The sequence below is a fragment of the Stegodyphus dumicola genome, chromosome 2 (assembly GCF_044657685.1).
Source record: "Stegodyphus dumicola isolate Sdum_Otavi_A_Nest chromosome 2, ASM4465768v1".
Classification (NCBI taxonomy): Eukaryota; Metazoa; Arthropoda; class Arachnida; order Araneae; family Eresidae; genus Stegodyphus; species Stegodyphus dumicola.
Genome location: NC_140769.1, coordinates 148225117 through 148369295, shown reverse-complemented (window position 1 = coordinate 148369295; position 144179 = coordinate 148225117). Strand labels below are relative to the sequence as shown.

The window sequence follows — 144179 nt, the reverse complement described above, 5'->3', positions numbered from 1 at the left end:
ACAGGAAGATGAACTTTCTTTCCTTCAATAGTGTGAATTACTTGTCGAATTTTTTGAATTGGGATACCTTCTTGGGCAATTTCGTTTTTGATTAGTTCCATATTAGCTGTTTTTGGAAGTTTTTTAATTATTGCCTTGATAGGCTTTTCACTATTGAGTTTATAAGTAAGGGTTGAGCCAGAGCGACGCGAGATACTTATAGCAGAAGTAGGCATGACGTCATCTCACGGCAACTAATCAGCTATCGGCACAAATCGGCTTTCCAGATGACGTAACATCACTTTCGTTTTTGCATCTCAATTAGGTTGAAACAGTCCGTTCTCAACGCAAACAGTGGCAGTAACGCTGCAATAGACAACCAATGTTAAATTTCTGCAAGTCGTCCCTACTCCTCCGGATGTGATAAAGGTGACAGCCGGTAACGCCTCAGACGAGGGAGAAAACCCGTTTGGGTCTATTTCTTATAAGGTCCATGGACAGGAAAGATTTACTCCGACAGCTGCAGAGTTATGTAACTCTTCGGATATTAGAAAAGAAACTTGTGTATTTTGTAACACAGCACATTTAAGTAGCCAGTGTAGGTATGCTGATAATTTGCCATATGAAGAGAAAAAGCAAATATTATTTTAAAAAGGGCGCATGTTTCAGATGTTTAGCAGTAAGAAAGCATATTTCTCGATTTTGTAAACCACCCTGTGAGATTTGCGGTAAGGGCCATTTTAAATTAATGTGTACCCGAAATTAATGTGTAATTTTCGGGATTACAATCCCGAAAATTCGAACCGATCGCTCCAGGTTGAGAAGGTAAGGACCAGGTAAGGACTCTGTTCTATCTAACAAAATAGCTACTCGTAAAGTTTTCTTGCAAACACATATTGTTCGTCTTGGGAATAAGAATAAAACGAAATACATAAGGGTACCAATTCACTCAGGCAGCAGTAAATCGTACTTGTCAAATTTCGTAATAACGGAAATGGGCTATGAATGTATTGGTGAAGAAATTTTAACACATAGTTTATTCGGCGATATAGAAAATACGGAAACACATAAAAAATATTTTATTCGTCTTAGTGACTTTTCGAATAATTATGGATGTAATTTTGAGGTGTTAAATCAATTCTCTCCTGACGAGATTCATGGACTTGTAGGGGCTGATGTCGCAGGTACACTGTACACCGTGAACATAAAACAGTTGGACTCAGGTCTAGTTTTGATGGAAACGCGGCTTGGATGCACACCAATGGGTAAGACTGATACGATCGAAACTTCAGATCGCACGAATAGCGTTATGTCAGTACATGTAAACGATGCAAAAATTTCAGACTTATGGCGACTCGATACACTTGTAATTTTGGACCCTGGAGAAAAGGGACGTCGAGAAGTGCTTGAGATGGCAGCTGAAGAATATTTTAATAGATGTGTGAAATTAGATGCTGATAGAAGGTACGTTGTAAGTCTGCCGTGGATACAAGGCCATCCTCCTTTGCCCACTTGCAAAAATGTTGCAGAACGAAGGCTAAAGGGCTGCATTAATTCACTGAAGAGGAGTGGAAACTTAGAAGCATACGAAGAAGTATTTAAAGAATGGCTTCAAGAAGACGTTAAGAACTCCAGTTACGAAGAAAGGGAACACTATTTCCCTTACAGGGCTGTAATGAAGGAAAATTCCACTACAAGACTGAGACCTGTTTTCGATGGATCGGCCAGAGAAAAGAACTCACCTTCTATCAACGACTGCCTGGAAAAGGGCCCATATACCGTCGAACTTATTCCAACCATCATGAATCGATTTAAATTAAAGAAAATAGGCGTTGTTGCAGACATTCGTAGAGCCATCCTACAAATCGGACTAGCGAGAGTGGTCGGCCATATCTAAAGTTTTTATGGTGGGAGGTTGGTGATTCTGCCAAACCTAAAGTTTTCCAGCATAGACGGGTTGTGTTCGAACTTTCTTGTTCCCCGTATCTTTTGGGAGCACCCATCCCATTTCATTTACAGAATGCTTCTCACCGTTTTGAAAAAAAAAAAGGCCAACAAGCTGTTGGAATCATTTTACGTGGATAACTGTGTTACCAGTGTGGTAAATTGCGAATAACTTGAGAAATTTATTGAGGAATGCAAACTGGTTCTTAGCACTGACAAATTCGAACTTCGAGGGTGGGAGCACAGTTATAATAATCAAGAATGTGAAGAACCTTTGCCGAAAAATGAAAAGAATATTCTAGTTTAATGCTTACGTGGAACTTAAAAAATGACGCTTTGACAATAGATTTACGATAAAATGTTGAAGACGATACAACTGTGACCAAGAGAAAAATTCTGTCAGCCGTTCATAAAATCTTTGATTCCTTTGACGTCAACTGTCCTGTTACTTTGAGACCAAAAGTCATCCTACAAGAGTGTTGGAAATTGAAAGTGTATATCATAGGATACTGAACTTCCTATCAACATTGCAAAGAAGTTTGAGAAGTGCAGACAGAAACTTTCTAAGCTGAAAGAAATAGAAATTCTTCGATGTCTTATCCCCACTTGTAAAGTACCAAGAAGTCTAACATTACCTGTATTCTGTGACAAAGATTCTAATTTTTCAGGAGCTGAGAATTCGCTGAAGAAAATTTCTTGGGACATCATTTTCCAATACAGATCAAAAAGATCTCAAAAGATCATTTGGAAATTTAATCCCTCGTCTGCCCTATGGTAGAGTGGGTGGTGGGAACGTTTGATAGGTATAATGAAAGGAATTCTATGAAAGGTTCTAGGTAGAAGTTCACTAAATCTAGAAGAAATGAACATCATTATTTGTGACACTGAAGGTGTGATTAATCAGCGACCTTTAACCTATATTTCAGAAAATGTTGTTGATTTAACTCCACTTACCCCTTCTATGTTTTTGCAGGATCTTAAAGAAGCAGGAATCCCAGATCTTGATGTTCTGGATTCGTCGCCTTTAAATAAAAGACATGTTTACCGTCAACGTGTGAAACAAGATTTACGAAAACGATTTTGTACTGAATATTTAGGCAATTTACGCCAATCATCGAAATCTCCTAAAAATCAGAAATTCATCCAAATTGGTGATATTGTTCTGGTTTCTAGTGACAACGTCAAGAAAACTGAATGGTCTCTGGCCGGGGTAGTCAAACTCTATCCTTCTAAAGATGGACAAGTTCGCCTAGTAAAAATAAAAATGAAAACTGAAAATTTCTCCTCCTTGTGCTTAGGTTAATACCTTTTGAAGTGACTGATAAATGTGACCCTGTTATACCTGTAACAGAACAGGATTCTATTCCCAATGAACCGAAGACTTAAAATCGTCTTTCAGAGACCGTTTCTGACAAGAACTCCAGCTCAAAAGATAACTCCATCTAAGCAAAGAACTATTAAAGACTTTTTTCCAGAGACTGTTTCTGAAAAACGATCCAGGTATGGACGATGAATTAAACCTAGAATTAGGGTTTGAGATTGCCTGGTTCGAATCTCAAAGGTGGGAGTACGTTGGAATACTTGATACTTTTTTCCGCCCTGTGAGGATTCAACTGATTACGCACGTTTTTGCCGCGCGCTCGACGATTTCTGATATAAACTATGTTCTATTTTTCAGCTTAGTTTGTTTCTGAATGTTTTAGAAAATGGTTGTGTAGTTTTTGATCTCTTGTAATAACCTCTTTGTTATAACTTGTGCACATATTAAAGTTTTAAAAAGCTGATCCTTTATGTATTTTTGGATATACCTGAATGAAGAACCCGATGATTCAGGTAAGTGCTGTTTTACTTACCTACTGTTGGAATGCTTTCCGCATTAATTAATATTGTCTATTGATAGGGGACACAATAACGACATCAGAAATGTATTTAAAGACTGGCATATCGCTGCAAGTGGATTTCCAAAGCTTCACTTGTCACAACCTGGCTGTATAGAATGCTGTGTCAAACTTGTTACCGAAGTATCTAAAACGAATTACGAACAAAAATTACGAAATATTGCTATTTTTACAAAAAAAAAAAAAAAAAAAAAAAAAAAAAAAACCCTGTGAAAATGCATGCATTTCTCTTGAATCATAGGAGAAATTTCAGATGTAGCCCTTAGAATGAGTACTGAAGCCGGATATAAGCTAAAGGAAAATCAGTGGAAATAATAGTTGCGCGCTGATGTGAGGTGGGACATTGAAAGATAACGGAAGAAGACGATGCAAATGGATGGCAAAACACTGAGGATTGAAGAGCATCCTAAGAGGAAGTGTACAGAAGAGAGGACATTCAACAGGCCAAAGCAGTCAGTAAAGCTTCAAAATTAAGGGCAACCCCAGAAACAAGCATTTCATAGATACGGCTGTAAAGATATTAGGTTATTTCGAAGCAAGAGACTTAAAAATTAACAATGCCCTCCCCTGGACCTTTCAAATACGCCCGAGCGTGCTTACCATTACACGACGAAGGCATGGTAAGAAGGCGAGAGAAATACCTTATATATGCCCCTTTTAAAGGGCGCCTGGGGATTAGGGGACCCGATCAAAAAATCCTCCTGGTGGAGAATCTTCATCCACTGCACTTTTAGTTCGTGCACCACTGTAGAGACGTTAGGTTACCTCAAAGCAAGAGACATGGAAAATGCACAGTGCTCTCGCCGGGACTCGAACCTCGAACCTCTTGAATACGCGCCAAGCGTGCTGACCATTACACCACGAAGGCATGCTAAGAAGACGGGAGAAATACCTTATACAGCCCCTTTTAAAGGGCAACTGGGGATTTGGGGACGCAATCACCAAATCCTGGTGATGCAGAATCATCATCCAAAACCTTTTTTTTAGTTCGGGAGCCAATGTAGAAATATTAGGGTCTTCCGAAGCAGGAGACTTGAAAAATGAGAGATGCTCTCCACGGGACTCGAACCTTGGGCCTCTGGAATACGCGCCGAGTATGAGCACCATTACACCATGAAGGCATGCTAAAAATGCGGGAGAAATACCATATACTGCGACCATCCGAGGAAGAGACCAAGAATGCCTAGAAATGAGTGCTTTGGAAATCTAACAGATTCCGCGACCATGTAGATCAAGAAAAGGAAGTCAGGACGAAAGAAATCAGTTCCCTAGGAAAATGACCTGACCACCGGAGGTCACATAAGGGCAGCATATATCCAGCAGAATAAGATAACACATGATAAGCGAATATGAGCACTGGATGCGGAATCCAACCACCGCCCAAGATGGAGAACACATGCAAGCAGTGTACTGACTCACATGGAAAGATTTCCTGAAAAGAGACTGAGGGAATTTAAGAACAGGATTAGAGTAGTGGCTAAGTAAAAGACAGGAGCAAATTTTAATAATTCAATAATTTAATGAATTTTAATACGTAATTTAAATGAAAGGCAATACAATTAGTTTATGCGTTTATACGTTGTCTATGTTAATTCAGAAACAGAGCGAATGCAATGGTACCTAATGAATTTTAAATAGCTTGAAAATTGTATTGTATGTTTTGGTTTATTTAATTACGGCAAAGCCTCGAGGGCTATCTGCCTAAAGGGAGGGATGCCTTCGTGGAGTACTTTCTATTATTACACGTTACACATGGAGAAAACCTCGTAAACGCCCTTGCAGCCAATCCGTTAGTGGGATTCGAACCTCTAAACGAACTACCTGTGTTTAGCGACTTTACCGCTCGGTTGCAGGTTGGCCATACTGTGTGTGTATAGTATATGTTGAGAACTGAATGCTTTTGTAAAGCAAAATGAGTTATAGTTATTGTAGTAAAAATTAGTTCAATGCAAGTGAAAAAGTATTAAAAAGTTAAAGGTAGGCTCTCTAATGTATTTAATTTTAAACTTATAAGGTATTTCTCCCACTTCCCTAGAGTGCCTTCGTGGTGTAACGGTAGCACGCTGGGCCGGTATTCCAGAGGTTTGTGGTTCGATTCCCGGCGAAGGCGGTTGCTAATTTTTCATCTCCCCGGCTTTTCCAATTAACCTAAAGTCTCTACAAACTGAGTAGAAAACATTAGCTAAGATGATAAAAGTGGATGTCGTTGAGATCTGATCCTAATACACTAACTCTGAAGGAATTCATATAAGAGGCAGAAATTGTTTTGAAACAGCTTAAGTCAAACGGTTGCTCACCCGCCACAAAATTAGAATGCAATGAAGAGAATTAAGGGGGGCATAATGTGGTAGGTTTTTAAATCAAGCGTTTACATGTTATTGATACGATCAAAAGTAACATGTTCTAAACTAGGGATATCCAGCCCTCGGCGGAATTCGCGAAATTTGTGATATGGGCGCAAAAAGCTGTGAGTGCATTTGTACGAACTTATGTCTGCAAATCTATTAAGTTTCCGAAGCTTCTGCAGTTTTTAACCTCTTCTATGCACTTAAATCCTAGGAAATTTGTAATCAATTTTCGCACTATCCAGAAATGTAGGTGGAGCTCCAAGAAATAAGTTCACACCGTTACCAGAGTTTGCAGCTCGTCATTCAAGATCATAAATTACTGGTTTCCGCGTCCGCAGGGTGTGCGAGCATGTCAGCTTTGTTTGAAATCCTTGTTATAATATAAATTACAGTGAAACGAACCTTTTTACAGAATGTTGAAATTTTGTATATAGGACTGCTATAACATGTAGGTGTGCACCTCGTATTTTGGTTGCAATCGGCCGCACCAAACGTACATAAATATATTTATAGATATATTCACTCTGTTACCCGTCTCAGTGATCTCAGTTTATTTACTCTTATATGTTTGTAAATTGTACATTTTTTGCTTTAATAATGATTGAATTATGTTGTTCTCATCTTACAATTCAAGGTTTATCATCGATCTGGAACAGCAGAACTCCGTAAGTGACCATTATTCCAGCTACAGTTAATATCAGTCCGTTGTTAGTTGCAAATATACCTCCACCAGTCATTCTGTATTTAGAATTCATGATATTTTCATACAGAAGAATAAACGATTGTTTTGTAGAAATGTTAAAGGAATGTTTTAAGAGCATTTTGGAGTATTCCGCCATTATTTGTTTCAATTCTTCATTTGCTTCAATAATAATCGATCCTCTATAACAAAGGAGGGAAAACGAAATTGGAATTACAATGCTATTCCATGCAGTGTAGATCACGACAGTTGTTGATACTTGTTTGTCATTTTTCACCAGCTGACAGGCAAGATTGAAGAAGTCGGAAATGATTGAACCATAAACAAGAAATACACAGAAACTGATTGTGTTGTCCACTTCCTTAACTCACGCTGAGATGCATCTAAAGATCGACATATCCTCTGCAAAAGTTTCGTTGGTGCTAGATAATCCGTGCATGCTCGTTTTTAATTTTTCGCCATACGCTCGAATTATGCTGTTGAGCGTTGCATACGAACTCATACAGAACAAAAACACAAATCCACAAGCTGATACACTGTAGACAAACGTGAAAACAATGGAAAATATAACCAACTGCAAGTACATCTTCCTTACTTTCTTAGACATTGGAAACGGAATATAGATAACATCGCAAATATCATTCACCATGCCATAACAGTGTAACACAAATGTAATCTGAAAAATTACAGCAGTAAACAAAATCCCGGCAATCTCTGTTTGAACATACTTGCTGCCAATCGGGCTGTTTGAATCCAACAACATAGAAAGTTTACAAATGTTTTAACTGAACGACTTAATATTCTACGCTTGGCAAACAGTACGATCATTATTTCGTAGCCACACACATTGCTGCCGTACACCGTCAGTTGCATCGACAAAGAAGGTAACACATGGTGGACGTAAAAGAAGTGAAAAATGAACACTATTGTTTGAGAAAAGAGAACAACATAGCACCATATTTTTTCCTTTCTTGTAATATCATTGCTTCTCGTCTTTAAAACAGATGACGACAGAGGTACACCAAAAAATAATCCCACTTTGAATATAGAATGAAATGCATTATTTTTATATTCACTGAAATTCTTTGCATGGGTCTTCATGCCTAATTATCTTGCAAAACTGTATAAGGATTTCACTTGAAAAAAAATCCGTTACTTATTGACTTGTTTTTCAAACAATTTACAAGTATGGATGACTATTGCCTAAATTTCATTAAACATTGTAATTGGTGTGTTAAAAAGCCCAGTGACCTCACCCAAAGTGCTGAAAAAAGCCTGCTAGAAGAGTAAAATAATTAAATTAATGGATATCGGAAACAGGTACAGAGAAAATAGACGAGAAAGCCGACGATAATTTTTTGTATCACGAAACATCGTTTTCGGTAAAGAAATCAAAAATACAAAACAGGAGGAAGATAATGAAGAATGCTTTCCCATCTTTCATGCAACATTTTCTATAGCATGATAAATCGATCAAAACAATTTCGTAACATCTGTAACTTTTCATGGAAATGATGCGATTGAAGTATACAGCTGAAAATAAAGTTCCAAATACATATTTTGTATCAGTATGATTGATATTTTGTATCAGCAAACGTAAAACTCATGCTTTTTGTACGCAAACAATGCTAATCGAAATATTGATCTCCATATGAACGATGAGCCCCCCCCAAAAAAAAACATTAATCACGCCTAATCATTAATATTGGTAAGAACTTCGCTGAACTGTAGTTTTCTCTGTTCCTATTACAAATCATAAAATACTTAAAAAATTTCTTTTCATATGGATACGCGAAAGATCCCTTCTCATATTCTGCCTGACAGCTAGAATTCAGTGGGGAAGACGCTGTGGTTCAAATGGTCTGATTTGGTCAGGCCAGGGTCTTGTATGACACGAGATGTTCATAGAAACTGTTCGCACATTTTTGCACGATTTTCCTTGAATTTACAGAAATATTTTACCTAAAATTTTTTTGTTATATACAGGGTGTTCGGGATAAATTTGACAGTTTCGTAAGGAAAAAGAAAATCCGCTTGTATGAGTAGTAGCGAAGGTCTTCATTGAGTGCAAGCTTCACAGCAGAGGCTGCAACATTCATTTCACGTGACAAAGTCCGAATTCCAATGCCAGGGTTCTTCAACACCTATTCCTGCAGATTTGCGAGGAATTCTGCTGTACGAACGCAATCAGATTGTCTGCTAGGGATCTTTCTTCCTGCTACATCCTCGTAGTCACCATTGCAAGAGTTCATGCCTGATTGTTTTTACTGTGTTGAGGGAGCATTGGGCAGCAGTCATAATATCCTTATTTTGATGGCCGGCACGAATCATCATGATATAAGTTATTCTCTTCCATGATTCAGGTGGGTTCCAGTCATCCAACCTTTCTGACATCTTGTATATGAATGAAGAAGGATCCAAACTTTTAAATGACGAGTAGTGTGTGTCAATACCTCCAACCTACAGAAAAATATAATCAATTATAAATATGTCAAATTTATCCCGAACACCCTGTATGTTTTGTTTGATAACCCTTATTCTTTACTATCTACATCGTAAGTTCAAAAATTGTGGATATTTTGGTAGTGTAGGAAGAGGTACTTTATCCCATTCCTCTTGAACAGCAAAGCAAGTCGTAAGTCGACGTTTGGACAATTGGCTTTTTAAAAGTCCAAAAGCGTAAAAATCTATGGGTGATACATCAGAACAATTTAGTAGGGATACAATTGAAGGGTAAAGGCTTGATATCCGTTTCTTGTTCCGTTTTCCATGAAATTAGCAGTGGATTTTGAGGTGTGGCTACTTGCTTTGTCTTCATGCACTTCTACCGATTCATGGCACTGTGGCTAAAGGGAAGGTACTATTTCCTTTCTGGAAATTGGATGTCGGATATATTCCTCTTAATACAGTCAAAAGTCTTTAATACGGACTCTCGGGACTTCAGCGATTCCGGATTATAGATCATCAATTTAAATTTGGTAAGATGGCATGCAGAAAATATAAAATCAAAAATATGAAACCGTAATTTATGAAATAAAGAGCAATTATGATCTAAAGAGTATCAAAATTTACAAAAAAAAAGCTTAATATTTATTTGTTTACTTTATTAAACATTTCTTTCAACGCGCGCATGTGTAAAGCATACATTACGCATAGTCGAAATTAGAAAATTGCAACCAGAAAACTATTTGATGTTTATTCGTGATATTTATAACGACGAGGAATTTGATTTAAATCATATCAAAGACGGAGTACATCGACGGAGTACATTTAGTAAGGAATTATAAGCCGAATAAAATAAAAACATCTGCGCTGAAGATAAGGATAGTGCTGACAGATCAACTTCCAGTTCATTGCGTGCCGTGACGTCCCCCTGCCGCAGAGCAGCGTGAAATTGATAAACAGATTTCGGAATGGTTAGAAAAACAAAGGATTATGCTTTATCCATATTTTGCAGCAATTCCACTTTTTATTTGATGGACATCGAACCATGCTTTCTCTTTTTAGATCCTTTGTCAGCTCCAGAATCGGAATTTCTTTTTGACATAATCGAAATTTCAAGTTTACTTTTATAAAATTGCTCTAACAATCTGCAAAAAATAATAAGCCGGATCCAATTCGAAGATTAAGGAACAACGCAATCTGCAACATTAACTGAAATAGATAATTAGATAATTTTAGCTTATCTTATACCGTCCGTTATACATTAAATGCGCATGCATAAACACATATGCGTAAAAATATTATGCGCATGCGTAAACGCATTATGGTAAACGCATGCGTTTACGCATGTGCAGAAAGTTTGTAGCTTCGAAGTCCGGATTCAAGACTTTTGACTGTATGTGGAATTGATCTTAACATTTTCCTACACTCTCTTTGTTTTTATTTGCTGCTTTATGGAAAACCCATAAATTCCTTTGAAAAACCTTCTTTAGATTCTTTGAACAATTTTTAAGATTTTTTCCCTCTTCTTTGATAATAAAAATGGATCTCTTTTTATTGCAGTTATTTAAATACACCCAAGATTCATTCATTATGATTTTTTTTCCATTTCTGTTCGGATAAATATTTCTCATAAAGAATTCTGCAACGCGTTCAGCGATATGTCGTGGAGATAGACGACGCACATTGTGTTTTTTCACCTTTGACCTTTTTAAAATTCAAATCGGCATTTATCACTTTGTTTATATTTGCGAGTGAGCATTTTAATGATTTTGCTACTTTCCCTTTGACTTGGCGGTGTTTCTGTTAACATTAAAAATCTTACCTTTGCAAAATTCGAAACATTCTGTTTTTTCCTTGGATATGTAATTTAGAGCAATTTTTCCCCTTTAAGCCATACTTTCAACTTTTTTTCCCTTTCTTGTTGAGAATAGTACCTATCGTAGCTTTAGATAACGAAAAACCGTAGCTTTCACAGTGTATTGTAAAAACTAGATACGAATAATTTTCTTCAGTTGCTTCTTTAAAGCGGCCATTTTCCATGTAAATAAAACTGTCCAGTAGTAGATGTTAATTAATACTCTAAGAAATATAGCAGTTAAAACAAATCGCTCTAAGTTGGCTTCTTGATTTTTGTTTCCGTGTTTTTCAGAATTCATCGCTAGTTTTCGTTGGACATATAGAAAGAGAAAAAGAACTACGGAAATAAATACCGTACTTACTCGGTACTTTTCTCCTTTCTGCTTCCTTATACGAAGTAAAGAAATTATTGTTATCGCAAAAAGTTTCGAATATCACATTTCAACGAATATATGCATTTTGATTGCCGTCGAATTAATTTCAGATATTTTTTTGCGTGGCATTAATACTTACGGACAAGATAAATGACTGTTTTCCCAAACAGATTGTAAAATGGATTTAAAATTAATTCAGAAGGGTTTTTTATGACATCCGTCCGTACGTAAGTACGTGTGTATCCGTCCGTACGTAAGTACATATGTATGTATCTCGCAACTCAAAAATAATTAGCCATAGAACGTTGAAATCTTATACATGGGACTGCTACAATATCTAGTTTTTGCACTTCCCCTTTTTGTTCTAATTGGCCGCCCAAAACATACACAGGGTTTTTCAAAAAATCGGTTGCAGATTTTCAAGAGAGATAAACTAAGACGACAGAAAACCACGTTGCAATGCCATGGTCGTAAACGCTTTCTTGGCGTGATACCTAAGACAGAAAACACAAAAACCGGAAGGACACGAAGAGTGTGATACAATATGTTTTATTATGTTTAGTACAGCAGAAACTAACAAATAAGAACAAAACAGACAGCGATCGTTAAACGAAGGTGTTCGAAATTCCGACCCCCAACCGTTATGCAGGCCTCACGTCTCCGGCCCATTCAAAATGGCTGTGCGCATGCGCGAACGTAGGTGGTGTGAATAGCCTCTTGGATATTCGCATCGTCGGAGCGATTAGCCACTGCGATGGAAGATCGCATGGAAAATGTAGAGGCTGAAGCATGATTTATCAGATAAAGTAACTATTTACAGAAAAATTTTGAAGATAAGCATAGTTCAAAGTCACTTAAGTTAGGAAATCTTGGTTTCCACTTAGGTGAAATGCAGCGTAAGGTCTTAAGTGTCGGTCCTTTTGCAAGATTTCATAGTGGAATAAATTGAATATGCTCATATGTTCGCAATGCTTAGCAGAGTCTTAGAAAGAAGTATTAACTTTCTTAAGAAATTCCTCGACAGTGTCAAGCTTTAGATCCTCGTGAAGACGCTTGTTTTTTACATAAGAATGAGCATTTGTGATAATCTTGAGGAAAAGTTTTTGTACTATTTGCAATTTTTTTATGTCACTTTTGGTGGCAGACATCCAGGCAGGGAAAGCCTATGACATGATAGGTCGGATTGTAGCCAGATAAATCTTTTCTTTTCCAGGGTGAGCTTGGAGTACTTCCCGATGATAGGGAGTAAGCTCTTCATAACTTTAACCGCTTTATTCCATACATGCTGAATGTTCTGTTTCCAAGTAAGTTTATCATTTATTATAATCCCAAGATATCATGCCTGTTTTACAATGGGAACCAGTTAATTAAAAAGGAAAACACTTTTCTTTATAGGTACACTGCGTTTCTTTTTCCTTATAAGTAGCAGCTGCTACTTTTGGGCATTTATTCGGATTTTCCAGAAACTGCACCAATGTTCGATAGAGGGAATAACATCCTGCAGTTTCTTGATCGCGTGATTTATGTTCATAGACCTCACCGCAAGTGCTGTATCGTCAGCATAGCAGGCTAAAAACGAACTATGATTTAGATGTATCCGTGGGAAAACAGACACATAGAAAAGGTAAAGAAGAGGACCAGTCACCGAACCTGGGGGACACCGCTTGCCATGATTTTTGTGTTAGATAATTCAGATCCAAAAGAAACTCTAAAAGTCCGGTCACTGATGAAAGAGTGGATTAGTAAAATCAGTTCTCTGTCCAGGTTGAGATCGATAAGCTTCGCTATTAAACCCTCATGCCAGACGCGGTAAAAAGCTTTCGCCACGTCTAGCATGAGAAAAGCAACATTGAGCTTGCAATGGAGAGCTTCTCTGGCAAATTCGGTGATTCTAACGAGTTGTTTAGTCGTTGAGAGATGAGCGCGGAAACCAAATTGTTCCGGCGGAAGATAGTGAAAGTAAGGTTTTAGCCTGTTCAGAATAATTTTCTCATAGACCTTACCTAAACCCGGCAGCAGGCTTATCGGTATATATCCGTCGGGTTTTGAGTGATCTTTTCCGGGTTTGGGCAGCAGTTACAATCTTCCATGGGGTGGGAAAGTACGACATTGCGAGACAAGCATTAAAAATACTTGTCAAGTTGCATATAATATTCGTAGGAAGATTTTTAATTGCTGTATTTGAAATCCCATCGATACCAGGACATTTTTTCAGACTTAACTGCTGAAATGTTGATAAGTGGAATCACTTCTATCCAATTAGAGTACCGGTCAATGCAAGTGAAACAGTAAATATTCCTATTTGATGGTAGTCTAGGGATCCAGTGAGGTCAATAAGCACGTCACAAAATATTTCTGAAGGCAGTTGAAAATCATCGAAACTTGATTTTGTGTGCTGATTAATTTTACTTTTTTGGCAAGTCATGCAAGATCGAGTCCAAAACTGTACATCTTTACGGATTACTTGGCGAAATAAATTTAGACGATAAGAGCTTTACAGATGACTTAATGACAGGATGGGCTGCGTTGTGCATTTGATGAAATATTTTCTTGCGATAACTATCAAGGATATATGGTATGATATTATTCGTTGCAGTTTCACTCCACAAAGACTTCCCAGAAGGTAGTAGATACGGCTTGAAGTTTGGGGAAATTGCTGATGTCTTCAAATTTATCTATAATTTGTTCATCTGCAATTTTCTCACAGTCAAACACAGAAATTTCTTCAATTCTAGCTAAAGTATCTGCAACGATGTTGTCTCGACCTTCTATGTGCTGTATATCCGTTGAAAATTGAAAGATGTATTGCAAATCAAAATCAAAATCAAAATCGTAAAAACAACCTTGTATTTAGCGTAAGAATATTGAAACACTCAATCGATTTCGAGGGCAGCTAAAGGTCCCTCCTCATCAGGAGAAAGCAATACCTAGAAAGGAAGAAAAATAAAGAGAAGTAGTATCAGAAACACGTGGTCCTTATCAGCACGGCACGTGGTTATAAACGGATTTTTAATCAGAGTTACACTGGCCGCCTACTTTTACTGAGCCAGGCTATCTGATCAAACATATAAAGGACAAGAAAAATTAGCGAAGTTAAAAATAGGGAGCGAGGGGCAAATGCACCTTCACGCTCAAAATCTGAACTTCGAATAATGGAAAGCAACCACTGAACGGATTTTTATACCCTCTGGTAGTACCAAACGCGAGGAGGTAACGCCAACTATTGGCAAAAATGACTGAATTAAGATAGGAGAATTTTAAAGGCATTAGGAAGGACTGGATTAGACTTCAAATCATTAACTAAACATGCTAAATCTTTGTGAATATGAAAAGCCTCAAGAAAATCCAAATCACCTATGGAAGAAGCCTTTTGGATAATTTTTGCAGACCCCAAGTCAAAATTATGGTTAAATGTCCAACTATGATACGCTATTGAAGACTTGATGATTTCGCCTTTTCTGACATAAGATTCATGTTCCTTGATACGAAACGTCAACGCTCTTTTGGTTTGGCCAATATATCTTAAACCACACTGACACGATATACTATAAATTCGCCAAGAATTCAAGACAGAAACGCAATCTTTTAGAATCGAAAGGTGAATTTTATTGATAGGGGAGAAACCGACTTGAAAATTGAATTTCTGGAGAATCCGTGCAACTTTATAGCTAACAGAAGGATAAAATGGCAGCACGACAAGGTCATTAATATTATTTCTAACAGTGGAATGTCTTCTTTGATGGGAATATGAAAATTTTTTAACAGCTTTATCAATAATCAAGGGAGAAAACCCACGTTCAATCGCAACTGCTCTCAAATAATTAAGTTCATTGGTAAGCAAAGATTCCGAGGAACAAACTTTAAGCGCGCGGAATACATAATAGTAAAAAGAAGCCATTTTTTGCTTAACAGGGTGGCATGACTTGGCATGGGGTGGTAAACAAACTGCAAAGGGTTTACGGTACACAGTAGTGCTAAAATCAGTTTCATTGCGGATTATAAGAATATCAAGGAAGGGGAGGGAATTGTTGGATTCAATTTCAAGAGTGAATTGGATGGCTGGATCAATAGAATTCATAATAGATAGAATCTTGGATAAATCTTCTTTATAACCGTCAAAGTGTCGTCAACATACCGAATCCAAAGACGAAAAGATAGTTTATCAAATAATTTCATCTCAAAATAGTGCCTATAAATGTCAGCAAGTACCGGACTGAGAAGATTACCCATAGTCAATCCTTCAACTTGACGAAAATATGCATTTTGGAAAAAAAAGTGGGTTTGGCTGAGAGAAACTTTAGGAAGCGAAACTAACTCATTAATTTCAGTATGTGTGAAGTGAAATTCCCGAAGCCTAGTTTCAAGACAATTTAGTGCTCCTTCGACCGGAACATTAGTAAACAATGATTTGACATCAAATGAAACCATAATGGAACGAAGTGGAGAAATGTTTTTAAGTTTATCAATGACTTCAACAGAATTTTTTACAGTGTGAATATTGTTAGCAAGTAGAGGAGAAAATCTGGAAACTAAATATTTGGCCAAAGGATATGAAGAAGTACCTATATTGGAAACAATGGGTCGAAAAGGAATACCGGTTTGGTGGACTTTTGGAAGAGCACAAAGCCTAGCGCAATTAGTAATAGGTGGAATAAGAGATTTCTTCAACTGCGTTAGCAGAATATGAGAAGATTTGATAGCACTTTTAACTTTCGTGAGGTCCGAAGTTGAAGGATCTTTAGGGATCCAGCAGTATGGGCCTTCATTTATCAGTTTAGAGACTCCAGTAATATATGTGTGTTTGTCCGTCCGCCCTTATCAGCTTTAGAGATAAGAATATTAGTATCAGAATGAATTTCACGTAAGATCTCATTTTCTTTTTTACTAAGATTCGAACCCAAAGATTTGTTGTTAAAATTAACGTTATGAGTAATTAAGTGGCGGATTGTATCCTTCTGCGTTTCCGAAATTTTGGAGAATTTAAATGCTTTCTCTATAGGGGCGATGATTTGAGGAATCGAAGGTTTAGATGTCTTTGAAAAGTTGAAATTATATTTTAATACTTTTAACTGATCCTCCAAAAGATTTCTATTGGAGATATTAACGATGGGGTTAAAGTTTTCAGTGGGAAGATCAGCTAGATAGGTGAGACTATCCGACTTGTGTGTGAGCTTAAGGAATTTAGAAATAAGCACATTTTTATGCCGTTGACAAAGGGTATCGGTTCTAGACCAAGATGTATGTTCAAATGAGGAAACAATTCCAGTTGAATTAGCAATTGTTAAATGGAGGTAATATAATTCAAATTCAATTTTAGATAACCGTTTGCACGTGTCCCTTATAATATGACGAAGAAGTGCCAGTTTGAATTTATGCAAAATTTTTGAAACGTGAAAGGAAGCTTTAAGGCTACATTTCACATGTATAAATTTGGGAATGATATTTTGATGTTTGCATTTAAGTAGAAACTGTAGGTGATTCAAGAATTTCGTACGCTTAAGGCGTAACTTACAAAATCGGTTCCTGTCAGTGGACATATTGTGTAAAGGGTACAAGCAAGAAACCAGTGAACAAAAGAAATATAATTCCGAAAGTACGGCATAAAAGTACACACCAGTCGGATAGTCCCACCTATCTAGCTAATCTTCTCACTGTAAACGTTAACCCCATCGTTAATATCTCCAATAGGAATCTTTCGGAGGATCAGTTAAAAGTATTAAAATATAATTTCAACTTTTCAAAGACATCTAAACCTTCGATTCCTCAAATCATCGCCCCTATAGAGAAAGCATTTAAATTCTCCAAAATTTCGGAAACGCAGAAGGATACAATCCGCCACTTAATTACTCATAACGTTAATTTTAACAACAAATCTTTGGGTTCGAATCTTAGTAAAAAAGAAAATGAGATCTTACGTGAAATTCATTCTGATACTAATATTCTTATCTCTAAAGCTGATAAGGGCGGACGGACAAACACACATATATTACTGGAGTCTCTAAACTGATAAATGAAGGCCCATACTGCTCGATCAATAAAGATCCTTCAACTTCGGACCTCACGAAAGTTAAAAGTGCTATCAAATCTTCTCATATTCTGCCAACGCAGTTGAAGAAATCTCTTATTCCACCTATTACTAATTGCGCTAGGCTTTGTGCTCTTCCAAAAGTCCACCAAACCGGTATTCCTTTTCGACCCATTGTTTCCAACATAGGTACTTCTTCATATCCTTTGGCCAAATATTTAGTTTCCAGATTTTCTCCTCTACTTGCTAACAAATTTCACACTGTAAAAAATTCTGTTGAAGTCATTGATAAACTTAAAAACCATTTCTCCACTTCGTTCCATTATGGTTTCATTTGATGTCAAATCACTGTTTACTAATGTTCCGGTCGAAGGCGCACTAAATTGTCTTGAAACTAGGCTTCGTGAATTTCACTTCACACATACTGAAATTAATGAGTTAGTTTCGCTTACTAAAGTTTCTCTAAGCCAAACCCACTTTGTTTTCCAAAATGCATATTTTCGTCAAGTTGAAGGATTGGCTATGGGTAATCCTCTCAATCCGGTACTTGCTGACATTTATATGCACTATTTTGAGATGAAATTATTTGATAAACTATCTTTTCGTCTTTGGATTCGGTATGTTGACGACACTTTCGCACTTTTTGACGGTTATAAAGCAGATTTATCCGAGATTCTATCTATTATGAATTCTATTGATCCAGCCATCCAATTCACTCTTGAAATTGAATCCAACAATTCCCTCCCCGTCCTTGATATTCTTATAATCCGCAATGAAACTGATTTTAGCACTACTGTGTACCGTAAACCCTTTGCAGTTTGTTTACCACCCCATGCCAAGTCATGCCACCCTGTTAAGCAACAAATAGCTTCTTTTTACTATTATGTATTCCGCGCGCTTAAAGTTTGTTCCTCGGAATCTTTGCTTACCAATGAACTTAATTATTTGAGAGCAGTTGCGATTGACCGTGGGTTTTCTCCCTTGATTATTGATAAAGCTGTTAAAAAATTTTCATATTCCCATCAAAGAAGACATTCCACTGTTAGAAATAATATTAATGACCTTGTCGTGCTGCCATTTTATCCTTCTGTTAGCTATAAAGTTGCACGGATTCTCCAGAAATTCAATTTTCAAGTCGGTTTCTCCCCTATTAATAAAATTCACCCTTCGATTCTAAAAGATTGCGCTTCTGTCTTGAATTCTTGGGGAATTTATAGTATATCGTGTCAGTGTGGTTTAAGATATATTGGCCAAACAAAAAGAGCGTTGAAGTTTCGTATCAAGGAAGATGAATCTTATGTCAGAAAAGGCGAAATCAACAAGTCTTCAATAGCGTATCATAGTTGGACATTTAACCATAATTTTGACTTTGGGTCTGCAAAAATTATCCAAAAGGCTTCTTCCATAGGTGAGTTGGATTTTCTTGAGGCTTTTCATATTCACAAAGATTTAGCATGTTTAGTTAATGATTTGAAGTCTAATCCAGTCATTCCTAATGCCTTTAAAATTCTACTATCTTAATTCAATTATTTTTGCCGATAGATGGCGTTACCTCCTCGCGTTTGGTACTACCAGAGGGTATAAAAATCAGTTCAGTGGTTGCTTTCCATTATTGGAAGTTCAGATTTTGAGCGTGAAGGTGCATTTGCCTCTCGCTCCCTATTTTTAACTTCGCGAATTTTTCCTTGTCCTTTATGCTTGATCAGATAGCCTGGCTCAGTAAAATTAGGCAGCCAGTGTAACTCTGATTAAAAATGCGTTTATAACCACGTGCCGTGCTGATAAGGACCACATGTTTCTGATACTACTTCTCTTTATTTTCCTTTCTTTCTAGGTATTTTTTTCTCCTGATGAGGTGAGACCTTTAGCTGCCCTCGAAATCGATTGAGTGTTTCAATATTCTTACGTTAAATACAAGGTTGTTTTTACGATTTTGATTGTCACATTAGCGTGTTTCTCTTCTTGTCTCTGTATTGTAAATGTCTGTGCTGACGAGGTGATGCTTTTTCTGGCTTTTGTTTAAATGCAAAGATTTATGGGTTTATAACCTGTGAATATATTTAAAGTTCTTCCTTCCGGTAAAAATTTGAAGTGTTTGATGGAGAGGTAAATTCCTAGTAACTGTGTACTGTTCGTAAGTACTGTTATGCTTTTGTGTTCCGTTTAGTTTTTTGCAATAATATTCAATAGGTTTCCATCCCCTATCTTCAAATTGTTGAAGTACCATTCCAATCGCTGAGTCTGAAGCATCTATATTATAATGACAGAGAGATAGTTCATGATGAGTGTGTTGTATTGACTAAATCATCTTTGAATCAATGAAATTGTTCCTTAGCTTCACCTGTCCACTGAATTTCCCGGTTATCTTTTTTCTGGTCCATTACGGTAGTCGTGTAGGAGAGACTGATTTTTTGATGCATTTTTTAAATATCGCCGATAAAAATTAATAAGGCCTAAGAATGTTCTGAGTTCGTGAACGGTTGTTGGAAGTTTGTAATTAACAATAGTTTGGACTTTGTAAGGTAAAGCTCGTGATCCTTGCAGAGTAATTAAATAACCTAAGAAATCTATTTCTTGTATGCCAAAGATGGAATGCGGAGTCCATAGTCATTTAATCTTTCAAACACTATCTTTAAATGGATTATGCGTTGTTCTTCATTAGCAGACGCTATCAGAATGTCATATAAGTAGGGAAAAGCGAAATTTAGACCAGAAATAACTGTATTTATAAATCTTTGAAACGTCGCTGATGCATTTCTCAAACCAAAGCTCGTGACATTAAATTCGTACAATAGAAAAGGAGTTATAACAGTAGTTTTACATATCCTCATCGGCAATGGGCACTTGATAGTAGACTTTAAATAAATTTATTTTGGAATAAATAATCGTACCTTTTAAAAAATATGATAGAAGTCCTCTATCCTAGGAACAGGATATCTATCAGGAGCTGTTCTATCGTTTAGCTGTCTATAATCTCCACATGGATGAAGAGTACATATTTTTTTAGCACCACTTGAAAAGGACTTGCCCATTGAGAACTTGCAAGACTTATTATTTTCCAACATGAATTGGAACTCTTGCTTAACTACTGCAAGCTTTCGAAGATCCAACTGTCTTGCTTAAATGCACTGGTTTACCATGTGTTTGCATAAGTCTGGGTATTGTTTTAGATGAGTATTAAATTTTGTTGATCACTATTTTCATTGATGGAAGCAACTTCACCAGTTGCTTTCAGTTGAGTTACTCCATCAATTAGTTTCTTTCCATGCAAATCAATTATTAATTTAAATTTGTTAAGAAAAGCAGCTCTTAAAATACCTTTATTAAGTTTGGCCACTCTAAATGGAAATTGGAATTCATGCCTACGTTCCAAATCAAGTGTTAACATTTTTATACCATATGTTTCGATTTCGGTACCATTCGTTGAATACAATTTGAAATCCGAAGATTGTTTGTCTTGTGTTGATGCGGGTAAAATGCTAACGTCTGCACCACTATCCATTAAGAAAAGCACTTTCGACTTTTTATCTCTGATTAAATAGGCGAAATTGGCGACACTCTCAAGCAGTACCGACAGTAGAGCTTGCCGCCTCTTCTACTGCACATTGTCATTTCCCTAATTGGATGACCTATCAGTTGACCAACTGAACGGCTGAGTACATTTATTCTGATGACATTTGTTACCAAAACGAAAATGATAAAAACAATGTTTTCCTTTAGATTTAAATGTTTCATAAATGATTTAATGAGATCATTTGGAAACTTCTGCAGTTTTTCAAATCAAAGAATGTATTCTTCTAATTATTTTGCTGTGATCTTGATCGAAGCAGATTTTTAAATACAGTCTTCTTCGCTTATATTACATATAAGTTGTGACACAATCTTGCAATGCAGTGCTATGAATGAAGAATCCAGAATCTCATTTTCGTCATCTTAAGGTTTTTTTATTTTAAAAAAGTAAAAAATCAGACTGCTCGTAAAATTTGTTCTATATATGGACAAAGTACTGTTTCTCATAACACAGTTCGAAAATGGTTTGATGCATGGAAATTTCAGCTTTCAAGATGTCTGGACGATTACCTCTGTAAACAAAGACGTATTAAAACAAAATGCCATCACTAAAAATCCACATTAAGACCTATCAGACGAAGTAAATATTCCATAAAGAATAGAACATGATTAACTGAAGACCGGGTATGTAAACTCCTACGATGTATGTTCTGCCATGAAATTTAACATGGCAAAACATGCTTGCTTGGGTTTTGGTATATGATTCTTTGCTGAAAAGAAATAAAGAAGCTCCTTTTTAAAGAGCTACAGGAAAACGGTTATGGGGATAAGCCAAAAGAACCTCCTTAAGCAACATCAAGAGTGGGACTACATCTCAAAAAAAGTAATGCTTTGCACATGGTGGGACTACAAAGAAATTGTATGTAATGAATATGTTGCTATCGAACCATACAATAAATTCAGAAAAATATTGTTCCCAAAAGGTATTTTTAAAAGCAGAAATTGAAGCAAAGTTTTCCAGAACAGACAAACTGTCAAGATATTGGCTTTTATCATGGTTAGCCACAAATTTTGGTGAATGTCACACAAATATTTATTGAGTATGATTAGGATGCTTTGTGTCACATTCCATATTCACTGGACCTTCTTCCATTGTATTTCCATCTCTTCAGATCACTGGAATATTCTCTGAATGGCCTAACGTTCATTTTCTTTATAAACCCTCAAACAGCACTCTCGATAAATTTTACAAATAAGCCTAATGACTTTTATTAAAAATTAACTTTCCCACTGCCGGAAAAGTGGCAAAAAACCACAAAACAAAATAGTGCTTATACGATTCAATGAAATTTTCTGATGTTTTTGTAATTTTCATTTGTTTTTATAATGAAAAAACTGCAGAACATTCCGATTGATGCAATATTTTTTCGCTTTATATTTCTAGAGGGAACAAATGAATTGCTTTTCATGAAGAGTCCCCAGTTATCTGTATGGAATTAAAATAACTTCTTGTTCCCAATAATCTGGTCATATTATCAAATTCAAAAGGTTGATTCACAAACTATTGGATCAAGTGAAACTTTAGCGTCAGATTTGCAAATACTGTTTTCTCTTTCACTGAAACTTGTTATTAACTGAAGATGCAGGGGGAAAATAATTTGTTCCAGTGGATTCCTAGTCACTGCGATATCTAGAATAAAAAGCGGAAAAGTATACTAGCACAAAGGGGCATAAAGCAACAGATGAATATACAAAACTCTTATCCCGTTTCTATTCATAAATGCATAGGCAGAATGAACAGCTATTAATTCATATTTCTTGCAAGAGCTGGAAATCATTTTGGATTAGAAATACAGTATTTCCTCTTATATTTTTTATTAATTTTATTGTTCAAAAATCAAGATGGGTAAATTATGTGAGAAATTTAATTTTGGAAAAATGAATGAAAACATCAAAAATATAATGAATGAAAAGTATTCATGGATAAACTATCAGAAACAAACGAGAGGAATATGACCCGATCCACCTGGTCTAAAAAACTACCAGATAGATAAATTTTAACCAATAAGAATACACAGTAAATTCAATATCTAATACATATTGAACCAATATCTGATGTTAACTGAGCTGGCTGCGCGACGTGTTTGGCTCAATGGCCCTGTAAAATTCGGGGGGCACTTCACATGAATGAATCTTGGCCGCAGTTCTTGGAAGTGAATCGGAAGAATGAATAAGGGCACAAACAAAAGACCCAGATTTGAAACATCAAATGCACCAGAAGTAGACAAGGCTACAAATGAGCTGGAATATTACAGAAGTAAAGTAAAATCTCATATTTGGAAAGTCTCCTGAGGGTAAGAACACCTGCCATGTCCGGATAATTTAACAAAGAATCGGCATAAAATAGATTTTAAATGATAAATGCAAAGGAAAATAAAACCAATGAAATGCTAACACAGAAATGTAAATATAAATTGAATACACTGAATAAAAATAATCAAGAGAACATAATTTATCAATAAACTAGCCCTTAATGGTTATATACAACAGAAGAACTGGGAAACTAGTGTGAATATGTTTTTAATTTAACCGAGAGCTAAAAAGCTGGGGGGATATGGAAGGATGTACAGTAGTAAATAAACTTTGTGTGCAAGTACAGTTGCAAAATTCAGACACGCTGTTGGACAAGACAGTCTAATAAGTCATCTATATCTATCAATCATTCACTGGCGTCTTAACAAATCCTGACTATTTGCTTTGTGGGCAAGCTGAAGAACTGAACCGGACTCATATTATGATATGTTTGAGATAATGTGCAGTCTTTGAGATGACGAGATACTGCAGTAATAGAAACTGGTGAAATACTGACTTGTTTTTCTTGTTTTGAGCTTCATAGTCTTCCTCTTAAATGCTAGTCTTATCTGGTAAAAATTTTAAAAATAAGTACATATATATTCTTCGTTTTTTGAAAGAATATTAACCCATTTTATCCCAATGTTCTATTTAAAGGACAACTGAAAAATAGCACGTAGAAATCAGTAATTGCTAGGTGCGAATATTTTGCCAGCTGGAATATATAGGGATATGTATTAGCATCTGCTAGCGTGAGTTATGTGTCTCGCCCCTTCCTACTTCCTCTGGACATTTTGATTATTCATCGCATTAGTGGGCGTGGTTTGTATCCTCTCTTTGTGGTTGCAGAATTCGTTTTCAGTTTACTTTGGACACTCGGCTGGGCATTTTGTTTAAAGAATTATGCAAGTCAACAGAAAACAAGACAGACTGACAGTAAAAAAATTTATTGCCATATTGCATAAAAGTTCTAGAAATCATTTTTAATCTTAATATTCTTAATTAAGTTGTATAAAAATGGTCCGGAGTTTTCAAACTCAAATATTTTGAAATACATTCTTCATGCCAAATAATAATTGTAATTTCACACTAATTTCCATATAAAAAATACTTTAACAATCATACTCCAGTATTAGGACAATCAGAAAGATAAAAAATATTAAGCTGAGCTTAAAGAATATTTTGTAATCTCTTCCACATAAATAAAATTGAAAGCGTTATTTTAAATATTGCAAATAAAATTGAAAAACTAAGGTATTGCACAACAGAAAATGAAATACTGCAATATCAAGGAATAAAATGATACCAATACTAAAAAAGAATGATTTCATTTATGACACAGATAATGATTATAAACCTCTGTAAAGTATAAATTAGTTATAAAAATAAATTTTTCATATGTACACCGTACCAAAACTAAGATGTGTTAAATAACCATGATAACATAATGCACAATAATATGATGTTAGTCTTAAATAACCTTCACACACCTTACAGAAAATAAATCATTATAGCATTACACATAGTTATTCATGCATATATTACTCACAAATCAATGCCAGAAATCCAAGCATGGCATAGCTAATATTACACAAGCATGTGTTTTATACAGTCAAAAATCTACATAATAATGTATCTATGTAAAAGGCATCGATGGTGGGAATGAGACAGTTCAGTACAAAATGAGAAAACACACATATTTTACATGTATATGACATGCCTAAAAATAAAATAATTCAAAAATATCAACCAAATATTTTTTTTAATTATGATCTTTCAACATTTGAAGAGTATTTAAATATTTAGTGGCTTGCTGCGAAACCCAGTAAGTAGATTTGTGATTCATTTGCTTGATAACGTTAAATAGAAAACTGCTTTCACTGAAACATTAAAGGAAGACATACTTCAGTAAGGCAACTACTTCCCAATGTGCACTTAAATGCCTTATTACATAAAAAATTATACAAGTCCGTATCCAGATTTTTAAAATTAAAACCCATGATTATTCACTTCCCGCTAATTATCTAATTATCTAATAATATTGCTAATTATCAATCATTTCACCTTAAATAATTTTAAAATTTAATAATATATTACAAATTCAATAAGTAAAATGCAAACTTACATCATTGGTTTAAAAAGTTCATTTTGGAAAGCAATTAAATTTGAATTCCATTCATACACATGAATGGCATATCTTAGGCATACTAGTTTTACATTCCTATGTTATTTTAGATATGGTAAATGCTCAGATAACAATAAAAAGGAAACTGAATAAAATTATAATAAATATTATGAATGAGGTAAGCTTGAACAATATGTACTGATCCTGAAAATACCGTCATAAACTTGATTCAAGAATGAATACTTTACATTCCATACTAAATATAAATTTTAATTCACATTCACTCACTGCCCCCCACACACTTGAATAATGACTACACACCATTCATGATGTAATTAAAAAAAAAGATACAGTCAAAAGTCGTTAATTCGGACTCGTCGGGACTTCGGCGATTCCGGATTATCGATTATCAGTTTAAATCTGGTAAGATGGCATGCAGAAATTATACAATTAAAAATATGAAACCGTAATTTATGAAATAAAGAACAATTCTGATCTAAAGGGTATCAAAATTTACAAAAAAAAAGCTTAATATTTATTTGTTTCCTTTATTAAACATTTCTTTCAATGCAAGTTGTTTAAGTTGCTTCGTTTTATGTAATAATACTTTCTCTTTAATTCTATAAACAGACATAATTTCTTCTTCAGTTACAAAGTTCCACTGTTCAAGTCCTATAATTGCTGTGTCGAGAATACCGACTAATTTGTCAATCGAAATTTTTTCGTTTTCAATAACCTCCGTGTCACTTTCTTCACTATCGGAAGCGAATTATAATGATTTGATTTAAATCATATCAAAGACGGAGTACATCGAGATGAAATACTACATTTAGTAAAGAATTATAAGCCGAATAAAATTAAAATATCTGCCCTGAAGGTAAGGACAGTGCTGACAGATAAACTTCCAATTCATAGTGCGCCGCGGCTTCCCCCCCCCCGCGTATAATTGGCAAGAAATAGCTGGCTGTAGCACCTCATTTCACAAATTGGAATTTTTACATATTTTTATTTTTGAAACTGAGACTGATTGTTAACAATTTAGCATATTTACCAAGCATAATTAGCGTTCCAAATAATTACAAAGCTATTGCATGCTTTCAGGGCTGGCTATTTTTTTCGCTTTTCCTATGCTGTAAGGAAATTTCTAACTACTTCTTTTAGAAAATAATATTTTAAATCTGAACTAATATAAAATTTCAAACAAGCAATTTTCTCTTCCAATTTTTATTAGTGTAAGTAAGTAAAAAATACTAAAATATTTAAAAACGAATTTTTTAAAGTTTTGTTTAAAATTCTAAGTCGTGCTGCTTTTTTTTTTAAATTATAGATGAGTATTATAGCACAATTTCTATAAAGGAATTTTATTTCAATTATATTTCCTCAGCTGCCTAGGCATCATCCTTGGCAGCTGAGGATGGTGGTTCGGTAAAACCATCGAAACTAGTCCTGTGAAAATTTTGTAAATATAACGCTGGTTTTTGTTGTTTGACTTCTGAATGATGAAATATATATGAAACTGTGAATATAATTAATGAAACTGAGCTTAGTGAGTGACCAAATACTGTGATCTAGTATCTGCATGACAGGGAAACATATATTTATTATTTTGGGGAAGCATCCATTACATTTGATGCTGGGAGACTCTTTTGTTTGTAGGTAAGTCCTCCTCTGCTTCTCATCCACATGTTCTAAATACCAGGTTTTGGGAAACAGATCTTCCACCTTTCCTACGGGTGTGTAAGGAGCTGAAAACATAGTAGTAATAATAATCAATAAAATATTGGCAGGCATGTATAAAACTAAAAACTATTAATTTACTACAAGGTGTTTTATTAACATTATACATATTGCAGTTTCATAAATAATTAAATCATGTGACTAAAAACACTTAACATGTCACAATATCCAAATTACATATATTTATATTCTTTTAAGTTTATTGCCTTTAAAAATCATTAATGAATATGATACATCAATATACATGAAAATATGATAGCATTACCTAAAACACATACCGTGCTTGCCAACGTATAAGACGTACTTTTGTCTTTGAAAACAGGTCTGAAAACTTAAGTGCATCTTATATGTGGATACTACGTCATATACGTTGATACGTCGTTTGTGAATGGGTCAAAGTGTCAAGAGATGCTGTGAAAACAGAGAAAATGGTTAAATCATTTAAGAAGTGTGGCATTAATAATGCAGTGGATGATACAGGGAACAATTTGTTGGATGAGAATGCAGATGCTGATTTAGAAGATGTTTCAAGTGACTCTTCATTTAGCTCTGGAGATGAGTGTCTGGTTTTTGACAAAGGAGATTAAAAGGTGTTCTTTCCCAAATAAATTGGATATTTTCAGAAAGTATAACAAGTATTACTTTGTATTCGTCTTACTTTATATTTAAAATATTGTAAATTCATTATAATGATCAGTATTAAAGTTTCATCCTTCAAAAATGTGTATAAAAAAGGGGGGCGCATCTTATAGGCTGGTGCGTCATATACGCCAGCAAATACGGTAATTATTTCAAAAAAGTAGATGCATAATTAAGTTTTTGATACATTTACAAGTTACAACCTTATTTTTTGGCACTTCTAAGAGAGCATCAATAAGTAAAAAAAATTACATATTTTAAAATTTACACACTAAAAAAATGGCATTTTACTTATTTTCAAATACAAAATTTGCGTAAGAACTTACAAATATAAAATTTGTGACATAAAACATAACTTCACCCTAAGGGATTTTTTTTTAAATCCCTGTTCCCAATAGCCTTGGTAATGAAAACCATACCTTGATGGTGAGTGGCATTCCTGAGTTTCAGAATTTCTGTGAATTTCTCTGGACTTACTTTCCTTCTGTTCGTAAGTCTAGATTTGATGTTTTGAAGACTGTCGTGCAAGTAACGTAACTGAGAACCTTTCATGATATCATCCGTAAAACGAAGGGAAAACAGAGTGGCAGCCAAACCAGAGCCATAAGAAAACATTCCTACTCTAATTGCTTTTAAGTCTTCTATTTTTTGACTAAAAATTAAAATAGTAAAAATCATGCATTTATAAAAAGAAGTAATGGAGAAGAACAAGATTATGAACTTATTTAAATCATGTGCATAATATGGATACAGATAATTTTGAAACTATTTAATCTCTTCAAGCCTCTTGCTGTCAGTTCTTTTCAAGACTTAAGTAGATTAAGCTTTGATCACAAAAATATGGCTTATGAGCTTTTTTAGCATCAAATAAGGAAAAGAAGTCTGATCAAGAAATAGCTCTGTTTGAAAGAATTTATATTCTTTAAAGAAAACAAATCAATAAACAATTTTTTTTATCAATGATTCAGTGTTTTATTCCATTCTTTAAATCATTGATTTTGAACTAGGATTGTCAAATTTTTTAGAGCAATTCTGAGTAAATATTTTATTTCATATAACAGCATTCACCATTTCAAATTCTACACTAACTTAACAGTTTCTACTAAATGTTTCAAATTCCTCTTTAATGGTACATATTTTAGTGTGTGGATTAAATGTTACATATTCCTAGCTGATTTATTTAAATAGTATTTAATCAATACTATTTAAAAAGTGAAACTATGATCAAGCTTTTGGAAAATACACATGCAAACTCCTGTAATTCAATTGTGCTTCCTTTAACATTAAATTAATCTTATGTGTCCCTTTATAGCAACTATGCAAATAACTCAATGGATACTGAAAACATAATCTGAACTAATCTTAATTTCTATATTCCTTTCCCCCCCATACTCTTCTTGCCTTATTTAAACTTTAACCTTAACTAAACCTCATTTATTGATAAAGCTATTTTACAAGACAGTAAACTTAAAGGTAAAGCAGAGAACCACATTTGTAAAGAAACAAAACAACCTGATATAATTTTTGAAAAAACTCTATGTTATTTTTCTAACATGAAACTTTTCATAATGTTCAGTATAGATTAAGCAGGTCTGACAACAATTTACAGTTGAATAACTGGTGAAAGTAATCTGTTAATAGATCTCCATTCCAGAACATAAAAATCTATAATATTCTATCAAATACTACAGTTAAAAGTCTTTAATCCGGACATCCATAATCCGGAATGATCCATAATTCGGACCTCAAAGCTACAAACTTTCTGCGCATGTGTTAACGCATAATGCGTTGATGCATGCGCATAATACGTTTACGCATGCGCATTTAATGTGTAACGGACGGTATAAGCTAAGCTAAAATTATCTAATTATCTATTTCAGTTAATGTTGCAGATTGTGTTGTTCCTTAATCCTCTAATTGGATCTGGCTTATTATTTTTTGCAGATTGTTAGAGCAATTTTATAAAAGTAAGCTTGAACTTTATGTCAAAAAGAATTTTCGATTGTGGAGCTGCCTAAGGATCTACAAAGCAAAAGCATGTTTCGATGTCCATCAAACAAAAAGTATAATTGCTGCAAAAAAAATGGATAAAGGCATATCCTTTGTTTCTCTAACCATTCCGAAATCTGTTTATGAATTTCACGCTGTTCTGCCGGGGAAGGGCGCAATGAGCTGGAAGTTGATCTGTCAGCACTATCCTTATCTTCAGGGCAGATGTTTTCATTTTATTCAGCTTATAATTCCTTACTAAATGTAGTATTTCATCTCGATGAACTCCGTCTTTGATATGATTTAATCAAATTCCTCGTCATTATAAATATCATGAATACACATCAAATAGTTTTCTGGTTGCAGTTTTCTAATTTCGACTATGCGTAATGTATGCTTTACGTATGCACGCATTTCAAGAAATGTTTAATAAAGTAAACAAATAAATATTAAGCTTTTTTTTGTAAATTTTGATACCCTTTAGATCATAACTGCTCTTTATTTCATAAATTACGGTTTCATATTTTTAATTTATAATTTCTGCATGCCATCTCACCAGATTTAAACTGATAAACTGACGTAAAAACCGATAATCTGGAGTCGCTGAAGTCCCAACGAGTCCAGATTAAAGACTTTTGACTGTATATAATAGTCATGAATTTAACACCACAAAATAGGTTTTTCTTAAAGAGAGGAAATGCAACCCTGGTCTCAACAACTTTCTTCCAACTTACTGAAAATTAGGTTTTTTATCTTCAAATTTATCATTCAAATTCCTTTTCCACTCTATATAATAAATGAAGCAATTTCAGAGAAATGTTGCTGCACAACTGTTATTTAAACAGAGATAGCTTCATCAAATAAATATCATGATAATTCTTTTCGACAGCTTTAAAACAACATTTTAAAATTACTTTACTTAAAAACCACAGGAATGAAATATTCTAATAACTGTGCCTCCACCCTTAACTCCCCATCCTCCGAAAAAAACTCAGTGCAACAAACACTGTCCTAATATCTGAAGCTTATATTTGTTTTTCACACAAAACTTTTTTGTATATGTGTGTGTGTGTGTGTGTGTGTGTAACTTTCTGATAATTTTCTATATTTCATTTCCAAAATGGAAACTTTCGTGCCCCACCAATTTCGCATTATTTTCGTTGGCATTAATAAGTACATCACTTTCACATAGTATATTTAACTTTCAAACCTTTATATCAGTCTGCCTGATGATAATAATTACTTAGGAGATTGGTGATTTCACAATATACCCTATAGCCTCAGATACAGAAATACAGTGGAACCTTGAGATACGAGCATCTCTATATACGAGAAATTCGAGATACAAGGAAAGTATGAGTGAAAAATTTGTCTCTAAATATGAACAATGAGGAAGGTTGTTGGTATGCATGGCACCATTTCCTGATCCGGCGCAACTCGGGGGAATCCCTCCGAATTACTTTTGCCTGAAGGAGAATTCTAACTGTTCATTCTGATAATCCACTTTCTCTAAATTATCTTCGAAAACAGTCCAGTCGATGACACCAGTTCGAAGAGATCTTTTATTCTTAGACATTTTCTCCAATTCTCCTTGTTCGGACTTCCACCACTGAATGCATCGCTCATCAACTTGAAATTCTTTAACCGAGCACGATTTACAATTTCGATCGCTTTCTTCACTGTTGAAAGCTTTAAAAGCAGCTATATAACTTTTTCTTTAAGTAGGAGCCATAATAATAATAATTTTTTAATGATAAGGTAAACAAAAGCAAGCTACGAAGCAGTAAAAACATGTAAGAATGATCACAGCACTTGCCAAGCAAATGTAGCTATTTCCATTAAAAAAAGGGGGTGTCATAGGAAAACACAGGCAAAACCACAGAAGTTAGCAGAAAGTACATGCATTACGATGTCTTTATACAGAACGCCACCTGCCTTAGTTAGGCAAGTTTGAACTTATTGCATTGCCTTAGTACAATCCAAGGTCAGAATATTGCAGCGAATTTTAACATAAACGTTTCGCTTGTGCATAACTTAAAAAATGATGCATAACTTAAAAAAATGACATAACTTATAAACTTGTGCACAACTAATAAACATTAGCATAACATAACTTATAAACTTATGCACAACTTATAAACATTATCATAACTTAACCTGTGCATAACTTTAAAAAATGATGCTAATTCAGATCGTTTATCTGAATTAGCAAAGTTTTAAGGACAAAGGAAAAGTAAAATTCCCTCAGATACGCCACTCCGGCAGATACGATGCACACCTAAATTTTCAACTTTTAAACATGTATAAGCTGCAGCTTGTCTTCCCGAGATCATGGTACATTTAAACTTATGATCAGGAAAAATCCCAAATTCGGAATTGCCAAAGTCATGACGAGTCCGGATCTCAGACATTGTACTATAATGTTTGTAATGCTTGCTGCAGCTTAGATAATGTTCTCAGTGGAGGCAGCTATATGAACAAGAAGTCCCAATATTCTTGTTGAATGCTTACTTAGCTTCTGGATTGGATTAAAACAGTATCTATGGCAGAGTACACTATTAAAGAACAGCCCCTTTTCTGAATTATCATTTTACTTATAATGTCCATGATAATCATTAAAAATAACTTATTTATAAAACAACATAAGTATTTAAACCAATGCATAAGTAGTTAGGATTATTATAATTACCAAAAATCATATATATCAAATTACCTTGCAATAAAAGAAACAAGACAGGCATATAGAGAAGGAGTGTACATGTTGCCCACTTCTTTAGCAGTCAAAAGGCTGGGTTTTGTTTTCTTTTCAAATATAGATTTGCTATGATCCACAAATGCTTTTTCCACTTCTTTATTAAAGTATGTATCCTCCAATTTAAGGTTACTACAATAAAATCGACAACAATTTAGACATATAATGAAAAAATTATTTTGAAAATTTTTCTTAAAAACTTCATATTATTTGAACAAAATAGAAATTCTTATTTCTTATTGAAGTGCATTTAAAATCATTTTTACGTTCTTGATATTTCAAAATAGTGCACAATAACATCATAATCTTAGACTATGCAGGATGTTTAAAAAGATTACTAAATACCATTTAAATTAATTTATCACAGTGGTTCTAATTTAAAAACTGAATCAAAAATCTTTTAGAATGCAACAGTTTTGTTCACATAACAGATTTAGGTAGAAGTAACTGAAACATTAAATATTTCCCTAAAGATTCAAGAGAAAGCAAATTTCAATCCTATTTCAAATTGTTCCCTGTGGATGAAAGAGAAAATAAATTTTAACAGGAAAAGTATTTTTTAGTTTTGGCAAATTAAAAGATCCACTTTCATGCAACCAAAATTAAACAACATATTATTAAATAAATTTCTAAAACTATATAAATACAGAAAATTTCCTAAACTTTTCAAGACAAAATCAACATGGCTTTGCATTTCACCGTTCTAAAGAAAGGGTGAAGAAAACAACTTCTTATCAGTTTTCATATTCTTTTCATGTTGAAATGGAAGAGAGATTTGTAGAAAACGTGATTCAGGATGTTAGAAACAAATATCATAATACAACACTGGGAACAGCCATTTGAAGATGATTTTACCTATCTTGCTAAGAATGGAAATATGCAGAAAATTGGAAAGGTCCTTTTCAGTTAATGGGCACCACCTAAGCCCATTCCTGGCAGGTATGCAGCAAATGCCCTGCATGCAGGTGCCAAATTTAGGGACACCTAATTTGATAAGTACCCTGTAAAGTGAAGTTACCTGTGTAAGGACAAATATATCATCCACTGACTTTTTTGGTCCAAAATTCAGTAAAAATGGTCTTTTTTGTCCAAAGGCCAAAATAAATTATTAAATTATGTATTTATAATTATTACAGAGAGATGAACCAAAAAAACTTGCACATAGGCACTTGAACCCCCAGGAACGTGCCAACATCACCCACCACCAAGCATAAATGCTGGCATGAAATCTAACTGTAAGGAATTGCAGACCTAACTACTTATGCAGCTTCATGAAACAAGAAGAGGTATTTCATTAAATTCCAAACAAATGCAAAAAACAAAGACAAATACTCACAAAATAAGAACGCAAATGATTATTTTAATCCACAGTTGTCATTAATTTATTTCTAACTAGAGTAGACAGAATTCTATCAACAACAGCTCGATACCAGAAATAAATTAGTTGAATAATTACAAGGAAAGGAATATGCCAGAGGTGGAGAACCTTTTTACCATGAAATTAGGCAGTGATAAAGAGGCTACATAAGTGATAAGGTGGTGTATTTAATCACGGCAAAGCACACTAGGGCTATCTGCCTAAGGGGAGAGATGCCTTCGTGGAGGACTTTCTAAGGGAAACTGGCTCGTATACATGTTACACATGGGAAAACCACAAAAACACCATGCAGCCAGCCCGTTCGCGGGATTCGAACCTCGGACCGAACTACCAGTGTTTAGCGACTTTAACCGCTCGGCCGCTAGTGGGCCTCATAAGTTATAAAGGACACATTTAAATTAGGCTGATTTAAAGGAGGCCACAATAAGTTGATATACCTTTAAATGCGATTCTTGTGAAATTAATATAAGTTTTTGTATAGTTTTATCACTTTATTGCATTATATAGAAATAATGAAACAAAATTAAAGTCATTTATTAAAATAAAAATTTACAATATAAAATATTTTTGAATTCACATAAATAACAACATATATTTATTCTTTCGAATAAAAATAATAAAGTAGAAGTATTTTTCAATATATTTATTACATTATAAAGAAAACAATAGAAAGTAATGATATTACATTATAAAAAGTCAACATAGCAATAGTACGTAAAATAATGTTAAAATCCGATGAAATATTAATTTAATGGGATATCTGCATTTGTTTCTTTCCTGAAAGCGATTGAATATTTGGATCAAACTTCGTAACCCGCCTTAGTATACCCTCTACATGAAAGTCTGTAATTTGCATTCTTAAACTAGTTTTGATTTTTGTCATGACAGAAAATGTTGACTCGCAGCAGTAAGTACGTCCACAGCAGGAAAGTAAACAGTGTGCATGGTTTCGTAGGCATGAATACTCAACAGCATTTTGCCAGATTTCTATGGGATCCTTTTTAGTGTCAAAAAGCCATTTGAGGATACTATCTTCCTGCAACTCAAATAACTCCATTTGTAGTTCCATAGAAGCTTTGGATATATCTATTAAATGTGGTTCAAATGCCAGTTTCATAGCAAAAGTGTGCTCGTCAAAAATCTGAAAATCAGTATATTCTTCTATTAAAAAGTCCAAGACACTACATATTCATCAAATGTTTTATTTTTACATTTTTGCTCATTCAATATTTTTGCTAGTTCTGGAATTCATGATGACGCATTGCATCTACGGAAATATAGTTCAAAATCAAAACAGTTTTATCCAGAGTATCTTGCAAAATGGTTATTTTTGAAAAAAAAAAATTGCTGATGCAAAATACAGTGAAATATCAATTTTTTCACGTTTTCTTTTTTTAATAAAGCAATAAATCCTTCTCTTTTACCTCTCATGGAAAGTGCATCATTGGTGCAGATACTGACTAAATTACTGATATTTAATTGTTGTCGATGGCATAGTTCTTGAAGTTTTTCGAAAATGTTAACTCCGCGAGTTGTTCTAGTGAGCGTACACAGTGCAAAAAGTTCTTCGTAACACTGAAAATTTTTAGTTACAACATGAATAAAATACAAAACTTGCACGAATCATTTTTATCAATGCTTTCTCTAAATTAAGCAATGAATTTAAATGCTTTCATCTAAATAAACAATTGAAAAATAAACATCTTCATTTTGTATAACCATACAAAGTTGCTCTGCTACATTTTCAGCTAATTCATGCCGCCGATCTGTTATAGTTCTTGAAAGAGGAAATTAATTGTATTTATCAATTTTTCCTGGACCTAACATACCTACTGCTTCAACAATACATTCTTTAATTATTTCTATGTCGCTAAATGGTCTGCCTTTTTTTCCCAAGTACATGTGCTATTTTATAAGTAACAGCAAATACAGTGGTATTTTCTTTACAAAAGCATTAAAGTCACCTGTTGATGATGCTTTTCATTTTTCAATTTGTGAACTGCAGTCTGATGAGATTCACCTTCTAAATTGAAATATTTACATTCTTTACGAGTCAAATAGTGTTTATTTGCATTTGCTTCCTTCAAAGTAGTCAAAACTGTATTGCACAATAAACTCATCATTTTATCTTTCACAAAAGTAAAGAAATAATCTAATACTCTACACTAAGCATTTGATTTTCTTCTCTTTCAGTTTGACAAGATATATAGTATCTTTAAAAAAGCATATACTTACTAAAATACAATAAAACCGTGTATTAGTAAAAATTCAGAACAAGTAAAACAATAACTAGATTTTCAGAATGGCCTATAGCATGTAGGGTTTATATTTATTTTAACTAACATTTATTTTAAGTTTAAACTATCTTTCCTGTCAAGCCTTACTTTCCCCTGGAATTGCCAATGCCAGAGTATGTAAATTTTAGTAGAACGCGCAAGGATTCAAATTATCAGCGGAAGTATTCTGAGTTAAATAGAAGGGAAACGAGTTCGAAGGTGTGCTTTCTTGCTTCACGAGCGTGGAGGTGGCTAGTTAGAAATTGAAGAACCACGCCTTTCGGCCTGTGTGCTTGCCTCGGCAGTTTGTTAATCTTTCAACTTAATATTCAGAAGTATGCTAAAGTATCAGCGGTATTTTAGAACGCGGTGAGGTTAGTTACGTTTAGAGAGCCTCATAGTTAGTCACTTGTTACTATTCTTTTCTTAGTTTCTTATTTTTATTTTACCGCCGGGTCGGCGTAGTTTGTGAGCGTCAAGAGCACGCATTTGTAATTTCTAAAGTTGAATAAAAAGGGATTTAAACCCTTCTCAAGACTTTGGTCTATTTCCAGTTGTCAGCAGTCACCACTTTGTTGCGTGCAGGTTGGAAGCGCGCAACATTACAAGCAATACGAGACGGGACTGTTACAAGCACGCACAAATAACTACAAATCACCAACTCTGCAACATGTAAGGGAATGCTGAGGGGTGCGGGGCAGAGGGAGAAAAGTAGGTACTGTCTCTCTCACAGAACAGCCACCCTCACGGTACCTGGTGGCAGTTGCTGTAGCAAAAGGGTTAGTATATTTCAAGTAAGGGTGAGCCATGGCCAAAAATAAGAACAAAAAAAAAGAATTTCTATTGTTGGACGTTGGAAAACTAAAACATGCATCAGAATGACAATAATTTCAGACTATGAAGGACTGCTAGAACTGCAACACTGCAGCATTCTAATGCATGTTATGCTCAATACATGACAGCATGTTAGTTAATTCTATTAACTTTTAAATTGTCATAATCTATATAATTAAATATTAATTAATACAAGAGCTAGAGGTCGCATAAGAAACTCAACGAGGTTGCACCTCTGGATTTCCTCCTCTTGTCCCCCACCTCTAAAATACAATTTCAGTTTTTAGTTTTCTGAACAAAATCTTTCAATATGGGAAATATCTTTGTTAGGAAAGAATTTATCAGGGATGCTTAGTCATTTGGAAATTACCAATTTGCATAAATTCAGATTATTTTAGAGTACTTGGAGAGGAAAAGAAACTGAATATGTCAAAAGGAAAATTGCTGAATTGATGTTCATTCTTCACACTCATTCAAAATAATGTCATATAGCACTAATGAGGTGAAAAAACAGATGACCACATTGGCACACAATATCACTAGAACCCTATAAATCAGAATGTACCACTGAAAGAAAGCACATTCAGTTGTATTTAGTTATAATTTTTCATTCATAAATAAGACGCTAACAGCACTAATTTTATATGTTTTAGAATTAAACAGCAAAACATTATAAGACCACCATATTTTTAAGACACCACAATATTTAAAGACATCGCATGTTTAAGAAACTAACAAGTACATAAAATAAAATGGCTGCTTCTTTCAAATGTATAGTAAGAAACACTATACATTTCAGTAAAATATATCAACTATACCAAAATTTAAGCACAATTAATTGTTTAAACAAAAAAAATTGAACATAATTTACCGATATGCTTCTAGTCCTCTGTATTCATTATTCATGTCTGGATTAGGATCTCGTATGAAATCGTTAAACGAAAGGCGACCAAGACTTTTCTGCACTAGCTTACAGTATGGAGTATGAAACAACATAGCATCTAAGTCTTTCAGGGTAAAGCCCATTTTATCTGAAAATAAAAAGTTTTAATCTACACAGATATTTTAAACAGAAAATCCAATATCTGAATAGTAAAGATGATGCAAATTAAATTTTATGCTTTAATTTAACAGAAAATAAGTTACTAATGACACATAAAAATTGAATTTATATCATCAGCACTATGCCAAAATCACAAATCTAGAACTTCGCCATTAACAGAAAAGGGCATTTAAATGTTTTGATATGCATTTGATTTTGAGAAATTTCAAGTTACAGACTTATGTTACATTAATTCTTTTATGTGTTCTCTTTGCTAAGCCTCATATGTGTCATTGTTACGTAATCCATAAAATCACAACTACTGAAAACCTAAGAAAATAACTGAAATATTTAAGTACTTCATATGTACTGATACTATAGTCTGACAACTTAGAAAAGAGCTTTGATCTATAAAAACTTCAAAATAAATTTATCTTCATAATTAGTAAAGAGGTTTTTGAATTGCTTCTCAAATTATGACTTGTATTCCTCTTGCTTCAGAGGCATTCAAAAACAGTCTTGTGATATGTATATAAGCTACATTATTTTTCAATAGTCATTCCTTTGTTCTATTTATCAAAATATGAAGTGCAATGAAAAAATTTCATTTGAGGTGCTGTGGCAATGTGTAATTAAATTATAATGTCCAGATTGAAGATATACAAGAGAGTGATCTAGAAATGTAAAGGCATGTGATTTTCATCCCTCTTCTCTACATCTCAAGAAGTTCAAGAGCGAGCTGAAAAAGTGTTAATCACTCTGTCCTCTGACAGCCACAGGTCACTTTTCGAGCTGACACACAGCACTGAGAAACTCCGTAGAGTTTATCATGAGAAATTAAAGTGAAACATCTAGCAAACTTCACAATGGGGTTATCTTATGCCTTTCTTTAATAATGATGATTTCAGTTGGAAAATAATGCAAAGGCGGCCATATCAGACCTTTTAATGCAGTACACACAAACAGTGGCGGCTCGTAATAAGCACTGTGGAGCTGCAGTACCCCCTATTTCCAGTTATTATTATTTTCAATATTTAATATAGTGTTTCTCTTTAGTCGTTAATTCTTTCTTTATACTTTTACAATACATATTATTTAAGCTTAATGTCAGTAGCCATCCCCCACTTTCTGAGAAAGGCACAAAAGTCTTTGGAACTGCACACTTCAAAGTTCCAGCAACGTGGTGTTTGGCTTTTCTACGCATGCGGACACAGAAAGCAGCACGCAAGCCGGGCAGAGAGAATAGCACTGTCGCTCTTGCAGTGCCAAAATTCTGGCATGTTGTTGAAAACGTGATTTCTTTTTACTCCACGCGTGTGGTATTCCTCCACAAGGTGGAACTTCATTACGGATCATAAACAGAGTTCATGAAAATTTGGCACCTTTAAAAAATTGCATTACTGAAATTCAATCAACATCAAATGCAAAACAACAACAACAAATGAAACAATTGTTCTTATTACAAAAGCAACAGGAATTTTAAAATATCTAATTGGGGATAATTTCAAGTTTTGGTTAGAGCTTTTTTATCAGATGCCTCATGTTGAAATAATATACAACTAAATGCAATCCAGAGAAATTAGTGTGTTTAAAGTTAACGAATATATAACAAATTTCAAAACTGCTATTTTAGAATTAAGAAACTCAAAGTACTGTGAGAATTTTTGAAAGACACTGATGGCAGAAGCTAAGGAAATATGTGACTTTATAACTATGTATTGATATAATGCGCAGATATTCTTCCACTAAACATTTAGCAGTTGCTAAACTGTTAAACAAGAAATGCTTCGCTAGTTTTAGGAATGAACATTCTACAGAAGAAATAGTACTGACCACTGAAGCATATTCAATGATTGATAAAAAAAAAAAAAAAAGCTTGAAACTGAGCTAAAAGTACAAGGTTGTTCAATAAGTTCACGGAGCGCCATCTATTCATCAATATTAGACCTAAAACTTGAAGCCATTTTAATTGAAGCCATTTTTATACTTGTTCTTTCTTAGGAACACGTCAAAAGTTTCATTTCAATCTGTTAATTTATTCATTGTTTAACTGCCCTTTATGTCTAACGTGTTGTGCCTTTTTTCAGGTATGGATAAAATTGAGCAACGTGCAGTTATCAAATTCTTTGTAAAGAAAGGTTTAAAGGCAATGAAAATTCATACCGAAATGGTGAATGTGTTGGGTGAATCTGCTCCTTCAAAAACAATGGTTTGCAAGTGGGCTAGTTTATTCAAAAGTGGTCGTACCAGCCTTGAAGACGATCCGCGAGAGGGACATCCAAAAACTGCATCAACACGGGAAATCATTGGAAAAATACAAGATATGGTATGGAAGACCGTCGATTGACTGAAAGAGATTTAACAGAGGCTTTAGAAATTTCATTGGGCACAGTGAGCAATATTTTTGGTGTTAATTTGGGTTTCAAAAAACTCTGTACAAAATGGGTGCCGCATTCTCTAACGATGGAGCAAAAACACATTCGGATGAGACTTTGCCAGCAAGATTTGGAGCGCTTTAAGAAAAACAAAAGCGACTTTATCCGTCGATTTATCACAGTGGATGATACTTGGGTCTACCATCATGATCCTGAATTAAAACAGGAGGCTAAGGAGTGGTGTGAACCCGGCTCTTCGGCGTCGAAGCGAGTTCGTGTGCAAAAATCAGCCAAGAAGGTGTTAGCATCAGTTTTTTGGGATGCAAAAGTAGTTTTCTTTATAGATTACCTTCAAACTGGCAAAACAATCAATTCGGATTATTATTGTAACCTTTTGAATCAATTGGACGAAAAAATTCGTGAAAGAAGACCCAGATTACAGAAGAAGAAAATCATTTTCCACCAAGATAACGCATCTGCGCACACAGCTCAAGAAACAATTGCTAAAATAACTGAATTGAAGTACGAATTGTTGCAACATCCAGCCTATTCACCAGATTTAGCTCCCTCCGACTTCTGGCTCTTCTCACACCTCAAACAATATCTCCGTAGAAAACGATTTTCTTCAAACGAAGAGGTAATAGCTGCCGTGGAGGGATATTTTGCAAAGCTGCCGAAAAACCACTACAGTCAAGGGATCGATAAATTAGAAGATCGTTGGAATAAGTGTACTGAAGTTGAGGAAAACTACGTTGAAAAATAAAGTCATTTTTACAAATAAAAATTGGTTTCTTCATTTCCCTTCCGTGAACTTATTGAACAACATGGTATTCTCTTGTAGGTCTGATATCCATGAATACTGCAAATTAATTGAGCTACTGAAATTTATCATCGAAAATAATCTAGATGTTCTTAGTGAAATTGCGAAACTGATAAAAATTCTCTTGAGAGTTCCCATGACTACATCAGAGGCAGAACGCTGCTTTTCAACATTGAAAACAATGAAAACTTTTCTAAGGAGTACTAGGAATTCGGAAAGACTAAATGCGCCTGCATTGCTTCAATAAAGAAAAATTTCCTCAGTTCTCATCCAGAGATCAAGGAGAAAATTTTGATCTTTTCGCGCAAATTAAAACAAGAAGAATGGATTTCATTTTTAAATGAATAGACAAACATTGAAATGTAACAATTTTGGTTAAAGTAATTAAGAAATGTTTAATTTTTTTCTTGCAAGATTTCATGAAGTTTCAAAATAAATTTTCTTTTTATAAATGTTTGTTTCCTTTTAGACAATTTTAAAACAAAGGTTAAATTTTTTTGGAACAGCACCCCCACTAATTTTAGCCACGAGCCACCACTGGATACAAATATTCTAACTGAAAGGCACACCAAATAACAATGACAATAGGACAATTACATTTAATGTTAGCAGCAATTTTAATTAAATTGATGTAATTTATCAAAGCACAGAACAATAACAGAGAACTTTTTGATTGCCCTTTATGCTTGCCAACTGCCAGTTAATCTGACTGAATTTTTACAAAGTCAGCACAGAATCATAAGTTAGCTAACTTCCCTTACATAACAGCCTCCTCTCAAAATAATGATTTTCTACACAGATCTTTCTCTAAGTTGTCAGAGAGTGCAGAATATCATCGCAGAAATATTAATCTCCCCCCAAAAATAAAATTCTTCAGGAAAACTTTGAGGGAATATGAAAGAAGGAAATAGGTTGCCTCAGATAATAATATGCTTACCTTACTTCCTTCTATCTTGTACATTACAACCTTGGGAGAAAATAAAAGATAATACAAATGAGGATCTCATGTATTAAAATATATATATTACACACACAGGCAAAAATGCTGCCTCTGAAAGCTATATTGTAAGTTATGTGGAAAAAAGTACACACACACACACACATATATATATATAAACAATATATGTATATATATGTATATAAGCAGTGAAATAAGCACTTGTAATTTCTGAGAAAAGCTAGAAACTCCATATAAAATGTTTTTATCTAGAAAATGAGCAAACAAATATACAGTAAAGTAACATTGGAGAGAGTGGATCTGCCTCCTGAATTGAAAAGTTAAAAATGAAATTTGTGTATATCTAATACATCTCTTTAAATGAAATTCACATAAAAATCTAAATATGTGAGAATTAGTCCTTCAATGATTACAAAAGGTTTAGCTCATAATTACTGCAACAACAAAAAGCTGAAAGCAGTTATACATTAATTACACAGAGGAGATAACGCTGGAGTTTTAAAAAGTATAGATCATTATAAAACATTTCCCTTTAAATTTTTGCATCAGCAAATAATAAAAAAATTATCTGTAAAATATTAAAAACAATATAAAGAATACTAATATACTACTCCTATTTCTCAATTTGCTCTATACCTCAAATATTTACTTACCATCAGCCTTCATTTTATTCCAGTATTGAATTTGTATAGTGCCACCTTTTTTATGGCCAATGTTGAATATTTTCAATGCTATTAAAAAACTGGAAGCTTTTTTTACATTATTTAAACACATATGGATTATTGTTTAACTGGATAAAAACATAGCTAAAACTTCCTTACCTTTAGATTTATAAAACTTTCTGCTTTCCTGCAAAATCCTTCATAGCATTTATCTAGTGCTTTAGCATATCTTTGGACAGACAGCTTTCCATCAACAGTAGGATATTCGCTCATTAAATTAGGTTTATAAAAATCATATACATGTTCCATATAAGTTGAACACAAGCCTAAAAAGATTTCTTTATTAAATATAGTAACTCAAAAGCAATCTAAAAACATAACAAAAAACCTTATTTAACACAATAATGAAACAAATGTCCGTTGAAAGTCTTGAGAAATTGGCATACAGATAGTATTCAATTAAAAATATTAAAGTTTGAAATATGTCACACTTTTAACTACATATTAAGCTGCATATGTTTCCTTTAGATCTCTTATAAACAACGACCAGATAATATAGTCTTTTAAAATTTCAAGTTCTTCACGAAACAACTTGATATCAGAACCCTGCAAAACTGTCTGTCATTTATTCAGTTGCCAACATTTGGGGAAAAAACTAGAAATAAATAATCATTTTTAAATGATTAAATTAGCTTCAACTAACAGTGAATGATTCAATCTATCTACAAACTATTTATTCCAATGGAGACAGGAGTTTAGTTGAAAAAAAATCTTTTTAATTACTGTTTTACGTATATTCAATAAAATTTTCAGCCAAAAATATTTGGATTAATATTTTATAGAAAAGAATACAGTACAAAGTCCGTAATCCGGACTCGTCGGAACTTCGCCGATTCCGGATTAGGGGTTTTTCCGGATTATAGATCATCAATTTAAATCTGGTAAGATGACATGCATAAATTATACAATTAAAAATATGAAACCGAAATTTATGAAATAAAGAGCAATTATGATCTAAAGGGTATCAAAATTTACAAAAAAAAAGCTTAATATGTATTTGTTTACTTTATTAAACATTTCTTTCAATGTAAGTTGTTTAAGTTGCTTCGTTTTTTTGTGCTAATACTTTCTCTTTAATTCTCTATTCTATAAACAGACATAATTTCTTGTTCAGTTACAAAGCTCCACTGTTCAAATCCTGTAATAGCTGTGTCGAGAATACCAACTTGTCAATCGAAATTTTTCCGTTTTCAATAACAATAACATTCAATAACTTTTCTTTCTCAGTCACTTTCTTCACTACCGGAAGTGTGCATGTGTAAACGCTTTACTGGCTTAACGTACATGCGTAGCGAATGGTAAGTTCCTGGCTTTGAGGTCCGAATTATAGATCATTCCGGATAATGGAAGTCCGGATCACGGACTTTACTGCATAACATACAAATATAAGCAAAAAGGCTATCTACTATTCCCATTTTCTTTCTTCCCATCAACCCCCATAAAAAAGGGGAAAAAAAGGATTAGCTCCATCCAAGCCATTTCAAAATGACTATTCAAGCACTCTTTTGGGGATCAGCCTAACAGATTAACTCCAAAAAACTCTTTATACTACCTATTTCATATATCTTATTTTAAAATTCGAACTTTTATCCCCCACTAATCTGAAACTACGATTATTTATTCCAAGGCTGTGAAATATAAAAAAGTTTGCTTCGTTTAAATACTTTAAGAAACTTATAACTTTTATAGCTTTCAAAAAGTCCTTGCTTGCCCAGAAAGAAAGGCTTCTTTCTATATTTTCTGACACAAGAATCTTTTAGGTTTTAGTTAAAAGACTCTCAAATGGACATCACATTAAATGGAAGATAAATTTACAGAAGATTAAAAAAATAAATCTTAGCCCTTTACGCAAAATATAAAAGTATCACATAAATCTAGCAATAGCCATGTATATTGATATTGCTTCAAACAAATTGCATACAAAAAAACTAGAAAGCCATGGTCACATTAAATTCAAAGTAACTTCTAGAAAAAAACAGTGCCAATTTATGTGACAAAGTAATGCTTTTAAACTTCAATTTACATTTTTAGGTTAAAATAACATGCCAGACCATGATTAATTTAGAAGTCAGTGTTATATTTGCAAACTTTCCTATAAAATTTCTGGAAAATTTGAAAATATAACGCTGATTTTTGTTGTTTGACTTCTAAATTAATTCATTTTACATATTACTGAACTTAAAGAAAAATGCATCTGTTTCAGTCTTATTTTTTAAATCAACTAATTTTCCTCAAGTTTAAATTAAAAATAAAATTATAAACATTACAAAAAAATCACTTTATGTTAAGGTTTTTAAATATTTTTAAAGTTATTTATAAAAATATTTTTATCTTGTAGAAGGTTCATTCCTTCTTTGTTACGATATTTCAAAGTAATCTTGGTGAACAAAATGCCAATAATTAGTCTTCTTCTTTCTGTTCAATGTTGCTTTAATATTTTAAATATCTAAATGAAAAATTGATGTATTTCCTTCTCCAGCCTTTTGTAATCAATACACCAACATTTAAGGGGCCAGGCACTTTCTAATTGTTTCCCCTCAGTTTAACTATCTGACATTTACTAGTGTCATTTGCAAAGATACTTTAGCACGCTTCCTTTCTTACCCATTCAAACAATTTAATGAACTACAAAAATTTATACTGTGTTAAAAGGAGAGAAAAACAGCAAAGCAAATTCATGCAATAAGGTTTATAATATATTACAAATAATTGAATTATGAAGCTGGAGAATGAGGGAGCCATGTTCTAAACATTCCTACCAGACAGAACAATACTAAAGGCAGCAAGTAACTTTTCATACCAACACACTTTCACAAAACTAGCTCGATATAGCAGGTTTCTATATGCAAAATTTACTCAGAGACCTACAGTACTGCACTAAAGTCATGTTGCATGTAGTTGAACCAATTTATACTTTAAGAGGGTTCTCATGAAGAGCTCCCCCCCCTTCAAAGCTGGCAATAAAGGATTTCTACTTGATGTCTATTTCCCATTGCTGACTGATGATAGTAAGCTATGTATGCATGGCAAAGGGGTTGCATTCATGCCATCTTGTTCCTTTAATGGCCCTATTTTTATTTAGCAATTAGAAACAACTGCTGTTGGAAAAGCTCTTTAAAGTTGCTCATGGCAAGCGGTTAATGGCTCTTTGAAGCTGTTACCACCAAGGTGACACCAAAGTCAATGTTTATTGCTACTCAGTTAGTATGGAGTAATGAGAGGATGCCTCAGACAATCAAGTCGAAAGTGGTGAATTTCAAGCTAAAGCAATAAGTCATTCACCCTTTTTTTTTTTTTCTTTTTACATAGAAAGTGATGTCACTGCATATGCAAAACTCCCAGACATGATGAAGTTGACACAGAGTTGTGCAAAATTATTCAATCTAATGAGGTTTTTGTCACCAACTGTTGGCCAGAAGTACAGAAGTCACAGAAAAACACTTAATAAGACTAGTAGTGCATTATACTCACAAATTACCCTTGGAAATTACACAAAATTTGTTAAATACGGTGAGTTTTCCTTTTGATTAGATAAAACGGGAATTATTTTAATCAGAGTTCTAAAACTGGTTGATCAAGAATAACATCCAAAACTACTCAACAGGCATCGATAATGTAGATTTAAAAAGAAAAAAAAGTTCCTTTAAAAAAAGTTCCTTTTTTTTTTCTTTGCTTCAATTCTAAATTCTCTAATACAGTTTCAATTTATCTATCTGCATGTAATTATGCACATAAATAAAAAGAACTATGCTGCAAACTTCAAATATCACTAGAATGAAATAATTTTCCACAAAACACATCAATAATTAACTATTTAAAGTTATGTTACCTCTTTCCAATATAATGGGAGCATTGGGTCCAATTAACATTGCTACTGTTCCAGCCCCACCAGTGGGTTGAGCATTACCTTCTGCATATACTGCTTTATCACCAGTAACAACCAGAGCATAACGACCTATTGAATAAACAGTTTTAATGAAAATATTTGTTTCACTTCAATTTATCATTATAATTCTCAACAACTGGAAAAAGAATCTAAAAGCGGCATATGAAATTCATTTGGTTATTCAAAAGACGTTTTTGATAACAAAGCAATTGTACAAAAAAAAATCTCTATGTGCAGTGATTGTAGAAATTTAATCATTTATAAAATACTTATCGGGTTTCTATTTTAATAATATTTCTTCTCTCTTTATATTAATATTTCTAAAACCTATTTCTTCCTTAAATAGGATTGCTTTCACACATTATTTTGAAACTAAACAATCACATAAAATATACTCTCTTAAATATTGATTTTTTTTATAAAAGTTGTATATATTACAACAACAATGAAGGTACCCTTTGAAATTCCAAAATATTTTCCCTGGTTTCATCTTTTTCCTCTTGCAAGGGTGGAATTGCATGTTTGTTGAATGTTTATGAAATACTAATTCAATATTCAGCTGTAATATTGTGTATGTCAGCATACTCTAAATTCTCTCCATATATATATGCATGTATGATAATTTAGTTGTGGATGACAGAAAGCACCCATTAACTTTTCAGTTATAGCTGGAATAGTGATAACCATAGCAGACATACAGATTGCATATTAAATGGCTGGAACGTCAGAAAACACAACTATCTTGATTGTCAAAACATCACTTTTTTTCAATAATTTCTCAATTTGTCAATAGTTTCTCAATTAATAACTTAAAACACCTATCTTTGTTAATAACACTATGGGTGTGTATCACATCTTTAAAGTCACATTGTTTCTTAGGGGCAAAAAGCAGCTGGGATATTTATAAACTATGCTCCTTTGTTTCGGTTTTGAATAGTGACTGGACAACAGCTGTACAGCACTGCTGATCATTGCAGATGTAAGTGACGCAATACAGATTCTTTGAAGGGGATATAGCTAAATTAAAGTTAAAAGGCCTGTTGCCAAATTATGTTAGTAATTTGTTAGTAACTTTGTAAGGATCTTAAGTTTTACTAACGTTTATTTTATTTTAAATCTTTACTATCACTTCTTATTTTCTACTTCCGGCCAGAATTAAAAGCTTTAACTTATTTATGCAAATTTGTCTTGCGAACGCCAAGTACTTAAGTTGTGGCTTTTGCCAAGCAAGAGAGAGGAAGGAGTGATTAGGAGCAGGCCGCTTGCCATAGCAGTTTTACTCGGTTGCTGGTTGCCTTCAAGGCCAGAGGTTTAATCCTCTTGATAATTTTAAACGTATCGTAGTGTTAACAGTTCTCTCTACTACATACGGACTTTCTGTTAATATACGACCAATCTTCAAGTAGACACTTGTTTATTAATCCAAAGTTAGTTTAGTTAGAATTTAGTTAATATTTTTATATTCTTACGTTCAGACCACAAGTGGTTGGTCTCTGTATTCCGAAGTCCGGAAATCATTGTAAAGAGAGAAAAATAAAGGGTTTCGTATACCCTTCCTGTGTATCTTGTCTACTTCCCACATTTATTGAACATAGCTTTAGTAAGCTCCCTGTCCCGAGTCAGGTTCTTGAATGTTCCCAAAGCAAACAAGGAGAAACACTGAACCTGATAACTTTCTTTCACATTTTATACCATATTTGTGTGTAATATATCAAAATATAAAGAAATATTTACCATCAAATTAAACTTAATTGGAATGGTCCTTTAAATTCTTAATTTTAACTGTGCACATACCCTCTTCAAGGCTCTACTGCACCATGTTATATCACGCTTCCCTTGCAGTAACTGCAGTGCGAAATCATTTACCCAATCAAGTTCTCAGGGTTAAAACAAAAGATTTTACAAACTTATAAGTACTACTGCAATAATTACGCATCACTATTTTATTGTTTGCTCTGCCAAGGAAAGTCACGTCTCTTCGATAAGTTTCTTTTCTATTACCTAAACTGTATACAGAAATAATATGACCCATTTAGCACCCCCAGTGTTATACCAGTTTAAGCAAAATGTATTTCTGAATAACTATCTTGTTCAAAATAAAAATGATGTTTTAGCCATGAAGGCCAGGTGTGGTTTTTGCTCCAGTGAGCTTTATAATGACTAAAAGAGGAACTGGTTTCAACTGCTGCAAAACCTACAATATTACAGATGTTATATATATATACATTAATTTTAATTTCTTTTCTGGCATCAATTTGTACCTAAATTTGTATTTAAATACTTACTTTTGATTTTGCGTTTAAATCTAAAAGAATATATTAATTTGTACATATTTCTATTGTTTTCAAATATCTTTTGTACACATTTCAATTATTTTATATTTGTATAGGTCCCAATAGTGTTTTATTATTTTTACTATACTGTGAGAATGTTGGGAAATGTTTTTTCTAAAGTGAGATCTTGCTTGATTCACCTCTTAACAAGGACCTTAAATTAAAACGAAAATCTTACTCATTTTTTCAGTTTTGTTTATGACAAGTATTTTGGTTCAAGAAGAATAATTACCTTTCTCTTTTTTGAGTTTTGTTTGTAGCTTATGATTTTACTCTAGCAAAATAACTAATTTGATCCTTACTTGGAAAAACATTCTCACTTAATTTGGCTTTTGTTATTTGATAGAGGATTGGTTTGTTCCCCTTGACAAATCAATTAATCTACAGTCAATAATAATTGCTACTTTGTTAATACTTTGAATTTTATGTTTTAATTTTACATTTTAGAATTTTTCCAGTTTAAAATAATATTTCTATACAGCTTATTTAAATATTTTTACTACAATAGAAATCTAAATTACTTATACTTAAAATACTGACTCAAATTTGTTCCAATAATTCATCGCATTAATTGAATTTATGTTCCTTGGAGATGATACATGAAAAACTTTTCTACACACACTTGTATATATATATAGATATATACAGACTGATCCAGTATTCATCATCAATATTTGGTGGGGAGGTAGGGAATGGGAAAAGAAGGAGATTTCACATAGGAAAGTATGGGCGCAGACGATGCATGGTGGTGTAAAGGTACAACTTCCATACATAAGCACAGCTGTTTGACGTGTGCAGCCAGTCATCATTCGACTAGGTGACTTTGCAGAAGTAACATAAACCGGTATACGTGGAATGAACTTGCAGATATGCATGTGAATGCCAGGCATATTTCAGAAAGTCCGGTTGTCCATGCAACGCCATTGTGAGTCATGCATTCTAGCACATGGTCAGCAGTTAGAGCACCTCTTGTAAGTCTGTAAAACCAATGCAAAGAAATGTTACGCATCACTATTTTATTGTTATGTACAATAATAAATGTTTTTTTCCTTACTACTTCCTTCTTATGTGTTCTTTCCATCATTGAACTAGAGTCATTTTGCCCTACTACATGGCATATGCGCCCATGCATTCCTACGTGAAATCTCCTTTTCCTATTCCCTACCTCCCCACCAAATATTGATGATAAATTCTGAATCACTCTGTATGTATAGATATATACATACAGGGTGATTCAGAATATATATATTATAAATAGGTAAAATAAAATGTTAACTTTAATTTGCAATAGCCGTTTAAAAGTTTTCTTATTTAATGGTTATTTCCCCTTTCTAATGGTTATTTTACTTTTCAATGGAAAATGGTCTTAAAAATAGTAGCTTGCTAATCATGAACGTCTCTAAACTGTGCCATTTCAAAATGAATCCTTCTCATAAGATTTCTTACATAATTGCACATGATGCACATGTTTACATAATTCTTCAGCCAACGAAAAGGCTAAAAAACAATGACCTGAACCATTACAGACAATAAGAATAAACTTACTAAAACTAAATGATTCTCAATCAAGCCTTCATACTAGAAACTAGGCATTCCTGCTCTCACTTCCTCAGCTGGCAACATGTGGCAGTTGACCTCTTTTGTTTTTCAATTCAACTTGTTTAAATGAATATACTAGCATATAAAGGATATCCACTCGAAAAAAAAAAAAAAAAGAGAGAGAGGAGCCTTGGCAGAAGGCTTTCTATGGAAAACTATATATTTACGCTACGTATAGTAAAATCATGATATACAATCAGCCCTTTCATTGTTCCCCCAGACTTGCACTTGAAAACAGCTCTTCCACTGAAACTTCAGTACCAATGAAAGTTCAGCAGCATGGCCACTCATCAACAAAAAAATATCACACATAACTGTATGTTTCTCATTTGCATTTAGAAAGTGCTGGATTATGGAGATTGCAAGACCATAAAGCAATAAATTAAAAGAAGTACAACTTAAATATGACTGTGTGATCCACGAATACTTAAAAATCCTTTTCATTAAAAAAAAAAAAAAAAACCACTCGATCTGATGTGTAATCAACATCACTTGAATAATTAGTAAAGTTCTCAGTTTTACAAGATTGCAGCCATTCAGCATTGTTTTTAAACAGAAATAAAGTGTTACAACGTGAAAGTCAATTGGAAGGTATTACATTTTACATAATGAGAAAAGAAAGATCACAAATACAAAATCATATGCAAATTTCACAAGCACAAGTCTCTCATTGTTGTCAAAAAATATACTGCTGCTATAAAATAAAATTTTTCAAGAAACTATTACAAAATTTCCAATAAACGGCATTATTTTATAAGCAGAATTTCACCAAACAAATGAAAAGCAGTTAAGTATAAAACTTTAATTTCTGTTTGTTTAAATTAGGATTTATGGAAATTAACTTAATTATATAATTAAGGAATAAATAAATAAAATTAATCACAACTAGAACAACATATTATTCAATATAGCAACTTTAACACTCTCTTGGGCACATTTGATCTGCAATTTGATCACTTTTGTTTACCCTGTCTCCTTCAAACATTGTCACATCTTCTCCATCCAGTTAATTTCCATTTTCTAAAGCCACTGAAGAAATATAGAAAACAACAGCATCAATCAAAACAGTGGTGCTACTTTGGTAGACGGTTGCACGGATTTTGGCGATGTTTTGGCGATTTTCCTTTGGCGAGTAATGCAACTTATGGTAAACCCATTGCTGGATAAGTTATTTATGGTAACCGATACTTTGTTGTCATTTTATTTAAAAAATAATGCGTTTTATTGTGCATAAATTCCGTGTTTAAAATATTATTTATGGCTTTTAAATATTAAAAATCAATTTAATTTTGCATTTTTATTTGAAATAAAAATTTTACTGTTTATCATATTTTATGAAATTTTATGTTGTGGATGATGTAATCAATGACGTCACCTTACTTTAAAAGTAATTCGTTTTAATATGTATAAATTTAATCTAATGTTTTAAACATTATTTATGGCTCTTAAATATTAAAATACAATTTAATTTTGCATTTTTTTAAAAAAATGATTTTATTATGTATGAATTTTTAAATAATTTTAATTCTAGCCGTGATGTAATAAGCTCTCTGATTGGTTATAGAATATTTGTGCATTGGCGAGCTGTAATCAGCTCCCTGATTGGTTACTGACAATTTGTGCATTTCCGCGCCGTTTTAAAATTTAATTCATATCTTCGAATTCCTTCAAAGATGTTATCTAAATTATGATTCTGATTTTTTATTGTGGTACTTATCAGTAAAGAATAGGTTAAACACTCAAAAAAATGTAAGTACATATATTTCTTTTATTTTATAATTGTATACTTCAATTTTTGTTAAAAAAATTAATACACTATTTTCAGAAATTGCTGAGATAATTATTGTCCATATGTTTTAATGTTAATTATATTCTATATAACGTATTTTAAAGTATTTGAATTTAGTAATATTCTAATTCTTTTAAATGTTGGTATGATGGTTTTTCATTCGATATTCAATTTCAGTAATATTTTAATCTAATTAAACGTTGGCACAATGTTTTTTTATAGCGGTGTTTTTATTCTCTTCTTTGCTATATGAAAGTAATAATAACCTTACTTTAGTATTTTATACTCATAGTAAATGTATTTATTTACACTTGCCTGCCATATTAAAAAACGACATTTTCAACAAAAAATTAATCCATTACTTTTAACGATATTTATTTTTTTTAAGTTTCGAATACTTTACTATGCGTAAAAACAGCGTTTTTCAAGATGGCTGACGTTTTTAAAAATCGCGCCAACAATTGTGCCAACGTAAACCGCCAAAAACCCGTGCAACCGTCTACCAAAGTAGCACCAAAACAGTCAGTGCCACCGAAATTATCGTTGCAGCAGAAGCAATCAGCACTAGAATATGACTGCAAGAAGTGCGAAAGAAGGTACAAATATCGGGACTCTCCAGCTTTCGGGAAAAACGTGTGCGAAATGCAAAGTAAAGAACCATTTTGCCACGAGGTGTCCCAAGAACATTTATGAAGTTGGAATACCAAATAATGAACTAAGAATATATAATGAACATAGTGTATTTGTTGACTCTGTAATGATGAATCCACCAGTAAACGAGCATACTGAATTTAAAATAAGTGCAAAATCAATCAAAGATCTAACAAATTCTATTGATGAAGTAAATAAGGATATTCACAAGGTAAGTGAAACATGGGTGAAAAGTATTACAATGTATGTAAATAATAAGTATTTCAAGGTTAATTTTAAGTTAGATACTGGTGCAGAAGTAAATATTTTGCCTTTGTATGTTTTAAATAATGTTAAACTTAAGCCTAAACTTAATGAAACTGATTTGTTCTTAACCGCATATGGTAATTTTAAGTTAAAACCAGAAGGTACTCTTATAATTAATTGTTCAAATGAAAGGCTTAAGAATATACCTTTACAGTTTTATGTTCTTGATGTAAGATCTAAGCCTATATTAGGGTTAACATCTTGTTCTGCATTAAAGCTGATTGAAAGGATTGATTCCTTAAAGTGCAATATCATTAATAAAAATGATTTAATTGCTCAGTATAAAGATGTATTTACAGGTACAGGGCAATTTCCTGACGAGCCATATCATATAACCCTTAAAGATGATGCAATACCAGTAATACACCCCCCAAGACGTGTTCCTCAGGCTTTACAGCCTAAATTAAAAGATACTTTAGATAAACTTGAAAGAGAAGGGATAGTATCGAAAGTAAATAAACCAACTGATTGGGTTCAAAGTTTGGTTATAGTTGAAAAACCTAACGGGAGTCTGAGATTATGCTTGGATCCTAGAGATCTAAATAAAGTAATTAAAAGGGAACACTATCAAATTCCTTCTCCAGATGATATAATTAGTAGGTTAGAAGGTAAAAAAGTATTTTCAGTTGTAGATTTAAAAGATGGATTTTGGCATGTACCACTAGATGAAGCTAGTTCGGAACTATGTACATTTAATACTCTTTATGGAAGATATAAATTTAATAAAATGCCATTTGGAATATCCTCCGCCCCAGAAATATTTCAGAAAAGAAACCAAAAATTATTTGGTGATATTGAGGGTGTGGAAGTTTATTTTGATGATATCATAATTGCAGGATCTGATGAGGTTACTCATGATATAATTATGTCTAAGTTTCTTGAAAGAGCTAGGTCTCTAAATATAAAATTTAATTCTGATAAATTACAATATAGGGTACCGGAAGTCAAATATGTAGGCCAAATTATTTCTGAGTCAGGTGTAAAAGCCGATCCTAGTCATATTAAAGCAATTATTGATATGCCAACACCAAAATCAAAAACTGAAGTAAGGAGGTTGTTAGGAATGTTAAATTTTCTGTCAAAATTTATACCTAATGTATCTAAAGTTACTGCTCCTTTAAGAGAAATCATTCAAGAAAAGGTAGAATTTAATTGGGGAGAAACTCAGGAAGAGTCATTTAACAACATCAAACAACTGCTAACCAAAGCTCCAATTTTAAAAGTTTTCAGTGGTAATGAAGATATAATTATACAGTGTGATAGTTCGAAGGATGGCCTAGGATCGTGTCTAATTCAAAAGGGTAAGCCTGTATCATTTGTGTATCGCAGCCTGACTAACAGTGAAACCAACTATGCACAGATCGAAAAAGAGCTATTGGCCATAGTATTTTCTTTTGAAAAGTACCATAATTTTGTTTATGGACGGAAAGTCACAGTACAAAGTGATCATAAACCATTAATGGCAATTGTTAAGAAACCATTGCATAAAATTTCGTCTAGAATGCAAAGGATGATCTTGAAGTTACTAAAGTATGATTTTGAGATAAATTATGTTCCAGGTAATCAAATGCTTTTTGCTGACACTTTGTCACGTGCATATCCTGTGAATGAAACTATCAGTGATGATCCTGAAATGCTAAATGTTGTTCACATTATTTCGAAATATTTGCCTATGAGTGGTGCAATTTAGAAAAGAAACTGAATCAGATCCAGATTTGCAAATAGTTATGAAATATATTAAAGAGGGTTGGCCTAAATGTTACAAAAAAGTATATAGTAGTGTAAAAACATACTTTAAAGTTAAAAATGATCTTTATATTAATGACGACTTGTTATTTATTCCTGAAAAATTAGTTGTACCTTATGGTTTGAGAAAAGATATGTTGCAATTAATTCATGAAGCGCACTTTGGAATTGAGAAATGTAAACGTAGAGCCTGTGAAATTTTTTACTGGCCAGGTATGACAAATGACATTGAGCAGCTTGTTTCCAAATGTGAAATATGTGAAAAATTCAGAAATAGAAATCAAAAAGAACCTCTAATGCAACATGAAATTCCAACTAAACCATTCGAAAAAATTGCCCTTGATATCTTGCAATTTGGTAATCAAAATTACTTAGTAGTTATCGATTATTACTCTAAATGGATTGAGGTTTCTAGCATAAAAGATAAGACAGCAAATGAAATTATGATAAAGTTAAAATGCATCTTTGCCAGGTATGGTATTGCAAATGAAGTCGTTTGCGACAATAATCCCTGTAATAGCTACTTATTTAAGAAATTTGCTGAAGATTGGGATTTCGAACTTAAATTTAGTAGCCCCAGATATCCACAAAGTAATGGGTTGGCTGAAAAAGCTGTAGGAATAGTGAAAAATATCATAAGAAAAGTGCAAGATATAAGTGTAGGCTTAATGGAATATCGAAATACTCCAATTAGTGGAATAAATTTGTCTCCTGCACAACTGTTACTGTTACTTAATAGAAGATTAAGGACAAAATTACCTATCAGTAATAAATTGTTAAATATTAAGATAAACAAACCTTATTCTAAATTTCGTGCACTTCAAGCTAGGCAAAAATATTATTATGATAGAACCGCACAGAAACTGCCTGAGTTAAAACCTGGAGATAGTATAACCTTGTTCAACTTTAGAACTGGGCAATGGGATAAAGGTGAAATAATTTCAAAACATAAAGCTCCTAGATCCTATATTGTAAGAAATTGAAATCGGGAAATATTACGAAGAAACAGACGCCATATAAAATTTTCAAAATCACCTAACAAAGTTAATAATGATTATGATGATATAGTATTAGATAAAGAGGAAAATTCAAATGGAAGCCCTGAGAATGTTTCTGTGCCTGTTAATATAGGAAATCAACAGAATAATCTATCCAATAATACAATAACAAGAAGTGGACGGTTGATTAGACAACCTTCAAGATATAGAGACTTTGAAGATATAGAGAAATAATGTAACATAATGCATATATCATTTTTATGTACCTTTTTTTATTGTATGTCATATTGTGAATATACTTGTATTGATATTATTTGCTATTTTTATTATTGTTTATAAACTGGAGGAAGGGATGTGATGTATATTTAAATTAACTACAACTGTAACTGTAACTGAAAATAACTTTAACTTTAATGGCGCGATTCCGTTGTTGTGATGCACATGTTACTGTGCTAGCTGAATGTCATGTGAACTGTTTAAAAATGTAATAATAAAAGTTTTGAATTCTTGAGATATATACTCATTAGTTGAGTCTTCTTCTAAAGTACAGAAGTAATTAAATTCAACAAACTACACAAGAAGTTACAGTATCATCGTTGCATGATGACCAAGCTATCGATCTTTCTACTGTGAAAAACAGACACCAGAGATGCGGTTCATATAATGTCTCTTGAATGTAAAACAGTGGCTCACGGTAATCTGTTTTACAATATTAAACATGGTTTTAATCATTTCTCATATCACATATATAGGTAATGGGTACACAGCTCTTAAAAGAGGGTTGTTCATAAAACAACTGCCTAATGAACTTGTGCTTCAACAACTTGCTCAACGAAGTCAGAAATCTATTGGGATGCTAGCACACTTAAAACAAAAATTAGAGATACACTCCAAACCAAGAACAGCAACATCAAAATTACGATGAGCAACAAATATCTCCAAAAACACAACAGAAACATGCTATTTGGAGACTTGTCAGAGAAGATTAAACTAATATGAGTGCAAAAAGTAGAACACAGCAACCTACCTCTTATATGCTGTTTTTATGTGCCCTCCATGCGATAACAGAGAAGTAGAAGGACATATAGCTCCTAACGAATTAGATGAATGAGAGGTTATACTTATGTTCTAGTTTTAGTTAAATTTAAAGCTATAATTAATCCTGTGCAACAACCTTTTGTAAAATAACTAAAAGTCATTTTACAAAATTTGTTTAATATAAATAGTTTCCTCTCTGATGCCCGCGATGTTATTTTTATAATTTTTTTAACTAAAAACTCTAGAAATTCAATATTATGATACTAGAGACAATGAATTACATGAATTTAAAAAAATCTACTCTTGTCCATTACTCTGTGGGTGGTGGCAACACCTTCTAGAACTAACTCAAGGCCACGGCGCGTTTCCCAGGAGGAGGTGTGACGTCAGTGTCAGTAGGGATTGCATTTCATTTAACTCTCCCCATCCAGGACTGTGGTGGGTGGATTTCCGGAGTTTTGACGGTCACTCGGTCAGAAGTCATCCATAAGAATAGTCGACATTTTCTTTCTTTTTTCAGATATTTCCATATTATAACTATTCCACTTAAATTTTCGAAGGTAAGTTACGTTTTCTTTTTTCTCTCTCTTTTTTTTTTTTTTTTTTTTTAATGAATAAGTTTATACTTATCTGTGCTTTAAACAGTGCTTCTGTGTTAAGTATGTTATAATTATCATAAACTAAAGCGAGTACATACATTTATAGAAAGTAAACGTATTTAATCTTATTGTAAGCCTAATAGTGATTATATAAATATGATGACTTAATCATACTATTAATTTAATTTATAGCAGATAGTACTGTTTATCATCATGCTAATCGTTCAATCTCTAGCAGATGGCATTCTTTATCATCATGCTAGTCAATTTGTAATAAATAGCATCATTTACCAAGTTAAGTAAATTAAACAAATGTGTGACTTAAAAGTAGGATTATATTAAATGTAGGATTAATAAAAATTCAAAATTGTAAATACATTTTGTATGTTGCAAAATGCTTGCCTTTAAATATCTCGATACATTTGTCACAGGAACAGCGTATTTATTAAAATCCGAAGACCTTGAAAAATCTTGATAATATCTCTGTAACAAATACTAATTTTGTTTCTGATATCAATGCGAAAAAATACGCTATTTAAATTTTTGTGAGTTTATGCCTGATATTCTTAAAATTCACTTAATATAAAGTAAATCATTAAATATGAAGTTTTACAAAATTTTGTATTTAATTCTAGTTTAGATAATTAAATCCGATTATAACAATCTTTGCATGCAAGTGTTTCGTATTTTTTGTAAGTAAATAATTAAATTTATGCAACTCTTTATTTGACAAAAGATTTTTCTATCTAATTAGACATGATTCTTCAAAACTAGTTACCTGTTTCACTTTATACAATTAATAGATAAGTATGATTTTCTTTCTATTAGTCGTGAAGAAACATTAACTTATATAATTCTAGCGGCCCACCATCGGCCGAGCGGTTAAGTCGCTGAACACTGGTAATTCGGTCCGATGTTCGAATCCCGCGAACTGGCTGGCTGCATGGGTGTTTTCGGGGTTTTCCCCATGTGTAACGTGTATACGAGCCAGTTTCCCTTAGAAAATCCTCCACGAAGGCATCCCTCCCCTTAGGTAGATAGCCCTCGAGGCTTTGCCGTAATTAAAATAACCTAACCTATATTATTTTATGCTACAAATTTTAATGAAATTTAATAATGTATGCTCAGTTTAGAGTGTATTTAATAATGTATGCTCTGTACAAATTGTTTCGAATTGTAATGTATAATTTAGTCCATCCTAAGGGCATTATATGTTAGTAATTTTATTCGGCAGTAATAATGCAATGATAGTTGTGCTTTTCATTTGTTGTGTTCAATATCCCAGTTTAGGATTTGTTACATTTGCCTTCCACATAATACTGCTAAACCATGTTATAAAATTTTCCTGTAAAGATCAGAGGTTAGCTATTTAGATCCATATCAGACCTCTATCAGAGATTTGATATTTGCCATTTAAAATGCAAAATAATATGCAATTTTCTCTGTGCACCTAATGTCTCAAATAATTATAAAAACTTATTTAAATCGTTGCAAGCTTAGCGTTATTTTTTGCAAACATGAGTATTTATTATTATTCGGCAACATATGTCAAAAATAAGATTACTTATACTTATCAAAGATGTTTATTAGTCAAGGCATAAATTGTTGTAAGTATAATTAATACGACCCTTGACCAATAAACATCTCTGATTAATTATATTTGTTTTCAACTAATGATTTTATGTTGCTACATGATTCCAGGTAAAATAGCTTCATAATTTAAATCAGTTAGAATTTATCTCAATTTTTTAGGATCTATATCCTGCCTTCATATCTTAAGTTGTCTTTCTGTTTAATTATTGCGTACAAATAAAATTCCGATTCATTAAGTGTGAAGTTTCTTTCGTTAACAAGAGTTTCTCAGCGATTAAATTTGGTAAAATCAGTAATAACTTTTAATGGAATTAAAAATTCTAGTTATTCGTATCGAAAACATTCTAAAAATAAAAATCTCTTCACATTCTAATGAAAGCAAGGTATTTTCCAGATTTATAAACGATGAGAATTAAATATAAAAATTTCAGTTTAATAATAAGCTTGTCAGACGGATATTTAAGAAGGCACCCTTAAAGTTGGCGAGGACGAAAGTATCCCCACTGCAGTGACGTCACGAACTGCGCGCCGTGGCATTGAGTTAGTTCTAGGAGGTGTTGGCCGCGGCCTTGAGTTAGTTCCAGGAGGTGTTGGTGGTGGTAGCACTACGAAACCACCGCGCATCTCAGACTTTGAAACTTCTTGAGGTAGTAGGAAAAAAAAAAACTTAACATGAAACTGATGTAGTAGGGGGCAAAAAATCCTTTCTCTGGGCACGTTTCCAATAAATGACGAAATTTACAAATTTAAAAAAAATGTATGTAAGAATTGCATTATATATAATTTTTCACATTATTTTACAAATTGTCAGAAAAAATTTAAAAATAAACATTTATGTAATTTTTCTATAGCAGTGAAAATATAAGTACCTACATAATAAGGACGTTTGGCTAAATGGATAAAAAACCTCAGTAAAATAGGGATAAAAAAAGACTCCCCCCCCCGAAGAACATTTTTTTTTTTTTTTTTTTTTTTTTTTTTTGTGTGTGTGTGTGACGCGGTTCAAAGCATGTTCTGTCTTTTTGATACATGCACAGACCCACACTGCACAATTTCGCACATGTATCTTCTATAAGGTTTCTTCCTTGTGCTACAAAATGTACACGGCCTGGATCTAAATTTTACTGGTATAGGTCCAGCGTTATTTAGTTTCTTTTCATCTGGCACATGAAATTTGTGGTTTTTTATGTTAATGGGGGGCCTTGGTCTTTTTGGCTTTGGTACAGATCCTTCGTTTCCCGTTCAAATTTATTTTATTCGTATTTCATCCCAAAATATTCAGAAAATATTTTAAACTTAACTAAAACTTTCACAATTTCTATTTTTAATTATAGCAAAGTATATTTACATTAAATTTAAACCACAGGAAATAATTTATAAAATCACAATACTAGCTTGGAGAGCAAGTGTGTTAAGGTCAGAGAAAAGTCTCTAGAAAAGAAAGACCTTTTTACTGGGCAGGCGCATGTATTGTTTAGTAATAAAATAACTCTTCTGTTTCAAAATCCCTTATCTATATTTGGGTAAAATTAAACATTCCTATTTGAGAAGCAAGCAAACGCCATTTCAAGGTGCAACCACTGTGACTCTAGAGCATTGTGACACAATGCTCTAGTGGCGCAGTGGTCGCGCCCTGAAACCACAAAGCAAATGCCATACATATAGAGGGTTTTTTTAATATATGCAGTTTAATTATTGCTATTTTTTATTGTTTATGACAGAAATCATGATGTGCGATGAATAACTTTTGAAATTTAAAGTTGTTTATATTAATAAAAGGAAGTTATTTTGCCTCGCTCAAAACGAATTTTAAAAGACATCCGAGTTGAAGTGCTAAGACCTAAAACATGTATGATTCTGCAGTCATTTTGTGTTATTTAAAGGTAAAAGATCGATAATCAATTGATTTTCACTCAAAAATTTCGGAAAGAAGAGGAGAAAATATTCGAAAATTGGTGGTTTCAGGGCGCAATCGCTTCGCGTCGAAGGGTTAAGACTATAAAAATTGTTTTCTTGTCCCTTGTGTAGTTTTATAACTTGTTGAAGTTTAATAATAACGAATACCATTTGATTTTTGAAAAAAAAAAAAAAACTTTTTATGTACACAAACGTTTAGTACATCAAGACGTGCCTCTCAGGCTCAGTGCGCCCGAATGTGTTCTGAAACATATTGTTGCGCAATGTAGAAGCGCAGTGAGATAGCTTTCCCGCAAAGCCGTTTTAGGGTTGCCATAAAATGTCAAAGGAAAACAGAGTTGCCACATTTGGCGAGAAATCGTCCATTTGGGGCAAAATTGGCTATATACCATGAACAGATGGAGAACCTTCTGGGACGAATTCTTACCAGTTTAGCCTAGAATGCTCTCGAACACAAGCCGAAAGCTATATAAACATTGCTGATACGCAGTCAATCAGAGTGCCTTGTCGAGAGGGCGAGAGAGTGTGCCACGTCTAGAGCGCCAGATAGTTAGTCAGTCCGTGCGGAGTCGATCGATTTGACAGCCGGCCAGCGAGTGCCGAGTGGGTCGTCGAGAACATCGAAAGAGTGTCTTCGAATATTGCGGTTAGTGCACCATCGAGAGAGCGTGTTGAGCTCTGGGAATGAGTGAGCCGAAGAGTCAGGAGCTGTGCTCTGTGCGTCATCGAGTGCATCGCGAATTGTAGCCTGGAGAGTATCGAGAGTACGTGCAAGCAGAGAACGACCAAGCAGAGTCGGGAGCTGTATTCTGGTGCTTTGCAGTGAAGCTGTCTCCACCATTTTTGCCTGACATTGTGAATACTGTGTCGCTGATTGTGTCAGCGTGTTTATAGTAGATCTTCGACGACTGTAAAAAAATGACTTTGGAGCTGTCCTGATTAATATTGGCTAAATAAAGTGTGTTTGGATATTTCGTCAAGTAGTGTCGTCGTTATTCACTCCAAATTCTCACGAACCCCATACGAAAGTGAAGGAAGAAAGTAACGTAACAACTGGTGTCAGAAAAGAAAAACGCAACAATATTGTGCTCGATAGAGTGTTAAGAGTATCTTGGTTAGTTTAAGTATCTTGATTAAGGTTTCTTGAATAATAATGGTATCATATCACATTTAAATCAAAAAAAAAAAAAAAGAAAAAAGAAAAAGAAAAAGAAAAAAAAATAAAAAACTACACCAAAAATATTTTCAAATTTTTGGGGTAGATAACTGCTCTAACAATTTTTTTGGTTATGGGTACAGAAGTTTCAGAAACTGATACAAGACAAGTTTAGAAAACTAAGAGATAAGCTGAATCTATATCAATAGTTGAAAATAAATTATTCAGATATTTATCAAGGGGGGAAAATGTATTTGTGACTGTACATGACTTTTTCAAAAATGAAACACAAGTTTTTTTTGTTTTTTTTTCACATAGGAAAATAATTCTTGTACACCTCTTTGAATTCCGATGAATTCAGCTCTCAAAGTATAAAACAAACTCCACAATCAAAAGCTCGAGAAATTTAATTTGAAAAACGTGTTTATGATCATGAAAAATTACATTGATGTATAAACTACACATATGCATTACAATACACTTGTAAGAGATTTAATACCAATTTGATAAAAAATCAAAAATACTTCTACAGAATTATTATTATTCTAGATAATAAGCAAGAGGAATCATGTGTATGGCTTTAAATGAATTATAATAAATAAACATTTATAAACTTCAGCCTTAATACTTTACAATAATGGTGCAAAAATTATTTATTTCTGGCATATAATTTAAATAACATGAAAACGCATATAAAGTATTGAAAAAGAAAATATGGGAAACAAAGTCTACCTTTCCATCCCAGACACTGGATTCAACCCATGCAACAGAATTGAAAAGAGCAGCTGTCCCTCCATAGCAGGCATTAGTGGAATCAACACCTTCTACATCATGGTTGCCTCTCTCCTTAAACAGTTCCATAAGCACAGTTTTTACACTTTTTGACTTTCAATGATAGTTTCAGTTCCAACTTCAAGTCGCCCTATTTGGCTGTAACTTAAACCTCGTTTCTGCATAAGCTGTTCTACAACTGTCAGGCACAAGGAATTAATGTCCTCTCGGTCAGAACAAAAATTCATCCTGTTCTGACCCAGGCCAATGGTGTACTTGCCCTTGGAAATATTGTCATCAACTTCAAGCTCCTCTTGGTCTGCGTAATATGATGGAAAATATATCTTAATATCGATGATTCCAACATCCTCAGGAAAGCTGGGGTGTCCATTATGGCTGTTCATTGTTAACTAAAATCCAAAAGTGAATGTTAACAGTAATTTTAAAATGTTTTCTTTCATTTAATATGTGATAGCAGAGTAGCAGAATAAAATACAAGCATATAACAAATATTAAAATTATTAAATTGCAAATTCAAAAATGGGAAATATTTTTAGCTGCGTAAGGAACAGCAGAATATAAATAAAATATACAAACTGAAAACAATGTTTGTGCTCTTTATATATATATGCATATGCTTAACCAGCTACATGATGAATAAACGTTCTGTAGAAAATTATACAAGTTAAATTTAATAATGTGTTTAGTAAATTTTTGCTGAATTTGACAGAAACAAAATAAAGAAATGGACGACAAACATGATCATAAAACCATAGCAGGCGCCGCTTAAATGCGATACATTTGTTCCCGACCATTCTGATCACATTAAATTATATTTCAACACAGCAACAGAATTTAACTAATTTAAAATAAAAATATCAGGAAATATATAAAAGGGCATTTTCAGAGTATTTTATATAAGAAAATGCAAAAGCTTGTTTATGAACTATTCATAACATTTCAGTAAAATATCTGAGTCCGTCATTGGAAGAGAACATGCTAATGCAAAATTTTAAATTAAGGTAAAAAAGCAACCTTAGTTTGACGTAGATATATTCAGGAAATCCCCCTCCTCATGGGAAAAGAAAACGTCCTGCAGAATTTTTTTCTTGGGAGGACTCCTGAAATAGAAAGACTTTGAACTGATTGCCCTCAAAACCAATAGAATTATTCAAAATCTACATCAAACTAGGGTTGTTTTTTGCCTAATTTTAAATTGTCAACTGAAATCAAATACAAGCTATTTGATGATTAAACCCTCACTTGGTGACATTTCTCTGTCACTTAAAATTTTTATAATCTGTTTCGATCTTATTGTGCAAATTTATCTTTTAACTTGGCGACTTTACTTCAACCTAAGAAAACTTATTTTATAATATTTTGTTCACATTAGTCAAATTGTTGATCAAATTAAGCGATATATATGGATCATCCAAGGAAAGTGACCCTACATTCGGTTTGAGAAATGGTTTAATGATATTAATATAAAATAGTATACAAAAGAAGGATTACAGACATAATAAATATGCTACACAAAGTCAACTTGTAAGTTGAAACAAGTCTCCCAGCGCTGGGGTTGGTTGTGAAATTAATTTTCAACGGCAGCTTAGGCCTCATTATCGTCAGCAAATCAGAGATTTCTTGAGTGGACCAAAGATGTGATAGTCAAATGGTGAGAGGTCTGGGCTGTAAGGAGGATGTTCGAGAACCTCCCAGTAGAATTGCTATAACAATCTTTGGCATGCCACATTGTTATAGGAAGGCTCTCCATTAGGCTACTGCCCAGGGGGTGTCTGGTCCGAGCAGTCGCACGTGAAGGTTCTCTTAGCACGGCTCTCGGTTTTACCAAGTCGATTTGATTTTTCTTCTACGATCAGTTGTTAGCACATAAAAGGTTGCTCACCGGTCTTAAGTGACCAAAGAGTAGTAAAAAGGCCTTAGTGCGATTTTACTGATTCTTTGCATCCATTTTTTCCTGATGACTGAACTGTTTTAAGGACTTGATCAACATGTCACTGGTCAAACTAATCTTCGCTCGATATGCGGAATTAACCTCCAAAGAGAAGGATTTACCTTTGACTGAGGATGAAAGAATTGATCTGGATTTTCTATTAAAACTTCTCCCTTATCGGATAAAGTACGAGCAAGTCTGAACTAGGCTTAGCGCAAATCGGTTCTAACCGGTTAGCGTCTAATGAAATTGATTCATGCTGATGTCTCCCAACAAGATATGCATTGAACTGCTGTTACCAAAAGTACGAAACGTACTCTGAGCGATACAGAATCGGACCCTCTGAGGTGCAAAACAAATTTGATGCTCTTGCGTACATAGCTGATGATGACTCCGCACTCACTGCTGAACAGTACACGCACAGTACCAGACATGAAGGTGATGTTAGATTGAAACGAAATCCCAAACCGAAGGCTCCCAAAAGTTTAAAAATCTTGCCTAGTCAGGAGGTAGGTAGTAAAATTACACATACATTGAGTTCTGAGTTTGCGGTCAGCAGCCACGATAATGTGGCGCCCTCTCGTGAAGGAACTGAGAAATAGGCTGCAACGAGTAGGTCTCAAACCGAAAACGCAGCGCGACCAGTCAGTTATCCAGATGAGGTCATGTGCCCGACTGGGCGAACTGACGCTCATATTCCCCAGGCTGGCGCAACTCAAATGAACACCATGGAGGAGAGACTTTAGTGAAAATGCCACTAATGGTGAGGATAACAATATTGTGGACACGGACGCTAGTACGTCTAAACAAAATACATAAAAACAAATACATGAAAACATAGAAGCGGAATTTGTGAAAAAGTCACGGATACTACCCATAACTGTTAAAGTAGATTACCCTACTTGGAAAAACATAGCTAGGGCACTTAAACAGAGAAACATTGAGTTTAACTCTAATAAGAATAATAAAGGGATTAAAATTTTCATCAGAAACCCTGAACATTACAGGCAGACTGTTACTTATTTAAAAGACACGAAAGTGGAACATCACTTTTTCACGCTTCCTGAGGATAAAGACATAAAAGTAGTGATAAGAGGTCTCTTAAGAGATACAGATACGGTAGAAATACAAGAGGAGTTAGAGGATTTATGATACAAAGTTGAATCAGTTAAGCAACTTACGCGCAGAAGAAAATTGGAGGTTATTAAACTCCCGCTATTTTTAGTTACTCTGCCTAAGAAACCCAAATCCAAAGATATACGCAACGAAACTCACATATGTGACCTAGGAATTTTGCCCAAAATTATAAAGGTAGATCGGGCACGCTACAATGCTATAGGTGCTAAGGATTTCAATCATACGCAAAATGGTTGTAACTATGCACCCAAGTACGTGAGATGTGGAGAGGGACATTTGTCCTTTGAATGCCCTAATAAAAACTCTGACTTGCCACCACGTTGTGCGAACTGTAAACAATCTCCCACCTCGAACTTTAGGGGGTGTGAGATGTTCCCTAAAAAGAAACAGTATAAGCCAAAAGTCTATACTAGTAGGGTTATAGAAAATAAAACATTTACACAAGCCCTGTCTACTGGTTTGTATGCAGACATGATCAAGGAAGCAAAAACTGTTTTTGCACACCTGGCCGAGCTTGTATCGGTCATAAAGAGCTCCGGCTTTCTTTTAACACAGCAAATAGGGCAAAATGTACCTACTCATAAGGACAAAACTACCATAAATCAAGATCTTAATGGATAGGTACACCACACAAGGAGATCCTATAAAATTAGCATTCTGGAACGCTCATGCCATTCAGAACAAGTTGACGACTTTTTTAAACTTAACAATCACAATATTGATATTGCCCTTGTAACAGAGACTTTTGCCACGCCATGCGTGCGTATAAATTTGCCTAATTACCGCACATATAGGTGTGATAGTTTGAGTCACCGGGGTGGGGGGGCGCAATTTATGTGCGCAACTCACTCCAGTCCTGTTTGATTAGCCAAGATAGAAACAACGGACATGAGATGGTCACAGTCTCAGTGTACTTACCGCAATATGGTAATTTGAATTTCATTTCATTTTATAATCCGCCCAGGAAACTACTGACGGAAAGTCTTCTTTCCAAACTTCTCTCTGACACTAATAAGTATATCCTGACGGGTGATCTCAACGCAAAGCACTCCGAGTGGGGGTGCCGTAAAACTAACCAAAATGGTAAAGTCCTCTATGAATTTATAAATAATCACCCAGTTGCCCTGCATGTTACTGAGGAGTATACGTACAGACCACAGAACCCGAGAAATGCAGACCTTCTTGATATTCTTCTGACAAATACTTCAATCCCTATTTATACTGAAGTAAAGCACGAATTGAGCTCTGACCATATACCGGTCATTGCTTAACTAGGCACTACTAAAGAGGCAGAAAATGAAATGATCCGCACGACTGACTGGAAAAAGTTAAAGAAGTTTCTCAGTCAGAATCCGCCCATCTTTGATACTCTGAACTCGCGGAAAGATATAGATGATGCAGTTGATACCCTCACTGATTCAATCAATAATGCTATTGAAAATGCATCTAGACACGTGAGAAGAAATAATAACGCTGGCATTCTGCCACAGGAAATTAGAGAGATGATTAAGGACCGGAATAGGATGAGGAAAGCGTGGCACCTTACATGGAGCCCTCACGTTAAAAGAGATATGAACAAATTAAATAAATTAATTAAAAAGAAAATAGATGAGCATAAGAGAGATGTATGGGAGGAAAAAATTCAGAATCTTAGTCCGAATGATGGCACTCTCTGGACGTTCATGCGTAACTTGAAAAGGCAGCGTACATGCAATAATCCGATTTATACTGAAAACTCTTTTGCTCTCAATAATAAAGACAAATCGACAGTCCTTGCGGACCATTTAGAAGAGCAGTTCAGACCTAACATGACGCCCATGGACATTAATTTTGTCAATGAGGCATGCTACTTTGTTAGGGAATGGCTTAATGCCCACACTGCTAAGAGATACATGGCCACTGCTACCCCCAGTGAGATCAAAGAAATCACAAAGAAGTCAAAAAAGCCCCTGGCATAGACGGTATTAATAATCACGCACTTAGAAATCTGCCCTGCAATGTGACAAAATTCACGAGTATTATCAATGCGTGTCTTAGTCAATGCTATTTTCCCACAAAATGGAAAATCGCAAAAGATATTTTATTGCCTAAGACCGGCAAGGATAACACTAAGCCAGATGGGTACAGGCCCATTAGCTTGCTTCCGGGACTAGGAAAGGTCTTTGAGAGAATAATCTACAGCAGATTGAAAAACTATATTGAATTACTGCCTCCGGAAGAATTTGGTTTCCGGAGAAAGCTTTCAACTACGAAGCAGCTGGTTCGGCTCGTCGAGTTTTGTGTGGATGCGCTCCACAAGAAACAAAATATTGCCTTACTCATGCTAGACGTGGTGAAGGCATTCGACCGCGTCTGGCATGAGGGGCTTATTTATAAACTTATAAATCTCCCTATGGATAGAGAGCTGATTCAGCTAATTATGTCTTTCATCACTAATAGGAAATTCACTGTGGCTATTGGAAAGAACATCTCCAGTTTACGCACCCTGAGTTGAGGCGTCCGACAGGGGTCCATTTTAGGCCCCGTCCTGTATTTATTTTATGTTCATGACTTCCCTAGGGCTCACATTGGCAAAAATTACTTTCTTGGGTGCTATGCGGACGATACGGCATTAGCCGTAAAGTCCGCAAACGCACACCATGCAGTCAAGAAGTTACAGGAGCTTCTTTCTACCAGAGGTAGAAAAGTGGTGTACGACTTGGAGGATTGCCAGCAAGTCGCAATTATTAATGATAAGGAGGAAAAATACACAGTTGACTATTAATAGCAAGCTCTTCTTATTCTCTGAAGAGATTCCTAGAGTTAGTAAGGCGAAATATTTGGGAGTAATGCTAAATGAAAGATTAAATTGGGGAGATCATATAACAGAGGTCAGAAGAAAAATTTGTACTGTTGTAAATAGTCTCATCCATATATTGGGTAATTATTCTAGCTTAGACCTCAGGAAAAAGAGGCTAGTTTATATCACGGTAATTAGGCCATTGATGACTTATGCGTCGCCGGCTTGGTGAACGGCTACCAAGGAGGATATAAAAAGACTTCAAATCATGCAAAACAAAGTTCTAAGGCTTATCACCCATGCTGACTTTTTTGTGAGCAATGCTACACTGCACTGTGACTTAAAACTGAACACTCTAGATGGGCACCTGAATAAGATCAACAGGAAATTCTTCACGAAAGCTCTGAACTGTGACCATATGAGAAATTTTGATATCTTTACCTACGAAATATTGAATAAGGACGCCAAACTGCGCCCACTTGCGGCCCACCTTATCAGGGACCCGAACTTTCCCACCTAGTGCCCACCTGTAAATAATGTACCTAATGTGTTTATTAGCATTCTTAATTTTGTATCTTACTCATTTATTGTACTGTGTATTTCTTAAATTCACTAGTTTTATTCACATTCTACGCTCATTTTATGACTTCCACTTAGTCACGCCTTTGCCGGGCCGGTTACTTGCTAGTGAGCTCTTGCGTTGCTGGTCTTCCTATTCTTTATCCTCCTTACAGCGGACATTATGTGACTCCTCCTTACGGCGGACATTATGTGAAGATAGTTCTATGTTATTGTGCCCATCTGGCAGAAATTTGATTGAGCCAGATAAACTACTGATCTCAGTGGTATTCTGGCTATAAGTTATCAGTCAGTCAGTCAGTCATTGTTATAGCAATTCCACTTATGAGGGTGAGCATTATCTTGCACGAGGATAACCCTATGTGACAGCGTGGCATTTCGTGGGTTCTTCATATTCTGTCTCAGTTTCTGAAATGTGGCACAGTATGTAGCAGCAGTAACAGTCAAGTCCATAAGTAGTCATTCCAACAGTAGTGGGCTATTAACATCAAAGAAGCACATTAACATGACTTTACCAGCTCTAATGGACATGCGAGTCTTCTTCAGGCATGGGGATGAAAAGTGTTCCTATTTTATGCTCATGCTTTTGGTGGCTGAATCAAAGGGATGGCACCATGTTTCATCAGCAGCAATGATTCTTGAAAGGAACTGGTTCCCCATTTCATGTTACCACATAAGGTGTTGCATGGAAACAGACCGATGAATCTTCTGTTTCTCTGTCAAATGTTTTGGCACCATTGCGCACAAACCTTGCGGTATCGCAACTTTTCAGGCAGTACTGTGCGCACACTTCCTTTGCTCATAGACATTTCTTCTATTTCTCGAGTGATGATTCGCAGATTAATTTTCACAAGACAGTCTACATCTGTAACTGCTTCCTGGGTGATCACCACATGCGCTTGACCAGGTCGTGGCCCGTGTTCAGTAATGCTTCTTCCACTATGAAAATCTCTACACCATCGGAATACCGATCCGCATTTCATACACTCCCATTACATACTGTTACATTACTTTCTTTTCCTTCATGTTCGTATGGGGGGTTCGTATGGATTTGGAGTGAATAATGACGACACTACTTGATGAAGTATCGAAACACACTTTATTAGCCAGTATTGTCAGGACAGCTCTAAAACACGTTATACAGTCGTCCATGAACTAGTATAAACACGCTGACACAATCAGTGACACAACCTTTAGGTTATCAGGCTATAATGGTGGAAACAGCTTCACTGCAAAGCACCAGAGTAAAGCTCCCGACTCTGCTCGGTCGTTCTCGGAACTCCACGTACTCTCGAGACTCTCCACGCTACATCTCGCGATGCATTCCATGACACACAGAGCACCGCTCCCGACTCTTCGGTTCAGTCGTTCCCGGAGCTCAACACGCTCTCTCGACAATGCACTAACTGTGATACACTAAGAGACTCCTTCGGTGAACTCGACGACCCACTCGGCACTCGCTGCCCGGCTGTCAACTCAATCGACTCCGCAGGGATTGACTCTCTAGACGAGACACCAACTCGATACTATCTCACTCTCGACGAGGCACACTCTCACACTAACTGACTGTGGACCAGCAGGGTTTATATAGCTTTTGGCTTGTGTTCGAGAACATTCTGGGCTAAACTGGTAAGAATTCGTTCCAGAAAGTTTTCCATCCGTCCATGGCATATCGCCAATTTTGTCGCCAAATGTCACCAAATCAGCAATTTCTCGCCAAATGTGGCAACCCTGCTTTCTCTTGCCATTTTATGGCAACCCTAAAACTGCTTTGCGGGGAACCCATCTTACCGCGCCTGTACATTTCATAACAATACTCATTCATGATAGTTAGTTGACACTAGATATTATACTTCCAAGGCACTATGCCAAACATGTAAAATGACCCCTTAGTTTCCACAATCACAAAAGCATATTTTTCCTTTGTCAATTCAGGACTCAATAACTGAAATATATAGGAGTTGGTTAGAAGCCAATGTGGTTAAGTCCCAAAAACAAAAATTGAGAAAATGTTTTTTGATACATTAATTTTTAAAATTCTTGGTTTATTAATTTTATCAGAAAAGTATATAATGTCTTTTTTCGAAGTGTAAACTCTGCAAAAAAAAAAAAGAAAGCAAAAAAAAAAAAAAAAGAGAGAGATATGTACAGGATGTGTAAATAAAAACGTAAGTATTTATTGGAACACTTGACAGCATCTTAAAAATTTTAGGACTTGTATCTTTTGGCACCTGAAAAAGATAAGAAATTCCCCTTGACATTTTTTATTTAACATTTCCTGTTTCCCTTGACGTTTTTATCAGTCACAGTTTTTATAGTTATTAAAGAAAATTTATTTAATGTTTTTGATAACACAAAAATTTTCACAAACACTTCAACAACGTAATATTTTTATATTTTAACCAAAGTTTAGATATTTCAAATTTAAAAAAAGCACGTACATAAAACTCAAACAAATTCTAAATAGCAGTTACAGTTATGAATTTGATGTTTTTTAGAAGAAAAATTTAATTTTTATTCCAAAGTTTATATAAAAGAAAACATTGATAAAAGGTGGCCTTATTCACAATGGCTTCTGAAATTATTATACAATATATTCAGAAGCTATTAAAAAGGGCTGTCTGACCTAGAAAAAAAGGAAGCAACAAGTAAATCCTTTAATAACTATGAAGAATATTATTTATTTCATCAAAATTTACAAAAATCAGAAAATATCAAAAACTGGACTTAACCGCGTTGTCTTCTGAGCGACTCTCTCTCTCTCTATATATATAATGTTGTATGATCTTAAATTCACGTAGTTCGAAAATATATGACTATATGATATATATATATGACTTAGTCTAAATCGAAAACAATTTCAATATTTAAAAGCAGCAAACTTGACTACACAATCAAATCTTGATTAAATAATTACAGTTAAATTTAAGTTAATAAAATATAATATAAATTTAAAATAAGTTACTATTTATTTTTACATGTTAATTATCAAACAATGCAATATTTTTACAAAAACAATTAAACTGATAAAATACTAGATAAAATTTTATCCAAGAATTTAGACAGATTAAGAAATTAAGACACAATAACACGCCGAATAACTACTAATTCAGAAGTCAAACAACAAAAATCAGCGTTATATTTTGAAAAATTTCGCAGGGCTAGTTTCGATGGTTTTACCGAACCACCATCCTCAGCTGCAAAACCGCAGATGAACAAGATAGGAAATAATGACTAGATAAGATAAGAAAGCCTGGACAATAAGTAAGTGGCGCCATCTGTTGATGAAACCAGAATTAAAACATAATTTCTTTAAAGGCCGAAGGCAAAGACGGATTGGAATTAGGATCGTTAACTAGAACAGAAAGATTTTTTTGAATGTGAAATGCCTCTAGAAAATCCAATCCTCCAATGGAAGATGTTTTTTGAATAATTTTGGCAGCAGAAAAATTGAAAGTGTGATTTTCGAACCAACAATGTTGAGCAATATATTAAGTGATATAATTTAAAAGATGTTATTATTTACTTAATACTTAAGCCAAGCTTGAAAACCAAAAAAGAAAAAACACCTGAGTAAAACCTGTAAAGCCTGAGGAACACGTCTTGGGGTATTACTGGTATTGCATCTTGGGTTTGAACACGTCTTGGGGTATTACTGGGTGTATTACTGGTATTGCATCATCTTTAAGGGTTATATGATATGGTTCGTCAGGAAATTGCCCTATACCTGTAAATACATCTTTATACTGAGCAATTAAATCATTTTTATTAATGATATTGCATTTTAAGGAATCAATCCTTTCAATTAGCTTTAATGCAGAACAAGCTGTTAACCCTAATATAGGCTTAGATCTTACATGAAGAACATAAAACTGTAAAGGTACATTCTTAAGCCTTTCAGCTGAACAATTAATTATAAGAGTACCTTCTGGTTTTAACTTAAAATTACCATATGCAGGTAAAGAACAAATCAGTTTCATTAAGTTTAACATTATTTAAAACATACAAAGGCAAAATATTTACTTCTGCACCAATATCATAAATAATATATTACCATAAGTTGTAATTAATGTATTTTAATATTTAACAGCTTATTTATGGCTGTTAAATATTAAAATACAATTTAATTTTGCATTTGTTTTAAAAATGATTTTATTATGAGTGATTATTTAAATAATTTTAATTCTATGCGTGATGTAATCAGCTCTCTGATTGGTTACTGAATATTTGTGCATTACCGCGCCATTTTAAAATTTTATTATTCATCTCTTCGAATTCGTCAGATTTCAAATGGAATAGATATCTCTGTTAATGTAAATGGTGTAAATGGGTGCTACTTTGGTAGACGGTTGCACGGATTTTGGCGATTTTTCTTTTGGCGAGTAATACAACTTATGGTAAACCCATTGCTGGATAAGTTATTTATGGTAACCGATACTTTGTTGTCATTTTATTTAAAAAAATAATGCGTTTTATTATGCATAACTTCCGTGTTTTAAATATTATTTATGGCTTCTAAATATTAAAAATCAATTTAATTTTACATTTTTATTTGAAATAAAAATTTTGTTGTTTATAATATCTTATATAATTTTATGTTGTGGATGATGTAATCAATGACGTCACCTTACTTAAAAAGTAATTGGTTTTATTAATATCTATAAATTTAATCTAATGTTTTAAACATTATTTATGGCTGTTAAATATTAAAATACAATTTAATTTTGCATTTGTTTTAAAAATGATTTTATTATGAATGATTATTTAAATAATTTTAATTCTATGCGTGATGTAATCAGCTCCCTGTTTGGTTACTGAATATTTGTGCATTACCGCGCCATTTTAAAATTTTATTATTCATCTCTTCGAATTCGTCAGAAAATGAAGAATTCGAAGATTTCAAATGCAATGGATATCTCTGTTTCGAAGATGAATGTTGTTATTGATAATTACCAAGAATTATAGGTATTGGAATAAAAAAATGCCCTTTGAGACCTTATTTTGGCCAACCTGTCTTTCCTAATCAAAGATTTATTTATAAATTGTTAATAGCGTCAGAGGAAATTTATTTTAAATTTTTTGAGGAAACTTCGCTAATTGCTTCTTCAATGAAATGCGAGATATGTGGATAACAGATGAAGATGGTTAAAAGAGCCGATTCAATTATGATTTCGATTTTTTTTGTGGTACTTATCAATAAACAAGAGGTTAAATTACTCAAAAAATGTAAGTACATATTTTTCTTTTATTTTATAATTGTATACTTCAATTTTTGTTAAAAAAAATTAATACACTATTTTCAACAATTGCTGAGATAATTATTGTAACATATGTTTTAATGTTAAATATATTTTATATAACGTATTTTAAAGTATTTGAATTTAATAATATTCTAATTCTTTTAAATGTTGGTAGGATGGTTTTTAATTCGATATTCAATTTCAGTAATATTTTAATCTAATTAAACGTTGGCACAATGTTTTTATAGCGGTGTTTTTATTCTCTTTTTTGCTATATGAAAGTAATAATAGCCTTACTTTAGTATTTTATACTCATCGTAAATGTATTTATTTACACTTGCCTGCCATCTTAAAAAACGACATTTTCAACAAAAAATTAATCCATTACTTTTAACGATATTTATTTTTTTTTTTAAGTTTCGAATACTTTACTATGCGTAAAAACAGCGTTTTTCAAGATGGCTGACGATTGTAAAAATCGCGCCAACAATTGCGCCAACGTAAATCGCCAAACATCCGTGCAGCCATCTACCAAAGTAGCACCTGGTTTTAACTTAAAATTACCATATGCAATTAAGAACAAATCAGTTTCATTAAGTTTAAGGTTAAAATGCGGTTTAGCCCACTGCTTGTCGATTGTTTTTCAATGGGCAATAAACGCGCCAACATGGCTAACCCGATGTTTTGAAGCTGTGTTGTTATTCTGTTGCCACTAAATGTTATCGCCCTGTGTTATATTTAAAGAAATTAAATATTGAAAAATCTGCATAAATGTTTCTCGCATTGTGATAAAACAACGGTACCTAGAGCCATCAAATTTTGAATAACATACGTTTCCAACCTAATATGGGTATCTGGAAGCCCAAACTTGGCATTTTTTTTTATTATCTGATTGATATTTTGTAAAACTTGAACGAATTTTTGATTAGCAAACTCAAAGATTTCAAAGCGAGCAACGGCAACACAGTGCGAGAAAAAAAAACATTTTTACGTGCAGAGTGCAAAACTGTGTATCGGAAATTCTAAAGATATGCTCATTTTAAAATTATATTGCGATATTGCTGTTGAACTGAATTTTATGGTTTAAGTGTAAAGAACATTATATTTGATAAAGAAAGGTAACACAAAAAACGTTAAAAAAAAAACGCCCCTTTGGGCGTAATGTAAAATCTAAAAGCTTTCATTTTTTTAAATTTATTTATTTATTTATTTTTATTTTTACTTGTTAATTCTGTTGCGGTTTGAATATTCTTATGCGGTGGTTCTTTTTTTAATCGAGTGTTTTCCCCTCTGTGGGTTTTAGCCTTTTTTTCTGCATATATTACGGAAACGGCGTATAAAACGTTAGTAAATTTATTTAAAGATGAGGAGGGATCCAAAAGGGTTTCCCCCTGAGATAAATTCATATATAAAACCCCTCTAAAAGACTTTACATTATTCTTGAAAAAGGTAAGTGAAAAAATTTTTCTTGTATGGTTCGTTTTAAAGTTGCTTATTTTTAATATTTTGTATTTCTTTTTGGCTCAATCCTAGAAGATTGGAAAAGCTGACGTTGTGCTATTCTCTGATGTTTTTTTTAATGAAAATACATCGATATGTACATGGGCAAAGCCAATGCAGTGCGCAATGCCGACGTTGTGCGCGATGCCGAGTATGTGCAATTCTGGGATGTTTTTTTGAAGTGAAAATAGATCGATGTGCACATGGACAAAGCCAATGTAGTGCGCAATGCCGAAGTTTTGCGCGATGACGAGTTTGTGCAATTCTGGGATGTTTTTTTAAGTGAAAATAGATCAATGTGCACATGGGCAAAGCCAATGTGGTGCGCGATGCCGAGTTTGTGCAATTCTGGGATTTTTTTTAAGTGAAAATACATCGATTTGCACATGGGCAAAGCCAATGTAGTGCGCAATGCCGAGGTTGTGCGTGATTCCGAGTTTGTGCAATTCTGGGATGTTTTTTTAAGTGAAAATAGATCGATGTGCACATGCGGAAAGCCAATGTAGTGCGCAATGCCGAGGTTGTGCACGATGCCGAGTTTGTGCAATTCTGGGATTTTTTTCAAGTGAAAATAGATCGATGTGCACATGGGCAAAGCCAATGTGGTGCGCGATGCCGAGGTTGTGCGTGATGCCGAGTTTGTGCAATTCTGGGATTTTTTTAAAGTGAAAATAGATCGATGTGCACATGGGCAAAGCCAATGTGGTGCGCAATGCCAACGTTGTGCGCGATGCCGAGTTTGTGCAATTATGGGATGTTTTTTAAGTGAGAATTGATCGATGTGCACATGGGCAAAGCCAATGTAGTGCGCGATGCCGAGTTTGTGCAATTCTGGGATGTTTTTTTAAGTGAAAATAGATCGATGTGTATATGGGAAAAGCTGATGTAGCGCGCAATGCCGAGTTTGTGCAATTCTCTAATGTTTTCTAAGTAAAAATAGATCGACTTGCACATGGACAAAGCCAAGGCAGTGCGCAATGCCAAGTTTGTGTAATTATCTGAATTTTTTAATCTTATTTAATTGACTTCAAATTGTATAGCAGGCTTTTCTATACACTGTTTCTGGTATGCATAGTGACTGATATCTCTTTAAGAAAATATGTATGCACGCAAATAAATTTTAACAAATGAATCCTTCGCATGAATCATGCATTTTGCGAGAAATAAACTTCCATGTTTGAGTGAAAATGTTGTAAATTTCTACGAGGTTTAAATCTCTCGCATTTGTTGTGAATTACACGTAGCGTTTAAGCGAAACTAATGGTATTTTGTGTTTTAAACTTAAATTTCAGATTTTATTTTGTTTTTTAATTTCATTATATTTGTTGTCTTTTTTTAATTTCCTATCGTTGACAATATTACTTATCGTAGCTTTAGATATCGAAAAGCCATGGCTTTCACAGCGTTTTTTAATAACTAGATACGAATAAATTTCTTCGGAGAGAGCACAAATGTCCGAAGACAAATTGTCAAGTAGCAGACGATAATTTATGTTTTCAAAAATATATACTTGCAGTTAAAAAGAATTTCCAAGCAGACGATTTCTCTTGGAATTTTTACTTCGTAATTTGGGCAGTTAATTCAGTTGCCGTTTGAATGTTATTTGATAGTTATCAATCGAGTGGTTTTATCTGTGTGTTTTTAACATTTTTCTGCATATATTTCATTAAATAACAGTCGCTATGGATTTATCTGTGATGCTGAGAGAGGTGAGTGATTGTACATGTAAATTTATTACTTTATTGGAAGTGCAAGGGAAACGTGCCGTCATTGAATGGTGTATGAAAGTTGGTTTGATTGCTACTTTTTTGTTTGTTCGAAATGTGGTGAAAATATGCGTTTTTGTGAGAGAAAGGGAAGTATAGATGGATTTGAATGGCGATGTAGAAAGCAAGGAAAAGTGAATGCGCATGATGTTTGTAGGAGTATAAGGAAATGTTCATGGTTTAGTCATAGCCATTTGAGTATATGTGATATTTTGAGAATTACGAGGTGTTGGTTTTTGAAAATGGGAAATGAATCTGTGATTCAAGAAGTGAAAGTGCATGAACATGCTGTTGTTGATTGGTTTATGTTTTACAGAGAAGTGTGTATGACGACTGTGATAAATGATTGTGTTCCAATTGGTGGTGAAGGAGTAATAGTTGAAGTGGATGAGAGCAAATTCGGGAAAATGAAGTATGGAAGAGGAAAGCCTGTGGACGGTCATTGGGTAATTGGTGGTATAGAGAGAGGAACGAACAGATGTTTTTTTAGAGAGGTTGAGAATAGATCAAAGAGTTTGGAGAGAGTAATAGTTGAATGGGTGTCGCCGGGATCAACTGTGGTTTCAGACTGCTGGAAGGCATATGGTGGACTAAAAAATTTAGGTTATAGCCATCTGACTGTCAACCACAGTCTGTACTTCCGTGATCCCGAGTCGGGTGCGCACACTAATTCCATAGAAGGTACCTGGTCTGGAATCAAACGTCGAAATACAAACCACGTAGATGGCGAATTTGATTCATATTTAGCGGAATATATGTGGCGAAAACGGCACAACCACTCACTAAGTGATGAACATTATCGTGCCTTTTTAGCGGCAATCGTAAAGATTTATCCGCCGGAAACGGCCGATAAAACTGAGTAAATTTTCTTAAAGACGGGGTTTAGGGAGGTTTTCCCCCGACATAAATAAATAAAAAAAAAATAAATAAATAAATAAATAAATAAAAACCCTCAAAAAGACTTTTTATCTTCCTGAAAAGGGTAAGTGAAAATATTTTTTCTTTTTAAAATTGCTTATTTTTAATATTTTCTTATTTTCTTTCACTGTGAGAAATTAGATTTTTTAAATGTATTAATGTGTAGAATTCTAATACGAGAGTATAGAATGTGGTTTAGGAACTTAAGAAACAGGGATATGAAAGCTGTGTATGATGCTGATATTCAATCATAAATAATTTTCTTTTTTATTAATGTAAAGCTTAAAAATTTTTAGAAAATAATGAAGATTGTTTACTTACTTTGATTGTTACTAGTATGTAAGAGATGGTGTCGTTACGTAGCAATAAGGTAATTTTGTAAAGATGACAAGTTAAAATGTTCCGCAATATGAAATTAAAATTTAAAAAAAAATCTGTTTTTATTTGTATAAATACTAAAGCTTAAAAATATTCACCCTGTATGAGAGATTGCGACGTTGTTTACAGTTTTAATAATTGTTACAATTCACTTACCGTATTATAGTAGTTTGAAATACAAAAAATTTAGTATACTTATTTCTACATCTGTAGAGAATACATTGTGACGTCACAATCTTAGTCCCACCCATTTATGAACGTCACATAGCTCCGCCTTCGCAACTTTGTTTATGCAACGTATTCTGATATTTTACTGGCGATTTTCAAAAAATCGCCAAGCAGGGGCCTAAAGCACATTTTCACCAAGTTTAACATTATTTAAAACATACAAAGGCAAAATATTTACTTCTGCACCAGTATCTAACTTAAAATCAACCTTGAAAGACTCATTATTTACATACATTGTAAAAATTTTCACCCATGTTTCACTTACCTTGTGAATATCCTTATTTACTTTATCAATAGAATTTGTTAGATCTTTGATTGATTTTGCACTTATTTTAAATTCACTATGCCCGTTTACTGGTGAATTTATCATTACAGAGTCAACAAATACACTATGTTCATTATATATACTAAGTTCATTATTTGGTATTCCAACTTCACAAATGTTCTTGGGACACCTCGCGGCAAAATGGTTCTTTACTTTGCATTTTGCACACGTCTTTCCGAAAGCTGGACAGTCGCGATATTTGTGCCTTCTTCCGCACTTCTTGCAGTCATATTCTAGTGCTGATTGCTTCTGCTGCGACGATAATTTCGGTGACACTGACTGTTTTGAGTGATGGTGCTGTTTTCTATATTTCTTCACGCTGTTCACAGTCGCTGGATCATCTTTCATGTTCCGGAGTTGCTCTTTGCTTGTTTCAGCGGCACGGACTATTTCTATAAATTTTTCTAATCCTAGGTTAGATTCTCGAAGCAAATGTTCGGTCAGACTCCTATTCCGAATGCCTAGTACAATACGGTCGCGAATCAATCCATTTTCTTGTTCAGCAAACTCACAAGTTGACGCTAAAGTCTTTAACTGAGTGACATAATATTGAATTGTTTGTCCTTCTTGCTGGCTACACGAAAAAAATTTGTAACGTTCATATACGACATTCTGCCGTGGTGAACAATTATCTTCAAAAGACTTAAAGACCTCTCTTCGTATTTCTCTTTATTCTCGGGTGGCTCAAATCGAAACGTGTTAAAAATTTCGAGTCCTTCACTACCGAGTAAATTCAAAAAGATTGCAATTTTAGTCTTATGTGGCTTGGCATATTTTTCTGTTGCAAGTAAATAGTTTTCTAGCTCTTGCTTCCATTTTTTCCATTTTTCTTTAACATTTCCGACGGAGAATGTTAGCGGAGCAGGTGGTCTGAAATCCATTTTGCTTCTGACACCATGTAACTTCTTGTTTAGTTTGTTAAACTTAATAACTTCTGTACATTAAAAGTAGACTCAACTAATGAGTATATCTCAAGAATTCAAAATTTTTATTATTACATTTTTAAACAGTTCACATGACATTCAGCTAGCACAGTAACACGTGCATCACAACAACGCAATCGCATAGCATGAGCGCCATTAAAGTTATAGTTATTTACAGTTACAGTTATAGTTGTAGTTATTTTAAATATACATCACAACACTTACATTTTCATCTGTGCTCAAAAACATTTTAATTACTACCTGATACTTGGCAATACCATTAAAGCATCTCTCACGTTCAATAGGTGTTCTAAACGTGACACACATAATACATGCACGCATACATATATGGGCATGAACACTTCACTATACGAACAGAAAAGATACAAATGAATTGCAGTTTCAAGTTAAGTTGTAATGTTGCGCGCTTCCAACCTGCACGCAACAATAGTGGTGACTGCTGAGAACTGGAAAGTAGACAAAGTCTTCAGAAGGGCTTAAATCCCTTTTTATTCAACTTTAGAAATTACAAATGCGTGCTCTTGACGCTCACAAACTACGTCGACCCGGCGGTAAAATAAAAATAAGAAACTGAAAAGAGATAATAACAAGTGACTAACTACGAGGCTCTCTAAACGTAACTAACCTCACCGCGTTCTAAAATACCGCTGATAATTCAGCAAACTTCTGAATATTTCGTTGAAAGATTAACAATCTGCCGAGGCAAGCTCAGAGGCCGAAACGCGTGGTTCTTCAATTTCTAACTAGCCACCTCCACGCTCGTGAAGCAAGAAAGTACACTTTCGAACTCGTTTCCCTTCTATTTAACTCAGAATTACTTCCGCTGACAATTTGAATCCTTGCGCGTTCTACTAAAATTTACATACTCTGGCATTGGCAATTCCAGGGGAAAGTAAGGCTTGACAGGAAAGATAGTTTAAACTTAAAATAAATGTTAGTTAAAATAAATATAAACCCTACATTTACCGCTGCCAGAATTTGGTAAGCTTGGAAGCAGGTCCTAGAAACGACCTGTTGCAAAGTTTCCACAATTCTGAACTAAATTTTAAGAGCCTCGTTTACATAAAACTCTGTTATCTCACAAAAGGTAGAATAAATTTCTGTAGATACTTATTTAATTCTCTCTTCTTACAGCAACCTTTCCTGGACTTCAGCAATCAATCAGTTCTCTTCCTTCCAGCATCTGGAAGGAATAAATATCAGTATCTTTCTAAATACATTATAATTTACACTTTCTTGACACTGAATAAGTTTTTGTTTCTGAAAGATTTATTTTTCTTAGTTACTGCTTAATTCACATTCATTCAAGTATTCAAACATGAATTTAACTTTACCCTGGCTCTCCACCATGTGTGGTGTCAAACGGGAATATTCGTGTTTTAGTATTGCAACACTTTCACCTAACCACAATGATTTGTTAGAATTCAACGACCAAATAGACACAACTTACTCGATATTCTAGAACTCGATGAGCTACTTTACATTCTTAAAATTCAAGTGTAGGTGGAGAACCTTATAAAACACATTCATTCTAACTTCCCCCTCATTCATCTTTAGACATGCAGGCTTTCACTCTAAAGCATGATTTTATCTAAAGTTTAATACTTAAATTTGAATTCATTGCTTTTGAGCATTTACTTTTAGCATCTAAAATTTTATGCTTCTAGACTAAATTCTACTTTTACATAACTTTCAAGTATTTACGTATATTTACAAAATTCTAATACATATGCTTTTTACAATTTACCATAAAATGAATAAGAGAAAAATAAATTTTTACTTTACTCATTCTTCGCCAAGCTGGCGGCACTGAAACTAAATTTCTCATTAATACAAGAATACGAAGTTATTTTACTTTCGGCCAAATTTTGGCTTTAACATAACAGAATTAGTCTTTCGACCAACAGAAACTGCTTGTTCTTAGATTTTATACTTAAAGAAAATAATACTTTTGCCTTAGCTAAATAAAGTAAAAGAAAACTAAGTCTCAACCGAGACACATTGACTTCCGTCAAAACATAGGACTTCGTATTTACGCATAACATTTCTGAACAAAAGAAAAAAATTTTATAGAAAATTTTAACTTATCTTTGAGTTTTCGATGATTGGAACTCCGACATTCTCTTCTGGCAGAACTGCTCCCACGTTATAGGTTTCATCGACGTCAGTCTTCTTCTTAGTGTCCTCCGAGTGTCGTCCATGTTGCTTTTTCTTTTTCGCCCTCTGCATGCTGACCTCTTGGAGTGGTAGTCGTCGGGCTGCTGTCTTTTCCGTTTTTCCCCTGGACGGCTGGTCTTGGCGTCCTCCGGTCTGGAATAATTCTTGAATTTCTTCTGTTGGTGGTGGTCTTTTCGTTCCTCCTGCTGTCTTTTCGTTCTCGGGAACGGCGGGCTTGTTTGCACCTGACTCTCTGGCCCTGAAAGCGTTCTCCTCGATGTAGAATTTTTACTGCTATACGTTGTAAGTGGTGCTTTCCTCTTTACAAAGGCTTCGTTACGCGGCGGCTTTGCTTTCTTGTATTTCTTAAATGCTGGAGTCTGAAAGTTTTCATTTCTTCTTTTCGGTACCGTCGCATGGGTTGTAGAAGGGTTAGGTTTCTCTTCAGTTCTCTGCTTCTTGGGTGGTGGAACGGGTGACGTTACTTCTGGACCTTCTACTTCTTTTACGCTTGAGTCCTGAAAGAAACTTTTAAGGATTTCAAAATCATTTTGATTATATTTTTTCACCTGGTCGGGACTTGCTTTACAGATTTCCCCTCTCTCGTTCTTAAGGTACAATACGACTCCCTTGATTTCCTGAATTACACAGGGGCCTTCAAATTTTGGAGCTAACTTTGCAATAAAATTGTCTGGGGCACTTGATAAAGAAAATTTCCGCTTCAACACTTTATCCCCAACTTTAAAATCTGCTTCACGGCGTTTTCTATCATAATATAATTTTTGCCTATTTCTTGCCGTATCCGAGCTTTTAACCGCCTGGTCAATAAGTGTTTGCACATCTTTCTGTTTAAATTCTTGTTCTCTTTGTTGCACAAAGAATAATTTATCCAAAGGCGTAATTAACTTCCGTCCTAAAAGTAATTCTGCTGGGGTTTTTCCCGTAGTATCGTGATTTGCCGTTCTTAAAGCATAAGCTAACTCATATATGTAGCCATCCCAGCGCTTGTGATGTGTGCTAACATAACTTCGAATAATTTTTTATTAGCTCTTTCTGCTTAATGTTTTTATTAGCTCTTTCTGCTATGTTTGCCTGTGGTCTATACGGAACCATTTTGATATGGCGTATGCCAAGTCCAGTGCATATGTTTTCAAGTATTTGACTAATGAATTGTTTACCGTTATCGCTAATGACTTTTATCGGTGCACCGTATTTTAAAATGTATCTGTGTAAGAATGCATCTGCGACTGTTTTGGCTGACGCGTTTAAGTGGAACAATTTCTGTCCATTTTGAAAAATGATCTACAATTACTAAAAGAAAACGATTTTTATTTAACTCACTCTGGGGGAAAGGACCAAGAAGATCTATGCCTAAAATTTCATTCGGAAATGTAGCGCAAATGCTATTTAAGTACCCGGCCGGGCTGTAATTAATATCATATATTAACTGACATCGATTGCAGGACCTGACATACGCAGTTACTATTTTGTATAATTACGGGAAATATACCGCCTCGCGTACCCTTTTTAAAGTCTTTCTGATCCCTAAATGACCCGCTGTTTTCGCGTCGTGTAATTCCTTCAAAATGCTTAATCGAAGCGAGGCTGGGATGACTGGTTTGTACTCGAGATTTTCGTTTGTTGTTTTCGTATAAAATAATAAATTATCTATTATTTCATAGTTTTCTGCTCTATTTCTTATAGCATCGATATTTGTATGCTCAAAGCTTTCGGGGTCTTTCAAATATGCATAGATACTTCCAAATTCAGGATCAGCTTTCAATTCAGCAATAATTGTATCTCTAGAATCTAAAATTTTTGAAGTCAACACAGCGCATTTAAGTTCATTGCCTTCATCGTCCAGTTTTATACGAGAAAGTACGTCAGCTACATTGTTTTCCTTACCCGGTTTACATTTGATTATTAGATTATATTCTTGAAGTTTTAAATCCCCTCTATTAACCTGGGCGTTAGGTTTTCCCCGAGTAAAGTCTACCAAGAGCCGCATGATCCGAAAAGACTGTTACTGGCGCTTTGCCGAAATAAACTCGAAATTTGTGTACAGCCATTAATGTGGGTAACGTTTCTCTCTCTGTAGCTGTATAATTCCTTTGTGTATGATTCAACGTTTTACTAAAAAATGCCAAAGGATGGCCATTTTGCATAAGAACCGCACCCACAGCATAGTCCGACGTATCTGCTGCAATTTCCAGGTTTTCGTCCCCCTCCGGGAATTTCAAAACAGGGGCATTGATGAGCACTTGTTTTAACCTTTCAAAAGCAGTATTTGCTTCTACTGTCCACGTGAATTTACTTTTCTTTCTTTTAATTACTAACAAGTGTTCAACAATATTAGCAAAATTTTTTATGAATGACCGATAATAAGAACATAACCCAAGGAAAGAAGAAAGTTTCTTGGCGGTGTTGGGAGATGGGAAATTCTTGATTGCTTTTATTTTTGAATCTTGAGTTTCTATACCCTTTTGCGAAATTTCATAACCCAGATATTTAAGTTCTTTAGTTGCGAACTTGCTTTTTGAGGCGTTAATTGTAAGACCGGCCTCTTTTAATAATTAAAAAACTTCTTCTAGATCTTTAATATGTTGTTCCAACGTACTACTCGTTATAATTATATCATCTAGATAGATTAAAGTCGATTTTCCTAGGACAGGTTTTAGAACAATATCCATAGCTCTCTGGAATGTTGATGGGGCCCCACACAACCCAAAGGGCATGCGTAAAAATGCATAACTGCCCGATTTTGTTATAAACGCGGTTTTATGTATGTCTTCGGGTCTCATAGCTATTTGATAGTAGCCAGACGTTAAGTCCAAAGTAGTCATGTATCTTGTAGATTTAATCTTTCTAATAATTTCCTCTATAACCGGCAAATGGTAAACTGGGAATTTAGTAATACTATTAAGTTTTTTGTAATCGATAGCAAACCTCCAAGCCCTTTTATCCGAAGGAGGAAACTCGTTCTTTTTCCTACATAGTACGACTGGACTCGCGTAGTCACTATTTATGGGCGTTATTATTTTGTTCTTTAACATTTCCTGAATATGTCCTTCTATGATTAGCTCTTTCTGTTGATCATAGCGATAAGGTTTAGTCCTACAGGGTCTGTCGGCAGTTAACTGTAGCTCATGCGTAACTATTTGACAGCTACCAGGCCGTTCTGAAAACAAGTTTGAAAAAGTACTCACCACTTGCTGGATGGCTTGACTTTCATGGTCATTCAAATGGCTAAGATCAACTTGCGGTTGTTCCACTGGTTCCACCTCCCTTAGTCCATCTCCAGCACAATAGAACTGTCCTGAAAATTCAGTTTGGCCTTCGCGGCTTTTAAAAACTCCATAACTAAAATAAGTGGATTTTGCAAATTTTTTTACTACAAAAATTAATACTTTAAGGCTTTCATTTTGGATCTGTATCTTTAAAGATTGTTTTCCGATACATTGACAAGTTTGTCCTTGCGCTGCTATGATTTCTGTGTTTTTATTTTTAAATAATCGAAACCTATTAAAGTTCTTCTTAAAAAAAATATCACTCATAATATTACCTTCTGCTCCTGTATCGATGAGGACGCCAACCAGGACTGGTACATCGCCAACCAGGACTTGTAAGATAGTTGGTAACTGTGAGTTTATTACGATGACCGTATTTAAGTGTCTTCTTGAGGGTTTTTTTAAAACTTCCGGGGTCTGGACCCTCGCTTTCACAGGCCCCTCTACTCGTTTAAAGCTTTCCTTTCAACTTCTGCCTTCTGGGTACGCGGACGGTTGTTTTCGAAATTCCTTTTTGGGCCTTGACCTTCGAGCTTCGATGAGTTAGCTTGATAGCTCTTTCCCCCATAAGAGCGGTTTGCATTTCTGGTCTGCTCATTTGAAGATTGCCTTCGGATACTTTGAGAATACGATGCCCCTCTAGCTTTTTCCGTTATTCTGCGATTTTGAAACTTGACCGCCAATTTGAAGAGCTCCTGCAATGTGCTTGGGTTTCTAATTTCGAAGTAGTCTTGAACAGCAGGTAACAATCTTGGTACGATTATTTCAATAATCTCCGCGTCGGGTTTCTTCCCATACAGCATATCCGTCAGCTTAATTTTTCGCAGAATAAAGTCCGTCAACTCTTCTATATTCCGTTGATAAAAACTATATAGTTCGGCTTCTAGCCTTGCTCGATCTTTCACTATGGGGAAGGCCTTTAATAACGATTTTTTGAAATTTTCAAATGTACATGTCTGGCCTCCGAATTCCCCTAATAAAAATTTGCCTATATTCTTCCACCATAGCGCGGCATGTCCTCTTAGTGCAGATGTGGCGATGGCAACTTTTTGTCTTTCAGGCACAGGGTAGAGCTAGAAGTGATTGTCGAGGCTTTCAAGAAATATCGCCACCGAATTTTTCCGTCGAAATTGACGTTTGGCTTAATTGACACTCTCATCGTCTGGACCAGGTATCCAAATCCTTCCAATTGGCTTGCCATTTCGTGTTGTTGTCCAGCAGCTTCCATCCAATTTTCGGCCATTTCATTTCGACAAGTGTTCGGGCGCCAATGTAATGTTGCGCGCTTCCAACCTGCACGCAACAATAGTGGTGACTGCTGAGAACTGGAAAGTAGACAAAGTCTTGAGAAGGGCTTAAATCCCTTTTTATTCAACTTTAGAAATTACAAATGCGTGCTCTTGACGCTCACAAACTACGCCAACCCGGCGGTAAAATAAAAATAAGAAACTGAAAAGAGATAATAACAAGTGACTAACTACGAGGCTCTCTAAACGTAACTAACCTCACCGCGTTCTAAAATACCGCTGATAATTCAGCAAACTTCTGAATATTTCGTTGAAAGATTAACAATCTGCCGAGGCAAGCTCAGAGGCCGAAACGCGTGGTTCTTCAATTTCTAACTAGCCACCTCCACGCTCGTGAAGCAAGAAAGCACACTTTCGAACTCGTTTCCCTTCTATTTAACTCAGAATTACTTCCGCTGACAATTTGAATCCTTGCGCGTTCTACTAAAATTTACATACTCTGGCATTGGCAATTCCAGGGGAAAGTAAGGCTTGATAGGAAAGATAGTTTAAACTTAAAATAAATGTTAGTTAAAATAAATATAAACCCTACAAAGTATATTTTTAAACCAGAAGCTCCGGAGATATTATCTTTCCAAAAAAATCATTACGTATGTCACTATTTCAGTTTTGACGATAAAAATAATACTACTTAATATAAAAATCTGATGTGTACACCACATGACTTCCTTGTACGGAATATTAAACTACACGCATTTTTTCTTGCATTTCGTTTAAACTTATTGGATTTAATTAAATCTACTTCGGCGACAGCGCATAAACCACAATAGAATAAACGCATTCTTTAAAATTCACTCTATTTGTTTAACATAGCGACACTCTGGCGCTAGGTTCATTTAACAGTATTATATTTCGTTCATATTATAATTCAGAATGCATAAAATTTATATCATTTAAAGAATTATCTAATCGTTGCCACATGTTCTATTCACATACTATAATAAAGCTAGAACGATGTATAAAAGAAATTAAGCAAACAAAACAAAAAACAAAAAAAAAAAAAAAAAAAAAAAAACAGTTTCTCACAGACGATTGAGTATTTCTCATTCAATTCATTTAGTTCTCACTTCGCGACAAGGCAAAAATACATAAAAACTCAAAATATCTGTATTAAAAATTACGAAGTAAATCTTAAACACTTATTTCCTCGAAAAAATTCCAGAAAGGATTAAGCATGATTTAATTCGCAATAATAAATGAAGGCGTTATCTTTGTTGTTTTGTCCATCAATATTAATAAAAAAGTTAAATCCCTCTCAGTTTATTGGTTTCATTTATTTTATTAGTTATTAAAACTTGATTTATTATTAAACCGACATACTTAAATCATTCTTTTTTGTTTTCTGAAAGGCGGCTCTAAGACTTAAATGTTGCATTGAATCAAAATCAAAATGCTTGGTTACTTAATACCCTATCTAGCCGTATGTGTTTGTAAATTTGGCAATTTCTATAATCTATTCCAACCTTATTTGGCGATTTTATATTTTATTTGGCGACATAATTTCAGTTTCTATGTAAGCTCAGAATCACAATGTATAAAACAATACTAAAATCCTCATTGAGCACAGTCAAAATCTTGACAGGGCCTCTTTATAACCACAGGTCACAAATACCCATCTTCCGAAGTAACTTTATAAATAGCGCTACAAATTTTAATATTCTATAGAGATTTTTGGCTAGGCCTAGCGACAATAGTTGGTGGAGCGACAATGCTCCACCAACTGAGTACAAATTCTGATAGTCATATAACAGGCGACACAGCAACTTAACTGGTGGTAAGTAAGTTTAAAAAGTTCATTCTATAATAGTTTGATAGCATTAACCGTCTAATTGATCTCAACAGTAGACGTATTTTCTATGCTTTCGTAAACAAACGGGCAGAACTTCAACAAATTAATAACAGTATCCCAATGAGAACATTTACCGCGATCATATTAGGCGGCGCACACTGTGCTTATTAAAAGTATCATATGCAAAGCGAACACATTTTTTAATTTTTCATCGAAGACTGAAACTGACGAAACATTTAAAATCAATACTTTCATCAATTTTATTTTCCAGTCAGAAAATAACTGAAGGCGGAGAAAAATCGTCGATCATTTACTCACCGAGGAATGAAATAAAGTAATCAGTACGACTTAAACGATTTCTAAAATACTAATTCAGAAGTCAAACAACAAAAATCAGCGTTAATTTACAAAATTTTCACAGGACTAGTTTCGATGGTTTTACCGAACCATCATCTTCAGCTGCAAAACCGCAAATGAACAAGATAGGAAATAATGTTTAGATAAGATAAGAAAGCCTGGACAAGAATAAGCAAGTGGCGCCATCTGTTGGCGAAACCAGAACTAAAACATAATTTCTCTAAAAGCCGAAGGCAAATTTGGATTGGAATTAGGATCGTTAACTAGAACAGAAAGATTTTTATGAATGTGAAATGCCTCTAGAAAATCCAGTTCTCCAATGGAAGATGTTTTTTGAATAATTTTGGCAGCAGAAAAATTGAAAGTGTGATTTTCGGACCAACAATGTTGAGCAACAGAAGACTTCTGTGTTTCCTTTTTTCTAACATATGCCTCATGTTCTTTGACGCGAAATTTTAAGGCTCTCTTAGTTTGGCCAATGTAAATTAAACCGCACTGGCAAGGAATCCTATAAATACCCCAGGAATTCATATCCGGAATGGGGTCCTTGAGTTGGAATTTTATTGATGGGAGAGTAAACAACCCGAAAGTTAAATTTCTGCAAAATATGTGCAACTTTATAGCTAATTGATGGAAAGAAGGGAATGACAACAGAATTTTTATAATCTCCTAAAATAAGAGTGTGGCTTTTAGTGTGTTGAGATGAGAATTTTTTAACTGCTTGATTAATAATGTTGGGTGAAAAGCCCCTGTCAATAGCTATTGCTTTTAAATAATTTAGTTCTTCATCAAGGGCTAGTTTGGAGGAGCAAACTTGAAGAGCACGGAAAACATAGGAATAAAATGAAGCTAACTTTTGTTTAGTCGGATGACATGATTTAAAGTGTGGTGGAAGGCAAACCGATGAAGGTTTACGGTAAACTGTAGTACTGAAGTTGGATGTGTTACGTGTGACCAGAATGTCGAGAAACGGAAGAGAATTGCAAGTCTCAAGTTCAAAAGTGAACTGAATAGCAGGATCAATAGAATTCATTGTTGAAAGAACTCTATTTAAATTATCTTTATTACCTTCAAACAGGGTAAAAGTATCGTCTACGTAGCGGAACCATGCCGGGAAGTTTAAAGTTTCAAACAATTTTTATTCATGTAGATATCAGCCAGGATGGGACTGAGGGGCCTTCCCATGGCTAATCCCTCAGTTTGCTTGTAATATTTATTTTGGAAAACAAAATGTGTTTGTTTCAAACAGAGTTGAGTGAGAGAAATTAGCTCATCAATTTCGATGCAAGAGAAATGAAATTCGCGAAGTCTGGTTTCTAGACATCTTAATGCACCATCCACTGGGACATTGGTGAATAATGATTTTACATCAAAAGAAACCATGAGTAAATTACGAGGAGAAATGTTTTTAACCTTTTTTACAAACTCTATTGAATTTTTTATGGTGTAAATGTTATTGTCTAATAGAGTGAAAAATCTAGAAACTAAATATTTAGTTAATGGATACGAGGCAGTACCTAAATTTGATACAATAGGGCGGAAAGGAATACCACTTTTATGAATTTTGGGAAGAGCATATAATCTGGCACAATTCGCAACAGATGGGATAAGCGAATGTTTTAAGTTGCTTGAAATGATTTGCGAAGATTTGATCGCAGTTTTTATTTTGGATAAGTCCGAAGGTGAAGGATCTTTAGGGATCGGATTATATGGTCCTTCGTTTATGAGTTTAGTGACACCATCGATGTAAGTGTTCTTATCCATGACGACTATCTGGCCACCTTTGTCGGCCTTTGAAATGACAATATCCGGGTTAGAATGAATCTCGCGCATTGTAGCTCTTTCTCTCGGAGTTAGATTTGGTTTCAAAGGTTTATTATTGAATTTCACATTATGAGCGATAAGATGCCTAATCATTTCTTTCTGTGAATCTGAAACTTTACTGAACTTGAAAGCTTTTTCGATAGGAGCCAAAATCTTTGGAATCGAGGGTTTACAGGTTTGTGAGAAGTTAAAATTATATTTTAGAATTCTCTCTTGTTCTTCTGAAAGACTAACATTAGAAATATTAACTATTGGCTTGATGTTTACAATGGGAAGATTTTTTGAACTACTTGAACTGGGAGACTGTAAAAGAAGTTTTTCGAATTTAACTGCAAGGGTGTTTTTATGACGGTTAACTGAATTCTCCGTTCTAGACCAAGACTTTTGTTCAAGGGCAGTGAATTTTGGATATGTTTTAGCGAGTTCCAGATGAAGCTTATAGAGTTCATGTTCAATTTTGGACAATTGTTGACGTGTATCCCTTATCACGGACCGAAGTAAGGCAAGTTGAAGCCGATGAAGGTTTTACGGTAAACTGTAGTACTGAAGTTGGATGTGTTACGTGTGACCAGAATGTCGAGAAACGGAAGAGAATTGCAAGTCTCAAGTTCAAAAGTTTGCAAGTCTTCATCGGTTTCCCTTCCACCACACTTTAAATCATGTCATCCGACTAAACAAAAGTTAGCTTCATTTTATTCCTATGTTTTCCGTGCTCTTCAAGTTTGCTCCTCCAAACTAGCCCTTGATGAAGAACTAAATTATTTAAAAGCAATAGCTATTGACAGGGGCTTTTCACCCAACATTATTAATCAAGCAGTTAAAAAATTCTCATCTCAACACACTAAAAGCCACACTCTTATTTTAGGAGATTATAAAAATTCTGTTGTCATTCCCTTCTTTCCATCAATTAGCTATAAAGTTGCACATATTTTGCAGAAATTTAACTTTCGGGTTGTTTACTCTCCCATCAATAAAATTCCAACTTCTATACTCAAGGACCCCATTCCGGATATGAATTCCTGGGGTATTTATAGGATTCCTTGCCAGTGCGGTTTAATTTACATTGGCCAAACTAAGAGAGCCTTAAAATTTCGCGTCAAAGAACATGAGGCATATGTTAGAAAAAAGGAAACACAGAAGTCTTCTGTTGCTCAACATTGTTGGTCCGAAAATCACACTTTCAATTTTTCTGCTGCCAAAATTATTCAATAAACATCTTCCATTGGAGAACTGGATTTTCTAGAGGCATTTCACATTCATAAAAATCTTTCTGTTCTAGTTAACGATCCTAATTCCAATCCAAATTTGCCTTCGGCTTTTAGAGAAATTATGTTTTAGTTCTGGTTTCGCCAACAGATGGCGCCACTTGCTTATTCTTGTCCAGGCTTTCTTATCTTATCTAAACATTATTTCCTATCTTATTCATTTGCGGTTTTGCAGCTGGAGGTGATGGTTCGGTAAAACCATCGAAACTAGTCCTGTGAAAATTTTGTAAATTAACGCTGATTTTTGTTGTTTGACTTCTGAATTAGTATTTATTCGGCGTGTTATTGTGTCTTGATTTCTAAAATGTTGATGCCATGGAGTTTTATGGGAACCGTGACGCTTTTTTTTTTTTTTTTTTCTAAATCTATACATTTTTAGTTACGGATGCTTCATTTAATCCTTTTGAATCACTTTCTTAAACAAGTTGCTTTTGTGTGAATTTTCGGTCCGTCTGACTGGCGAAGGACAATTTTTAAAGTAACTTCTTAAAAACTGTCTTCCATCATTATCTTTAAAAATATAGTCTCCTATTATATAATTATATCAATATTTCTCACGCATAAAATAATGAATTTATCTTGAGTTTACACGAAATGATCATTTCCGTCCTTGAACAGTCATGAGTTAGAATAGAACTGCTGATCAGACAGAAAAATGCTGCTCAAAAGAGTTACTGATCTTTATTATCGATGGGGAAGTTTTCTAACATTGCCCCGTAATAATTGCACCAGCACTTTTACGCAAGCTGGCGGCTACTGTTCAGAAAAAACCTTCATAAGGGTGTCGCCGTATAAAGGTGCACACAATCTTAGACCGATCAGTTTCTAACTTGGAAAAATCAACCTATATAAAAGAACCCCCCTCAACAAATTAGAAAATGGTGTGCCTAAGAATGCCAGCAACTTTAAAAGAGGGCACTGTTGTGATGGCATTCCAGGCCAGCACCTCTACCGCAGGTGCTGAACCTAGCTAACTGTTAACACGTTGAGCGCCACGTGTATGTTTTAGGCAATCCCGTTCAGGCCACGCGCTTAGCTTAAAAGCGCTGGTATTGTAGGGCCAGTGATTCGTATCGCTGTAGTTATCCAACTTGCACGGTAAAAAAAAAGTTCGCTCTTTACAGGCAAAAGTTTTGTAAAGTTACAGAAGAATTTCCTGTAATGGTAACAGGTTGAAAGCAAACTGTAGCGGTAACAGCTGATTTGCTTGTAGCATTACAGATAATGTTTCAGTAGCCGCGGCGGAAGAATCACGTGACTGACTGGAAATTAGCCAATCAGGAGAAAAGTGTTTGAAAGCTAGTTGCAGAAAAAAACATGGCTGAATGCATTTTGGTTGTATAGCGCAGGTAAGTAAGAAAATGTTTACAATTACTGCTTGAAATATTTTTTGTTCATTTTATGCAGATTATTCTCATGCACTTTGCACTGTTATATGTAGTGAGTAAGTATTTAAACGTTTAAGCTTTGCGATTAATTAATATCAGTGTTCGTAATGTCTAATGAGTTGAAAGAGTGCAAAATATTTATTCCAAATGCAGATCTAATAGTAGTATTTTGTCATTGTGCATTCGATAAATTACGCCTTAAATTGCCCGTATTATTATTTAAAACTAATTATTCCAAAATTTAATCACTGTTTGTGGTATTTAATTGAAATGGTAATGTGGTTGTTGAAAACAAAACTAATCATGTTAGCGTTCTTTTCCAATCGTCTGACCAAAGAACGTTTGACATCTTTTTCCGGCAGGCCTTGCGAGAAACGTTTATATAAACATTTAAAATTCTGAATGTAATGTATATATTTTTTGCTTACTAGGTTTAGTTTATTCTTTTCCTAGGATTATCTAATTGGTTATACCTGGTTTATAATTCAGTCTAATATGTTTATGTACGAGTGTGTTATGAAGTAAAATTACAAAAACTTGAACAACGCGGTCGAGAATCTCGTTTATTCCTTTAGTGTAATAATATTTTTTTCAGTGGTATTAATTTCTTACGAATCCAAAATGAAGTAATTATATTGATTAAAAATAGGCCGTATCATACTTTTCGTAATGTTTTGTTTTACTAACTAGATGCAACTTAATTATTCCATATATTTTAATATACCAATATCAACAGGGGAAAAATGGAAATGACCTAAAATATTTTTCTAACAATTCGTTAAACTAATTATGAAACAAAACTAAAATTTTGTGCATTATTTCCAAAAATATCATTTCATTAATATTTTATAAATGACAACATATATTATATTGTATATATAACTACCATTGCATACTTATAAGTTTTTAAACATTTAATGTAGAATTTATGTTGATTTAATTTTTACCAGTTTTAATACAGTTTTGAAGTATGATAGTCTTGTTACTAGGATAGCATGAATCTGCTAATACAAGTTTAATACATTTCTTGACAAATGTTTCTCTTATTCATGTAATATAATATACAAATCATAAAATAAGTTTTCTTAAAAATAAATTATTATTGTTTATTGGAATTTAAAACAATTCTGTATCTGTATGTTGTATTAAAAATAAAATAATAATGAATTTTTAATGAAGCATTGATTTTAGCATTAACAATGTAAATATATTTATATATACACACATAAATAAATGGAAATGCAAGCTACTTTTCCTTACAAAACCGCCCATGAATATATACTTCCGTTTAGGCTGATAGCCTTTGCATGCTTTGCCATATTCTATCAATCCAAATGATGCAAATATGCAGAAAATTTTACTTTCTTTGAAAGTCAATACCGGAAATAAAATTCAGTGCATTTGTAAACTACATTAGTTCTCTTATAGCTTGGCATTTAATTGCCCAATGATTTACTAGTCCAAACTAAGGCAGAATTCAGATATCATTCAAATCGTTCAAATAAAAGAAAATTAATAAGGTCTGATTTTTAGACGTATATATGAAGATTTATTTTTTTAAATATTATTTTAAGTCAAACAAATTAATTTCAAATTTAAGTAAGTATTCATGCCTTTCAGTAGCATTATTTTTGATATCTTAAATTAAATAACTGAATGCAATATTTCTTGTTAATAAAAGAAAAGCAATGTTATGAAAGACTAGCGAAGTGGATTTGCAAGTTCTAATTACGAAAGGTCCCATGCTTTAAGGGGTCATTTTTAAAAATACTTAATTAAAAAAAATATTTAACGTAAAACTTCCAAACTTCACGCATGTGAAATATTAATTCTATATATTTTATCTCATTCTTATTTTATTAATCAATTTCATAGCATTTCGTGTGACACTAGTAGTAATTATTAATTAAATTTTACGCAGTTTCTGATCTATGTTTTGATTTTGTTATTAATTACGTTAGGTTACATAAGATTTAAAATTATGTAAGGTACAAAAACTTTCTGCATCTATTAATATATGCTGAAGTGAATGAAATTATGCCAGTGAAATTTTTTAAAATCAAAAGCAAATTTCTGTGGAAAATTAAAGTTATAAATTCTAAATGCAAACAAAGGAGTGAATTTGAGAGTTATCAAATAAGCCAAAGTGTTGGTCATTTTTTTCAGTTTTGCAGAAGAATTTTTATACTTTGCAGAATGGGAATATGATGTTTGGTTTTCTTAGTATTAATTATTACCACTGAATTATCGCAACTTACATTGCAACACGTAATTTAGCTTAAAATTTATTTGAACTTAATTTTCTAATTTATTTTGATCATGTACATTTCATGTGTCATAAGTCTTTGAAATGAACTTAATTCTCATCCTATTTATTTACACAATTTTTTTAAAGAAGAAAAAGTCACATTTGTTTTGCTTAGTTGCACACGAAGATACATGTCTATATATAGAGAGAGAAAGAGGAGTTATGTTTACTTGCAGATTTTTTTCCCTCCTTTTATATTATAGTATGAAAATCAAGGGGGAAATTAAACAATCAATTTAATTTTGAAGGGTATGATTACAATAAGATCATAACCAATCAAAAATATTCATGAATGAACTACTGGTAACTATCATAGTATTATTTTGTAAAAGAAACCTACATTCCAATAAGAACGCTTAGTAACATAACCATTTAAGTTATCTGATAAAAGTAATTTTCATTCCTACTTCCCTATACCTTGAATTTCACTCTTAGTATTGCCCACTGCTACTCCCTAGACCTCAAAGCATTTAATGCAAATGGAACTGCAATTTGTGTCTTCTTCTACAGCATGCAAGTTATCACCGTTTAGTTTGTACTGCCACGAGCAATGATCTTCAGAATTACCGTATTGCGTTGCATATTCCACCCCACCCAGCTTTAGAACCAGATTCTGAAAATTAAAAAAATATTTACATAATTTTTCCCCTTTTAATGCATTCAGAAAATGAATATCCCAAGATTTTAAAATGGATTTATCAACATAATGATTGTTTTCGTCATACTAACAAAGGCAAACTTTGGCACATTTAAGGCCCCGTTCAATCTTTCTAACTGTTGAATATTATGTCAGCCTAATACAAACAATGATCTATGATAGTGAAAGCAAATACCAACTGCCATTCACTGTGCAATTTTGCCATATCAGCTGAATGTTCACCCTAGCAAGCATCGGACCACAACCTTCTCTAATTATTTATGTATGATCTGAGGCCTAAGGATTTGCAAGAACAACAATGAGAATGACAGAAGTTCAAATTATAAAGAAGAAATGAGATAACTTATTAGATGTTGCAATTATGTGTATTCTTATTGAAATAGAGGTTTCTTTTAAATAAATAATATTGTAATAGTAGTAGTTTATCCATGATTACTTTTCATTTGTTATATTCCTACTGTGACTGTGTCCTTTGGAAATTAAATTATTCGTTTAATTTTTCCCTCTTAATTTTCGGAAGATAAAATTAGTAAAAATAAGTGGGAATATGGCATCAAGAGCATTAGATATCCCCATTTTCTTGAAGCTGTTCACCAAAATCCACTAGCAAATCAGTTAGTAAGATGAAAATGACCACTATGCGGACAAAACATTTAGGGTAACTTGTTTTGTGAGCGCCTTAAGGAAGACAAACATTACCTAAATCATTAAAACATATTCAGAATCCTGTGCTAAAAGGAAGCTAGGGGGAAAATGTTGTCCGAGTCCCAGTGATTCCTTTGGACGAATATGTAATATTGTTTTAGAAATTTAAGGTAATAAATATAATATTTTTCGAATGCTAAAACAGTTCGAGAAGTTCTGAATTCTGAATATAAGTATACTGTATATTATATTTAATAACTATGGTGGCTTCATTTGTGAAAATATTTGATATTGGCTGTTTTTGTACAATGAACCTTCTCTAAGCTAGCTATACGTGATTCTTGAAAATTTTGATCTATAAATGATAGTGGGCATCCTAGAGAAGTTATGTTTACTAATTAGTTATTTTATGAGGAATGCTGGTTAAATGTAAAAAGTGATTGACTGAGGTAGCTTGTCGTAATGAGACGGTTCACTGTAATCCAATTTTTTAAAGAATTTAAGCTGTTCTTAATTAATTAAGATATTATAAAGAAATATGATTAAAAGTGTTATATAAGCACATGTTTAAAACATCTATTAAAATAATTTTTATAAGCTTTTTAAGAGCATGATTATGATTTTAAAAGAAATGTTTTTTACTTTATTTAGGAGACATGGTTTACAAAGAGGGGGAAAACCATTCATTTTTTCCAAGCAGTCGAAACAAATTTTTATGAAATTTTTATTAAATTACATTATGTTATTTTTAATTAATTCTTTTTTTCAGGTTTTATGTAAAATTTATGAATGAAGTAATAAATTATTTTTACTTATGTATTTTAATTAGCATATTATTTGCTTCACAGTGTTTCACAATAAAATTATAAATTCAATAAACTTCTTAATTAACATGCTGTAATATAGAGAGAGCATAAAGTTTGTTTTCTGTTGTCACATGTTTATTTCACAATTTTGTATGCGAATGTCGAAATTTATAATAACTAGAAATACTTTTTCAGTATCACTTTCGAAATGGTAAATATTAAGCTTAGATTTATTACATATTATATTTGTAAAAAATTATAGGTAAAATTAAAATGCATTAAATTTTAAGCTAAACTGAAGTATTAATTTTAGAAATAAATTTCTTAAAGGCATAATTGTATTAAGAATTTTAAGGGAAACAAGTCTTTAAAAATTAAGGTCAGTTGGCAAAGTTTTATGCTTATTCAAAAAGCATGACATTAGGTTTTTAATGAAAGACTTCTATCTGTTAATTCAAAGGAAATTATTTGAAGGTAAGTAAAAAAGTTATGCATTATTTCAAACAATAGCAGACTGTTGACAAACACTGAGTGCAGATAAGAATAAAAAGATTAGTTAGACGTTGTAATTCAAGCGTATGAACAAAATTTGAATTCCTTGTAGTAACAAAATGAAGTTCATTGCTATGTTGAATTCTTTAATTTACTGAAAATGTCATTTTTTAGAAGGAGAGAATATATTTTTGAAATATGAAGAATAGCTGTTCTGAGTTCTTCATAGAAATATTTCACAAAATGTCTTTTACTGTAATAATATGATCATATCAACATGCAATACGTTTACTCATATAAGTTAAATCTAAAGCAACATGTGTCTATTTTAGCTAAAATTACTAAAAAGAAAGTTCTAGAACATATCTTATTAACTGACACTAAAACATGCCAATAAAACATACTATTTTTTTCAACTATTTTACAGGGCAAATATAAGGAATAGCATATCAATTTGAACTTTTAAATTAATCAAAATGATAATATGAAAGGCCTTTCAATAATATCAGACATAAGTTTCTCTTCATAAAACAAAAATACTCTGCAACAGACTAATGTTACTTTTTGAAAACGAACATTGTTGTTGGCTGGCTGCATGAGAGTTTTCGTGGTTTTCCCCATGTGTAACGTGTATACGAGCCAGTTTCCCTTAGAAAGTCCTCCACGAAGGCATCCCTCCCTTTAGGTAGATAGCCCTCGTGTGCTTTGCCATGATTGAATAATTCAATCCAATCTAATCTGATACATACCGTGGATATGGCGTAGAATCGACATGACAAAGGATCGGCATGCGACCAGCACGACATAAAAGACATTTTTATAATGATGCAACAATGAGTAATAATTACGCAAATTTAGCACCTGTTAAAAAGTCGTCAAAAGTATACGATCGATACTGAATAGGGTGGCCGACAAGGCACAGGATGAGCTCGCCGTAGAATTGGCACTGGCAATAGATAATGCAGTACCGTAAACATGATTTGCAGTCTGTCTACGACAAAAATACCTTCCGACAGAACGCCTACAGTTCCTACTGCCGTAAAAATGAGCTCTAACCCACTTTGTCTGGAAAAGGGGATGCATTTAAATCTCTTTAGGGAATGTCTCGAAAAAATGCATTTAAATTTGCCGTCTTTGTGCACTTAATGACAAAGTGGAAATACACGTTTTCTTTTTCTTTTTCTTTTCTTTTTTTTTTTTTTTCTTTTAAAAGGAATTGCACCTTTAGCACAAAACCGTAAAAACCCTATAAGAGCTAATTTTTAAACAATGAAAAATTAGTCGTTTCTACCTCTAGCTCATAGCTAACACAGACAAGTCATATTGTTACGAAATGTACAGGCGTGGTAAGATAGCTTCTCGGCAAAGCAGTTTTAGAGTTGTCATAAAATGGCAAGGGAAGGCAGGGTTTCCTCATTTGGCGAGATATAGCCCATTTGGCGACAAAATTCGCGATATGCCATGGACGGATGGAGAACCTTCTGGAACGAATTCTTACCGGGTTAGCCTAGAATGTTCTCGAACACAAGCCGAAAGCTATATATACCCTGCCGGTCCGCAGTTAGTCATTGAGTGAGCGTCTAGTGAGCAGATAGAGAGCGTGTCTCGTCAGAGTGCGAGTTAGTTAGCATCGAGTTCGTGTCTCGTCTAGCGAGTCAATCCCTGCGGAGTCGATCGAGTTGACAGCCGGGCAGCGAGAGCCGAGTGTGTCGTCGAGTGCACCGAAAGAGTCTCGTAGTGTATCGCGGTTAGTGCATCGTCGAGAGAGCGTGTTGACCTCCGGGAACGACTGAACCGAAGAGTAGGGAGCCGTGCTCTGTGTGTCGTCGAGTGCATCGCGAGTTGTAAAACTTTCACGAATGTTTTATTAACAAACTCAACGATTTCAAAGGGTGCAATGGCAACGCGCAATGGAAAAAAACAATTTTTTTTACCTCCAGCGCGCGAAACTCGGCAATCGGAAATTCTAAAGAGGCTCATTTTAAAACTATTTTGCGATATTTCTGTTGAACTGAATTTTATGGTTTTAGTACGTAGAAAATGACATTTAAAAAATAAAGGTAACACACAAAAGGTTAAAAAAAAGGCCCATTTGGGTGAACTGTAAAATCTGAAAGCTTCTTAATTTTTTTTTTTTTTTTTAATTCTATTTTGCTTTTGCGGTTGAGTTTCACTTCCTAATGGAAGACAGCGCTGACCAACGGATGCCCTCGAGGGCTGTCTGTAAATCCCGTACAGTTTGATTGAATGCGTTTTTAAATCGAGGTGTGGGCGAAAATAAAGATGTGTTCGAAATATCGAGATAACATCTAACTTAAAAATGCTTCCTTGTTTTTGCGATGTTCAGGAAATGACACGAAAAATATATAGCAAATGGTCTGAACATTTAGGTTACGGTTATCGTGGATTGACAACCCGTATAATTTACTGCTAAAACCCGACTGGATGGCGAACTCTATACCTGCAGGCTGCAAGAAATATATTCGCTATCAATTTATTTACAGTAGGAGCCGCTTTATGTGATCACGTTTAGTGCATGATTAGTTTGATATTATTAAACGATGGGGGAAAATATTCTTTAAAATAACAACGAAATTTAACTAATCGGCATATATAAAGAAGAAAGTCTGTTTGTTTGTTTGCTAATTCAGTCGCTAGCATAGCCTATCATCACCAAACTTTCTACTATTCTTTTCCGGGTCCTGGGAAAAGTGTACGTCCACATTTTGCCAAAAAAAGTAGCTAAATTCAAAGATCTTAATTAAAAACTGGAAAACGTTAATTTTCGACCACATTTTCTCGAGTGGCAACAGGCTCGCATGCTGGAGATAAAAATGTGCTTTATGTCGAGAAGTGTTGCCACTGCTCGCTTTCAAATAACAGAGTTTGTTAATAAAAAAATTCTAAGTTTTACAATGAAATAAAAATAGCATTGCCAAACATTAAATACAGTTTCCCCGATTCGAAAAATTCGTGGGAAGGCATTTCAACTGTTCCATCTTCGTGCGACTTTAATCAGCCGTGATATTAATTAAAAACTCTGAAAACACTTATTTTTGCACCCATTTTTCCGAGTGGCAACAGTCTCGAGCGTTGCTTTACTTCGAAAAGTGTTGCTACTGCTTGCTTCCATATCGTAGGGTCTGTTAATCAAAAATTTGTAATTTACTGCTGCCAACAATGTACGTTAAACTTTCACTTCTCTTAGTACTGAGGAGTTGATCAGATTTTAACCTTGCCAATGCATTTCCTGATTCTTTCGCCATCACAGATGATGACAACGTCACTCATCAACATGATAATTAAAATTTGACTGAACGTTTTGCGTTTCGAGGCTACGTGCCAAACTTATGGAATTCTAGAGATATGTCACGGTACTTCAAGACCTTAAATTAAGAACATTCCCACCATAAGCGATGGACCACTGCTGCTGAAGGGAATGACAATTTAAAGTGGTTTACATAATATGTCTGGGACGGGAATATTTAGTTGGATATCTTTAAGTGAAGAGGAAAAAAAATGGCCTCCAAAACAGCGATGGAATTTAAGTCATTTAATATAATTATTACTAAAAACTGTCGTTCAGATGTATAGTGGTTAGGAGAGCCTACTACGGTACCGAAGGGCCCGGTTTCGAATCCCAGAGAAGACATGGATGTTTGTAAATGTATAATGTCAGTGCGGCATGGCGGCACTCTAAATATACGGGGATCCGAAAGACCTCACGTGTGGACTGGTCGTAATGGAGAGGGGTGGGAGATCCCAGTATCCCCCCGGGGTGCTCTTCCTCAAAATTGGGGTGGAAAATGGAATTCCAACCTCTCTTCGGAGTAGGCTGTGGCAACCATTGTTCCATATAATATACACACGACAACATCAACATTACTAGAACTTATAAATAGGTATTTTCACAGCATTTTAATTAGAAAAATGCAAAAAATCTGTTCAGGAACTTCTTGTAATATCTATAACGGAAAAGTTCCATTTATAAATTGTTCATAATATTTCTGAAAATTATATAATTGACGCTGTGTGCTCTAATCTTAATACTCGGAGTACTATGTACTCTAATTTTAGAGTCTAATCTTAATATTTGGAGTATTATGTACTCTAATCTTAATCCTTGGCGTATTATCTTTGCTCTAATCTTTATACTCGGAGTATTATGTATATTACTTTTATAGACTAATCTTAATACTTGGAGTATTATGTATCCAAATCTTAATACTCAGAGTATTATGTACTCTAATCTTAATCCTCGGAGTATTATGTACTCTAATCTTCATACTCGGAGTATTATGTACTCTAATCTTATAGTCTAATCTTAATACTTGGAGTATTATGTACTGCAATCTAATACTCTAGTCTTAATACTCTGATCTTAATACATCCTGCATTCACTGGCAAAGGTAAAATTTTAAATTAGTTAAAAACGTAATCGTAGTTTGGAGTAGATGTTTCAGAGAATTCCCCTCCCATTGTACTAGCAGGGAAAAAAATTCTCCAGAATTTTTTTTTATTCTTCCAGAAGGAAAACCTGTGTCTCATCCCCCTCAAAATAGACATAATTATTCAAAATCTACGCTCAATTCAGACTGAATTTTTGCTTAATTTTAAATGCTGTTTGGCAAGATACATTTTAAAATTTTTCACCAAAAATTACAAAATTTAATATCTAGGCATAATTTGAGTCATAGAATCGAAATATGGAAAAAACAATGGCATGTTATTTCAGAAATATTCCGATTTTGTGTCACAATATCTATATTAGAACAATGCTATATATAAATCTAATACATATCCTAAGTTGCGCTTTCGAGACTTGAAAAACGCAATTGGCCCAGAAGTACGGGAGATACAGAATTGTGCTCTTCCCCCCCCGCAGTGTGTATAGAAGAACTTAACGTACCATAATAAAACTCTGCATTTAGAAATTTTACATAAAACATTTATGCATAAATAAATTAGAAAATAATGAATATCATGCACAAAAGGCAACAACTCTTCTAAATTTCTGTAAGTGCAAAAAGCATCAACTGCAAAACATTTTAAACAAAGCTGGCGAGTTTTGTGGGACGCTGCGGTGTGTTGGCGTTTAACAGAGTTGGTTTAGACTCGCATTACTTGTGATTAAATATCAGGTCTTCCCTTCACTTCAACCTCAAGGGACCTATACAAGGTGTGTCAGTACAGCGGTGACAAACTTTCAGGACAAATAAAGAGTAGACCTAGACGATGGGAAATCACATAGGATGGGAAATCACATGGTCGGTAACGCTTTCCTGGCGCTGAAGCGACGACACAAAAGGCATTGAAACGAAGTGTAAGGGCGCTGTAAGATAGCTTCCCCGCAAAGCAGTTTTAGGGTTGCCATAAAATGGCAAAGGAAGGCAGGGTTGCCTCATTTGGCGAGAAATCGCCCATTTGGAGACAAAATTCGCGATATACCATCGACAGTTGGAGAACCTTCTGGAACGAATTCTTATCGGTTTAGCCCAGAATGTTCTCGAACACCAGTCAAAAGCTATATAAACCCTGCTGGTACGCGGAGAGTTAGTTACGAGTGTGTGTCTGCCTTGTCTGGAGTGCGAGTTAGTTAGTATCGAGTTGGTGTCTCGTCTAGCGAGTCAATCCCTGCGAAGTCGATAGAGTTGACAGCCGGCCAGCAAGTGCCGAGTGGGTCGTCGAGTGCACCGAAGGATTCTGTTAGTGTATCGCGTTAGTGCATCGTCGAGAGAGCGTGTTGAGCTCCGGGAACGACTGAACCGAAGATTCGGGAGCTGTGCTCGTGTGTCATCGAGTGCATCGCGAGTTGTAGCGTGGAAAGTCTCGAGAGTACGTGCAGTTCCGAGAAAAAACCAGGCAGAGTCGGGAGCTGTACTCCGGAAAGCAGAGTCGGGTACTTTGCAGTAAGCTGTCTCCACCGTGATAGCCTGATATCCTGAAGGCTGTGTCGCTGATCGTGTCAGCGTGTTTATAGGAGTTCATCGACGACTGTAAAACGTGTTTTGAAGCTGTCCTGACAATACTGGCTAATAAAGTGTGTTTCGATACTTCATCAAGTAGTGTCGTCGTTATTCACTCCAAATCCACACGAACCCCGTACGAACGTGGAGGAAATAAATAACGCAACAACTGGTGTCAGAAGAAAAGAAAACGCAACAGCATAAAAGGAAGGACAATAACAGTGACCCAAAACACGGTTTTATTATGTTTAGTACAGCAGAGGCCTTATACAAATAAGAACAAAAACAAACAACGATCGTCATTAAATAAGATGTTCGAAATTACGACTCCGGACCATATAAGCATTCCGTACCACGCTACGGGTATAGGGAAAAGTCCGTACTTGTGATTGGACATACTTTCCGGTTTCCATTTTCAATTGGCCTAATGATGTTTAGGCGGGATTCATACGGTTTTGTTTTCGTTGAATGACGCGCATGAGTGACACCGGAAGGTCTGAAAATTATAGTTTATTTTCTTTTGAAACGAAAAAATTTAACCGCGGTGTCTGCAGATGGCTTTCTGTTTCAAGAAATGATAAAATTGTAAAACCTTTCAAAGACGCTGTTAATATCAGAAGCAATCTTAAACGCTTAGATTATATAAATAGCTGAGTTCATGAATGCAAAAACCAAAACGCGACTATCTCGGTCCAATTATGAAAGCACTGTGTGCCAGTAAATATATTGTCATTATTGCATTCTGTTCCTTTCACATTGCAGAAATATTTCCTCTGCAAATGTTATGGTATTTCCATGTTAACGTCCATGTCATTTGTAAAATTCTGTTGCCTTAAATGAAAGAAAAAAGCGCATTCGGTATTGTCGCTGAATTTGATGTATGTGTATAGAAAAGAAACTTCCTTCTCTGATAAACACTAATTTTATGCAAAGGTACAAAAGATGTTACACATTAAAAAATGGGCAATATTCATAAAGTAATATTTTAAAGTTTTAAATACGTATCTCTATTTCTCTGTTCTAACTCTATATTAGTCTAAGTTCAAAAATAAATTTTACTTTTTCAGACTGATTATAAATATTGTAAATTTACTGTGTACTATGTTAGCTTCCAACGTCGTTTTTACTACTTCCGAAAACTGACTTGAATCATGTTTCTGGAGATTGCATCTGCAGAAAATGGATATCTAATGAACATGAAGTAATGTTAACGACACCTTTAATATGAAGTGTTTTAAATTAAGAATATATTTATTAAAAATCTATGTACTTAATACACATTTACCGAGTTAGCCCAAGAAGAAATAATACTTTTTCTCCCTAGGAAAAAAATACTAAATTTTTTTATATTAAATTCGCCACACTAAGATATTGTAAGAAATGTAATCTCACAACAATAAAAATACAACGCACGTAATAATCTTTTTAGGCTATCAAATTTTTGCTATCAAAATATAAACTAACGTTTGGAAGTATACTCTCGAGACCAAGCAAAGTCAAGGCATTCCTACGCGTAGAGGAAATGATGTCATCGGGAGTCGTATCCAATCACGAGGAAAGATTTTTCCCATCGTCTAGGTATATTCTATCTCTCCAGAAAGTTTTTCATAGCTGTACAGATAATCCTGTATCATGTACCTTATGCTGCACCTAGTACCACGTATTCTATCACGTAACTTCCTGTCCATGTAACTCACTCTGAATTTTGTATCATATATATTGGCATCTGCATATGTCTATATCATATATCTCGTGGCATCCTGTAACATATAACTTATTCTGCACCTATCTATGACACATTAGGTATGTCCTTATGTATGTCACCTATTATATTGTAAGATTCTTCCTAGTGTATTTCTCAATTACTGTAGAAAGTGACGAATCTTAAGAACTAGTTAGCGAATAATCTCTTAAGTTCGTGTAACAAGAAACAACAAGATGAAAGGGTAACTAACTTTTTATTATTCCAATAAGATTTAAAAAACTCCGTCTCGGAGTGTACAATCAAAGCCGACACTTGGGTTTGAACTTAAGAGACTAAGAAATAAACTAAAACTAATATTAACTAAAGAAATATAGCCGAAGCTATCAAGATTCTAATCGAGTTGGCCCTTAACTCTATTTGACTACAAAGCTTATCAAGGGCCTGAATACGGCCGAGCGTAATAATAGCTTTGAGAGAGACAGTAGCCAAAAGGCAGACGCGCGCAAATCAGAAGCTCTGATTCTCTCTAACTCTGTAAGTAGACTTCGCGGTTTAAATACCGCTCCTCCTCATTAAATATTCAGAATGATTCCAAAATTACTTTCTGGCCGGAAGTAGTAGTTGAAATTAAGAATCTGACAGGAAAGGAACTTTAACTTAAAATGTAACTGTTATAAAATTAACATAATCTTTACAATATCTTGTGTACCTCATGTTTTCATGTATCATGTATTTTGGCATCAGAATATATCTGTATCTTCTGCACTCTTTGTCACATATCTTGTATCATCCTGCATTATGTAACTTATTTTGCACCTTATGATTATTATGTTCTTAAGTACGTATATGTCATCTTATGTATCTCACCTGCGAGTAAGGTAATGTAAGCTCTCATATATGTCACCCTATGTAGCTTATGCACCGTATGTTCTTATGTATCATGTATCTAGGCAACTGCAAATACTGGTATCTTCTGTACCTTGTATCATATATCTAGCATAATCCTGTATCATGTAACTTATTCTGCACCTTGTATCATGCATGTATCTTGGCATCTGCATACATTATCTCGTAACATCCTGTATCATGTAACATTTTATTTTAGTTACTTTTTATTAAAATTATTAACATTTTTTCGTTTCTAATTTCTAATTTATGGTCTATAACTTCTCATTCTATCCATCTCTTATAATGGTTTATTATTGCAAGGAACCTTTCCAGTGAGTTTCGAGCTGTCCAGTTCTTCAATTAATGTTCGATCCAATAATTTCACGCGACTCCAGTCGACATATGCTTGACCTGCTGCGAAGAATTCGTCCTAGATATATTACTGCATAGTCTACAGTACTATTTATTTATTATAATAAGGGACATTTTAAAAGGTTGTATTTTAAACATATATTATTATCACGACATAGAAATATGGGGAGAATTTTCGCTAATGGGACATCACATCCGCTTCATTCAACATTATTAACATTTTTTTCGTTTCTAATTTATGAAGCTGACGGTGGTCTACAATTTCTCATTCTATCCATCTCTTGTAATGCTTCATTATTTCAAGGAACCTTTCCAGTGAGTTTCGAGCACTCCATTCTTCAATTAATATTCCATCTAATGATTTCACACGACTCAAGGCGACATATGCTTGACCTTCTGCGAACAGCTTTCGTCCTAGACATATTACTGCATAATCTACAGTGCTACCTTGTATTTTATGTACTGTTGTTGCCCGTGATAGTATTAATGGTAGCATTCTTCGTACAGCAGCACCGTAGATGCGTTTGGCGGGGAATTGCACTGATATTGTTCGATTCTATGAACACCATTATTGCCAAATTTATACATTATTATCACATTAACACAGAAATATGGGGAGAATTTTCACTACATAATGAGATATGACTTCCGCTTCATCCAACTCTATAAAAATACAATTCTTTAATTACATAGACTTACAATATCTTATGTAAAAAATTATTACACTTATTTTTGTTAAATATTACAATCCCCTTTATTACAGTCATGTACTATTTTTTATAAGTTGTTATAAAATTAATTTTTACAGCACGTCAGAAATCCTAATAAACGGTCATTATTTGTATATCTTATAACATATTTATTCAATCAAAACAGTCTATTTGTACTTCCGACAAACAGGAATCAATAAGTAGGAATTCACTTTAATATGTGGAAAAACTGTATTAACATCATGTGCCATCCACTACAAGTTTAAAAAATGCATTTGAACTTGAGTGGATGAATAAAAGGAATTGTTATTAAGGATGGAAAACTTAACAAGATTGAAATTAACGATTTATTAATTTTAACGATTGAAAACTATTGGACGATTAACGATTATTTTATTAATGATTGAAACGATTTAAAAGATTAACAATTCAAAATTATTATTAATGATTGAAAATTTTAACAAGATATAAGGAGAGTGTAAGCTAATAACAGGGATTTAAAAAATAAAAAATAATAAACTTTTTGGTATTTCAAAGAAAAAAATTAAGAACATTGCGTCATTTTTAAGATTAAGATCCTTGATTCTTAAACCTAAGCTGTTTAAAAACATTCTATGTGTACTCCCAGGTATGTTAATAGCCGACACACTTCAAACGAACCCGTAACCGTTCCACTTCGCACGGGTCAGTCATTCGTGACGAGACAATATTCGTTCGAAACGCAGAAAAACAAAAACGGATGTTTTGGGGGCCCGTCAAATGGACGCTGGCCTTTTCGAACTCCGAAAGAGAGTATACAAACACGTGTCGAGGCCGCCCCAAAACTGTCACCCCATTAAGATGCCTAGGTGTCACGAATGCGGCACAGCGGTGATGGGGCGGCTCTTCCCGGAGTCGTTACGCTCTACTCACCTGGACATTGTTGAGGATCGTCGTCGCCAGGTTCTCCATGAAACCCCTCGGTCGGTCGCCTGAAGAGAATAACAGACGATAAATAAATCGATGGCTAGAAAATATGTTTATTAGGCGAATATGGCGTACATTTGTGATCGCCGAGCCCTGATTATGATAACATGTGCAATTTTAGTCCAAAGGGGCTTTGTGCCTTAGGGACTAGTTTTCGTTTTGCGATTTTGCGTCGAATCACTCTGAATGTCCGTTTCCCTTTTCAAACGGTTGCCCTCCCCAATATTATCGCCCTGTATTATACTTGTAGAAATTAAATAATGAAGAATCTGCATAAAAGTATGTATGTTTCTCGCACTGTGATATAACAACGGTACCTAGAGCCACCCAATTGTGAATGACGTAATCCTACTGCAAATATGGGAATCTGGAAGCTCAAATTTGGAATTTGTTTTATTATCAATTTCATATTTTGTAAAAACGTTAACGAATTTTTGATTAACAAACTCAAGGATTTCAAAGCGAGCCATGGCAACGTTGTACAGAAAAAACATTTTTATCTCCAGCGTGTGAGACTGTGTATCGAAAATTCTAAAGATAGGCTCATTTAAAAATTGTTTTGCGATATTGCTGTTGAATTGAATTTTATGGTTCAAGTGCGAAGAACATGATATTTAATTAATAAAGATAACACACGAAACGTTAATAAAACGCCCCTTTGGGCGTAATGTAAAATCTGAAATCTTTCAGAATTTATTTTTTTATTATTTCCTACACTCTTATATTTTTAACAAAAACTGTTAAAAAAATTCATCTTTTCCTGATATAAGTTCCGCGTGCTTGAATGCTAAACAACTATTTAAGCTGCCAATTTAAATAACCTAACTTTCAAGCGAAATATATCTGAGAAAACGAGTCGGGAAATAATTTGGTGTCATTATGTAGTGCAATAAAGCGTATATCCGGAAACGTGAAACTATAATTGATGATTCGTCGAATGGTTCCGCGTACGGTTGTATTGCTTAACAGCATTTGTTCTTTTAAAACGCTCACGAACGAAAATTTATTACTAATTAGCTGAATTACGCGGCTTTGTCCGGGCTTTACGCAGAGTGAAGAGGCTTCATTTAAGAGGACGGAGAACTTTTTTTTTTTTTTCGAAGTTTTCGCGAAAAGCTGATAAAGAGCAAATTCGAATTCTGCTATTAAGATTCTACACTCTTCTGGAAAATTGTTCGTTCTTCTAAGGAGAAAATTAATACGATCTTAACAGTAATCTAACAGAGTTAGAACAACTAATATTTGTTTTACTACCAGTTATTTTTATTTATTTATTTACTTATTCGGAAAATCACCATCTGCTTCGGCCGATTTCTTAACCGCTTTCGAAATATTCGCGGAAAACTAATACAGAGCATAAGGCATTCGAAATTCGGACTCGAAACACGTCGAAATTTGGCTTGAAACTCGCTGAAATTTGGACTCGAAACTCCTCGAAATTCGGACTCGAAACCCGTCGAAATTTGGACTCGAAACTCGTCGAAATTTGGCTTGAAACTAGACGAAATTTATACTCGGTACTGGTCGAAATTTGCATTCGAAACTCGTCGAAATCGATAGTTCCTTCGAAATTGAAAACCGTCGAAACTTGAACTACAATAAAAAGAAGGCATGGTTTTCTGAAGTGTACTTATGCGCATGGCTGCTAGAGCGTGAAAATTTGGCGTTTTCTACTAAGATGGTTGTGATAATACGTAAGTACCTCAATTTATTTTTCGTTTGTATCTAAAAATAAGAATAATATGATAGCTGGAATCAATATTTAAGAAATGCTGGCAGAAACACCTGGACCGTCTGGGTCTGGCGGCTGGGCGTCCTCGAGTCTCCTGCTCCTGAGAGCCCTGCATAATCGTTTCTCCTTTTCAGGATCGTACTTCCGGTCAACTATGGGTCCTGCCAAAATCAACACTTCTTCCACGTGCACGAGTACAGGCTCGTAATATAATGACGTCCTATGTATATCGATAGAAATCTTACCTGGAAAACAAACGAGATAAAAGAATGTTAAAACCCCCTGACCGGCCAGGGTTTACGCTAAGAAAGCACACATTTCCCAAAACTACTATGAGAAAAAAATGCTTTCTTGATTTTAATGTAAAAATTCTCCTGGTATTTTATACCTGGATTTATGTACTTTTAACATAATGCTAGAATTTCTTTGACATATTTTAATATGCATGTACATATACGTTCTTAGAGATATCACTAAATTATTCTAAGTTAGATCCTTGCCGCTTAGTCACGCAAAAGATCCGCTCAAAATATAGCAAAAACTTAATTCCTGCATGAATTATCCCTTAAATTTTAATAATAAATACAATCATTGAACTTGAATTATCGTAAGACGTTTTTAATGGCATTCGCAAAACAATAAGGCTCAGTTTTAATTTTTGTTAAACGAATTTATAAATGCTTTCTCAATAATACCACCTTTCGAGTTGTGGCCAGCCATGAATAGTCCTTGTCCACGGGGGTAGGATTGACTGGCGTGGTGAAACTGCATAAATTATGTACCAGCAAATTAATGGGAGTTGACCGTTCTTCGCCAAGGTACCACGCTGTTCCAGCATTAAGACACGAAGGTGCTTGGCACTCTTATGAAGTTCAGCCAGAATGTATCATGACGAATGCAAACTTCATAAAGATTCCCGGACGTTCTTTGAACATCTAAGTGAAGAGTCGCCGACTTGAGTTGCTGATCATCAAGAAGTAAGCAGGTCTAGCAATGAAGTGAAGTTTGCGTTACGAAAAGATGCTGGGACACCCGTAGTTATGTATTAATTTTAAAGGCTTAGTTTCTTAATTTTAGTGTCTTAATTAGTTCTTAGACTTTAGAAGTTAGACTTTAGTGTCTTAATTTTAAGACACTAAATTACAGTTCTTAATTTTAGTGTCTTGATTACTTATTTTAGTGCCTTTTAGTCTTTGTTAACTTTAGCGTCTTTTAGTGTCTTAATTTTAGTGTCTTAAGCCTTGAACTTATGAACTTTAGTATGTATCATGAAGGATGCAAACTTCATCAAGATTCCAGGACGTTCTTTGAAGATCTAAGTGAACAGTCGACAATTTGAATAAAAGTGACAGCACGTTCTTCAAGATAGCTGATGATCATCAAGACGTAAGGGGTGTCTAACATCATTAGGAAGTGCAGTTTACATCACGAAGAGTGCAAACTCTATCAAGATTCCCGGGCGTTCTTTGAAGATCTAAGTCGCTGACTTGAATAAATGTGACACCAACTTCCACACATCGGCCCCTTTATGCCACAGATGCCCTGGTATAAAGGTGCCCTCAACCGTGTGAAGCCGGTGCCATTAAGTTCAGTTTATATCTCGAAGAACGGAGCTTTCGCCGACGTGCTGATACACTGCGATTAAAAAAAAAAAAAAAAAAAAAAAAAAAAAAAGACGGTTGTATATTTACTATTCTACTGGGCCGATTGACGAAATTCAACTTGCGTTTTTCACGTCTTCAAAGCGTGACTTTGGATATATATTAGAATTATATATAGCGTTATTCTAACTTAGATATTTTGTCATAAAATCGGACATTTTCTGAAATGGCATGCCAATGTTTTTCAATATTTCCATGCTATGAGTCAAATTAGGCCAAACTGCTAAGTTTTGTTAAAATCGCACGAGTAGTTTTTAAAAAATTAGCTCTCAAAGTTTTAGCTCCTCAATGTTCATTTAATTAGATATATATTTATTAATATCTCTTTTTTTATTAAACTTGCTTGATTCCTTCTTCCAGAATTCGAAATTTAGTCTTAATCCAAATATAATTCGCATATGTTCTATGTTTTATTTTTAAAATTTGTATTTTTAAATAATTTTTATATATTTTTCGAAAAAATTTTGAATCATTATCTATAAAATTTTTAACATTCTCTTAAAGTAGATGTATTTTTAGGGACACCTGCAAAAAATTACAGTTTTTTAATTCAAAATTTTAAAGATATACATGAAATTACCTACTGACGAGTTTTTAAATTTGACTTTTTTTTGGGGGGGGGGGAAGCCATAATAACGGCAAATGTGTCTTACGCACTTTGTCGAAATTATTTGAAAGTAAAAACGATAACTTTTTTCCCGTTCGTCAGCAATACAAAACAGGAAAGGAAAATTAGGTTGGTATAAATTCGCCAAGTAAATTCTTCGCTGAAAAAAAAATACGCCAAGATAAATTTTTGAATTTCTCCGTAAATTCCCACCAAATTTTACAAAATTTAATATTTAGGCATAATTGGAGTCGTAGAATCGAAATATTGAAAACAACTGGCATGTCCTTTCAGAAAAAGTCCGATTTTGCGTCAAAATACCTATATTAGAACTACGCTATATATAAATCTAATATATAACCTAAGTCGCGCTCTCGAGACATGCAAAACGAAATTTGAATTTTGTCAATCTGCCCAGTAGAACGGGAGATATAGAACTATCCAATCCCCCCCCGCAGTGTAATAGAACCAATATGAAGGTCAGTTTCTAACTTGGAGAAACTACCTTCCTTCGAGGTGCTAGAACCTTTATCGTCGGAGCACCTTTATGATGGCTTCTGTCTTGGCGAGGAATCGCCGAATCGCGTAAAGGTGCTGGCATCTTTATTGAGAAGGCCGACTTACAGCCATCGGCGGCTTGGCAAAGTTGTCGAATATTCCAGATGCGAGCCGAGAGTCCTCTCGAGAGTTTGGTCATAAGGTCAGAGAGGTAGGAGATCCTCGGACCCGTCTTCCATGGAAGCTCTCCATCAAAATGAGGGGGGGGCACAAATGAGCAAAGTCGGACTGTCACCTGTATGCTGTTCAAGGCTCTTGCCAATGACAGGTGCAATCTTTTACTCTCCTTGCCACAATGAATTTCGTGGGCTTCTTCTCATGTTACTGTTGAACAAACGAGATAAGTCACAACAACAACAAAACCTTTGTCCACGACTATTTTGGTAATATTAACAAAATGATAACATTATACGACGAGAAAAAATATCCTCAAAATACCAGTGTAACTTACTAATTGAATATAAATACAACTAAAAACACTTAAATAAGTACTTTCACAGAATTTTAATTACGAAAATGCAAAAGTCCAAAACATTCTTGTTCTGATTCAATGAGTTCAAAACATTTCTGGAAATGATTTGCAGTAGTCCTAATCTTAACAGAATAATATGCAGTACCCCTAATCTTAACACAGTAATATGCAGTACCCCTAATCTTAACACAATAATATGCAGTAACCTTAACACTCGAAGAGCAGCCTTTATTCACTGAAAGAGAACATTCCAGTGTAAAAATTGTAATTAGGTAATAAAGTAACGTTAGTTTTTCGTAAATACTTTCCGGAGATTTCTTTTTACAAAAGAAGGGTAAACAAATATCTGGGGAATTTTTTTTTTTTTTGGGGGGGGGGGTTGCTTCTGAAAAACAGGGACCAGCTTCTGTCACCCAAAAATAAATAATAAAAAATAAATAAAATTATTCGAAATCTACGCCAAACTAAGACTACCTTTCTATCCAATCTTAAGGTCAGAAATAAGCCCTAAATGGACTAAAATGGAAAACAAGCTATTTAGCGATTTATTCCCTCACTTCGCGATATTTCTCCGTCACTTTGCAATTTGTATGATCCATTTTGACTTATTTGGCGACTTTGCTTCTGTTTCAGAAGAATTATTCGATAATATTTTGATGATCGCGACGTATTTTTCAGGTTTTTGTATACAAACGGGCAGAATTACGGCGATTCGATAACAATACACGAATGATGATATTAGCCGAGTTCTGTGTAGTACAGTACAAAGTCCGTAATCCGGACCTCCAATACCCGGAATGATCTAAACTCCGGACCGTAAAGCTGTATAGACAATAAGTTTTTTTCCCCCGAAGCAGGAGACATGAAAAATGAGCAATGCCTCGCCGGGACTCGAACCACGAACCTTTCCAATACGCGTCAACCGTGCTGACCACTACACCACGAAGGCATGCTAAGAAGGCGGGAGAAATACCTTATATACTCCCCATTTTAAAGGACAACTGGGGTTTAGGGGACCCAATCGACAAATCCTGGTGGTGAAAAATCATCATTCACCACCTTTTTGTCTCTGTTCGGGCGCCACTGTAGGGACATAAGGAGTTTTTCTTTTCGAAGCAGAAGAAATGAAAAATGAGCAATGCCCTCGCCAGGACTCGAACCACGGACCTCTCGAATACGCGTCAAGCGTGCTGACCATTACACCACGAAGGAATGCTACGAAGGCGAGAGAAATACCTTATAAAGCCACCAGCAAAGCATTTTAGAAAAGTGTTTTAATGCTTTACTCGCGCGCATTTGACTTTTTTCCCGTAAGAAAGCGTGCGGAGAATTCGGATTCATAATTTCACGTCGGTACTGAATAAAATACCTCGTTATCGAAAAAAAAATCATTTTAGCATAAATTTGTGTGACCAAAAATTTGGCTCCGTACTTGTTTTTCCAATTAATGGATTTTGTAAAGAAATGTGGCGAAGTGGTAATAAGCGAAGATGATTTAACAAAAGTTTTTCATTGCGATGGCAATGTTCCAATCATTAATAATTAACGGACGCCGAAATCTGTAATATGATTCTACATCTAGAAAATACCACTACCAGTAGTGAAGAAAGTGTCATAGAGGTTACTGGAAACGAAAAAATTTCGATTGACAAATTAGTCGGAATTCTTGACCCGGCAATTACAGGACTTGAACAATAGAACTTCGGAATTGAACAAGAAATAATGTCTGTCTACAGAATTGAAGAGAAAGTATTAGTACAAAAAAAAAAGCAACTTAAACAATTTACATTCAAAGAAATGTTTAATAAAGTAAATATATAAATATTAAGCTTTTCTTGTACATTTTGATACCCTCTAGATCATAGATGTTTCATTATTTCATAAATCACGATTTCATATTTGTAGTCCCAAGGGGCTTTTTTCCTCAAGGAGTATAGTTTTCGTTTTGCGATTTTGCGTTGAAAACTTTAAAAGGCTGTATCACTTTTCCAATCGTTGCCACCAAATACTATCACCCTGTATTATATTTGAAGATACTGCACAAATATATGTATGTTACGTTTCTCGCAATGGGATAAAACAATGGTACCTAGAGCCATTCAGATTTGAATGACGTAATCCTACTGCGAATAGGGTCGTTTGGAAGCCCAAATTTGAAATTTGTTTTATTATCGATTTCATATTTTGTAAAAACTTTAACGAATTTTTGATTAACAAACTCAAGGGTTTCAAAGCGAACAATGGTAACACTGTACGGGGGGGGGGAGGAAACCTTTTTATCTCCAGAGAGCGGAACTGTGCATTGGAAATTCTAAAGATAGGCTCATTTAAAAAAAAATTTGCAACATTGCTGTTCTTTAAATTTTATAATTTCTACATGCCAACTTACCAGATTTAAACTGATGATCTAATATCCGGAAAAATCCCAAATCTGGAATCGCCCGCCAAAGTCCCGACGAGTCCGGATCTTGGACTTTGTATTGTACTGCAAATCGAATTTTATTAACTGACGTCTTTCACGTTGTTAAATGAAAGAAAATACTGAAAAAGTATTTCGTATTTCGTATGGGTAATTTAATGAGTAGTAGAAGATAAATCATTAGATGGAAACAACTACCTAATATCGTATCGCATACTAATTATTACAAGGGTTCAATAACCTAAGCTAGTTCGGTCGGGATTAAAATAAAGACAGTAGTGTTTTTGCTGTCGCCTCAGTCTCGCTGTACAGATGCGTCATCCAACAGCAAACAGCTGTTTGAAGAAGCATTTTTGCATGCGTAAAATTAAGTAAAAGTTTCTGGCTACATGGATAACAACAGTCTGACAACCTGAAGCATAAAAAATTGTGAAGTATTTTACATTAACTAAATATTTATTTTGATTAAGTCTTTTCTGTAACTTCTCCTTTCCGTTGTCTTCACCGCAACGCAAATCAGGTTATATTTTATATTTTGAATAGTAGAAAAATATTTATAGTCATCTTTATGCAATGCATTCTTCAAATTAAACTTTAATATAATTTATCTTGAATTTTCTTTCTTTTCTTATGGGACAGCATATGTAAGTAAAATTTGAAAATGGGCCAAAACTTTTAAAAGGATATTTCCGAGAGTAAAAAACTAGGATAGTTACAAAAAAAAATCTGTTTTAAATACTACGATAAATCAGATGATGGCCAACAATGAAGGCTAACAATCAGATTTTTGCCAACGAAGACCAGCAATGATGGCTAACAATCAGATGGTTGCCAACGAAGGCCAACAATGAAATAGTTTCCAACGAAGGCCAACAATTAGATGGTTGCCAACGAAGATCTGCAATAGCGGCCAACAATGAGAATGTTGCCAATGAAAGCCAACAATCAGATGTTTGTCAACGAAGACCAACAATGGTGGCCAGCAATGAAGGCTCACAATCAGATGGTTGCCAACGAACGCTAACAATGATGGCCAACAATGAAGGCCAACATTCAGATAGTTGCCCACAACCTATATTTAAGCAAGAGCAGCTCCTAAAGTTAACACAGTAGATCCATGCAGAATACCTGGAAGCTTCTCGCACAGCTGTAGACATTTTAACGTCGTTCAGAGTAACGTATTCAAGTGAAAAAAAAAACTTTCTCAATGCATGTGGCAACAAAAGCAAAATACAGAAACAAATGCAGGTAACATCAATAGAGCTACACGTGGGCAGTCTGTGTAAAAACTGCAAGCACACCTCTGCCACAGCATAAGAAAAGGGAAAATATTGTTACGTTTCTATGTACGTACGGGTTCGTGGATTTGGACTGAATAACGACGACATTTGATAAAGTATCGAAACACAATTTATTAGTCAGTATTACTCAGGACAGCTCCAAAATCACGCCTACAATCATCGAAGAACTACTATAAACACGCAGCCTTCAGGTTATCAGGCTGTAAAGGTGAAGACAGCTTCACAGCAGAGCACTAGAGTACAGCTCCCGACTCTGCTCGAGACTCTCCACGCTACAACTCGCGATGCAATCAACGATACACTGAAGTACAGCTCCCGACTCGGTTCCGTCGTTCTCGGAGCTCAGCACACTCTAAGATAAAACTCGGGGATGCACTAACTCGCGATACACTAAGAGACTCTCTCGATGCACTCGACGACCAACTGGACACTAGAATACGAGACACTCGATCACTGACTCTTAGCTGACTCGACTAGGCACTGACTCTCAGCAGGGTTTATACAGCTTTTGGCTTGCGTTGGAGAACATTCTGGGCCAAACCGATAAGAACTTGTTCCAGAAGGTTCTCCATCTGTCTAAAGCATATCGCCCATTTTGTCGCCAAATAGCCGATTTCTCACCCAATGTGGCAACCCTGCATACCCTTGCCCTTTTCTGGCAACCCTTAACCTGCTTTGCGGGGAAGCTATCTTACCGCGGCTGGACATTTCGTAACAATACTTTAAGAGATCTGTTGTGTCACACAGTCAAACAAACAACCATGGATTCATTGAGGCAAAGAAACTGAATCGGTTCTTTGATTATTCTATTGGTATTCTTTTATAGAGCTGCCAGGAGGCACCTTTTTTCCAATACGCGATTATTCACTTTGTTCTTCAAAGCAACGCTCACCAAGAAAGACGCCACTATAAATGTGCCGGCACCTCGACGAAAAGAGGCTTCTTCAGGTTATACTTTGCAGTTTATAACGGTGCTCGTACCTTTATAAGGGGATTTCGCTGAAACTCTTAATAGTCCCACTGTCTTGACACAAAAACGCTCTGATATAACAGAACCAACATTTCGATGAAAGTTGCTTTCTTCAAGAAAAACTGAACTCATTAATGGTACGGACTTCGTAAGGGTGCCGGCCCATTTATGTCAAGGCAACCTTGCTAAATACTGGTCCAGCTGCGGAAAGGTGCTTCACCTTTATGATGGAGATTTCGCCAAGACAGAACCCATCAAAAACTGTTAAGAGATTTCATGATAGTTTGATAAATTTTATTTTACAAAATGAAATACTTAACAGTTCTGGAACTTCCCACAAAAATACTGGTACCGCTCCCCTCAGCATCACAGAATACAATCGGCAATTACACTTTGAACTACTAAGAACGTTAATTACAGAGCAAGTACAAAGCACATTTGAAAGGCGATACTCTTACGGATATCTCATTACTCAGAATTCAACCCTGAACTAACAGCTGCTACCTCGAACTGATACTATCTCCGGACTTACATAGTTTTCCCCCGGCCGCCGAGAAATCCCTAATACCTTTCATTTGTCGAAATTATTGGAAGGCATAAAATTATGTATATAAGGATCTAAAGTTTGACTAACGTTTATTTTATTTCAAAACTTTACTGTCCTCTCTTATTTTCCACTTCCGGCCAGAATAAACGCGTTAATCTGTTTATGCAAATTGCGCTTGCTAACGCTTAAGGGGGCTCATACACCTTAAACCCCTTATATGATCTTCGAATATGTGACTGTTGCAAGAATTGTTATATTTTATTTATTTTAAAAGAAATTACTTCCAACTTCTTACAGATGACTACATAATATAGCTGCTTTGGAAACTAGTTACTGGAAAGTTTGTGTTGCCACAAATATTTTTGTAATTTAATCCGCTTTGTGACAAAATTTTTCGTCATGTTTCCACCTTGCGCGCAGGATATTTTAAAAATCACTAATGGTACATACTTGAAATTGGATAGAATTCTTTATAAGGGCACTATTTTCTAACTGAAGCAAAAATCTAATAAATATTTTAATATTAAAAATTTTTAGGCGCAAAAACATTACAAGTTTTTTTATTACAATGCATTTTATAAACTCAACTCCAAATAAAATAAAAATCTAACATGAAATTCTGAGAATTTTTGGTCCACAGTAGTTTTCAAATGCTATAAAACCTATATATTATACATGGAATTAAATTATGCTACAGAATGTTTTAAACTGTGCTCACAAGGCCGAAACATAACGAAACATTTTGTCACAAAGCGGATTAAATTATAAAAATATTTACGGCAACACAAACTTTCTGATTACTATTTAAGTAAGCAGCTATATTATGGAGTCAGCTGTAAAACGTTGGAAGTAATTGCTTTTAAAATAAATAAGTTATTCCAATTCTTGCAACAGTTACATATTCAAAGATAAGTGTACGATTCAAAGATAAGTAAGGTTTTAAAGTGTACGAGTTCCCTTAAGTATTTAAGTTGTGGCTTTTTGCCAAGAACGGAGTTAGGAGGGAGAGTGAGTCTCTTTGTCACTGTATTTCACACGAGCTTTCAATCAGTTGCTGTCCGCCTTTATGGCCAGAGGTTTTAGTGCTCTTGAAGGCTAAAGACGTACTGTAGTTTTCCGCAGTTTGCGTACTACATACATTATAATACATAATAATATGAAAGGCCACTCTTAGTGCTATTCATTTGTGTTAAGTATTCGAGTTTAGCTCTTATTTAAATTTAGTTAGCTAGTAGTCTTATTTTCTTACGTTCTCAAATTTAAAGTTTGTCACCGAAAAACTTTCAGGAGAGATAGGATACACCTAGACGATGGGAAACCACATAGCAATGCGTGTCGGAAACGCTTTCCTGGCGCGGTAGTAACGACACAAAACGCAAAAAAGGAAGACACAAACACTGAGACTAAACATGTTTTATTATGTTTTGTACAGCAGAAGCCTACAAATAAGAACAAAAACAAACAACGATCGTCATTAAAGAAGATGTTCGAAATTACGATTCTGGACCGTGATGCAAGCTTCACTTCGCTGGTGCATGGAAGATCTGCATCACGAATAGAAGATCCCATGGAAGATGCATGACGCACGGTTTCTGCATCACGGTCCGAGTTGTAATTTCGCACACCACCTTTGATGATGATCGTTTTCTCTTTGTGTTGCTTTTTCTACTCTTGTACTTGCCTTCTCTACCACTTGTACTCTAAAATACAAGCTTTATTTCTCACCCCGTTCGTGTCCTTTTTATTTGACTTTTGTCACACCAGGAAAGCGTTTCCGACCATGCATTGACATGTGATTTCCCATTTCTAGGTGTATTCTATCTCTCCTGAAAGTTTGTCACCGCTGTATTGATACACCCTGTATAGGGAACAATTACTACTTTACAATTATTGTTATACAGGGACCGGATCAAAATGCCGCGAAATGGTCGCCAAGTTTGGCGACAAAAATTAGTCGTTAAAACAATCACGAACTTGGCGATGTCTCACCAATTTAAAGAGACGCCGAATTTATCTCAATGAAAGAATCTTTTGTAATTTCTGCATTAATAAAGGTAAAAAGAGAAGAAAATGTAAAAAAAGAAGAAAGGTTAAAAAAGAAGAAAAAGTAAAAAGAAGAAAGGTTACAAAAAGAAGAAAAAGTAAAAAGGTAGAAAGAAGAAAATGTAAAAATGCAGAAGGGGTTATAAAAATGGTAAAAACGAAAAGAAAAAGTAAAGGTGGGTAAAAAAAAACAAAGGAAGAAAAGTAAAAAAAGAAAGGTTAAAAAAGAAGAAAAAGTAAAAAAGAAGAAAGGTAAAAGAAAAAGAAGAAAAAGTAGAAAAAAAGAAAGGTAAAAAGAAGAAATGTAAAAAAAAAAAAAGAACAAAAAGAAAAAAAAAAAAAAAAAGAAGAAAGGGTGTAAAAAAATTAAAAAGTAAGAAAAGGAGAAAAGTAAAAAAGAAAAGAAGATTTGGTTTATAAGATTACGGTAAAGCACTCGAGGGCCATCTGCCTTAAGGGAGGGATGCCTTCGTGGAGGACTTTTTAAGGGAAACTGGCTCGTATACACGTAACACATGGGGAAAACCACAAAAACACCCATGCAGCCAGCCCGTTCGCGAGATTCGAACCTCGGACCGAACTACCAGTGTTCAGCGACGTTACCGCTCGGCCGCTGGTGGGCAAAGAAAAGAAGTAAAAAGTAAAATTGATTGAGGAAGAATTGGGAAAACGGTTCCATTTCGGGAAGTACCGATGGATACTTACCCATGCAGCCTCCTTTCACTTCGACGGGAAGATCCAGCCGGTCTGAAAGAGAAAAAAAAAAAAAAAAATTGTTAAAAAAATGAAGCCTCGTGAGGAAGAAAGTTAAAAGAAAACTCGCGTTTCGAAGAAAGCGAGTTCTGATGCCGTCATTGTGTAACAGAAAGTGGGTTAATGCGGCGGAGCCAAACCTGTCTGTCATCAGGCAAGGACGCGCGCAAGGATACTCGAGGCGTGAACTTGGCCTCCTCTCGCCGGAGATATGACCGGCGTCTCCGTTGTTTTCGCGTGGACTCGCCTCACTCTGAAAGCTTTCGTTACAGCACATTGTCCGACAAATTGAGGACGAGAACATTTTCAAAATAAAAACAAAAGATAAACATGCCTCAAGTAAATCATTAAAGTGAGGCAACAACATGTGGTACCCTATCGGTTTCGAGGGCAAATAAAGTCCCTCTTCATCAGAATCATCTCTTTCAAGGGGGCTTGTACACCATAAAGACCTTAAGACCTTCGAATGCGTTATTGTTGCAAGAATTGAGATAACTTATTTCTTTTAAAAGCAATTACCTCCAACATTTTACAGCTGACTACATAATACAGCTGCTTCAGGAACTAGTAACCAGAAAGTTTGTGTTGCCGCAAATATTTTTATAATTGAATCTGCTTTGTGATAAAAGTTTTTATTTAACTAACGCTTAATCGGCTAGTTCGCTTGCTTTAGGAAGCTCCTCACGAGTATCGCCTTCGATTCTTTTAATAGAAATATGTATCTGGTTTTTCATGTAGAATGCAATGTTCAGAGTAAATTAGATTATTAAACAATCTCTACCATGTTTAATTTACATTTTATTTTTGTTTATTTATTTAGCTCTTGATTAATTTTCTGACTTGGCCTTTACTGGTCCTTGGGGGCCCACCAGCTGTTGAGCGGTAAAGGCCCTGAGCACTGGTAGTTCGGTTCGAGGTTCGAATTCCAATAACGGGCTAGTTGCATGGGCGTTTTCCGGGTTTTCTCCATGTGTAACGTCTTACTACGGGCACGTTTTTCTTAAAAAGTCCTCCACGAAAGCATCCCTGCCGTCCGTATAGTTCCTTTGGAAGGAATACGTAAGTAACAACAAATAATAATATAGATATCTTCTGTCATCGTCTTGTCTCTGAAGAAGAGAAACCTATGTCTGATCGTTCTGAAAATCAACAGAGCTCATAAAAGTCTGCCCCAAACTAAACAAAATCTCGCTTTTGTGTTTAGTTTTTAAATGGTAAACTAAAGTAAAAACAAAGATGTTAGTTTACTTAATCCCTTACTCGGTGACATTTTTCAGTCATTTCACAATTATTATGTTTTATTTTGATCTCTATCGAAAAAATTACTTCGGCTTGAAAAATTCATTCTATAACATTTTTAGTCTAAAGAGGCTTTGTCCCTGAGGGATTATTGATTTCGTTTTGCGATTTTGCGTCGAATCACTCTGAATGTCCGCGTCACTTTTCAAACTGTTGCCACCCAATATTATCGCCCAGTATTATATTTGAAGAAATTGAATAATGAAGAATATGCATAAATGTATGTATGTTTCTCTCGCGTTGGGATAAAAAAACGGAACCTAGAGCCATAAAATTTTGAATAACATAATCCTCCACCAAATATGGGCGGGCATTTGGAAACCCTAATTTAAAATTTGGAATTCGTTTTATTATCGATTTCATATTTTGTAAAACTTTAACGAATTTTTCACTAACAAACTCAAGGATTTCTAAGCAAGCAATGGCAACGTTGTACGGAAAATTTTTTATCTCCAGAGCACGAGACTGTGTATCGGAAATTCTAAAGATAGAATTATTAAATTCCATTTAAAATTATTTTGCGGTATTCGTCTTGAACTGAATTTTATGGTTTGAGTGCGAAGAATATGATATTTAATAAATAAAGGTAACACACAAAATGTTATAAAAACGCCCCTTTGGACGTAATTTAAAATCTGAAACCTTTCAGATTTTCTTCTTAAGTTTTTTATTGTGATGTTGTTCGTGATGCTCGCTTGTCTGACAGCAACATCAGCCCAAGCCCCCGAAATTTCTCGTGGCAAGGAGCGCAAGATACGCCTTTCTTTTGCAACACCCTTGAGCACCCTACTTGTGTCAGTGAGATTTAGCTCAGTTCCACCACCCCGTATTTCGATGAAAAGCACCCAGGGGGGAACACCTGAAAAGCACCCAGCCACCACACCAATTGGTTGTGGTGGCTGGTATCCATGTTGTGTGGTGTTTGGTTAGCTCGCTATTAAAACGCTTATATCTTAGTTAATTTGTGAGATTAGTGAACGAAGATGCTTTATTTCTGATCTATATGTGTTCCGGTTTGTGTTTCAGTGATTATTTTTGAATTTGAAGCTTTATTTTGCAAGATGTGAAGATTTTAAAGTTTGATGTTGGATTGCTTCCTCATTTGCATACGATAAATACTTTTTGGTCTCTATCTTTATGCATATATTGTGCAAATTACTTTTGATGATTGATTTTGACTCTTTATAACTTGTGTTACCTGTATATTTAAAAGCATAGTGTTTGGATGCATATTTTATTAGCTATTTGAACTTAAACTTTTTGAGTGTAGCTAGGCCTAACGAGGCGGATATTTGTTGATAGTTGAACATCTTAGTGTTAAAGTGACTTGAGTCATGTGGTGTATCGGTTTTTTGAGTTTTTCTGCCCGCCGAAAGGAGGATGTGTGAAAATTTTTTGGTGCACCACAATTTTCATCTTCCACTCGTTGGACAAATTGTTCAATTTTCCAGATAAAATTGTGGGAAAAACTTTAAAAATTATTTTAAGACTATTTGGCTGGCTTGTTTTGTGATATTATGTTTATTTGATTTTATAGAAATTTTTGAGCGTTTTGGGGGTGACTTTTAATTTTATTTTGCTGGTATTGTGCAGAACTTTTGTAAATATCTATTTTAACTGTTCTTATTGAATTTTAAGATATTTTATTGTAAATATTTTGTGTTCTTATTATGTGTAATTAAGTATTTGTATGAAAACAGACCGCATGTATTGATATTTTAATGTATTTTGGATAATTTTGTAAGTATTATAACTGGTATATTTGGTGAATTGTTTTGGAAGGAATTTTGTATGTTAAAGAATTGATACCGTTGTAGGATGCATGAATCAGAATCTGTTCCTAGTTCTGTTGGTGCTCATCCTCGAGAAGAGGATGTATCAGAAATTGTTATAGATGGAGCCAATGATATTATGACTATTGTGCGAGAGTTACATGGAATAGTGGATAAAATTAGAAGTCAAAAGAAGATCGCGGTTACGTTGCCTGATAGACTTACTGCCGGGTTAGACAGGATTCTTTTGCTTGCATCTGCTCAGGCGGTTCATTTAGTCGAGGCTGATGCTCTTCGTAATAACAGACAAGAACTTAAGTACGTTAGAGAGGAAATTGCTGATCTTAAAGATATGATTGTGAAAAGATCTTGCTGTAATAGAAATAATGTTGTCCCTGGTCGTGTTACGGAACCGATTGCGAAAGTTGATGGTCTGGATGAAATTATTTTAAAACCAATTGATGAAAACATTGATGCCTTCAACGAAATTAGCAGTATGATTAGACCGGAAGATCTTAAAACCAAGATTAAAAAGTCTATCAGGAGAGAAAAATGGTGATTTTTTACTTAAATTGGGTAGTCGTGAAGAGGTGCAGAGACTTGAGTGTGCTATTGAGAAAAAAGAGAGTCTTAGAAAGTTTATTAAGCCGAGACGTAGACGTTTTATTAAACCACGTGTAATTGTTTATGGTGTTGGCTCTTCGGTAACGAATGAAAGTATAATAGATGCTTTTAAACGCGATTGTAATTGTAATAATGAATGTGTTAAGTCTTTATTTGATATTCCTGTTAAAGGATCTAAGGGATCTTCACATAGAGTTTTCTCCATCAATTCGTTGTGTCATAAAGAATTTTTGGAGGAACAGAGACTTTCTTTGGGTTGGAAATCGTACTCAGTGAAATTATTTTTGCGATTTAGACAATGTTCTTTGTGTTTATCCTATGGTCATTCAAGAAAGTTTTGTAACTCGAAAGTATGCTGTGCAATATGCACTGGAAATCATTTAGCAGCTTCTTGTGATAGAAAGAGTGAGGGATTCAAATGTATTAACTGTTTTTCTTGTAATGAAAAATTTGGTTTAGATCTTAATGCCTCGCATCATGCAATGGATAAAAACTGTCCAACATGTATCAGAGAAGTGAACTTTATTAAGAATCATTTGGATATTGATTATAGTAATTGTATTTGATTTTAAATTGTTTTTAACTTGGATCTATGTGTTTTTGTAAATAGGCTTATTTTATCTTGTGATTTGCGGTTCTGTTTTTGTCTCTGTGTGTCTTATCTGTTGCTTTTAATATTTATAGTTTTTATACTGAAATTGTTTATTGAAGTATTTATCTTAATGCATGTGATTAGTATTAATTTGAATCATTGTGCCATCGCTGCTGCCCAGCTCTCTGTTATCCAGGAAATTGTGGGAGTCTTGCCTGATATCATCTTGCTGCAGGAGCCATATTTAATTAGGGGTAGAGAGGCCTATGTTAATAAAAGTTGGAGAGTCGTTGCTTGTTATGGGGGAAGGATTGCCATTATTGTCGTCAATCAAGATATAGATTTTGTTGTAGATTTCGAGACTGACGTTGTTACCAGTATTTCTGCTGTGCTGGGTGATCAAGAATATGGATTGGTGTCTATTTATTTCTCTCCAGCTGAAGATATTTCTATTAATTTGTATAAATTGGAAAATGTTTTAGATACTCATGATAAATTTTTAGTTTTTGGTGATTTTAATTGTAAGCATTTTAGTTGGGGGGGGGGCTGGTTATACAGATGCACGTGGGATTTTATTATTTGATTTTATTTCATCTAAGAATTTGGTGCTTTTTAATATTCAAGATTTTACCCCAACTTTTTCATCTTCAGTTGGACAGGGTTGGACGGACCTTGTGTTAGGTTCAAGATCATTGGATATTAATGATTATAAGTATGAGGTTTGTCAAGAAGAATCTCTCAGCGACCACAGATATATTCTCTTTGACATGGAAGGTGTTTGTCTCCAGCATGGGAGTGGAAACTTTATAAGTAGAAGTGTTCCTAAAGTTCACAAATTGTGTAAAAAAGTAAATGTTGTCATTGAGGATTTTATTCAGAAAATAAGAAATGCTGGGTGTTACCCAGGGGGGACGAGTCGAAACGACGCGAGAGGACTTTCGACTCGCCGCCTATTGCCATGCCACACAGACACTGCACAAACATGAAATGAGACGATATAGAGCACACGACTGTAATGGAGAATCGGGGAGTTTAGAGAATGGGAAAGAGGTGACGGATATTCCTGAACTATATGTAAATATTTAGTTTAGTAATAAAAGAATTACACATCCTGGAGAATGAAAGGTTAACACACACTAACCATCCTAACAAACATTTATGCCTTCTCCGGGATTCGAACCCGCGCCTTTCAGCATTGCAGTCAGCGACGCTAACCATTATACCGGTTATGCGGCTTCTATAACATTCGATCATATGAAGGGTATTGATGGTCACAAATAAGGGTGTATTTTCCATTTTTTCGTATACAAATGGGCGATACTTCAGCTAATCAATAACACTATCCGATCACCTATGTAACTCTGATTAGAAACAGGTAAATGCTTACTTTCCCGGCACTTTAATTTAAATGAAACTCATTCATTGATGTGAACAAAAACAAAAACAAACAAACAAAAAAAAAAACACGGCGGGACATTTTAAAAATTGTTAGAAATAAGCTAACATCACTTACCAGAGCTTCCGCCTTGAGATGCAGGACGGTCGAGTGGACAGTTCCTGCAAGAAATAAATAAAAAGTAAATAATTAAAAAAATAAAACAAGTCTCAGTTATTTTTATTTTAGACAAGCAAACAAACACGCAAACAGACATTCTTCTTTGTATCTATAGATTTCGTAAAACATACAAATTTTTGGTCAACATACTGGTATTACTTTGGTAGACGGTTGCACGGATTTTTGGCGATTTACTTTGGCGCAATTGTTGGCGCGGTTTTTACAATCGTCAGCCATCTTGAAAAACGCCGTTTTTACGTTATTTTCCGCATAGTAAAGTATTCGAAACTTTAAAAAAATAAATATCGTTAAAAATTATAGATTAATTTTTTTGTTGAAAACGTTGTTTTTTAAGATGGCAGGCAAATGTAAATAAATACATTTACTACGAGTATAAAATACTAAAGAAAGGTTAAATTATTACTTTCATAAAGCAAAAAATAGAATAAAAATACCGCTATAAAAACATTGCGCCAACGTTTAATTGAATTAAAATATTACGTAAATTGAATATCGAATTAAAAACCATCATACCAACATTTCAAAGAATTAAAATATTACTTAAATACTTTAAAATAAGTAAATAAGAAGGCTTCGTAAGCATTCTTATTTACTTATTTTAAAGCTAAAATTACAGCAATTAGTTTCTTGTCGGTCAAAAAGGAGGAATGTCTAATATTTTTCTTACCGTTACAGCGATTATTTCTTCCAACATGACCACAATACCATATACTCCCGTCTTCAGAATGGGCTCTTCTAACTATCTTCATCTGTGATCGAGGTTTCCTCAAAAAATTTAAAATAAATTTCCTCTGACCCTTGAAAGAATTTATAAATAAATCTTTGATTAGGAAAGCCAGGCAGACCAAAATAAGGTCTCAAAGGACAATTTTTGATTCCGATACCAATAATTCTTGGTACTTATCAAAAACAACATTCATCTCTGAAGGAGACATTTTTGAAGGAATTCGAAGATATGAATTAAATTTTAAAATGGCGCAGTAATGCACAAATTTTCAGCAACCTATCAGGGAGCTGATTATAGCTCGTTAATGCACAAATATTCTATAACCAATCAGAAAGCTGATTACATTACGCCTAGAATTAAAATTATTTAAATAATCGTTCATAATAAAATCATTTTTAAAACAAATGCAAAATTAAATTGTATTTTAATATTTAACAGCCATAAATAATGTTTAAAACATTAGATTAAATTTATAGATATTAATAAAACCAATTACTTTTTAAGTAAGGTGACGTCATTGATTACATCATCCACAACATAAAATTATATAAAATATTATAAACAACAAAATTTTTGTTTCAAATAAAAATGCAAAATTAAATTGATTTTTAATATTTAGAAGCCATAAATAATATTTAAAACATGGAATTTATGCATAATAAAACGCATTATTTTTTAAATAAAATGACAACAAAGTATCGGTTACCATAAATAACTTATCCAGCAATGGGTTTACCATAAGTCGTATTACTTCCCAAAAGAAAAATCGCCAAAAAGTCGCCAAAATCCGTGCAACCGTCTACCAAAGTAGCACCAACATACTCTACGATTTGAAAGACAGCAGTAGCAATATTTTTCAAAATAAAGCATTTTTATCTCCACCGCCCGAGATTGTTGCCGCTCGGAAACATGAGCGCGAAAATGAGTGTTTTCAGAGTTCATAATTAGCATTTCGGCTGATCAAAGTCGTACGAAGATGGGAATAGTCGAAATGGCTTCCCACAAATATTTCGAATACGGAATAATGTATTTAACGTTTGGCAATGCTATTTTTATTTCAATGTAAAACTTAGGAATTTTTTATTAACAAACTGTACGATTTGAAAGCGAGCAGTGGTAACGCTCCTCGAAATGAAGCAGATTTTTATCTTCAGCGTGTGAGACTGTTGTCACTCGGAAAAATTAGGGCAAAAATTAACGTTTTCAGAGTTTTGAATTAATATCTCTGATTTAACTTTTTAGTCCAAAGGGATTTGAATCCCGAAGGACTATTAGTTTCGTTTTGGCATTTTGCGTCGGACTCATAAATTTCGGTTCACTTTTCAAACTGTTGCCACAAAATGTTAGAGTCCTGCATTATATTTGAAGAAATTAAATTATGAAAAATCTGCATAAATGTATGTATATTTCTCTTATTGTGATAAAACAACGGTACATAGAGTCATCGAATTTTGAATAACGCAATCCTCCAACGAATATGAGCATGTGGAAGACCAAATTTGAAATTTGAAATTTGTTTTATGATCGATTTCCTATTTTTTAAAACTTTGACGAATTTTTGATTAACAAACTCAAGGATTTCAAAGCGAGCAATGGCAACGTTGTGCAGAAAAAACATTTTTATCTCCAGCGCGTGAGTCTCTGTATCGGAAATTCTAAAGATATGCTCGTTTCAAAACTATTTTGCGATATTGCTGTTGCACTGGATCTTATGGTTTAAGTGCGAGGAACATGATATTTAATAAAGAAAGGTAACACACAAAATGTTAAAAAACGCCCCTTTGGACGTAATTTAAAATCTGAAACATTTCAGATTTTTTTTTTATTATTATTATTAATTTTAATGTATTCCTTGTGTTTTTTTTTTTTTTTTTTTTAGTCCAAAGGGCTAGTCCATGAAGCAGTGACTATTGTTTTCGTTTTGCGATTTTGCACTGGTTTGCTTTATAAAGGTTTGTTTTACTTTTCAAACTGTTGCCACCTAATGTGCATATATTTGAAGCAAATGCATTATATTTGAAGAAAGTAAGTAATGACGAATCTGCATAAATGTTTCTCGCATTGTGATATAACAACGGTACCTGGGCTTCTGAAAGCCCAAATTTGAAATTTGTAATTTATTTTACTATCGATTTCGTATTTTGTAAAACTTCAACTAATTTTTGATTAACAAACTCAAGGATTTCAAAGGGAGCTATGGCAACGTTGTACAAGAAAAACATTTTTATCTCCAGCGCGCGAAACTATGTATCGGGAATTCTACAGATATACTCATTTTAAAATTATTTTGCTACATTGCTGTTGAACTGAATTTTATGGTAACACACAAAACGTTAAAAAAAACGCCCCTTTGGACGTAAGTTAAAAATCTGAAATCTTTCAAATTTTTTTATTTATTTATTTAGTTATTTATTTGGAAAAAAGTGGACATCGACCTTTCCAGGACCCAAAAAAGAATTGTTGAAAGTTAGGTGACGATAGCTGTAATAGTGACTGAGTTAATCGCGAACAAACATATAAACAGACATTCTTCTTTATACATATAAATGAGTTAAATTCCATTAGTAGTTTTGAGGATATTTTTTGCCGTCCTTTAATGTTATCATTCGGTTAATGCCATCGTCATAGCCGTGGACACACGTAATCGTACATTAAGTAGCGTTTAATGTAGCACAAATTTGGCAAAAACAGCAAGTTTGCGAAAAATCGCACTATCTAGCAAGACGCATTCCAACCACCGTTCGTCCTTTAGAACAAAGACGAGACGGCCTTGCAAGTATTGCCATAGCGGTCGTGTTCAGTATTCGAAATTGGATATAAACGAGTTCTTTTTTAAGCAAGATGCTCATAAACCACTTTTCGAATGTATGGGCACGCGACTTAAGCAGACATCAGTGCAGTCAAAGCATCATTCTTCCTTTAATTTTCGAGGATAAAAGAAAAACTCAACAAATTATCGCACGAACTTCTTCCGCCAATAAAATTTACTTCAAAAACAGCTGCTTCGAATACGAACATACCGAAGCGTACTGAGAATTAACTGCGCGAAAATATTTCGTGAAATTTGGGTCAGTTGAGAGAAAGAAAAAAAAAAGTAAATATATATTTTTTCTAAATTTTTCAAATCTCTTTTCTTCTTCTTAAAAAAGCAGAATTTTATTGCTTTTTTTCTTGGCTGAAATTTCTTCGCGATTGTTTTAAGAATCGATTTTCCTTACAGCGATATTACAGTAAAATACTTCTATATTCCTGCAGAAATTTTACCGCACATTCCATACCAAGCAAACATTACAGAGGGTATTTGTAACGATTCTGATTTTCTCCGTGAATTTAAATATTAATTTTAAAATACACACGTGACTGACATCGAACTGCAATAAGGTTTATTTATCGTCTGCAGCATTAAAAATATTCATTCTTTAAAATGTCGGCCCACCAGCGGCCGAGAGCTAAAGTCGCTGAACACTGGTAGTTCGGTCCGAGGTTCGAATCCCGCGAACGGGCTGGCTGCATGGGCTTTTTCGCGGTTTTTCCCATGTGTAACGTGTATACGAGCCAGTTTCCCTTAGAAAGTCCTCCACGAAGGCACCCCTCCCCTTAGGCAGATAGCCCTAGTGTGCTTTGCCATAATTAAATACACCAACACTATCACCATCTTTAAAATGTCGCTGAAAAATGAACAATGGATCTAAAGCTATATTTGCGCCCTCAGAGAAATACTCTTATTCAATTATTAAAAAAGGTTTGAAAAGGATGGTTTTAGTATTTCTACACGTAAAAAAGTGGCATAATTAATATGAAAAAAAAGAAACGTCAATGTTTACAGGTGACTGGGAAAATTGTACGAAAAAAATGAATACCCAACAAAGGTACGGACAGCTCTTGCTAAATCCAAAGTCGCATCTCATGTTGTAGAGACATAAGGATATATATTTGATAGCAGGAGAGATGGAAAAGGAGCAATGCCCTCGCCACGACTCAAAAGACGGGAGAAATACCTTATATACGTCCCCTTTTAAAGCGTGACTGGGGTTTTAGGGGACTCATTCGCCAAATGAAGATTTATCATCCACCACCTTTTTTAAGTTCGGGCGCCACTGTAGAGACATTAGGTTATTTCGAAGCAGGAAAGAGGAAAAATGAGGAACCCGGGACTCGAACCACGGACCTCTCGAATTCGCGTCGAGTGTGCTGACCACTGCACCACAAAGGCATGATAAGAAGGCGGGAGAATTACTTTATAATGTTTTAAAGGAAAATTCAGCCCTCCAAAGAGCTATTGCAAAATCTTAAAACATCTCGGTAAGGACTGTGAACAAAATTATAAAATCTGATTCAAAGTTAAACAAAACAAAAAAACATGATGTTCATCTCCTAACATGATGTTTCTCGGCGTAAGGCTATGCGCAGATTGCTGAATGAAAATTATTTGGCAGATGAAAATGGAAATATATAGTTACAATGGACAAGGCTTGAATACTTATCTGATTGCAATAGGAAAGGATCGATTTACTAACGAAAAAGAGGAGAAAAAGACTTAATATGTTGATTCAGAGAAAACAAGGAAAATTTTTCGAAAGGTTTTATGTTTATTACTAGAATCTCTTACTGCTGGGACTTAATATAAGGAAAATAGAAAAAATGTCAAAGTTAATTCGGATTGCTATCAGAAATATGTCTTAACACCTATTTTTAAAGAAGAAATTTCACCTCTTTAGCCAAACAATCTTCACTGTGTTAAATTCCATTAGGGAAAGGCTCCAAGCCATACCTCTAAATCTACTGCTCTATTTTTTTTTAATTAGAAATGAAACCGGAATTGAAGCAATTTTCTTTAACTGCACCCCACCCAAGTCTTCCTATGTGTCTCATATGGATTATTAGAATACATTTGGCATTTTTAAAACAAGCTCTATATAAGTGGCATCCCAAAACATTGGATGGGGTCTGGAAGATTGTGAAGGAGGAATGGAATAAAATCTACTTGGATGTTTTTAGAAAAGGACTATTACCTTGGAAATCAAGAATAAATATGATAGTTCAACACACGGGCCATGAGCCTAAACATATTAGAAAATCAAATTCAAAGTTTTGTTTATATATGTAACTCTTTGCAAAAACGTTATTAAAATGTGTAAACACCTCCTGTAAGCGTCCTCATTCTTCGCAAAGCCCGGGGAAAAGCCGATTTTTTTAGATAGTTAGTTTAATAATGCAGTTTTGTGTGGTTTTTTTATGAGCTTTACTTTCTTTTAAGTAGTATAAGAAAAATGAAATATGTAATTTTTGCAACCAATTTTTTTGCGCACTGTATTTTATTAGTCCAAACGGGCTTTGTCCCTGAAGGACTATTGTTTTCGTTTTGCGATTGTTCACTATAAATGTCCCTTTCACTTTTCAAACTGTTGCCACCCAATGTTAGAGTCTATTTGAAGAAATTAAATAATGAAAAATCTCCATCAGTGTATGTATGTTTCTCCCATTGTGATAAAACAACAGTACCTAGAGCCATCCAATTTTTAATAGTGTAATCTTCCATAGAATATGGGCATGTGGAAGCCCAAATTTGAAATTTGGAATTTGTTTTATGATCGATTTCATATTTTGTAAAACTTTAACGAATTTTTGATTAAAAAAACTGAAGGATTTCAAAGCGAGCCATGGCAACGTTGTACAGAAAAATATTTTTATCTCCAGCGCGCGAGTCTCTGTATCGGATATTCTAAAGATAGGCTCATTTTAAAACTATTTTGCGAGATTGCTGTTGAACTGAATTTTATGGTTTAAGTGTGAAGACGTGATATTTAATAAATAAATGTAACACGCGAAATGTTAAAAAAACGCCCCTTCGGACGTAATTTAAAATGTGAAACCTTTGAGAATTTTTAACACTTTTATTTTCTAGTTTATAATTGGAAGTAACCCAATTTACTTTTTATTTATATATACACTTCACTTGTTTGGCGTTAAGAATCCATTCCAAGGTGGGGCTTGAAGTTGTGGATAGAATTTAATTACTAATAAATTGATGTTTTAGCCTGTTAACTCTTTGATGTAGCTCCTGAGATTGGAACGTCCTCGGGATATTTTGTTCTTGCCTTGACATTCGATGCAGGATCTAAAATAATACACGCCACGCCCAAAATAAAATTTCCATCGCCTTAAGAAAGGGAATTCCCGGCCTTTAATTATTTCGGACGAAGCTACTGTCAGTCCAGTTATTTTGGGACACTCATCGTAAGGCCTAGATGCCCTGAAGTGGTAGGCTCTCATCTTTGTTACTAGGCCTTTTTTCGCCACTTGTCCATGTGATTAAATGTAATTCGCCCATGTGATTAAATGTAATTCATTTTTTGCAACAGAGTTTTCGTCTCGAAACTCACTTTTTGTCTGCATGACTTTCGTGTATGAATCATTTTTCAGATTGCAGTCACCAAATGTTATCGCTATGTAATATTTAAAACTAAAAAATACGGAAGCCTTCAGATTTTACATTACGCCCAAAGAGGCATTTTTGTAACGTTCCGTGTGTTACCTTTTTTTGTTAAATATCATGTTCTTCGCAATTAAACCATAAAATTCCCTTCAACGGCTATATTGCAAAATAATTTTAAAACGAGCATATCTTTAAAAGTTCCGATACACAGTCTCGCGCGTTGGAGATAAAAGTGTTTTTTCCGTACAGTGTTGCCATGGCTCGCTCTGAAATCGTTGAGTTTCTTAATCAAAAACTTATAAATGCTTTACAAAATATGAAAAAGATAATAAAACAAATTCAGAATTCACAACTACATGGATCTAGATACCGCTGTTTTATCACGACGCGAGAAACATACATACATTTATGCAGATTCTTCATTATTTAATTTCTTTAAATATAATACAGGGCTGTAATATTGGGTGGCAGCAATCTGAAAAGTGATTCGCTGTTTATAGTGAATTAATGTAAAATGCTAAAACTAAAATAATAGTCCTCTTCTGGGCAAACTGCCCCTTTGGGCTAAAAAGAAAAGAAAAAGCGACAAAAAAAAATTTTTTTAATCATTCCTTAAAAGACGTGTATAATCTAAACTTTCCATCGTTTTTCTATAAAACTGCGCGCATTTTATAGTAATTAGACTTTCGGCTGGTTTTCTCGTCTATTAATAAAAATCCAGATCCGTACTTAAAACCTCATTCCTATATCGTTGTCAACGTGGTTGGTTGAACTAAGAAAGTATTAAAATTTACCGGAAAGAAACTTGAGACACATGTTGAGAAACAGAAAAACTATTAGCCAGAAAGGTCACATTTTTCAGTTTCTGCAGCCAATATTATTCAAAAAACATCCTCCTTCGGCGAATCAGATTTTCTACAGGCGTATTTGGAATGAACCTAGATTTCGAAATGTGAAAGAAATAATGAAGTAATCTTAATAAAAAAAAGGGGGGGATATTTACAAATACAATGTCAAATTCAATTAACATTGAGGAGCTGAAATTTTGAGAGCTAATTTTTAAAAAACTACTCGTGCGATTTTTTGCAAAACTTCGTAATTTGGCATAATTTGTGTCGTAGAATCGAAATATGGAAAAAAATGCGCATGTCGTTTCAGGAAAAGTCCGATTTTGTTAGAACAATGCTATATACAAATCTAATATATATCCTAAATCGCGCTTTCGGGACATGAAAAACGCAATTTGATTTTTGTCATTCGGCCCAGTAGAATTGGAGGTATACAAATGCCCCCCCTTTTTTTTCACAATGTAACTCTTACAGTATTGTTTCTTTAAAAGGTACCCATATTCCATTAAGAATGTGTAGCAGCATTAACATTGCAATTAATATCTGTATTTCTGCTTTCCTGCAACTTGAATCTCGCCCGTTCTTCTTGTTGTTTTTGCTGCTCCTTGGGCCTCAAATGATCCATAAATAATAAGAGAAGGTGAATGCGCAACCGATTCGGTGAAACCACAGATGTCAGTTCGACATGACACAGGATTGATATCGAGTGCGATTTCTGATACATACCGGGCCCACCAGCGGTCGAGCGTTAAAGACGCTGAACACTGGTAGTTCGGTCCGAGGTTCGAAACCTGCGAACGGGCTGGCTGCATGAGAGTTTTCGTGGTTTTCCCCATGTGTAACGTGTATACGAGCCAGTTTCCCTTAGAAAGTCCTCCACGAAGGCATCCCTCCCTTTAAGCAGATAGTCCTCGAGACTTTGCTGTAATTAAATAATGTAACCTAACCTAGCTTCCCTGTGCGGAGTCGGCTGTCTGGCATATTTTTTTAGGCTGGCATAAAGTTAAAGAATTAGAAGGGAACGGTTCGACATGACCTTCGCACGTACCTTGCAAGGATTTTCTTTTGTTATTTAGAGGAAAACAATCATTCCATGGACGAATCCATTTTAAAATGTAGAGGAGCTTGTTCTGTGAATTGAGGGAGGGGGTTCACAGACTTACGCGAATATTTTTTAAACTGTCAGAACTCGAAGGAACTTCAGGAAGTTATGCTTATCGAATTTTACTTCCTCATATTAGGAAAAAATGTAAAAAAAAAAAAGGGAGGACTTTAAGGGGGGAAGAGGGGAATGAAGCCTCATCGTGGAATTGATCTTCTTCAGTATCCTCTTGCATCCGTTTCAGGTACGGCCTCGAATCAGAATCAGAAGTAAGCCTGGCTTGGCGGATTGGCCTTCAAGTCTGTAGGATCCAGTTTGATTTTTCTTTGAAGGTCACTTAAGACGCGCTAATCATTCTGAAGACACAGTTTCTCAATTCCATTTATCATGTATTCAACATGGCCATAGACGTTAACTCCAGGCGATACCATCTAATCAGAGTCTTTTCATGTATCATTTTGATCTTGATTTTGGATAGAATCTTTGCGAATATTCGACTGCGATGGCGAAGCCATATAATAAGAAAGTTTAATTTAAGAACCTTTTATGGCAAGCCGGTTTTACATTAGTACCAGAATTGGTATTATTCTCGAAATTCACTTTTTGTGTCCGAATCAATTTTTAGATTATACCCCCTAAATATCATCACGTTGTACACGTTTAAAAAAATAATGAAGAATCCGTGTGTTTTGTACGTATGCAATTACGCAATGTGGAAAAAATACGGAATTTGAATACACATATTCCGGCTCTCGAACATGGATATTTCGGAGCCCACATTTTTAATTTTGATTTTGATTTAGTTCGCATTTCATTCCAACTTAACAAATTCTTGTTTATCAAACTCGGCGATTTGAAAGCTAGAAGTAGCAACATTACTCGAAAAAAAAAAAAAAAAAAAAAAAAAAAAAACACTTTTATCTCCGGCATGCCAGACTGTTGCCATTCGATTAAAATTAAAAGAAATAAACACAGTTCTTAAAAGTATTTTTAATCCAAAGGGGCTTTGTCCCTGAAGGACTATTGTTTTCGTTTCGCGATTTTGCGTCAGGACACTATAAACGGCGTATCACTTTTTTTATCGTTGCCACCAAATACTATCGCCCTGTATTATATTTGAAGAAATTAAATAATGAAGAATCTGAGTAAATTTCTAGCATTGAGATAAAACAACGGCACCTAGAGCCATCCAATTTTGAATGACGTAACACTAGGGCATCTGAAAGCCCAAACTGAAATTTCGAATTTGGTTTATTATCGATTTCATATTTTGTAAAACTTTAACGAATTTTTTATTAACAAACTCAACGATTTAAAAGAGAGCAATGCAACACTCTACGGGGGGGGGGAGCGTTTATCTCCAGCGCGCGGAACTGTGTATCAGAAATTCTAAAGATACGCTCATTTTCAAATTATTTTGCGAGATTGCTGTTGAACTGAATTTTATGGTTTAAGTGCAAAGAACAGGATATTTATTAAATAAAGGTAACACACAAAACTTTAAAAAAACATCTTTTTGGACGTAATTGAAAATCTAAACTCTTTCAGATTTTCTTTTTTTTTTTTTTTTTTTTTTTTTTTTTTCTTTTTCTTTTTAATTGATTTTCTACTTTTTCCCGATCAATTGAAATAAAATTGCATTTAAATCACCAGATCTCCAATAAAAATAATAAATATTTTTATGGAATGGCACTAAGTGGACTCATTAAAACCAGTATATGCAAAAGTAGTATATATAAAAGAGTTTCATATAGTATATATATATGAAATTCTTTTAGGCGCTTTTAAGAAAGGAATACGGGAAAAATAATATAGCGAAGAAGAAAGAATGTAGAAATAATATGGACAACATAAAAAAATGCATGACAACTCCTAACACTTTATCGTATATTCTAAAGATGTGCTCTTTTTAAATAGTCTGCAGGTTTTGTCGTGGATTTTATTGGCGTAAGTGTGAAGAAAGCAATGTAAAGACAATATTCGACTAAATTAAAGCAATGTAAAGACACTAAAAAGAGAACAAAAAATTGTTAGCAGAAGCTTGTCTAAGAGCTGATTGGTAACCGTGAGCGTAAAAAAAGTGTAACCAATCTTTTGGTGCGAGGCTGAAACACCAAAAATCGAACCGTTTTCCTCGAAATGTATCACAAAGTTCGAAACTCCTCACGTTTTTCGTTGAGTTTTTAATCAAAATTGCGTAAAATTAACACAAAATGCATTGGCGGAAAAAGTGCAGAACCTGTGCGATTGATTTTTGGAAAATCTTTACACAGTCTCACGCGCTGAACATATTTTTTTTTTTTCACAACGTTGCCATTGTTCGCTTTGAAACCCTTGAGTCTGTTAATAAGAAATTCGTTAAAGTTTTACTAAATACGAAATCGATAATAAAATAAATTCCAAATTTGGGCTTCCAGATGCCATTATTCGCAGGAGGATGACGTTATTCAAAATTTAATGGCTCTAGTAATTTTAATTGCTCGCCGTTTTATCACAATGCGAAAAGCATACATTGATGCAGATCTTCATTATTTAATTGCTTTAAATATAATACAGGGCGATAATATTTAGTGGCCGCAATTTGAAATGTGATTCGCCGTTTATAGTTTTCAATGCAAGATGCAAAACGAAATTAATAGCCCTTCTCGGCAAATTGCCCCTTTGAACTAAAAACAAATTCCAAATTTGGGCTTCCAGATGCCCATATTCGCAGGAGGATTACGCTATTCAAAATTGCATGGCTCTAGGCACAGTTGTTTTAACACAATGCGAGAAACATATATTTATACAGTTTTGCAGATTCTTCATTATTTAATTTTTTTTAATATAATACAGGGCTCTAACATTTGGTGGCAACAATTGAAAAGTGAAACAATGTTTGTAGGGAATCAACACAAATTGCCAAAAGGAAATTAATATTCCTTCTGGGCAAATTGCCCCTTTGAACTAATAAGCAAAGAACATAAAACGCAATAGCGCAACTTAACAATGTTGTTTAATTATAACACTACTCACACTATTAACAAGTATAAACAATCTAATCCTGAATGAAGCATACAGTTAAAATTACAATCATATGAAGCACTGTCAAACAGACAAACTAAATGTCGAACACACGTCAAAGGGGAACGGTATTACCAAACTAACATTGCCATTAGCTCAACAGAAATGTTACGTTAAGGCTCTTGGAAAAGTCATCATTTCAGGATTAAAGCTGAAGCCGTAAAAGTCAAAATCATGAAAAAAATATGTTTCTGAATAATAAAGTTTAAAATAAAATATTAAAAAGGCGCAAATTTACATTCGTTTTGAATATTCATTTCATTTTTTTCTGTAAAAATATTGTTTGAGAAAATATAGTTTCTGTAAAAAAATATTGTTTCTGTATAAATATTGTTTGTTCACAGTTTGAGAACCGGTGTTTTAAAGTTTAATAATGATTTATCGGCAGAGATAATCGGTAGGAAATCACAGTTAAAACAGCGAAAAATTTTATAACATATTACACGAAAATGCATTTAGAATAAAATGGGAATTTCTGTATACTAGAAAAGTCAGGGCCCACCAGCGGCCGAGCGGTAAAGTCGCTGAATACTGGTAGTTCGGTCCGAGGTTCGAATCCCGCGAACGGGCTGACTGCATGGGCGTTTTCGTGGTTTTCCCCATGTGTAACGTGTATACGAGCCAGTTTCCCTTAGAAAGTCCTCCACGAAGGCATCCCTCCTCTTAGGCAGATAGCCCTCGAGGCTTTGCCATACTCACACACACACACACTAGAAAAGTCAAAAAAATATATAACACCATTCCGTTAAAGTATTGAATGTTTTTAATCAGATACGTCACGAATTAAATGAATTTTTATTTAAGTGAATCAGACTCGAAAGTAAAAAAAAAAAAAAAAATATTCTTAAGAACTGCATCTACTGCTTTTTAATAGTTTAGTTTGATAATTAATAACCATTCGATTAAATATGAAAGAAATAATATCTTACGTTTTTTCCAATGGCAACATATTCAAAGGTAAAACAATGCTAAATCTTACTTCGAGAGTAATAGCTCTTTCAGGCTTAAAAAAAATTTTGGGTATGAGGAAAGAAGATAAAAATGTACATAACATTAATTTAAAAAAATCTTAAAGCTTTCAGATTTTATATTACACCCAAAACGCCGTTTTTTGTAAGTTACATTTATTATTAAATATCCTGTTCTTCGCACTTAAAACATAAAATTCAATTCAACGGCAATATCCCAAAATATTTAAAAGAGCATATCATTAGAATTTCCGATACACAGTCTCGCGCGCTGGAGATATTTTTTTTTTTTTTTTCGTATAGTGCTGCCATTGCTCGCTTTGGAATCCTTGAGTTTCTTAATAAAAAACTAATAAATGCTTTACAAAATATGAAAAGGATAATAAAACAAATTACAAATTTGAGTTTACAGAGGCCCATACTCGGTGGAGACGTACATTCTTCAAAATTCGATGGTTCTAGGTACCGTTGTATACAATGCCAGAAACATACATACATTCATGCAAATTCTGCATTATTTAATTTCTTTAAATATAATATAGAGCTCTAATATTTGATGGCAACAATTTGAAAATTGAGCCGACATTACATGCACATGCACGTTTCGATAGCATTTGAGCTGTTCCTCTAGGCTAAAATTATTTAAATATCTTTAGAAGACCTATCTTTAGAAGTTCCAATAGACATAAATATGTTTTTTCCTGTACAATGTTGCCATTGTTAGCTTTGAAATTGATGAGTTTGTTAATCAAAACGTCATTAAAGTTTTATAAAATGTGAAGTAAATAATAAAACAAAATCGAAATTCAAAATTCGGGCTTCCGTGTGCCCATGTTCAAATAGAGGATTACGTTATTCAAAATTTGATCGCTGTAGGTACCGTCGTTTTTTCACAATGCGAAAAACATGCATACCTTGACGGAAATTTTTAATTTCTTAATTTTTTTAATATAATACAAGGCTCTGATATTTGGTGGCAACAATTTAAAAAGTGATTCGCCTTTTATAGTGAATCAACGCAAAATGCCAAAACGAAATTAATAGCTGTGTGGGGGTAAAGCCCTTTGGGCTAATAAAGTGAAGCCCCCCCCCAAAAAAAAGTGTCAAACATACTTTTCACTAATATAAGTTGTATTTTCATCTGCGTCATCGAAAACTTAGCATATTTTATATTAACACAAATACGCAATAAAATGTATATACTGCTTTATCTAGCCTAGATAAATATTATGAAGTAAACTTAGGCTTTTGACTCGGAGTTCAAATAATTTTGCAATCAAAGGCTTGTAAATGAAAATAGGCAACAATAAAAATGATTCAAAGTTACTGACCGCTAAAAATTCCAACATTCAGTTGTTCGCTGTCCAAATCTTCCACAAAACGTCCCAGGTATTTATTCAGTGCGTATGCTACAACGCCTTCGAACATGATGTTCCTTTTGTTGATGCACTTGATTTTGTTGATGAGTTTATGAACTTATTCAACAAACCTGAAAAATGAAGTCAAAGATTAATAGTTTAAACGTGAGTCAGTCATGCAATGTATACTTACGAGCACATGTTTTTAAATATCAGTGAAAGAATGGAATTTCTCAGCATTTTTGTATTTGAATTTTATTTGATATACACTCCTGATACTTGGTGTTTCAAATCCTGACATAATTTTATTTCTAATCTCCGCTTAGTGGTTTATCTTTCACTGTTATTTTTATCAACGCGCTTATCTCTCGGATTTATCATTAAGGGTATTTTTCCGTCTGTCTATGCTTTTTCCAACATTAGTAACCCTACTTTTACAACAGGCAAGATAATAAAATACAGCTATTTAACCTTCAGAGGGCGTTTGCGGTTTTTTAAAACGATTAAAAAAATCTGAAAGGTTTTAGATTTTAAATTACGTCCAAAGCGGCGTTTTGTGTGTTACCTATTATGTTATTTATTAAATATTATGTTCTACGTACTCAAACTATAAAATTCAGTTCAACAGCAATACCGCAATTAATTTTTAAATGAG

The 144179-nt window shown here is 34.3% G+C and overlaps 1 pseudogene across 1 annotated transcript; it reads right to left on the bottom strand.

Annotated features, from left to right (window-relative positions):
- Nucleotides 1-24363: 24363 nt before the first annotated feature.
- LOC118196816 (hydroxymethylglutaryl-CoA synthase 1-like) lies at nt 24364-143646 on the bottom strand (annotated as a pseudogene). Its single transcript, XR_015039599.1, has 10 exons — nt 143498-143646; nt 129690-129819; nt 128960-129003; nt 63429-63871; nt 46909-47035; nt 43169-43345; nt 38034-38184; nt 32636-32806; nt 28353-28585; nt 24364-27302 (listed from the first exon to the last, which is right to left on the bottom strand). The product of XR_015039599.1 is annotated as a hydroxymethylglutaryl-CoA synthase 1-like (transcript).
- Between the last annotated feature and the right edge of the window lie 533 nt (nt 143647-144179).